Here is a 140,202-nt window from a genome sequence, read left to right as displayed (position 1 = left end):
TAGTCTGAGTAGTTTTTACAGAATTTACACCTCTTTTTGTTGTTTTGTTTTTGTTTTTTGTTTTTTTTTTAAAAAAAAAGAAAGACTTGATAATTGAGAAATGTCATTATTCTCTCCACCACACCTACATGAAAATATATCACTGCCTTGTAGAAGTAGTCCCCCCCCCATGGATATCCCTGTGCCAAACCACAATATTATCCCCATATCTGTCCCTTATCCAGTACCTGTCCCTTCTCCTTCTCCTTCTCTGTTTATCCAGTACCTGTCCCTTCTCCTTCTCTGTTTATCCAGTACCTGTCCCTCCTTCTCCTTCTCTGTTTATCCAGTACCTGTCCCTCCTTCTCCTTCTCTGTTTATCCAGTACCTGTCCCTCCTTCTCCTTCTCTGTTTATCCAGTACCTGTCCCTTTCCCTTCTCTGTTTATCCAGTACCTGTCCCTCCTTCTCCTTCTCTGTTTATCCAGTACCTGTCCCTTCTCCTTCTCTGTTTATCCAGTACCTGTCCCTTCTCCTTCTCTGTTTATCCAGTACCTGTCCCTTCTCCTTCTCTGTTTATCCAGTACCTGTCCCTCCTTCTCCTTCTCTGTTTATCCAGTACCTGTCCCTTCTCCTTCTCTGTTTATCCAGTACCTGTCCCTCTTCTTCTCCTTCTCTGTTTATCCAGTACCTGTCCCTCCTTCTCCTTCTCTGTTTATCCAGTACCTGTCCCTTCTTCTCCTTCTCTGTTTATCCAGTACCTGTCCCTTCTCCTTCTCTGTTTATCCAGTACCTGTCCCTTCTTCTCCTTCTCTGTTTATCCAGTACCTGTCCCTTCTCCTTCTCTGTTTATCCAGTACCTGTCCCTCTTCTTCTCCTTCTCTGTTTATCCAGTACCTGTCCCTCCTTCTCCTTCTCTGTTTATCCAGTACCTGTCCCTTCTCCTTCTCTGTTTATCCAGTACCTGTCCCTCTTCTTCTCCTTCTCTGTTTATCCAGTACCTGTCTCTCCTTCTCCTTCTCTGTTTATCCAGTACCTGTCTCTCCTTCTCCTTCTCTGTTTATCCAGTACCTGTCCCTTCTTCTTCTCCTCCTTCTCTGTTTATCCAGTACCTGTCCCTTCTCCTTCTCTGTTTATCCAGTACCTGTCCCTTTCCCCTTATCCTTCTCTGTTTATCCAGTACCTGTCCCTTCTACTTCTCCTCCTTCTCTGTTTATCCAGTACCTGTCCCTTCTCCTTCTCTGTTTATCCAGTACCTGTCCCTTCTCCTTCTCTGTTTATCCAGTACCTGTCCCTCTTCTTCTCCTTCTCTGTTTATCCAGTACCTGTCCCTCCTTCTCCTTCTCTGTTTATCCAGTACCTGTCCCTTCTCCTTCTCTGTTTATCCAGTACCTGTCCCTCTTCTTCTCCTTCTCTGTTTATCCAGTACCTGTCCCTCCTTCTCCTTCTCTGTTTATCCAGTACCTGTCCCTTCTTCTTCTCCTCCTTCTCTGTTTATCCAGTACCTGTCCCTTCTCCTTCTCTGTTTATCCAGTACCTGTCCCTTTCCACTTCTCCTTCTCTGTTTATCCAGTACCTGTCCCTTCTACTTCTCCTCCTTCTCTGTTTATCCAGTACCTGTCCCTTTCCCTTCTCTGTTTATCCAGTACCTGTCCCTCCTTCTCCTTCTCTGTTTATCCAGTACCTGTCCCTCCTTCTCCTTCTCTGTTTATCCAGTACCTGTCCCTCCTTCTCCTTCTCTGTTTATCCAGTACCTGTCCCTTCTCCTTCTCTGTTTATCCAGTACCTGTCCCTTCTCCTTCTCTGTTTATCCAGTACCTGTCCCTTTCCCCTTCTCCTTCTCTGTTTATCCAGTACCTGTCCCTCTTCTTCTCCTTCTCTGTTTATCCAGTACCTGTCTCTCCTTCTCCTTCTCTGTTTATCCAGTACCTGTCCCTTCTTCTTCTCCTCCTTCTCTGTTTATCCAGTACCTGTCCCTTCTCCTTCTCTGTTTATCCAGTACCTGTCCCTTTCCCCTTCTCCTTCTCTGTTTATCCAGTACCTGTCCCTTCTACTTCTCCTCCTTCTCTGTTTATCCAGTACCTGTCCCTTCTCCTTCTCTGTTTATCCAGTACCTGTCCCTTCTCCTTCTCTGTTTATCCAGTACCTGTCCCTCTTCTTCTCCTTCTCTGTTTATCCAGTACCTGTCCCTCCTTCTCCTTCTCTGTTTATCCAGTACCTGTCCCTTCTCCTTCTCTGTTTATCCAGTACCTGTCCCTCTTCTTCTCCTTCTCTGTTTATCCAGTACCTGTCCCTCCTTCTCCTTCTCTGTTTATCCAGTACCTGTCCCTCTTCTTCTCCTTCTCTGTTTATCCAGTACCTGTCCCTCCTTCTCCTTCTCTGTTTATCCAGTACCTGTCCCTTCTCCTTCTCTGTTTATCCAGTACCTGTCCCTCTTCTTCTCCTTCTCTGTTTATCCAGTACCTGTCCCTCCTTCTCCTTCTCTGTTTATCCAGTACCTGTCCCTTCTTCTTCTCCTCCTTCTCTGTTTATCCAGTACCTGTCCCTTCTCCTTCTCTGTTTATCCAGTACCTGTCCCTTTCCACTTCTCCTTCTCTGTTTATCCAGTACCTGTCCCTTCTACTTCTCCTCCTTCTCTGTTTATCCAGTACCTGTCCCTTTCTCCTTCTCTGTTTATCCAGTACCTGTCCCTTTCCCTTCTCTGTTTATCCAGTACCTGTCCCTCCTTCTCCTTCTCTGTTTATCCAGTACCTGTCCCTTCTCCTTCTCTGTTTATCCAGTACCTGTCCCTTCTCCTTCTCTGTTTATCCAGTACCTGTCCCTCTTCTTCTCCTTCTCTGTTTATCCAGTACCTGTCCCTTCTTCTCCTTCTCTGTTTATCCAGTACCTGTCCCTCTTCTTCTCCTTCTCTGTTTATCCAGTACCTGTCCCTTTCCCCTTCTCCTTCTCTGTTTATCCAGTACCTGTCCCTTCTTCTTCTCCTCCTTCTCTGTTTATCCAGTACCTGTCCCTTCTTTTTCTCCTCCTTCTCTGTTTATCCAGTACCTGTCCCTTCTTTTTCTCCTCCTTCTCTGTTGATCCAGTACCTGTATCTTCTCCTTCTCCTTCTCTGTGTAACCAATTCCTGTCCCTTTCTCCTTCTCAGATTTGACTCTGGAACCTGCATTGGCTTTGTTCTTCACCGTTTGCCTTCTTGTTTTTTTTCGCACTCCCTGCTAAAGTATGTAGACACCTGACCATCACACCCATATGTGGGTCTTCCCCAAACTGCTGCCACAAAGTTGGAAGCAAACAATTGTCTAGAATTGTCTTTCATCTCTAGAAGTTTTAACACAGTGATTGGTCAGCTGTCTGTATAGTGTACCTCTAGATCGGGATCGTATAATTATTACATGCATTGTTCAGAGACTGAATTATTTTTGCAGATATAAACACAGCAGATACACCTGTAGACGCAAGGCAGAAGCAGAAATGACTGAACAGGATTAAGAAAACTTTATTCACAACAGAAGTTTTAGTATAATGTGGTCATTATGGCTATGGATTAGAGTAGAAGGACTTTCTAAGGAGGAGAAGGTGAGTACCAGGATAGAAGTGAAAAACCATGCTCATCATAAGTTATGAGAATTAACAATCATTTACACTTATGTTACACGCCTTCACATTTCTCACTTTCTAACGGTACGTCGACTCCTGCTATGGATTATGATCATGATTCTTGTAAAATGTAAAATGTTCAGTGTACACAACTCGACTTTCAACTTCACACCATCTCCCTTTGATTTTGTGAAGCTGATAGCCGGCTTCCTGTAAAGGCACAAATTTTCTGAGTGTGTCATCTAAAAATGAACTTTCCAAAATGATTGAAGTAATGTGTGACAGTGGAGGCAATATGAATAACAACAAACACCATTCGGAGCCCACAGAACGTGAACGTCTCTGTACCGAAAACCTAAAGTTACAGCTCATGGGAGCTGTTACAAAGTGCTGACACTGGAGACTCCTTCCGTAAATGTAAATATACATCTCTGCACAAACGACAACTTCGCCACATCAATGATAATATTTTTTTGTTTGTTAAATAACAATTTTCGCATTTATTTAAAAAAAAAAAAAAATCGGTTTATTGTTAGGCTTAGATTATATGGGGTGTCTGAGTGTGTTCCTGTTGCATTTTGTATTGGTTGTGAAACATAAGATTTTCCCTGCAGTAATGGAAGAATAGGGTAATTGGTTGGGAATGTGCCCAGAGCTGGGGTAAAGGTGGTATTTAGTGGTCATATGATGAAAGTAAGTACAATGTTATATTTGTAGGAATTGTGCCGTTAGTGTGTCTATCATGTATAGCATAACAAAAAACATTGACATACATTGCCAATGTGATGACGAAATTATTGAAGTATTTCAAAGGAAACACCACTAAACAGAAAATCCACTTCTAATCAGGTTTTAAGGACCACAGAAACGGCAGAATTGCATTAAGACTGTATTAAAACATTAATTTTTTTTCCGGCAAGCTACAATATTGAGAATCATAAATAAAGATGAACTTTTAAATGTGCAGCAAGACGTACACTTGTGATTACCACGCTAAATGCACTAAATCCTTTAACTGGGGAACTTCAGAATTTCTCCTTCTTAGTTGCATCACTGTCTTCCGTCAGCATCTAAAAATAACTTTCTTTTTCCTGCACCGTCCGGGGCAGTGCCGGGGGATGGGACAGAAAAAAAAGGAAACACCACATGAGAAATTCCATTCATGTTGAAGAAGATAAACCACAATTACAAAAGTAGTTACACAAGCGTTGTGTTCATTTGCATGCAAACTCTATGAAGAAAATAAAAATAACAGGAGAAACAACGAGCTGGACAGTCCATTCACCACAGAATTTATTGACGTATTTCATGTCAAGAATAACAACCTCAAAAATTCCCTGAGAACCCAAATACCTTTATAGATTGCTGTTAAATGGTAGTGCGAGCATTATATTGGATATTCTCTTTACTCTCTCCCTCTCTCTCTCTCTCTCTCTTTCTCTCAAAAACAAATCTTTAAGGGATTGATCTGAAAACTAAGGATTTGTAGCATATAGTTGAGGCCTAACATTTACCTAGGCTAAAACTCCACACATTTCATGTTACCGTACATTTCCTATTTTAAGTCAATTAGGGAATCTACACTAGACGGCCATCACACCCATATATACGTGTTGAACATTCCTTTCCAGATTTAATCCCCATTTACTGTTAAAAGAACCTCCTTCTGGGAAGGCCTTCCACTAGGTTTTGGAGCGTGGCTGTGGGGATTTGTGCTCATTCAGCCACAAGAGCATTAGTGAGTTCAGGCACTGACGTCGGATGAGGAGGTCTGGAGTTCATTCCAAAGGTGTTCAGTGGAGTCGAGGTTAGGGCTCTGTGCAAGACACTCGAGTTCTTCCATTTCAACATTGGCAAGCCGTCAAGTCATCATGGAGCTCACATTGGGCACACGGGTATTGTCGTACTGGAGCATGTTTGGGCCTGTTAGTTCCAGTGAAAAGAAATCTTAATGCTACAACATGCAAAGACATTCTAGACAGTTGTGTGCTTCCAACTTTGTGGGTTGACAGACGTTCAGGCCATGGTCATGTAGGACTCTCTTAATGGTGGATTTGGTACCTGATATCCGGATGTACATATTTGATACCTGATTTGGTTCATTATTGAGTGATTTGGTTCATTTGGTTCTGATTTGGTTAATTATTCACTCAGTAATGGCTGAGATCCTAAGTAGCATTGTAAATGTTAAATGGTAACCCATGATGAACGAGGGTTCTTCAAAAGTTCTTCAGCAGGTTATTAGATAATTTAGGGTTGTTTGCTTCCTAAAAGTTTCTACTTGGTACCATGTCTCATAGGGAAACACTTTGTTGTAAGATTTGACCTTAAGGGTTCTGAAGTTTAACAGCATACTGGTTAAGGTTAAGGTCACATTAACTTTCAGTAATTTTCGTGAAACCTGAAGCTCATGAAGGTTTCCTATTACCATGAAACCAAACCGTAAAAATGGCCACAGCAGTGAATCAGCACTTCAGTTTTTGGCAGGATTTCTGGAATGCGCAAATACGGATAACCTTAAATGAATAATGCACCCTGTAGTGCTAACCCCATTCCTTCACGTTCCCATAATCTGAAATAATAATGCTCTGTTTCTGTGACATTTCATGAACACTAGGGTGAAGTGAAAAAGCCCTCCGTGTCATACACTTACTAGAGCTGAACATCACCGATTTATTAGGGACAATTCTGGAGGGCAGATGAACAAAATAGATTTTCACTGGAGGCTTTTGTCTTGAAAAATAGACCAATATTCTACTAGATACAGTTCAGCTGAAACAGACCCGCTGCTTATAAAGTGTAGAATATTTATGCATTTTAAAGCCTTTCCATTATTCTGTCTACTGTGCTCTCTCCCTTAAAGCAAAGTTTAAACAAATGACTGATGTCAGTGTGGAGATTTTTTACTTTTTTTTAGAGTGAGAGGAAGAAGTATTTGGTGTGGAGGAAAGTTTCAGTAGATGCAACAAGGGCAAAGATCCCCTACCTTCTAATTCATCACTTTCTCTGTTTCTCTGAAATGAAGACTGTATCAGCCTCTGCTTAGAAATCATGTTTCCCAAGAACTTCACAACTTAGACACACACACACACACACACACACACACACACACACTCATGCAGTGCAATGAAACACACACACTGAGAAACACACACAGCAGCTTCACTTTCACACCATCTCTAACAGTTAAACTGATCTTGACCTTGATGCTTTTGGTAAATTTGTCCTTCTACAATAACAGCGTTGGGTTTCATTATATGTGCCCTCAGACACACATATTGCTGTTGTTGCCCTCCAGAATTATTGGCACCTTTCATGAAAATGAGCACATGTTAATATGTAAAAAGCATAACACGTGCAATAAGAGATATTTTCTGCTACAAAATGCAGATACATTGTCTAGTTTCACCATTTCTCTGTTGATTTACATCTAGGTTTGGCTCAATGTTCTGTTGAATGCTTTGAACCTCATGGCAGAGGCAACCAAGTTTTGAGCTGGTACTTTATGATGTCATCAATCTCACTAGAGCACCTTGAATCAGTTGGCACAAAACATCAATGATGCACCTCCAGATGAGGATTTACAGTGGGTTTGGAGGCTTTTTCTTGTATGCTGTCCCCCATTTTTTTGACAAATCTGTTGGTGCTTGATGATGCTTGGTGAAGCTGCATTCAGTTTATGTTTGATGTTGAAGTTGCATTTTCTGAGATGCTCTCAGGAAATGCAGTTGTTATGAAAGTACCATTTAGCAGTTGAAATGGAAACTTAAAACAACTACAGTGTTACACTTTGGGCTAGGGCTGGGACGCTAGCGGAAAGTATGACTGGAAATTGTGATTGTATAAAGAAACATTGCAATATATGATCATTTACAGCATCTGTGGTATGTGGTATTATCAGATTATTATTATTATTATTATTATTACTATTATTACTATTATTATTATTATTATCAGTTAATTGTTTCTGGCTGGACAGGTCAAAATATTAAACGTTGATTACAAGTTATAGTCTGTGAGGTCACAGAGGAACTCAGGTTGGTACATGTCTTCCACTTGGAGTGATCTTTGTTAGTTGACCACTCCTGGGAAGGGTAATAATGGTCGTGAATTTCATACATCTGTTTGTGACTGTGATTTGGTAAAGTCCAAACTCTTTAGAGATGGTTTTGTAACCTTTTCCAGCCTGATGAACATCAACAACTCTTTTTCTGAGGTCCTCTGAAATCTCCTTTGTTCGTACCATGATACACTTCCACATACATGCGTTGTGAAGATCAGACTCTTATTCATCCCTGTTCTTTAAATGAAACAGGGTCCTCACTCATACCTGATCATCATCCCATTGATTGAAAACACCTAACTCTAATTTCACCTTCAAATTAAATCACTAATCCTAGAGGTTCACATACTTTTGCACTCACAAATATGTAAAATTGGATCATTTTCTTCAATAATAAAATGACCAAGTATGATATTTTTATCTCATTTGTTTAACTGGGTGACTTTGTCTACGTTTATGTCTCATGTGGAAATCTGATGATGTTTTAGGTCATATTTACTCAGAAATATAGAAAATTCTAAAGGGTTCACAAACTTTCAAGCAGCACTGTAAGCTTGATCCAGCAAATAAATGAAAAAGGGCTGGGCAGGCTAATCCCAGCTCTAGGCTCATACACCAAGAAATCCATTGTGAACACCCCTGTTATCATATTTGTACCATCTGCAGTAAAGTCACCACATTTCAATCACACCTTTACAGTCCATAAGTCTGCAAATCTGTTCAAACAGGTGTATAACAATCCACAATCCACACTGAAGGTTAGTTTGTAAGAAATATTTCCATTTCTGGCACAAACCTAGCATTTCACAGGGTTAGTCATTTTTGTATTGTTGTTGCATACATTAACGGGGCGGCTGTGGCTCAGGTGGTAGAGCGGGTTGTCCACTAATCGTAGGGTTGGAGGTTTGATTCCCGGCCCACATGACTCCACATACCGAAGTGTCCTTGGGCAAGACACTGAACCCCAAGTTGCTCCTGATGGCAAGTTAGTGCCTTGCATGGCAGCTCTGCTCCCGTGTGTGTGTGTGTGTGTGTGTGAATGGGTGAATGAGACTAGTATTGTACCTGCTGTGTTAAATGTGATAACCGAATATGTTGCTTTTTCCCTCTTTCTTACAAAATGGTTTGACGTCCTTTGTGTTCTGAGATCCTTTTCAGCTCACCATAGTTGTGAAGAGTGGTTATTTGAGTTACCGTATCAAATCAGCAGTTTCTGAAATACAAACCACTGGACTAACACCAACAACCACGTGACGTCCAAATTTACTTTAATTCTGATGTTTGATGTGAACATTAACTGAAGCTCTTGACCTGTATCTGCATGACTTTAAGCACCGTGCTTCAGTCACATGATTAGATAACTGCATAAATGAGTAGCTGTACAGGTGTTCCTAATAAAGCAGAATGGAAATGCATGTACAGCTGCACATATCTATTCAATTCAATTCAATTCCATTTTATTTGTATAGCGGTTTTTACATTGGACATTTTGTCTCAAAGCAGCTTTACAGAAACATATAAACACAGGATACAGATTTTAAGTGTGTGAATTTATGCCTATTGAGCGAGACGGTGGCGAGGGAAAAACTCCCTAAGATGATATGAGGAAGAAACCTTGAGAGGAACCAGACTCAGAAGGGAACCCGTCCTCATCTGGGTCACAACGGATAGTGTGAACGTAAAGTTCATTATAGTTTTTATATGAAGTCTGTTTGTTGAACTAGTCCACTGTTCACTAAAGGAGACCTGAGTGCAAAACTGCATGTGGTAATTGCAGTCCCAGGACTAACATAGCAACCGTAGTCCCAGCAACCACATATCTGCACTTTATGCTGTCTATTTTGTATATCTTTTATATTTTCATTTTTTTTTCCTTTTTGTATTTCTATGTACTGTAAGTACAGTCTGCTTTTACATAAATGCCACCAGACATTCACTGCACATTATACTATGTGTGTATGGTTGTGTGTGTGATTTGATTTGATTGGATTGGATTGGAAATAACTGAAAATCTCAAACCCACAAATCCACCCTATTACTATCTGTAATCATGTCCCTTTCTTCTTCATCTGGAATGAAATAATCTACATAGACATGTTGTAGCCATCAATCTTGAGTTGTGTTTCAGCCATGATGATGTTTTGGCACTCATTTGAGGGACTTATTTTACAAAATGGTGGGAAAGTCCCACTACCTAAACGCTGTGTGTGATATGCGCTTATGACATAATGAGACATGACAAGGTGGTTTGAAGGTGTGAAACGGAGTGAAACGTTTGAGGTAAACATGGCAGGAAAACATTGTAACTAGGTACTAGGTGGTGTTCAGGCCTCCAACTCAGGGATTCGGAAATATTGTTTCAGTTTCACTCACCACGGTTGTAAAGAGTGGTTATTTTAAAGCTTGTAGTTTGGTGTGTGGTTATTTTCGGCTCTACACACAGTTTCTGTCTGAATGTGTTTTTGGATTTAGAAGATACAGGAATATGGGGTTTACTCAAGATATTCCTAATATCCCATGATATAGATGTTAGCAGAACTTCCTCTTTGGTGGTTGATCTGGTGTTTTGTTTAGACTGTTTTTTTTTTTTTTTTTTTTTTTTTTTTTTTTACTGTTTTGAAGAAATCACACATTTAAATATCCATCCATCCATCTCCTATACCGCTTATCCTTCCTTCAGGGTCACGGGGTAACCTGGAGCCTATCCCAGGAAGCATGGAGCACAAGGCGGGGTACATCCTGGACAGGGTGCCAATCCATCGCAGGGCACAATCACATACACATTCACACACCCATTCATACACTAGGGACACTTTGGACATGCCAATCAGCTTACCATGCATGTCTTTGGACTGGGAAAAGCATGAGGAAACCCCCGCAGCACGGGGAGAACATGCAAACTCCGCGCACACACAGGGCCACGGTTCAAATCAAACCCCCGACCCTGGAGGTGTGAGGCGAACATGCTAACCACTAAACCACTGTGCACCCCACATTTAAATATCATGAAATGTATTTGAAATCTCTCATAGCATTAGGAGAGAATGGCTAATTTGCTAACATTACTACTGAAAACTGTAATAAGAGGGAATATCTGTATTCTGTTTGTACTGACAAGAGGAAAAACCCCTAATTAAAATTAATCAAGTCGTTTCTTCACCAAAGCAACATGCTTTCATCCATTTATTATCAGGCTTAGATTATGTGGAGCGTCCTGTATACAGGTTCCTCTGTAAGTTGTACTGTAAGTATAAAAATAACAACATGTTAGAACAAGTGCATTAATATAAAACTGTGATTTGCCTTGGAGCTGGTACTACTGCTAGAGCTGCTGTAGTTGAAAATTAATCGACGCCTTCTTGACCAATCAGAATCGAGAATTTAACAGTGCTGTGTTATATAACTAATTAAAGACTTTATTAATTAAACTTCGACTTGGGGGGCACATGGGCTTCGTGGTTGGCGGGTTGGAGATTCGAGTCCCATCTCTGCTCGGTGTGTGCGGAGTTTGCATGTTCTCCCCGGAGTTTCGGGGGTTTTCTCCGGGTACTCCGTTATCCTTCCCGAGTCCAAAAAGACGTGTTGTCGGCAGATTGGCATTTCCAAATTGTCCGTAGTGTGCGATTGTGCCCTGCGATGAGTTAGCATCCTGTCCAGGGTGTCCCCCACCTTGTGCCCTGAGTCCCCCTGTGTAGGATAAGCGGTACAGAAAATGGATGGATGGATGGATGGATTAAACTTAGACTTTACCTCAAATAATTAAATAGAACAAAGCCATAATGATCTAATGAATATAGTATTGATAATTAGAATATAAATATAGAAATACACTTTCTAGCAAATCTGATTAAAACATCATTAAAATCTCCATTTTGGAATACTATACACTGCACAGACTTCTTAGGAGACAGAAGACTATGACCCCAGTTTACAATACGTCCACATCTTTTAATCTTTTATAATCACTGTCCTGTTGTAGAATTTCTTTAGTTTCTTGACCGATCGTGTCACATTTGGTTCCAAAATTCGCTGATATTTACTAGAATCTGTTCTTCCATCTCCCTGTGCAATGTTTCTTGCATCCCTGTATGCCACACAATCTCAAAGCATAATACATCCATCCCTATAACAGCTGGTAAGGTGTTCTTTCCAGCAAATGCTGCTCCGTTTTTTAATCCACACATACCTTTGGTGATTGTGGCCAAAGATTTCTATTTTTCCTTCATCAGTCCACTGTATTTGTTTCCAAAATACCTCTGGCATATCTAGATATTGTTTTGCATACATCAGACATTCACTTTTGTGATGAGGTCAGAGGTAATGTTTCGCTCTGATGATTCTTCCATGCAGATCATGCTTGTCCGAGCAGCTTTGCAGTGTAGAACGATGCACCACCATGCCTGTGTCAGCTAAACCTTTCTGCAGGTCCGTGCTGTCACATGGAGGTTTTGCTTTGCCTTTCTGCTCAGCATCTGAGAGTTTTCTTGGCCTGCCAGATCTTGCCTTGACTTCCACAGTTCCCCTTATCTGTTTTTTCTTAATGACAGTGGAGTTTTTCCACAGTGGAAATTGTCGCTGGAAGTCATGTTCTTTTGTATCCTTTGCCTGCTTTGTAAGCATCAGTTAGCTTGATTTTCAGATCCTCAGTCAGCTGTTCAGAGCAGCTCATGGTTGTTGAGTGTTAGGATTGAAGAGTCAGAGAATTCATTATGACAGTTCTTGACCTAGCAAGTTCATTAAGTTCTGATACTGTACAAATGGAAGGGTGTCCAACTCTTCGCACATGCCATAATTGCAATTTGAATTCTTCTATTTTTTAAGTGAATCAAATATAAAGTAACTGCAGAGAAATGTTTTTTTGTTTTTTTTAATCGCTGAAGTGGAAGAAGTATAATGTACGTCAGCTGGTGATGCTCAGACTTTAGCGTACAGCTGTATTACTCTGCAGTATCCCTTGTACAGGAAGCAGTAAATCCGGCTCTAGTGACGGCGGTAATAAGCAGTACAGATGTGGGGGTATCAGAGGGGTTCTGGCCGGAAATAAGGCAATAAGTCTCCTAGCTAGACAGGATATACACTCACTACACATGCTTACGCATGCTTACACACACTTACACACACACACACACACACACACACACACACACACACGTACAAATACATACATTAGCCCACAAATATTACACTGAAATGACGTTATGCGTTGATTTCATTTCCTCTTTTCCACACATTCTATTCCCCATTCACCCTTCAGTAATTTCACATCACTGCTCACTGCTCTGCCACTGTTGCGCTTAGAGACGTTCTGTTGCAATCTGAAGGAGAAATACAGGGGAAAATTTAGGAATAATGTGAAGAAGTGGGGAAGTTGACATCATTTCTTTCTCTTTCACAACTTTCCTTCCTTCTTTCTTTCTTTCTCTTTCTTTCTTCCTCTTTCTTTCTCTCTCTTCCTTTCTTTCTTCCTCTCTCTCTTTCTTTCTCTCTCTCTCTTTCTTTCTTTCTTTCTCTCTCACTCTTTCTTTCTTTCTTTCTTTCTTTCTTTCTCACTCTTTCTTTCTCTTTCTCTCTATCACTCTTTCTTTCTTTCTATCTCTCTCTCACTTTCTTTCTTTCTCTCTCTCACTCTATTTCTTTCTTTCTTTCACAACTTTCTCTCTCTTTCTTTCTTAACGTTCTTTCTTTTTTTCTTTCTTTTTTTCTTTCTCTCTTTCTCTCTTTGTCTCTTTCTTTGTCTCTTTCTTTCTTTCTTTCTCTCTATCTATCTATCTATCTATCTATCTACCTTTCTTTCTTTCTTTCTTTCAATCTGTCTTTCTCTCTCTCTCTTTGTCTCTATCTATCTCTCTCTCTTTCTTTCTTTCTCTCTATCTTTCTCTCTCTCTTTCTTTCTTTCTTTCTATCTATCTATCTATCTTTCTTTCTTTCTTTCTTTCTTTCTTTCTTTCTTTCTCTATTCATGACACCATTAGAGATTCCTTGGGCTTTTGGAGGTTTACATGTTTAGTATGCATGAGTCCTGTGGCTTTCCCCTTGCTTACTTGCTACATGATAAGAGTCTGAAGGGTCTGTCCCTTGCTTTACATTCTCATTCACTATTGATAAAAATAACCTCAACACAACATTTGATGTATATTCGGATCTGTAACTCAAGCTATGTTTCTGTACTATCACATCCAGACGGGCTCTTCCTTCCAGACTGCCTGCTGGCACTTTCATTTCAGTTGTGTCTCTCACTTAGTAAGTACTGAGCTGTGTGTCTTTTGTGTATATGACCTGTTTTACATGGCCCTTGCCTGACATTGACTCTTTTTTTTCATTTTATTTATTTATTTATTTTTAACTCTGCTCTGCCCCTGTGTTTACTCTTAGGACTGTGACTCTCCCTGTGATATTTTGGTAAGTAAGTCCACTCACTGCATTGACTAATACACTGTTACCGAAGCCAGCATTCATCCTGCAGTGAGCCGAGAGCAAGTGACCCACAGGAAACTCTGAAATACTTCCAATCACTGATGATCAACTGGCCACAGGAGAGGACTGACAGTTTATTTGGTTATTTTATTTTATGTTATTTATTGAAACAAAAAAAGTTATCCAATACCAACTGGGCCTGTGTGAAAATGTATTTGCCCCCCGTAGTTACTAATTCCCCAAAACTACTGTGTGAAACTGCATTCATAATGAAGTTCAGCTGGACTAGACACAACCAGACCTGAGTACACCAAACCCTGTTCAATCAAATCAACACTTAAATAGAACTTTTTCAACAGCATGAAGTTGGTTAAAAGGTCTTACCCAGTAACACACTACGCCAAAGTTGAAAGAAATGAAAGAAATGATGAAGAAGAAGGTGATCCTGATCAGAGAGCAAAGTGTTTATAAGAAATATTAGATCCGATTTCACTCATAGATATATGTTTAAATTTCACGTATACCTAAGGTGTTTTATGTTATCTTGCGTGACACATATGAGAACTCTCACCTTTTTTAAAAACAAATGAAATAAATTATTCTATATACATTTGGTGGCTGTGATTTTTTTTTATTCAATTGATCAGACCTTCAGTTGATTCTTTTAATATTATGAGGGTCTATGGTTAATCACATCAGTTGTCTGATTCACAAGGTACCATTTTAGTACAAAAATAATTCCATCAGTGTTATTTAGCTAGTCGTTGGTTGCTTCTGCATGTGCTCTAAATGGCGGTGGTAATTTGGTACCAAAGTGGGTTTGAAAATCCCAGCATGCTGGCAGTTTATTTTTTTAAAATGAGTGATATCAGACTTGTTCTATTGAACTGATTCTCTTTACTGAATTGTTTGACCTGGTTCACAGGTCCGTCTGAATTGAATTAAGTTTGTGTGCCGTGTATGTCGACGATGTCTAGTTGTTTATATTTGTATATAAGAATACTAGTGTAATCCCAACAATCAGACAATTAATCCTCATGAAATTATAACACAACACACAACGTAGTCTAAAGAAGAGGAGGCTGGGTGATATGACAATATAATATCGATATCATGATAAATTGTCAATCTGCTTTCTGATGACCTTTTCTTAAACACATTTGAATACAAACTGACCCGAAGCAGCTGATTTGGTTTCAAATTTTGTAAATTTTTTGAAACGTGAACATTTACAGTGCGTGTCTTTAGACTGGTGGAGGAAAGCGGAGTACCCGAAGGAAACCCCCGAAACACGGGGAGAACATGCAAACTCTGTACACACAGGGCAGAGGAGGGACTCGAACCCTCAGCTCTTGAGGTGCACAGCAAACGTGCTAACCACTAAGCCACCGTGTCCCCTTTGTCTTATCAAAACATTTTTGTATAAATGTAATATAAAGTAAAATTTAGTAAAAAAAAAACAAAAAAACAACATACTGTATTTTTATGAGGGAATCATTTCGGAGCCGGAAGATTCGACTCTTATTGGTGAGCTGATTCACTGTATAGAGCCGCAATTGCCATCACTGACAGACCGTGTGAATGTGAAAGCAATTATCTACACTGGCACATACATTTATGTCTATTTTATTTTATTTTATTTTATTTTTTATGATTTTGATCGTTTAGAAAGCTTGAATAGTTTGTATCTGCTCAATTCTTCTTTATCAAAGTAATTTACAGTAGAGTTGCGCTTTATTTACTGCAAAGCTTCCGAATGCTCACTAGATGGCGCTAAAGCACTAAACTCTTCCTATGAGTAAATGAACCCAGTGAGAGCAGGTACAATGCACTGATAATGTGCAACGTTTTAAACTGTGTATTATCTGTTTTTTGTTGTTTTTTAACAACCTGTGTTGTATTACTTATATAGTTGGGTTGGTATATATGAAAAATTGCCGTATGTATCGTTCTTTCTGTAATAATGAGGTGAGAGCTGATTTAGAAATCATTCCCCTGTATTCACATCAAGCTTTCTGTTAATCTCCTGTAATCTCTGCTTCTCTGTACATCTCTCCCATCTTTTCTTCTCACCTCCTCACACCTCTCCACCTCCTCCTCCTCATCATCATATTACATCATATCTTCCACTCTCCTCTCCTCACATTTCTGCCTCCTATGTCATTAAAACGCATCACATCTCATTCTGTTACGCCTTGTCTCATTTAATCTCATCTCCTCACATCTCATCATGTCTCTCTGTGCCTCGTTTCATCTCATCTTACTTCTCCTCAGTTCATCTCATCTCATCTCACAGTTTCCTCGCTTCACAAACGTCTACTCTACATTCTTATAACAATTGTTTGTGTCTCATCTCATCACATCACATCTTCTGGTGTCTTATCTCATCTCATCTCATCTCTCACTTTCCTCTCCTCACATATGTCTTCTCTATCATTACAGCTCTTCTCATCAGATCCCGTCTCCTACTGTTTCATTACATGTCCGACTGTCTCATCACATCTCCTTCTGTTTCATCACATCTTCTACTGTCTCATCACGTCTCATCACATCTCCTTCTGTTTCATCGCATCTTCTACTGTCTCATCACGTCTCATCACATGTCCTTCTGTTTCATCACATCTTCTACTGTATCATCACATGTCCCGCTGTCTCATCAAATCTCATCACATCTCCTTGTGTCACATCTCATCTCATTTCAATCTCAATACTTCTCATTATATCTCCTTACCTCATCACACATTTTGTTCTCCTCTCTGTCTGTCCTATCATCTCATCTCATCTCATTCTCCCACCTCACATGTCTTCTCTATCTTCTCTATCAAATCACATCTCATCTCATTTCATCTCATCTTGTCACATTTCATCTCATGTCATCATATATCATTTAATCTGATCTCAATCCCAACTCAACTCATTGCTTCATATCTCATCTCAATTAATCTTATTTCTTATTGCCACATCACCTCTGGTTATCTCATCTCATCTCATCGTATCACGTCTCATCTCATCTCATCTCGTCTCATCTCATCGTATCACATCTCCCTCTCACTTGTTCTGTCTTTGTCTCTTTTCTCCTCACATCACATCTCAGTTTTATGTCTTCTCTCTGTTCTCTTCTCCTCTCCCCCTCTCTCTCACTCCTCCGATTCCCTCTGTATTGGCCACTGTTGCCCTGAAATTGTATTTACTGCTCTACTTGCCACTACTTTCTTCAATATTTAATCAAGATATAGTTTGAAGAGCTCTCTCTGTGAGTAAGTGAGTGTGTGCATGTGAAAATGGCAGTGTGTGTGTGTGTGTGTGTGTGTGTGTGTGTGTGCAGTAGCTAAAAGCTAAGGATGGGAGTTTTATCACCATGGTTTATAGAGATGAAAGACTTTCATCAGCAGAAGATGATGAAAGTTTTTTTTTTCCCTCTCAGTTCTAGATGTTTGCTCATTTTACGCTATAATTTTGTTCAGATTGGTTTTTAGTTAATTTCATTTGTAAAAACAAGACTAGTTAAGAATAGTTAACCAGACCTCAGCTTGGGTGCTCAAGCTGTCATTCAGATTACCATAGCAACGATGGAAAAATTATGAAACTTCATCTATTTTTCTTTTTTACTGTGACAAAGTTCTTTTGATGGATATTTGCCTCCACATTTCACAAAATAGAAACATATTTGCTTTAAGTACTACAGAGCATCTCATCCTCATGGACTGCACCAGATGTGTCAGTTCTTGCTGTGAGATGTTACTCCACTCTTCCACCAAGGCATTTGCAAGTTCTCTATGACGTCTGGGGGGGGGGGGACATGCTGACATGTAATTTTCACTGCAAGAACGATCAGCTGTCTTTCCTGTCTCCCTGTAGCAATCTTATCTGCAATGTAATCTTTTTACATTACAGACATTGCAGTTTATTGCTCTGAACACATCTGCAGTCCTCATGCCTCCCTGCAGCAGGTCTATGGCATGTTTACGCAGGTGAGCAGAAACCCTACACATCTTTCTTCTGGTGTTTTTCAGAGGCGGTAGAAAGGTCTCTTTAGTGTCCTCAGTTATTGTAACTGTGACCTTAATTACCTAGCGCCTGTAAACTCTTAGTCTTAAGGACTGTTCTACAGGTGCATGTGCAATAATTGTTTATGGTTCATTGAACAAGCATGAAAAACTTAGTTTAAACCCTTTCCAATAATATATAAATATAATATAATATATAATAATATATAATAAATATAAGGATCTTTAAAATGCTGTCACATTATTATATACACACATTATTGTTGTTTAGTAATAACATGGATGCTAAATTATTCACAATAATTTATAATTTTATATTAATAATTGATACAGAAATTAAATATGCAGTACTATGCAATAGGTACCCTATTCCTTTTAAAATAAATGTTATTTTAGTTTATTTTATATGTAAAAAAAATAATAATAATAAATTAAAAAAACATTAGACATTTACAGCCATTCATTTTCTGAAAAATGTCATGTTTTGAAGAGGATTTTTTTCTGTCATTAAAGAAAGGAACATTTCCTTTTGGAGATGATGCTTATAGCTTTATTTTCTTTAACTGTAAACGAGAGACCAGCGCAATATCTGATTTAAGCTATCATGTCAGGAAAAACAGTGCTTCCACAATGCTTCCATACTGACCTGCGTGTCCTAATGCAGAGGAAGCAAACAACTGTGCCTGTATAATGAAAAAGAGCTGTTAATGTCTGCTGGAGAAACATAGAGACATCTAGTGCTCTCAGGGGGCACTCGTACTCCTGCTGCTGTAAACCGATGGCTCCAGTTTCTGCACAGCATGGTGGTGAGTCCTCTACTCCGGGGCCAGCATCCATTACACACATTACTGAGGTTTAACAGTCATTTAGGGTCTGGCTTGTATGATTCCCATTATTGTGTAATGTACAGTATGGTAAATGCGCCGAGATATTAAAGTACAGCTCATTCTATTAACAACCCTTTGTGTGTATGTGTGTATGTGTGTGTGTGTGTGTGTGTGTGTGTGCGTAAGGGTATGCGTATTGCTGAGGGAAATGGGTTGATATGGAACACTGAGTACGATTAGGAGCGTTTTTCTTTCTTTAGCTTAAAGCGAAGTTCTTCTAAGAGACATCCTCATTCCTATGTTAGTATTTTAAACTGTTTGAAATTACAAAGGAACATTACAAAGGCACTAGAGAGAGATTAAAATATGGGTACAGTGTTTCCAGAGCGTCATTTAAAATGACTTAGAGAGAGCGAACGAGCAATATAAAGGGAGAGAAAGAGTAGCAGTGTGCTATATTAATGTAGTGTTAAATAAGTTGTTATTGGGTTTCCATGACAAGGCGATTGCAGCTCTAATATCATTAAACCATCATAGTCCACACAATGCCACTGTTGGGTCTTTCATGGTCCTCTTGTCACCTAACACCATTGTGTTGCACCTGAAAATAGACAAGACACTCCCAACCATCCTTTTTTTCCTTTCCCATCCCCCCCATACTAAACCTTCTTCTTCCCTTCACATCCCTACCATTGGATCCCTCGTGTTCACTGCAAACCCCTAGAGTATTATCTACAAAGCAGCTGTATGCATGGAGGCCATTTTTCACTTGAACAATGTACACAAATGTCACCTGGATGCCAGCCATTCTGCTGCCTAAGATCTGAAGATATCAGTTATTGCTGAGTTCATGCCATCGTGGAAGTGTGTATCTATGTGAATGAACAGCTTGTACTTTACCATATTATAAATGTTTGTTTTAATTCGCTATCCTCTACAGAGGAGAGTAGATCCTGTTTTAGAACATTACAGGTTTCGGGATTTAAATATGCTTGTAATGTAAAGGACTGCATGGATCCTGCAGGGAACTGTGTTTTAAGGCTTGGGGCTATAAAGCATTTGGTAGGACTACAAAGCATTTCCAACCAGTCATGCATATTTAAGCAGGGCTGTCTATCAGGCTGTGTCAGAAGGTAATGTATGTTGATGGAAAAGAGCCTCAGGGTTAAGTAAGCTCTCATACAAATGGGAAGGATACACCTCAACTCAGCTAACATGCTAACACTTAGCCAGATTCCTGAGACTCCAACCACCTCCACCACCAAATCCAAAGCAGATCCCAACCCAGCAAATCTATAAATCCAAGCCAAAATCCAAAACATCTATCAAATCAAATCTAAACCAGACCCCAAAACATCTACAATACTAAAGCTAAGCCAGACCCAAAAGCATCTCCCATACCAAATCTACAAATCCATGCCAGACCTGAAAGCATCTATCACACTAAATGTACAAACCTAAGATAGAATCCAATGCATCTATGTCACCAAACCCAAGACAGACCCCAATATCTACCATGCCAAATCTACAAATCCTAAACCAGACCCCAAAACATTTACCACACCAAACACATGACAACCCCCCCAAAAAGCTAACACACTAAATCTAAGCCAGACCCAAAGCAACTTCTGTGGTACAACTACAAATCCATGCCAGACCTGAAAGCATCCATCACACCAAATCTACAAATCTAAGCAAGACCCCAAAACATCTATCACACCAAATCTAAACCAGACCCCAAAACATCTACCATACTAAAGCTAAGCCAGACCCAAAAGCATCCATCACACCAAATCTAAATCAAACACCAAAACATTTATTCATCAAATCCAGTTTCTTTAGCCAGCCACTCACCCATAACTTCTGGATGTAATTGCAGTAATTAGTGTTAATAGCCAATTATAAATTATTTGTCATGTTTTGTGAAATAAAACAAAATCTTTTAAGCCAACCAGAAGCCAATAAAGTGGTGACATCCTATTTATTTATCAGCCTGAAGCTGGTCAGAGTCCACATGACACATTTTTCTCTCATTAGGTGAATATTTCTAGATTATTTTTAAATGATTTGTTATTGTAATTGTAGTATTCAGACCTAGCGATATTTGAGTTTGGAGTTAAGCTTTTGTTTAAACTTTCACTTAAATCTATAGTGGTGTGATGTGTAATGTAAGACACTCAGTAGGAGGTCAAATGTAAAGGTAAATGAAACACACACATTGATCTGAACAACAGGAGAACAATCATTCTACACTCTGATGTTGTCCTTACGCAACAGACTGATTACCAAAACCCAAAGAACCCAAAGGAAAAGTGGCTCTATATGGGTTGTCTAATGCAGAGATTCTCAGTTCAGTCCACAAGTTTTAGTTCATAGTTGGTCCTCATTTTATTTTAGGTCAGACCGGGAAGACTAGATGGAGAACATCTGATGAAAGCCAATCCCATTCTTGGAGATCAACCACCCTTACACATGCCACCCCTTTGTGTGCCCTTGCCCTCTCTTGAACACACCACTGTACTTACTGTGTAGCATTGGTGGTGGTATACTCTGAGAACATGTAGGACCCTTAAGGGTTTTTGATTATCCCTCTGGGGAAACCCTTAAAAGTTCTATGTAGAACCCTAACTAAGTGTTTCCCTATTTTTGGGAACTAGGAACCCTTAATTTTCCATTTAACCCACAAAGCACCCCCCCCCCCTACCCGCCTCCTAAATGTGTTCTGTATGATCTGTATCAGTTTTTGGTAGTTTGGGGATGGAACTAAAATGTTCCTATTGCAGCACTATTACAATGTATTCATAAATTAAATACTGATATGCTGTACTGTGATTAGGATCTCAACAAAATGGCAAAACACCCCCCTCACCCATAATTGATTGGTTATTACTATATTGGCTTTTGTCAGCAGCATGGTTAAGTTTTTCAGCCATGTCACCTCTCAACTCCTGGGTCCCTGGTCCAGTCCCGAGCCCAGGTTACTGTGTAGACCTTTGCATGTTCATGTGTCCATCTGAGTTTCCTCAGGGTTCTCCGATGTCCTTCACCTCGTGATAGCATGCCAGTAGATATATTGGCTCCACTAAATTGCTTCTAGGTGTGTAGGTGAGTACGCATCGTTACTTGAGATGGACCTGCATTCCATCCTGGGTGTATTCCCGCCTTTATTATACCCAGTATTCCAGGGATAGGCTCAAAATCCACCACGACCCTGGAGTGCTTACTGAAGATGAATGAATGAATGCTTTTTACGACTACATTCATCTTTCGTAACTGTTTATCCTGGACAATTATGATTTAGGCTACTAGGTCAGCAGTGGCAATAAACAGGAATAGGACTATATATTAAAAAAAAACAAAAAAACAAACAAACCCAGTGCCACCTACGTTGCCACACCCCTGAGTGACAGGTTCGATTTGAGTCCAGATGCAAAACATTAACCTGTATAATCAGTGCGTAAAACACTGATGTGAACCAATAAACTGCTGCAAGAGTTAGACACGCTGCCAGAAGTAAAATCCCCTGAGGCTTGAGGACATGGTGGAAGTGATGCATGGCCGCTTCCTGCTGCACCTGTAACACCACCACCAGCACCACCATCTCCTCCTCCTCCTCCTCCTCCACCCTCCATCCGCCTACCACTACACACACACACACACACACACACACACACACACACACACACACACACACACACACAAAAACAAACACACACACACACACTCTCTCTCTCTCTCTCTACATCGCGCTCCCGCACTGTCGCTCTGATCAGGGTGGAGCAGGCAGCCTCCTCCTCCTCCTCCGCCTCGGTGTCACCGTGCTGCGGGAAGTCGCTCGCTCGCGCGCTCGGGAATGGTGGTCGGCGGGTGAAGCTCCTCTCCAGTTGGGAGACATGGAGGACTCGGAGAGCGCCGCGGATGACGGACTGCTGGCCACCTGGCGATGGAGCCGTAACGCGCGGGAGCAGGTACAGCTGAAGCAGAAGATCAGAGACCTGCCCGGTTTACTGAAGCACGGCTTGCATTTGAGAAAGAAGAGCGTGAGTAGTGCATCTTAATGATTATTATTATTATTATTACTAGTATTGATTGATTGATTGATTTCATTTCCTGTCAAGCAAAACCACTGAGTGCGTTTTAAACCTGTTCTCCCTTTTGATGATCAGTCGCCCCCGCGTTTATTTAAAATGACACACTGGCACAATTGCATTATGAACCTCTTGTTTTTTTCTTTTTTTTTTCTTCTTCCCCTTCTTCTTTTTTACGCGCGCGCAGCTATGCGTCTTTTAATGAATTATTTAATGAATTTCTATTCGTGGTTGATTTTGTGGGAATGTGAGTATGTGAGAATGCGTAAAGGCACAATCCGCTGTTTTGCAACCGCCGTATCTAAGGCAACAAGAATCCTACACACACACACACACACACACACACACCTGACGGCTTTTAGCTGTCGTTTCTCCCTAACTTCCTCATCACGACTGGATGTAAATACCGACTCCATGTTTTTAATACCTGATTGAATCTATTTGGATGAAGAAGACATTTCTAGACACGGTGGTGTGTGTGTGTGTGTGTGTGTGTGTGTGTGTGTGTGAGAGAGAGAGTGTGTGAGAGTGTGAATGTGAGAGTGTGTGTGAGTGAATGCCTCCGGTAAACAGGCATTTCCCCACCTCGTTATTTTCCTTCATGTAAATGACTGAAACACTTAAACTTTAAAGGTTATGCTTGCAGTGACATTACGCAGGGACTTTACCTTCCCAATAATATTTGAGCTGAGGATTACAGGCAGGAAGCAGTGGATGCATGCTCAGGAAGCTATGGTTACGGAAAAACCGCATAGTACTACCTTACTACCATACTAAACAGTATGCATGCCACCAGTAGCCTGGTATTTATTTATACATAAACTACTAATGAGGAGGGCAGTGTGCTGTTTTGGGCACATCTTATGTTTAATGAGTGGTCATTAATGTTTATCTTACCTGTCATCATATTTATAATTTTTTTCATGATACATAATTATTTATTATTTTATATGATATGGAATGGATATCAGTTTTGGGGGAAGCGAGGGTGGTTTAGTGGGTAGCATGTTTGCCTCGCACCTCCATGGTTGGGGGCTTGAATCCTGCCTCCGCCCTACATTGGTGGAGTTTGCATGTTCTCCCCCTGCTTCGGGGGTTTCCTGGAGGTTGACTCCGGTTTCTTCCCCAGTCCAAAGACATGCGTTGTAGGCTGATCGTAATCTCTAAATTGTCTGCAGTGTGTGTGTGTGTGTGTGTGATTGTGCCCTGCGATGGGTTGGCCATTGTGCCATCCATGGTGTCCATTGCCTTGTGCCCTGAGTTCCCTGGGATAGACTCCAGACTCCCCGCGACCCTGTGTAGGACAAGCGGTACAGAAAATGGATGAATATCAATTTACAAAACATATACAAAATAAGAAAAAGTTACAATTCGGAGAAATAATTACCGATGATGATGGAGAATGTTGACCTTTTCCCTCACTTTGATTCAATTCATCGAATTATTTATTAATTTAATTTAATTTATTTAATATGTAACATAACCAGATTTTCAAAAAGATACAAAAGATTACAGAAAGTTACAAATAGCAGAAATGATTGTGGCCGGTGTTCACCTTTATCCATCCATCCATCCATCTTCTACCGCTTATCCTTCCTTCAGGGTCACAGGGGAACCTGGAGCCTATCCCAGGGAGCATCGGGCACGAGGCAGGGTACACCCTGGACAGGGTGCCAATCCATCGCAGGACACAATCACATACACATTCACACACCCATTCATACACTACGGACACTTTAGACACGCCAATCAGCCTACCATGCATGTCTTTGGACTGTGGGAGGAAACCGGAGTACCCGGAGGAAACCCCCACAGCACGGGGAGAACATGCAAACTCCGCACACACAGGGCCACAGTGGGAATCGAACCCCCGACCCCGGAGGTGTGAGGCCAACGTGCTATTTATTTATTTATTTATTTCATTATTTAACATGAAACAGATATACAGTAGGTTTGTCTGTATCACCAGTTACAAATAGCAGGTTAAAAGAAACAATGATGTTAGAAATATAATTTATAAAATGTTATTCTTCTAAAACATGCATAATTACATACTTTTCATACATTTTATAAATTTTTTTTAAAGTATGCAACATTCAAAATAACGTCATACATTTGAACAGTTTTTAGGCTCTTATTGGTCTATTAAGATCAAATTTGGTGATCATGAAAATTTTGCACTTAGAGACATGTAGAGACAAAGGGACAGTTAACAACAAGATGTTGTAGTGACTCACACTCCACTTGCCAAAAAGCTAAAATTGTTTTAAATGTGTACGAAAACATTCCTCTCGGGGGGTAGAATGTTTTCCTGAAGAAAACATGTTCCTTATTGATTTATTTACATTCCTGGATTTCCCACTGTGATCTAGGAACAGGTTAGATACAATCCTTTCCTCAAGACCTGCACCGTTTATCAGCTGTTAATCATTATTACAGTATTTGCAGTGTGAAACTCCGTGACCACAAACAGACACAAATGCACGCTCTCACAATCGAGAAATCGTAATCACTTTCTCAAACATGTCTGTTTTGTCTTTTGAATGGCTTTGTGCTTTAGAAGGCTGTGAGTGAGTCCATTTACTTTTATGTTTTAAACTGTGCTCTGAGCTTGCTTTGATGAGTTTCAGTGGGTGTTTGGATGAGTCACAGCCACAGCTCAATTTAAGTGGAGATGCAAATGAGTGCAAGTAGGAAAAATGACAAACATTATCCCCACTGTGAATCTGGCATTTTCTGGCTTTTCCATTCCCTTTGGATTTAGCTTGATGTATCATGTAAGATATCTATTATTGATATTTTTACATTTGATTTCATGTGTTTTACACGCCAGCCTGCTTTGGTTGTGGCAGAAGTTGTTATTTTCAAATCAGCAAGTTTCAACTGGTAAAATTAGGGGGTAGAATAAGGAGAATTGCATAGTTTTGATAACTTTTTTTTTGGGAGGAGTATGCTGTTGTGATGGCAGAACGAACAATACAAGATCTGTGGACTTTGTTAAAAAAAATCCAAACAGGCATCTCTAACTGGAAGTAACCCCTGAATGATGTCGAGTTACTGTAATAAAACTCAGATTGTGATGAATGAAACACACAAAATGAACGTAACTAAAATCGGATAAAAGTATGACATGTCGTTACAAATCACAAATTGTAATCACTGGCTAATTGTTGTGATATAAGAGGATTAAACCCATTTGGGACGTGAGGTTATTGGAAGATAAACAACTTTGTTGTGACGGGTCACATTACACAACCCCATCGCTGATTATTTTCCTATAATAGCGTGCTCCCGACAGCATGTTTTATTCCTTAATTGCACAACCTCGACTTTTCTAAGTAAAAAGTGCACGAAAGGTACAAAAATTCGGAAAGATCATATCCTGAAAGGATAAAATTCGGTATTTTACTTTGTAAGACTGTAAGGCACGTTTGTAGGGAATAAGGGATTTTCGTGCACCACGACAACTGTAAAAGGCGTCCTCATGAGGCAGCGAGACGTGCCCTTGTAGACAGGTGCACCGGGCCATGATGAAGAGCGAGTGGCTTTCAAACGTAAGCTGGACCGTTTCACTTGTCTCACACTCGAGTCTTTACGTCCAAATATCAGCTGCAGTTAGTGAGTGTATGCTGATTCAGTATCAGCTAGTGCTGCACATTTCCATGACCTGACATTTCTGCTTTTTCTGCTCGTTATCTGTAGCCGAACAGACTGTTCCCCCAAAGCGGTGTAACCTAGGAGCATCACAGCTTTTTCTTTCCTGTCCTCTCCTCTTCTCTCACATGGTGTCAGATCAATTGCTTGATGTGTTCTAGGTTAATTACATGTGAGAGTACATGCTATTATGTGGCTCAGGTGGTCGAGCAGGATGTCTACTAATCGTAGGTTTGGCGGTTCGATTCCCGGCCCACGTGACTCCACATGTCAAAGTGTCCTTGGGCAAGACACTGAACCCCAAGTTGCTCCTGATGGCAAGTTAGCACCTTGCATGGCAGCTCTGCTACCACTGGTGTGTGAGTGTGTGAATGAGACAGCGTAAAGTGCTTTGGATAAAAACACTAAGGATAAAAAAGTGCTATATAAGTGCAGACCATTTACCATTATTTGGTCTGGGGATAATAGTTTTACAGAGTGTTGAGGGTGTGGAGTTTTTGGAATCTGTTGGAACTTGTGCTGCCATTATATGGATCATTTCCAGTTTCTGTTTTCCACTTGACTGAGTGAGAAATGACAATATTGATTAGACTGAGTGAATGACTGAACATAACATAACATGGCCTGCACTCTGAGACCTCTGTTCACAGTACTGGTTATTTATTTTTTTCCTGCACGGTGACAGGTTAGAGGCAAAAGCAAATGTACTCTGATGGAACTTTATCTTTTACATGATTTGTTGATGAATAACGAGTTTTGGTTTCATGCTTTTCTTTTTAAATGGACGAGCCGTACCAAACACAGTCCTACATACCCTCGCCATTAATATTCCGAACCCCTCCTTGCATAATTGTAGTTTCCTCCATTAGTGGGTAGTTTTGAGGTTCCGTCTCATTTGACTTGATTTGAGGGCTCTGTGCAATTAGACATTAGAAATGACAATGATTTCATTTGATCCCATTAATCTGTTTTATCGAGACGGGAGAAGCAGATCGGTTTTGGGCTGTTAACGGCGGCGTAGACGTTTATTCGTAGCAGATTGGATGTTGCAGATTCTTCAGTGTCGATTTTATTTGCTTATGGGTTTTAAACTAGACATTTGATTCCTGTAAATGAAATAGGGAATGAAGTTTAAATAAAGCTACCTATAATTGAGATCTGATTATAGGTATTAAGAGGTTTATATTACCATACTGGCATTTGCAATCTGCTGTGCAACATGGAGCTCCTTCTGCTGAAATATCAGCGCTCGGTGAACAGGCTTTCATTCATTCGCTAGCATGAGGAATGTGTGTGAGGAAGATGAAGCTGAAAGCACGACATATTTGACACCAGAGGATGTAAGGGATTGAAGAGTATATATATATATATATATATATATATATATATATATATATATATAAAATGTATCTTTTTTAAATAGTGGAGCTGAACATTTTTAAAAATTTTTCAGTTTACGAAACCTCTCCTTGTATTTTTGGTATGGTGACATTGGTATCTTCTTGAATGTGTATTGAATGGTGTGTGTGTGTGTGTGTATGTGTATACTGGAGTGTTTGTTGCGTTCACAGCCAGGTGGACGTTGTTGATGCACCTCTCAAGCGGATTTCCTGTACTTGTTTGTTTCGTAGTGAAACGCAAACGAAGAGGCCGAGTTTGTTTGATTTTTCTCGATCTCATCTGACATAACAGATTTATTCCCAAGTCGTGTCACTGCAAGCAGAGTTTGTGTGTATGTGAGTGTGTGTGTGTGTGAGCATTCGGAGCTCCAGCGCTGAACCTCGCTGAGCACTCTAATCTGAGAGTAATCCATTTCTCACAGATAATGACCCACACACACTCTGCACTCTGCATGCTGCACACAGGAACACACTCCTCACAGAGGCTTTGATGTCTGCACGTAGATAACAGCACCAGGGTGCCCCTTTTCTTCATTTCTCTTCTCGCTCACCTTCCATTGTTTCCTGTCCTTTCTTGTATCTCTCCTACTCTTTCTGTTTTTTCTCTCAGTGTGAATCCGACACTCCTTAGCCCCGCCGAAGTGCACCGTACACTGCCTTTAGGTTTGTGTCAAAAAGGAAGCTGTTTCAAACCCCAGAGTCTTGTTTTTCTTTCACACTCCTTTCTCATATTTCTGATTCTTTCACACCTTTTGATTCTCACATACCCAGTTGCTTTTTACCAATCCTTCCTCTCAGCGAAACTTTCCTCTCTCTTTCCTAATCAGGCTACAGCTACGGCTAGGTATGGTCAACAGCTAAGGTGTCAGTCGTCTACACAAACAATAGCTTGGTCATTTTGTTCGTCTTGAGTGTCGGATGCGTATCATCCACATTACAAAGTAGGTGTAAGTGTACCTTGTATGATGCGTTTAAAGGTGTGGACAGCAATATGTAAATTCTGTCTATAACTGTAAAAATCATATCGTTTCAGATTTACCTTAGAGAAAAACAGTCATTCATTTGATTCGAATAGTTTCTGCATTTCAGGCATCTATTTACATTTTTACAGCCTGGAAATGAGCTCCGCCCCTTTCTGAACCCAACCTGCTCAAGTCCATTCTCTTTTCCTTAAAAGGCAATTTACGAAATGCACATAACCTGTGTTTATATGCAGCCTAATAATCTGTGAATAATCCGACTGAAATGTACACACCTTAATCGAAAGCGAATAAACCGACCCGTGACGTTTCTATCAGATAGAACGAGATGATTAATCCTTTTTATAATACGTGAGCATAATTAGAAGAATAATAGCCAAGCAAACTTTCCTGTCTGATTATTTTCACTTTCAGACGCTTTTTACGATGCACTCTTTGTGCAATAAATCGGGCAAGTAATAAAATATAGCTCATGTTACATGTTTAGTAGTGCGATTAAGCAGCTTGACTGGTTTCACGTGCTCCTTGTTGTTATGTTAACGTTGACACTAAACTTCGCTCCATGCATGTTCATGGATCTAGATCGGATTACATACCGTATAACGTACTGTACATATAGTATAAACTGAGACTGTCTACAGCTTAGGATGCACATAAGCAGTTCATTTGGAGTCTGCAGTCGGAATGAGGTTGATATGGATTGGCTAAAATCGTTGCATGTAAACATAGCCGTAGTTTCAGCAGAAGGAATGGTGTGAGAACGGTGAAGGGGAAAGCATTGTCATTGTTTTCACTGCAACTGCAGGTCACCTCACAGGTAACCAGGCAACTGCTTTACAACATGGGAAGCCATATCGTACATACTGTGCCTCTAGCTGAAATTTCCATTAGATTTACATCTACATTTAGAAGTTGCAGCATTTAGCAGACACCCTTATCCAGAGCGACTTAGAAGTGCTTTTTATTCTCCATGAAAAATATCTTTCTTGCCGTGCTCATGCTAGTACAACGTTTATGGTCTTAGAACATTATAAAGCAAAAACTCTGCTAGAGAGAAGTTAGTACAGCTACAAAACAGAGTGTAGATACAAAGGAGAGTCCTGATGCACAGCTTCCTCGTATCTTCAGGGCTGGTGGGTGAAATCAAGCCTTGCTAGAGGCTCAGTGGTGACATGGTGTAGAGCAGGGATTGATGAGTGCCTTCAGGTAGCGTCAGTCTATAAATGGCAGTGGAGGAAGCAAAGCAATGAGGTGATGTGGGAGTACTAATTGAAATCGAGGACATAATTAACTATGTTCCTTTCATGAAGGTCACATGGGAGCACAGATTCAAATTCATTGAAAAAAGTGTTGAAAACTGTAAAGCTGTAGCCTTATAAAGCTAACTTGAGATAGCTTTTAAAAACAACAACAACAAAACAACAACAAAAAAACCCCTGGTGTTATATTTAGAGACTCTCATTGGAGAATATTAGCTAAATATAAATAGCTAGCTAAATTGTAGCGCCTTAAAATAAATGATCAAATCTAGCTAGCTAATTTTATTTAGCTAACACTCCAGTGAAAGCTAATAGCAAGCTTGCATTACAGTGAGCAGCTGTCTTTGTAGTATGCAAGCTAAATATAAACAGCTAGCTAACTAATAGAGCCATAAAACAAGGTGTTACATATAGCTATCTGGTTGGTGTCAGACTTTTCTGGTTATACTGAAGGTTTAATACTGGAGTAGCTAAACATAAATAGCTAAATCACTCGCTAGCTTGGTTAGTGTTAAATAAAATAAGGTATTAGGCTTCATATGCTGCTGTTAATTATCCTAGCTGGCATTACAGTGAAAGGCTGTCTTTGGAGGTAGTAGCTAAATATAACTAGCTAGCTAAAAGAAGCATAAAATAAGGCATTCAATGTAGCTAGATGTTCAGAGTTAGATTTGACTGAAAGCTTAATATTGGAGTAGCTAAACATGAATAGCTAAATCGCTATCTAGCTTGGTTAGTGTTGAATAAGATAAGGTATTAGAAGTTGCTGTTGCAGTAACTCAAAACCATTAGGGGTTCTTTTGTACAAGTCATAGTCACCACACGGATTAACTGGACACATGTTTGCTGACCGGATTAAATACATGTAGTTGATATGTTTTCAGGATACAAACCATACATAAGATATACAAAATAACCAGGTGTAAGGTAACGCTAGTCATGATTCGCAGGCCTGGAGGAGAGAAAGAGAGAGGGAGGGTGATGGAAAGTAGAGGAGGATGAGTCCTTGAAGGAGAGGAAGCTGATTATGTGCTCCGTGTGTCTGCGCAGTCTGTCTCTTTGTTTTCCTGTAAGATCGATCTTTCGTGTGAAGACTCGATTTGCGATTGATGCTTTTTCTCTTCCGTATCTTTGTGCTTGAGTAGCCAGCCTGTGTGCTTCAGTTCTCTCTCAACCCAAACACTGTCTGCTGCTCTCGCTGCCAAGCTTTGTGCCCTCTGCCCACAGCAAATCAATAAAGAGCTGAGCCGACACACACACACACACACACACACACACACACACACCCCTTTTACACTGCAGCCAAAACAAAGCCCACACATGCTTTCGTGTCCTCAGAGATGACTCTAGTCCAGCTGAGATGTTGCTGTGTTGATATGATCTGTCTATTTCTCTTTCTGTCTCTTTCTTCTTCTGTGTTTATATTTCAGCAGCTTGTTTTTTTAGCACCTTATCTTAGAGGGACACCTGATTTGAGCCTTGATCCAAGGTAGTTTGATTTTAATCCCACTGTTCCCAATCAGATTCGGACCAATTCTTTAAATACATGAGAGAATCCTTCTTCCTCCATCAGCAGACAGTGTAGATGGTTTCCTCACACCTTATACATTAAGTAAGGAATAAAACACTTGGAGACGGGCTGTTTTTATAGGAAAACAATCAACAACAGGGTGGGATGAAGGGGAATTACTGTTACCACCCCAAAGTGAATTCTTTTCCCATAGCAGTACAACCAGAAGTGTTTTATTCCTCTTATTTGTCATTAAAAAAAGGTTTACTTTTTTATCAATTTATAATTACATTTAATGTTGTGGAAGATTTTCAAGAAGTTAGGTCCTGTTATTGTCACCATCCGTGGGTTGAGCCAGAAGCAGATGCAGATGCAGATAAAGACATTTATTTAAAGAAACGTACTAAGAAACAAATACACTATGACAACCTTGAAACACACTGTGGCAAGAAACAAACATCGAGACATGAACAACGGGAGTCTAAGACAACGAAAGACAATGAATCAGTGCAGACAATGGCTATATATACACACATGAGTGCTCATTAACCAAACCGTGAATCAGGTGCAGGTGGTCATGTGACATGTAGTGCAGTGGCTGATGGGAAGTGGAGTCCAGAGCTTCCTGATACGTGACAGAACCCTCCCCCAAGGGCGCTACTCCCGGAGCGCCCAAAATTATACGTCCTCCATCTGGTGGTCCTGGCCCCCTGGAGAAAATGTCCCCCGCAAAATCAGGAGGCCGGGCGGCTTCTACAATGGCACAGGGAGGCTGAGATATTTCCTCGGCAGAGCATGAAAGCGGCGCGATGTCCCCAGCTGAACTGGAAGGCCGAGAGAAGTCCCCCGTGCGGCCAGGGAGAGGAGCGTGGGTCTCCTCGAAGCAGAAGGGGGGAACGCTAGTTGCCATGGAGCAGGCGGGCTGAGCGACGTCCGCAGCTGAACGGGGAGGCTGAGCGACGTCCGCAGCTGAACGGGGAGGCTGAGCGACGTCCGCAGCTGAACGGGGAGGCTGAGCGACGTCCGCAGCTGAACGGGGAGGCTGAGCGACGTCCGCAGCTGAACGGGGCAGCGGGACAGCCTCCTTGGCTGTGCATGGCAGCGGGACAGCCTCCTCAGCCTGTCCCTCTGAGGTCGCCATGTTGACCTCAGGTAAGAGCTCCACAGCTGAGACCTCCCCGTAGGCCTCAGGCTGGAGCCCTGCTGTCCTCTTTGCCCCCCCAAAAAAATTTCTGGGCCAGCCTTCACCTCTGGACTGCGCAGCAAGGTGTGCCTCCCCTGCAGTGGAAAGCCCCAGATGCTCAGGTTACTCTGCTGGCTGTGTTGCAAGGCGGACTGTGGCGTGAGCGGAGCTTGGCGGTGCGTGTCGGCGGACTGTGGCGTGAGCGGAGCTTGGCTGGGTGTGAGCGGCATTTGGTCATTTGGGTCAGTAGGCCTGAACGTGAACTCAGGGACGCGAGACTTGATTTGGACCTCAGGGACGCGAGGCTTGGCTGGGACCTTAGGGACTTGAGACTTGACTGGGACTCGGACATCAAAGCCTGGTGCTAGTGCCTCCCCGCTGACCCTTTGCTGGAGCTCGGCAGGTGAGCCCACCTCGTGGGGCTCAGGTTCAAGCTCTGAGGTCACCCTGTCGGTCCCGGGCTGGGTCTCTGTACTGAACACAAACTCCCCTGTGTACCTGGACTCCTCCTCCTGTTGGCGTGGCATGGCGTAGTCCTGCATGAACATAGGCGGTAAGTTGAAGCCCAGGTAATTCCTGGCATCCTGCTGCTTTCGTAGCGCAGCTTGGTAATTGTCCGACTGTTGGCGCAACGTGGCAAAGTACTCCACTAACATTGGTGGCATCCTGACGCCCCAGTTATCCATCTTGGCGATCTGCTGCTTCTGATTGTTGGTCTTTCGTTCTGTCACCATCCGTGGGTTGAGCCAGAAGCAGATGCAGATGCAGATAAAGACATTTATTTAAAGAAACGTACTAAGAAACAAATACACTATGACAACCTTGAAACACACTGTGGCAAGCAACAAACATCAAGACATGAACAACGGGAGTCTAAGACAACAAAAGACAGTGAATCAGTGCAGACAATGGCTATATATACACGAGTGCTCATTAACCAAAACGTGAATCAGGTGCAGGTGGTCATGTGACATGTAGTGCAGTGCAGTGGCTGATGGGAAGTGGAGTCCAGAGCTTCCTGATACGTGACAGTTATCACTTCCATTCCCTGGTTATTCTCTCTCCAGCTTTTCTTTCTTTTTTTCCCCCTCCCTTGAAGTTAATAGGATTTGAAAAATGCTGATGAAAAACCGCAAAACTTAACGTCCTCCATCCTGAAGACTTTCCTGTGTCAGAAAACCTAAAGTTACAGTTTTATTCCTGACTGTTACAAAGTGCTGATACTGGAGACTCCTTCCAAAAACTTACAATAAATACAGTGCCCTACACTAATATTGGCACCCTTGGTAAATATGAGCAAAGAAGGCTGTGAAAAATTGTCTTTATTGTTTAACCTTTTGAGCTTTTTTTAAAATTTTTTTTAAAAAAATGTTAAAAAAACAAACATTTTTTTAACCAAAGGATTTGCCAACATTGCTTCCTTATTACTGCTAACTATCTTCTACTACACCAGAGTTTGGCTTGAGGGTGCTTACACAACTCGGTTTCACTCTCGATTAACACCCAGTAAATTTGGAACTGTATGCACGTGGCTGGAGGTGTAAAAGACTGAGGTGCACTTGCCTGGATGAGCATCTGGGACAGAGTCTGAGCTCTGCAGTAGTCTGTGGGATGTTTAGAGAAATTGGAACAAACTATTATTTTAGCTTTCATGAGGACACGAGCGAATGAAACGGATAAACAATGGATCATTAAAAAGATCTAGAAGAGTGATACTGATTTTAAAAGGCTGTGTGTTTCCTCCAGGCAGTTCAACAGTGAAAATGTTGGCCATGTAGAAACACTTCATGCTCTCTATGAGGGACCTAAAACATTTGTAAAAGCTGAACTCAGAAAATAGTAGGATTTTTTTGGTGGTTTTAAATATTTTTTAATGCATTTTTTATTTTATTTTATTTTTTCATTTTGAAAAAAATTATTCCACTTTGGAGTTTGCAAGCCTGAAAAAGGACGTTTTGTAGATTATAATTAAATTGTAGTTAGGGATATAATGACTATAAAGTCAATTTTTGGTGTGAACACACTGCGTTTAAATCTGCATCAGTACACTTGAGCAGTTTTATAAGGAAATTGGTTGGTAAGTTTTTCCAGGCATCGTGGAGAATCGCCCACAGTTCCATCCCTACACCACAATGTGACATGAAATTGCACCAAATGTTCATATGGTGAACTGTGGATGAAATCTCAATCATTTTAACATCATAGCATTTGTACATTGCTTGGTGCAGGTACAACATTCAGTGTTTATGCCTATTCATATTTGTATAACAACTGTCAATAGTGACCTTTATTTGCCCTCTGCAAATGAATGTGGATTCATCTTAATGCTCCATAAACACTCTCTGGCTCACTGTAAATGAGTATGCAGTCTTACCTGCCTCTTATTGGGCACTGTTGTGTGTTTCTCAGCTGTATGTAGCCTCTTATTGGGGGCTGTATGTATAGATGAGCAGGAGGTTGGTTTTAGAGCACTTGTTTGGTTTGTCCATTATCACATTATCAGTCTATAGAAACTGAACTGTACTATTTAAATAGCATCATGACTCTGTTTGTTTTTATTGATTGTGTCTTGGCAGCAGTCACCTGACACCGTCCCCGGACCCAGTACTGGCGTCCACACCAAATCCAAGGTAGGCTACAACTGTTATACTGCTTGTGTGTTTTGTTGTATTAAAGTTTTGCTTCGTTAAAAATGAAAGCGGTGAACCCTAAATAAAAATGAACAGTGGAGAATTTCTTTCCACCATGGTCATGATCTTGAAAACTCGGTGTACTCTACAACCTTATTTATCTAAATGTTCTCTGTGTGATTTTTCATTAGATTTAGATTTGAATTTGTATTATTATTAATATATAAAGATCAAAAGAAAAAAGACAGAAGACAAGTAGTACAAAAGTATTAATTAGAGTATTTATATGTGATTCTCAAATATAGTATTAAAGTACAATGATTGCACTGTGTACATGAGTTAAGGGTGTGTGTTTGTGTGTATACTCAATGCGCTGAAGTTTAGTAACAGACAGGATGAAATTCCTCTCTTGGTTTGACCTGGACATGAGACCTTGTGGGATGTTTGAAAAGTTTATCATCAAACATCTTGAAGGGTTTGTAAGGTAACTGTAAATCGGGGTTGATCAGAGAAAACAAGTATAGGAGGAGATTGTAGTATTTCCTCAACAATGTTGGACCAAAACCAGGATTTATTTATTGGGTGGAATTCCCCTTTAAGATAATTAATCATATTTATGAGCTTACACGGTATATATATTTCTGTGTACTGTGTGTTTAATTGTCAGCTTGCTTGACTTCTTACGGATACATTAGATCAGTGTTCGCATGGTGAGTAATCGCCAAAAAACCTTTAGGCAAGTAAAAGTACTGTTATGCAACAAAATTATGACGAGAAGTGAAACCGTTTTCTAAATAGATACGTGTATCTAAGAGTAGCTTTTCTGGTGAAAAGACAGCTGTAGTAGTGTGTTACCCATTACACAGGATCAGATGATCTTTTTAGAACTAACTGTGATTTTAATGATAATAATAAGATCAAAACCATTCAGTGCCAATAAAACAAAACTATGGATTAATACCCTAGCACACAATTCTGATTAGTCACAAGAATAATTTCTCAGTAACAAGGGAAGATAAAAAAAAAAGTAAAAATGTGGCCATGTGCATCATGGAAATGTGCGATATCAGCACATATCAATGCAGATGCGTTGTGTGAGAACCAGAGGTCCAAATCTGTGCATCCTATAGAGTTAAAATATATAGAGAGCATGCTGGTCACTTGAGGATGTTCTTTCATGGTGAGCCTGCGAGATTTCTTTAACAAGATGCAAATCATGTGCACTTGTGATGTGGCTGATAAGTCTGGATTGCAATAACCAACAAAGATTATACGTTATGTGGATACATAAGCATGTTATAAGCTTCTAAAAGAGCTCTTCAGTAGCTTTCAAATAACACCGTCTCTACACCACTGCAGTAGACAGTGCCCATGAAAGACACCACGGAAATCGGTCATTTTAGCCGACTTTGGAACTCTATTTCTGCTACTGAGCTCATTATGTTTCAGTCGATCTTTTTCCCTGGGTCAAACACTCTGCTTATTCAATCCAATTTTTTTGGGAGAATTTATAAATTTGTTTATTTTATTTTTAAGATATGGTGAACCTGTTGTATATTTTGTTTACAATATTAAACCAACTTTTGTAGCATTTTTTTTTTACTGTATTAATTTTTTCCAGACAAACAGCACATTGTTTTGCATTGTTTTATGATCCAGAAATAAAAAAAGGACTATTTTCAGTCATCATTTTTCTTCATTCAAATATTCTGAGAATCAAATCAAATTGTGAATAGAAATGTAAAGGTATGAAAATTTCATATCACGATTATCCTGACCAAAACTATCAACATTATTAGTATTATCACAGTATTGTTAAAATGTGCAGAAAATGTACACACACTCAAATCAGTGACTTTCGCAGCAACGTTCTTCTGGCAAGCTCTGCAGACAGGGTTTCCATCTTCTATTAAGTTTCCCTCAGCATTTTTATAGAATCCAAAATATGACCACACTTCGGATTTGGTCCTCTTGGTAGGTTGGAAAATCTCCCGAGCGCTGTCACTGCCTTCCGCCATGTTTTCACGCTCAGAAAAACAACATGCTGCGCCTGCATCAGACTCATGCTGGGTGTGTGTGGACAGCATTTACCGCGAGTTTTACAAATCATTGTTTTAATGATAGTTAAATGTGACACGGTAATACTGACCGTCTGGGAATTTTATCCTGGTTTATCACGAAACTGGTTACCAATTCATCCCTAATTGTGAATCGGAGGGTATTGTAGTAGAGTTTAACATTTAATGTAACTATAAATAGATAAAAAAAAAAGTATGACATGCCATTCTATAATTATTTAAAAATGTAAAAGTTGGCACGTTGTGTTCGTGTAAAAGGAACCTGCTGATATTTGAAAATATTAAACTTTGTGGTGGTAAATATAGAGGTGGTAAACCTCAAAATATTTTATTCCTTACTTCGATACCATTATATCTTCATTCAAACTCTATTTAAACTTGTTGTAAATTGAGGCAGAACCCTGAACCCTGTGATGCAGCTGATTATAACAAAAGTGTTCGAATACATGTAAGTAAACTTGATAAAACAAAAATTAACGTAATAAAGCAGTTACAAATGACAAAGAAAGTGATAAATAAAACAAGTCAAAACAATGTTAAATGTTATAAACATGACAGTCTGGAGGGGATGTACTTCTCCACGCCCCTGTCTCCACCATGAATTCATCCGTCTGAGCTGCTGTTGAACTTAATGTGACTGACAAAGTAAACTAATGAATCTCTAGTGAACAAAACAAGCAGAAAATCCATCAAATTAAATCTCCGAATCTCCCAGGAGCCGTCAGCGGGTCCTGACTTACATTCCTCACACTCGTAATGACACGCAATTCCCATTAGCTTCACTGAAGTTACTGAATAATTCATCGTACTTACTGAATAATAAGCTTTAAGATGAATTAAGTGACTAATAAGCTGAGAGTTTAAGGGGTTGAAGACATGGAATTTAAATCGTAATGCAGGTATTTTCAGTTTTTTTCAAACAGAATTTTTCTGTGAATAATTTATGAGCAGACCCTGAATTTATCCGCTGGGATATGATTGTGTGGTGGAAAATGACGATAGAAAGGTTAAACCTGTCAAAAATCAGAAGACGTTTAAAGGACATTCAAATGCCATTGCATTCTGATGGATTGTTATGGGGAAAAAAATAGGATTTTTTTTTTGTCTCTTAAGTGATTGGTACTGATGCATTGTGCACAATATGACCAGGAAGTGGAAAAAAAAGAGAGAGAATCGTAGAAGCATGAAGAAAAAGCATGGTTGAATGTGATAAAATTATGTAAAGGTTATATAAAAGCAAGAAGTAGTACTACCCCTAATAATACTGCTCTGCAAATGTTGTATGTAATGGAGTTATGGAGTGTGTTACTTCCCACCAAACCTGTTCCTGGAAATTTACTGTCCTGCAAAATTCCATTTCAGCCCTGATCCAATTACATAGACTGATTATCAACTGATTACTGGCTCTGTTAAAAACCTTTAAATTCATACCTCACTGGTGTCCCATAATCTCATTTCCCACCTTTATACTGCCCATTGCTGTCCTTCAATACTTTTCATCTCTGGAGAGATTTATTCCCATCGCTGTACTCCTCTGTAATCATGCAGAGACACAGAGACAGACACAGAGACAGAGACAGACACAGACACAGAGACAGACAAACATACAGAAACATACAGACACACAAAGAAACAGGCAGAAACACAGTGACAGGCAGAAACATACAGACAGACCGAGAAACAGGCAGAAACCCTAACCCTAGGCAGAAACAGAGACAGAGACAGACATACACAGAGAAACAGGTAGAGACCGAGAGACAGACAGATAAACAGGCAGAGACAGAGAGACAGACAGACAGAGACAGAGAAACAGGCAGAGAGACAGACAGATAAACAGGCAGAGACAGAGAGACAGACAGACAGACAGAGACACAGGCAGGGAGACAGACAGATAAACAGGCAGAGACAGACAGAGAAGCAGGCAGAGAGACAGAGATAAACAGGCAGAGACAGAGAGACAGACAGACAGACAGAGAAGCAGGGAGAGAGACAGACAGATAAACAGGCAGAGAGAGAGACAGAAAGATAAAAAGTCAGAGACAGAGAGACAGACAGACACACACAGACAGATAAACAGGCAGAGACAGACAGAGAAGCAGGCAGAGAGACACAGATAAACAGGCAGAGACAGAGAGACAGAAAGATAAAAAGTCAGAGACAGAGAGACAGACAGACAGACACAGACAGATAAACAGGCAGAGACAGACAGACACAGTCAGAGAGACAGGCAGAAATAGACTCGGAGAATCAGGAGGAAATGACTGACGTTTGAACAATTTGATTAACAGCATACATTTTTAGGGTTTTTTTCTGGGTTATGTGTATATGTGTGTAGTCATCGCTTCAACACACATCACATCACACATCACGTGGACACGTGGACACAGATGATGTAATACTCAGTGTGTGTAAATGCTGCAGCTGATATCACTGGGTCATGTGGATTACGGTTAGCATATGAAGCAAACGTCCTGGGAATCCTCCAATCTGTCATTTCTCTTTTCTTCTAAAAAAAATTAATTATGTAAATCAGAACACGAATAAATCTAATTCTTATTTTATTCAGAATATTACATTATACAATATTATATAAGTAATAGAGGAAAATGATTATATAAGGAGTTTTATTTATTGCACTTATTACCGCTTATAGCAATTAGCCAACAATTACAATTTTCTATTTAATAAAGAACGGCACATCATACTTTTTATCCATTGATTGTTATGTTTAATGTTGTGGAACATTTGTGAAACATGTTGATGTTATAGTTTACATATTATAGTCACTCCCTCACCAAACTCTCTCTTCTGAATTTCACAAGACAAAACAAATGCCGCTTGCTACTGAGAAAAAAAACGTCCGTGCTGAAGACTTTTCCAGAACGGTTTTAGCAGGTTTTAATCTGTGTATTATTAGGTTTATGTGGAGTGTCCGACGAGCACATCCCTGTGTTGTTGTTACTATAGAAACGATAACATATTAGAGCGTATTAATATAAACCTGTGATTTGGCTTGTAACTGGAACGACTGTCAGAGCTGCTGTTATAGAAAATGAATCACCCAGTTAATGACCAGTCAGATTTGAGGATTCGACTGCAATCAATAAATGGACAATTCTACACTGTAGATGTTTAACAAAACATAAAAGGTCAACATAAATGTTAAATCTCTGTGGCACTTTTTAAAAAACACATTTTGTGTTTTCTTTGCTGTTTCAAAAATTGACCTGAATTAATTTGATTTTAATTAATTTTGCTATTCTTATTGGCCAAAGATGAGATGTTTCTTTTTATTTCTTTGTGCATAAAAAGCCTTTGCATTTTATAGAAGATGATTCATATGTATGTAGGGCTGCAACTAACGATTATTTTCATAATCGATTAATTGGCCGATTATTTTTTTCCGATTAATCGGATGGTGGCGGGGCAAACGTTCAGTGCCTTTTTTTTTTTGTTTATTTAACATAAAATCCACAAACTGAGTGTTACAAATTTAAATTCAGACTAAAACTTTACACAACTGTTTGTCCAAAACAGAAAAGAACCCAACACACACACACACAAGAATATATTTTATTAATTTAAGACTGTAGTTTAATTCGGTGCTTTTTGTGAATCCATAAAAAAATAATGCATAAGTACTTATATAAACGAACTAAATAAGATAGATAGATAGATAGATAGATAGCATTATTTTTTATGGATGCACATAAAGCACTGAATTAAACTACAGTCCTAAATTAATAATAAAAACTCCCTTTCACTGCACCTTGTGGTTTCTGTTACTCGCTGTCTTTAGACATATTTTACTTTTGATCATAATGTTTTAATGAGACATTACAGATCTTACCCTACACTCTGTATCACCGCGTCTGAATCGCAGTCTTGTTACTAACACATCACTTCTGTTATAATAAACAACAGAAGTTACACTGCAAGCGCGCAAATACACCATATAATGACAATAAACTGGAATTAAATTAAACCTTTTAAGCAACTTGCGACCGCATCACTGTCATGCTTCCGTGCGCCACAAACTCCACTTTATAAAGTTTATAAATCGTCTCTGTGGTGTTTAATCCCTGCCTTAGAGGACTTAGAGGTCGCACACTTTCTTCCTGATGAGGACTGAGGTCGTGTTGGGAATAAAAGGTATCGCAGACAGAAACAGTAAACTGAAGAAAGTCAGTGTCGGTGACTCTGAGGCTAAAGCTAGCGGTGTCGCATTATGTGCGTATCATGTCAAGCGCCGTCGACTAGGAAGTGGCTTATACTTCCGGTTAGTAAAAACCCACTAGTGTTATATTTGAGATGATATTACCTTTCTAAATTCCACACACTAGACGGTAGAGTACATGATGCATAGTGTAAGTGTACACACTTCATTTGGGACACAACTTTTTCATAATGGATTATTATCGACTTTATCGATTAGTTGTTGCAGCTCTAGATGGATGTGATATCATGTGATAATTTTTTTACCTTTCTGTTGTGTTGTGAAGGTGTTTACAGGAAGAATTTTTATACGTTCTAACGGAAAAAGAAAGTTTATGAAACAACATTTTCACACAGAACAGCAGAGAGCATTACAAGGCAAACATTTTAAATGTTAAAAAAAAACTCAATAAAAGTTCAAGTTATTGTTATGTTTTAAAGAATATTATATTAATTCCGTTCTTTTGAAACCACTGTTTGTCCTTGACCTATTTATGAATGTGAATACATATGAATACATCACCCTCTCTCTCTTTTATACACACACACTTTACTAAATCTCTCTCTCTCTCTCTCTCTCTCTCTCTCTCTCTCTCTCTCTCTTTCTCTCTCTCTCTCTCTCTCGTTAGCCGTCATGCTCTCAGAGTTTTCCCTGCGCAGGCCGCGCACTTAGAAATGCATTTCTGTCCCACGGCCCGTATCCAGCCAAAGACAAGATCCACTTGGCACGGATCATCAGGTGAGCGGATGCGTGTCTCGACGTGTTCGTGTAGCTGTGTAGTGAAAGCAGATCACTCTGTACGCGTGACATTGGTGACTTTGACGTGTGTATCTGTAGCGACTCTGGCAGCTGAACATATAATCCTGTAGCACCAGTTGAACCATAAGTCGATTAAAACAAATGAGAAATTTGTCTATTAGAAAACAAATAAACAAAGCAGTCATGTACATCAGCACACGAATTAGCAATAAATTACTCAATATTTCAACACAGACACTCCGCAAGTTTATGTTTGCCATTCTGGTACAAATCTCTCATGTGGGCGGGGCTTAACAATGATTTACTCTCATTGGCTAGTGAGATTTGGATCAGCAGCTCCCTGACCTGGAAGTACAGACTTCAGGGTCATGCATTTTGTAGAGTGTTCTGGATGTGGTTCTCTGTATAGTTATAGTGTTTAGATATATATATAATATAGTGACATGGTGAACATGAAACATAGATGCGGATTCATAAGATAAATGGCATTTCCACAGATATTATTTTATTGGTTGACAATAGAACACACACACACACACACACACACACTGGTGTTGTTTTTCTTGATTTTCTTGAAGATTGTGTGTGTGGGTGTGTGTGTGTGTGTGTGTGTGTGTGTAAATAGGAGAAACGTGTTCAACTGTAGCACTGATTATTTGATGCAGTGGAAGATGGAGCAGTGTGTGTGAGACAGTGATGTGTATGTGTGTGTGTTTTCATGCGCAGGAGGAGTTATGTAGGTGTGGAGCTGGTGCAGTGGCTGCTGGAGCAGTGTGTGTTTGTCCAGTGCAGGATGATGGCTGCCCGGGTTTGGCAGGTGCTGCTGGAGCTTGGCATTCTGCACTCAGGTAACTCACCTTAATGCTGGCTAAACGCCAGACTGCTAGCCTTAACACTAGTCTGGCTTGTAGCCCTTTCCTGAAGTGAAACTGACGTCGTCAAGTGAACGATGCACAGCAACCGTTTACCTCAGCATGCTTGTTTCCTACACACTACATGCGTGACAGTGCAGTTCATTTTTACCAAGGTTATTATTTGTTGAGTAATATCAGCAGTGTTTAGCTAGTAATCCTAGTTTTAGCATGGGAATGGATGTGCAGGTTATTCAATAAGAAAAAAATTAATAATAGAAAATGTGTCAAAAATGACAGTTAAGCCCCACCCATACACACCAAGCTCCATCCCCAGAACCTACAGTAGTTCAACTAGAGTTAGCATTAGCAAGGACCATCATTACTTTACTTTCAAGCGCACTAGGTGTTATATCACTGTAAAGATGTGAAAGTATCTCATTCTGATTTATGAGGATGGTCAAGAGTGCCTTCGCTGTCCTGTTTTTTTTTTATTTATCTTGAAGTCTTATGAGCTTTAAATGCCAGTATTAGCATAGTTAGCATTGTTAGCAAAACTTGAAAGCCAAGTTTTAACCGTATAAACATGCAAAATTCGGCGCATATTGATTCCTGAATGTGGTCAAGAGTGCCTTCGGTGTCGCTGTAGTTAAAAAGAAATACTCGATTTGTTACGTAAAGCAGGCGATTCAAAATTCAATGCTTTTTTAAATGGCCACAGAGAGTCAGGACCTCGGTTTAACGTCCCACCTGAAAGACGGTGCTGTTTTTATCGTATAGAGTCCCTGTCACTATACTGGGGAATTAGGACCCATACAGACCACAGAGTGAGCGCCCCCTGCAGACCTCACTAATACCACTTCCAGCAGCAAACTTAGTGTTCCCCAGGAGGTCTCCCATCCAGGTACTGGTCAAGCTCAACGCTGCTTAGCTTCAGTGGGAAACCATGTGCGAGCTCCAGGGAGATATGGCATTAGCCCAACCAGCCATTACTGCTCCATAAAATCATGAAAAATCCAATTTTTTCCTTTTACTAACTTGAATTATAGAATTACTCCTCACCTGTTTCCTCTTCACCTTTCTGGCTTTTGCAGAGCACTCCACACCACTGGGCTTTTTTTCAGTGACCTGTTGATTCCAACTTCATCATTATACTGTGTTCAGAGCTAAATCAGCAGTCCCTGGGCTAGCTCATTATATACCATTATGTTCTTCTCTCAGGCAATTGACTCTGCTCATGGCGCCCAACCAGCCGTGAATTGTTAGCATCATCTGATTAAACATTACTTTAACAGTCCAAACAGATCCATGTGCTAAACCTCTGTAACGTTCTGTACTCTGCTTTCCTACTTCACATTGGTATTCCAGTAGGGAAAAAACAGGGCTGGTTTAAAATAGTAAAAAAACAAATAAAATAAAAATGGGAGAAGCAGCAATTTATTAGAGAATTAGAGAAGTGATTTCTTATTTAGCAATATTTTAGTTTATGTCGGTTTTAATGGTGATCATAACTTGTGTGCTACTTTTACTACAAGTATAGTTACTTGGCTCCGCCCCTAAGCCTTAAGCAATTCCAGATCTGCAGCATTTTGGTGCTGAAACCAGTTTTTTTCAGTTGAGCCTCAAGAACATTTCCAGATTGTCATTTAAAAATGGTTGCAGCTTCTCTCTTAAATCACACCAAGACGTCCTATAGTCGCCTAATATTTATTTTATTTATTTTTTTTTGCACAGTAGCAAGGTGAGAGGGATTATATATCTTAAGAGAGGGAATACAAACACAGAAAATCAGAGCTCTACGGCTGATTGGGATTCTGATTAACACTCCAAGATGGATTTTCCCCACTTAAATGCAGCATTCCTCAACTCCACTTCTCTACAGCACAAGACTGTACAGTTTCTACTGCTCTAACATTCTGTTTTCAGCCTGTCAAATGCATGATGGGATGAGTTTTGGGCTCGTCATCCTGACAGGTTACAGTTCCTCTTAGGAAAAATGCTTCTTCAAGGGTTCTTTAAGGGTTTATTAGATAATTAAGGGTCCTTGGCATCCTTTAACGCATTCTGCTTGGTACACTTTATTATACAAAGCACTCTGTGTGGTACTTCACTGCAAAAAGGACATCTTAGCAACTGATAATATCCTGAATATAGTCAAATGTATTTAATATTTCTTATTATAAGATTACAATGAACCAAATATAACATTACGAAACGGACGTCTAGACATTTTTACTAGTTCCGAGCTTGAATTTGTCTTGTTCTATTGGCAGACCATTGTTCTAACTTTATTTCTAGAACAAATCAAAACGATCTAAGACAGAATAAGAATGAAAGATTTCAAACAGGCAGAGCAATGTTTTATTTCTTGATATGTCTTATAAGAAGAATTATTTGGTTATATTCAAGATATTTTCACTTGCTAAGATATCATTTTAGCATATGGAAAAGCAAAGAGTGCGGTAAGTATTCAAATGTGTCACTTTTAGTGTACAGTATTTATTCTGGTGTCTCTGACTTCCCCTGTGCTGTATAGTGGACCAGCGAGTGGTGTTCGAAGACTCCAACACATACTACCAGTTCTCCTTCGAGGAGTGTGACACGCAGGGCTGTGAGTTTCGCTCGGAGGAGGAGTGGCAGAACGGAGTCAGACTGCTCATGCAGCTCGTCCCCTACGTCCAGTTCAGGGTGGTCAGTCCGTAAGTACACACACGCACATGCAAACACACACACACACACACATGGCTTACACTGGAAAATGCATCTTAGCAAGTGTAAATCTTGAATAAGGGCAAATTTATTTAATATTTGTTATTGAATTAAATATAATAACCTGTTTTTAGCCACTTTTACTCATTTCAAGCTTCATATTTTCTGATTCTATTGGCAGATCATTTTGTTCCTTTCTAGAATTAAATGCTTAAAGTGCACCTATTATGGTTTTTCAAATACTACCTTTCATGGAGCGTTATGGAGCTGTTTGTGATTGTAAAAAGTTTGCAAAGTTTCACAAATCAAAGCGCAGGACAATCTGAGTTATTGACTCCTAAATGAAGGAAACGATTCTGAACAGCTGAAACTAGTCGTTAGTGATTCCAGACTTTACTTCCTGTACTAACCTACATAGGTTTGTAACAAAAAGCCCCGTCTCTGGTCTTCATCAGCTGCTCGCTGACAACAGTAGACCAATCACGACAGACTGGGACATCTGACCAATCAGAGCAGAGTATGCTCTCTGAAAGGAGGAGTTTCGAATGAATCCTTTAGAACGGATCATTTAACGAGTCTTTTGTGACACTGGGGGAACAAGGTAATGCTGCAATTTAAATTATGAGCAAATTAAAGTGTTTTTTGACTTTGGATGCATGTAAATCTATTGTATGACACCTCTAAAACAAAATTAGGCACGTTTCCAAACCATAATAGGTGTGCTATAACAATCAGAAAAATGATCCACCAACATGCAGAACAAGACTATATTTATAAATTAGAAATTGAAATATGTCTAGAAATAGGGTTAATAATCATCTGTTGGGTTTGCTGTAATCTCTAATAAGAAATACTCTATAAATTTTTCAACTATATTCAAAATATTTTCTCACTTTTTGTAGTGTATTGCTCTGAATGTCTTTCTCACTGTACCTCGAACACATGACCTTGGATCTGCTAATGTCAGCCTTCTAGAAATATCCTCTAGAAATAAAAGTATTGACGCCTCCTTTTGTTACTGTGATTCAAATCTGTGACCCTCAATACCACTTTGCATTAAGCAGTCAAGCTTGGAACACTCTTTTAAAATCTTTTGCAAAGTACTTTCTATAGTTTGGTACGTGTATTTTTATCTTCAATATTTTCACGCTTGCCTCACACCTCCAGGGTCGGGGGTGCGAATCCCGCCTCGCCCTTGCGTGCACAGAGTTTGCTTGTTCTCCCCGTGCTTCGGGGGTTTCCTCCGGGTACTCTGTTTCCTCCCCAGTCCAAAGACATGCCTTATAGGCTGATTGGCATCTCTAAATTGTATGTAGTGTGTGAATGAGTGTGTGAGTATGTGTGAGATTGAGCCCTGCAATCCAGGGTGTCCACCGCCTTGTGCCCCATGGTCCCTGGGATCGGCTCCAGGCTCCCTGCGACCCTGTGTAGGATAAGCGGTACAGAAAATGGATGGATGGATTATGAGACCATGTTTACATTTCTTCATTTTGTGCATCTTGTATTTGGAGTGTGTCCTGATAAGATTTTAACACGGTGAAGTTACACTTGCAGGGAAACTGGATTTAAATCTAATTGCTGCACTGCATGTAATATGCAAATCAGCTCATACAATTGCATAATATAATCAATGTCCTGTGTTGATCCTTTTTTCCCCCACAGCTGTGGTATTAAAAAAGTTTTGCCGCATAGATAATTGTCGACTTTGGCCAGAGAAAACGCTGCTTAGACATAAATTTGCTAAATGTGTAACCAGACTCTCTGTATTAAACAGCACAACACCGAGTGAACAGGGAATACTGCATAGATCAGTTTAGGCACAGAAATAAAGCGAGCAGCAGGACAGATCGAGCTGGAATGTCTCGAATGTCAGAACTGGACCATGGATCAATGGAAGAATGTGGCCTGGTCTGGTGAATCGCGCTTTTATTTACATCATGTGGACGGCCGGGTGCGTGTGCGTCGCTTACCTGGGGACGAGATGGCACCAGGATGCACTATGGGAAGAAGGCAAACTGGTGGAGGCGGTGTGATGCTCTGCGCACTGTTCTGCTGGGAAACCTTGACACGTACTTTGACACGTACCACCTACCTAAACATTGTTGCAGACCAAGTACACCCCTTCAGGTTAAAGGTATTCCCTAATAGCAGTGGTCTCTTTCAGCAGGATAATGCGCCCTGACACACTGTAAAAACTGTTCAGGAACGGTTTGAGGAACATGACAAAGAGTATAAGGTGTTGACTTGGACTCCAAATTCCCCAGATCTCAATCTAATCGAGCATCTGTGGGATGTTCTGGACAAACAAGTCCGATCCATGGAGGCCCCACCTTGCAACTTACAGGACTTAAAAGATCTGCTGCTAACGTCTTGGTCCCAGATACCACAGCACACCTTCTTGTGGAGTCCATGCCTCGACAGGTCAGAGCTGTTTTGGTGGCACAAAAGGGGACCTACACAATATTAGTCAGGTGGTCTTAATGTTATGGCTGACCGGTGCACTGGAAGAATATTAAATAACCAAAACAAAAGTGTCTGAATACTTGTTTCCCTTTACTGCATTTAGTGATCTAAATACTGGCAAGAAGTGGCATTTATTCTTCACCCAGATAGAACATTAGAATATTAAGATCACGAGTGGCATCTGTATAAATCACTAATTAGCAATTTGAGCGATTTTTTTTTTAATGCATACATGTGTGTGTTCTATAATTAGTGTATGGTGGATTTGATTATGAGGTCATGATTGCTCTCTTTTCACTCATAACATCAAGCTAAATAAAGTGTATTTAAATCCACTTAAAACATCTGTTTTAGGAGCTTCTGCATGTGCGTTATTATGGTGATAATCCCTATCCAGATTTACTCCTCGTTCTGTGAGACTCAAAAATGCATGAAAGTGTAAACAGGGTCATAAGCAGAAATAATGACACTTGCGGTACATCCATGCAAAACGAAAATGAGAAACAGGTCACTCCTCATTTTCTTTAGCCTGTTAATGAACGTGTAAATGTTTCTGCGGATTTCAAAAGCCATCTGAGAAGAGAACACATCATACAGAAGAAAGACGGGAAAACCGGGAGAGAAAAGAAAAAAACACGCTCGTATACCTCTCTCATTCTTTGACAGGGTAAAGCAAAAAATCAGTCTGAATACTATATTGATCATATGTGAAAAAGACACAAACATGACATACAGTGCGGTGTGAACACAAACACTTGCGCATTATCGTGTTAGATTAAGGAGGCGCTTCCACAAGTCTGACCTTGTGCCGGACACCAGCTCATGCGCTGTGTTTGCAGTCGACTAATGATTCACCGCGGCTGGATGTGGGTCAGTGTGTGACGTCATCCCCAGACAGAGCTGTGTGTCCTTCACTGCTCTCAGATCAGCATGTTATTCACTCTGTTTTTGAAGCTAACTCGAACATATTTAGAACTTTATATAATGTAATAGAATATAATAATATCTTATTATTAGATTATCATAAAACATAAGCTGATTTAAACCTAGAGTATTTCTGGAGTATAAGAATACTAGTTTTACTAATTAGTTTCAAAGGTCTTAATGTATCAGCGGATTATTGTATTTATTTCAAGTGTTCATTTCGAGAAGGAAGCAAAATGATCAGTCAACAGTCATGTGATTTCCACCCCAACGCGCGTGCTCGCAAATACAGACACGTATTTCTGGATCTTTCTTGTGTATGACGTGGCTGTTTTATTTCCGACCTCAGCTTGTGAACCCTCAGTGATATTTACACCTTCCTGATCATGCTGATATAGGTGTGATAAGTGATTTCACCAGTTTTTTTCCCCCACTCATTTTCATTGTCACTTTCTTTATCTTCTTCTCACGTGATGACACGTGGGGTTTTACTGTGCATACTGGGTGAATTTGACTTTATTGTGCATGTGTATAAGATACATATTTTCAATATGCATTTTTAAAATGGTATTGTATGTATTGTGAATGTGTTTATATCTGTATATGCGTGTGTGTGCATGTGCACGCGTGTGTGTGTGTGTGTGTGTGTGTGTGTGTGTGCGTGTTTCATGAGAACTCCAGTCCTGTGGGTAGTGTTAGAACATGCCATGTTACTGGTAGCTGGACTGAAAATGTCACACCGCTTAGAGAGAGAGAGAGAGAGAGAGAGAGAGAGAGAGAGGGAGGGTGAGAAAGGGTGAGAAAGTATTTAAGGAGGAAGGGTGAGAGAGGTATGCAGGGAGAGTGGGCAGGTGAGGTGTGTGTATATATAGAGACTAGGGTGAGAGAAGTTGAGAGAGAGACTTGGGTGAGAGACGTAGAGAGAGGGAGCAAGAGAGGTGTATACACATTATAGACAGTGGGGGAGAGAGGTATCTGGAGAGAGAGAGATAGGGAGGTATATAGGCAGAGATGGGCAAGTGAGGTGTGTGTACATGTGCAGAGTGGGAAGAAGAAGAGAACAAGTAGAGAGAATGTGAAAGAGTTATATAGGAAGAGAGGTAGGGGTGAGAATTAGAGAGAGATGGTCGAGGGAGGTAAAGAAAGAGGGGGAGAGGTATATAGGCAGAGAGGTGTGAGTGAGGTATATAATGAGTCTGGAGAGAGAGACGTAGTGAGAGTGGGAGAGACAGAGTGAGAGGTATTGAGAGAGTGAGTAAAATAGAGGGTGAGAGGTATTGAGAGTGAGTGAGAGTAAAATAGAGGGTGAGAGGTATTGAGAGCGAGTGAGAGTAAAATAGAGGGTGAGAGGTAATGAGAGAGAGAGTGAGAGTAAAAGAGGGTGAGAGGTATTGAGAGATAGAGAGTGAGAGTAAAATAGAGGGTGAGAGGTTTTAAGATTTGGAGGTTGAGAGGTATTGAGAGAGAGAGTGAGAGTAAAATAGAGTGTGAGAGGTATTGAGAGAGAGAGAGAGAGTAAAATAGAGGGTAAGAGGTATTGAGAGAGAGAGTAAAATAGAAGGTGAGAGGTATTGATAGAGTTAGAGTGAGAGTAAAATAGAGGGTGAGAGGTATTGAGAGAGAGTGAGAGTAAAATAGAGTGTGAGAGGTATTGAGAGAGAGAGAGTGAGAGAGAGAGTAAAATAGAAGGTCAGAGGTATTGAGAGAGAGAGAGTGAGAGAGAGAGAGTAAAATAGAGGGTGAGAGGTATTGAGAAAGAGAGAGAGAGTGAGAGTAAAATAGAGGGTGAGAGGTATTGAGAGTGAGTGAGAGTAAAATAGAGGGTGAGAGGTATTGAGAGAGAGAGAGTGAGAGAGAGTAAAATAGAAGGTCAGAGGTATTGAGAGTGAGAGAGAGAGAGTAAAATAGAGGGTGAGAGGTATTGAGAGAGAGAGATGGTGGGAGTGGTAGAGACAGAGTGAAAGAGATGGTGAGAAAGGTAGAGAGAGAGAGGTATATACGGAGAGAGGGGCGAACGAAGTATATAATGATTATGGGGAGAGAGAGGTAGCGAGAGTGGAAGAGACAAAGAGAGAGAGAGAGAGAGAGAGAGAGAGAGGGAGGGAGAGTTAGAACTGTTGGTCTCTGCATCAGTTCAGGAGGTCACTTATCACAGACACACAGCATAAGGTTGCCACACTGTAAATATCTTTTGAAGTTTTATTGTCATCGGAAATCGCCATGGTGATTAGTGAAGGTGCTAACCCTGTTTGTAGTGCTGTAGTGAAAACTACAACGTCCATCCATCCATCCATCTTCTATACCGCTTATCCTTTTCAGGGTCACGGGGAACCTGGAGCCTATCCCAGGAAGCATTGGGCACAAGGCGGGGTACACCCTGGACAGGGTGCCAATCCATCGCAGGACACAATCACATACACACTCACACACCCATTCATACACTACGGACACTTTGGACACGCCAATCAGCCTACCATGCATGTCTTTGGACTGGGGGAGGAAACTGGAGTACCCGGAGGAAACCCCCGCAGCACGGGGAGAACATGCAAACTCCACACACACAGGGTCACGGTGGGAATCGAACCCCCGACCCTGGAGGTGTGAGGCGAACGTGCCAACCACTAAACCACCGTGCGGAAAACTACAACGTGACTGATGTATTTGTGGTGAATACACACCCTGTTGCGCTCATTTGGTTGTGTTGTGTGTTTCTCTGCCACTCTACGGGAATGTGTGTAAATGCAGACAAAAGAAATGATAAACTAAAGATTCTCTCTCACGTGGTTTCTCCAGCAGTATCTCATTGTCTTTCTGGTCTTTCTCTTCTCGTTCACTGTCTCTCTCATTGTCTTTCTCATCTTTTTCGCTGTCTCTCTCAACGTCTGTCTCGTCTTTCTCTTCTCTTTCATTGTCCCTTCCCCTGTCTCACTCTCATCTTTCTTGCTGTCTCTTTCATCCTCAGTCTCATTGTCTCTAATCTTTCTCTTCTCTTTCACTGTCTCTCACTGCCTCAAGTCTTTCTTGTCCATTTTGCTATCATCTTTTTGTCTCTTTTGCCTTTCTCACCGTCTCTCTCTCTGTCTGCCTTGTTGTCTCTTGTCTTTCTCTTCTATTTCACCGTCTCTCTCGCTGTCTAGCTTGGCTATTTTACCGTCTCTTTCACTGTCTCACTTGTTTTCTTTTTTGCTGTCTGTCTTGTGGTCCTCTTCACTGCCTTTCTCTCACTCTTACTCCTTCATCAGCCTTCTTCTCTGTCTCCCTCCATCTTTCTAACTCTGCTTTGTTTATATCCCTCTCACCCACACCTTTGTCCTTGTACTTCTTTCTTTCTGTATTTTTTTCTAGCAGGGAATGTTACCGTGACACGAGAGCCACATTATTTCTTTTCCAATTTGCGATTTTGAATTTTCGAGCACATTACTTGTGCCTTTTAAGTCACACCTGAGTCACGCTGCAGTGGAGTGCTCTGTATTTCTTTCGTTCTCCACCCCCGCATACTCGTTCTCTTTCCTTCTCCTTCATCTCCCACCTCTTGCGCTCTGATTCTTTGTCTTCTAGGGATGGGGCGGAGGGGTGGTGGTGCATGGGGGGGTGTCAGTGTGTGGGCGGGGCTGCAGGGACGAGTGGGTTGCAGGTTGAACATGTTAAAGGACAACTAAGAGAGAAGAGCTGAACCGGTTTCTTTTTTTTCTCTTATTATTGTTGATAATGCCAACTAAACAGTATTGTGTCTGTAAACACAGACATCACCTTCCGCAGAGTCAGAGACGGGATCATGGACGGGGACAATAGCACACAGCACTTCGGAGTTGGGGACAGGGACCATAGCACTACAGAGTCAGTCTCAGGGATGGGGACAAAGGCGCACATCATTACAGAGTTAGGGACAGGGACCATAGCACGCAGCACTACAGAGACAGTGATGGGGACAATGGCACACAGCACTACAGAGACAGCGATGGGGACAATGGCACACAACATTACAGAGACAGGGATAGGGACAATGGCACACAACATTACAGAGACAGGGATAGGGACAATGGCACACAACATTACAGAGACAGGGATAGGGACAATGGCACACAACATTACAGAGACAGGGATAGGGACAATGGCACACAGCACTACAGAGACAGGGATGGGGACAATGGCACACAACACTACAGGGACAGGGATGGGGACAATGGCACACAGCACTACAGGGACAGGGATGGGGACAATCTCACACCGCACTACAGGGACAGTCTCTGGGATGGAGACAATGGCAAACACCACTACAGAGACAGGGATGGGGACAATGGCACACAACACTACAGAGACAGGGATGGGGACAATGGCACACAACACTAAAGGGACAGGTATGGGGACAATGGCACACAGCACCACAGAGACAGGGATGGGGACAATGGCACACCGCACTACAGGGACAGTCTCTGGGATGGGGACAATGGCACACAGCACTACAGGGATGGGGACAATGGCACACCGCACTACAGGGACAGTCTCTGGGATGGAGACAATGGCAAACACCACTACAGAGACAGGGATGGGGACAATGGCACACAACACTACAGAGACAGGGATGGGGACAATGGCACACAACACTAAAGGGACAGGGATGGGGACAATGGCTCACAGCACTACAGAGACAGTCTCAGGGATTGGGACAATGGTACACAGCACTACAGAGACAGTCTTAGGGATGGGACAATGGCACACAGCACTACAGAGACAGTCTCAGGGATTGGGACAATGGTACACAGCACTACAGAGACCGTCTCAGGGATTGGGACAATGGTACACAGCACTACAGAGACCGTCTCAGGGATTGGGACAATGGTACACAGCACTACAGAGACCGTCTCAGGGATGGGGACAATGACGCACCCCACTACAGAGACAGGAATGGGGACAGTGGCACTCCGCACTACAGAGTCAGTCTCAGGAATGGGGACAATCTTTTTTTTTACACCCTGTAGGTGATTTTCAGTGTGTTAATGTGTAGACACTTGGTTGGTGAATGAGGAATGTCTTTGTCTCCTTAGATGCAAATTCTTAGACACAGCTGTTGGAATAAACATCTGTCGGTCAGAGATCAGATCTTTTTTTTTTTTTCAATCAACTACAAGAATGATGATGAAGTGAATATGCAGAGAGCCTCGTGATCGCTACGTTGTGTGTGTGATGAAGGGCAGAAAAGCTGGAAGTCATCCTGTTATCTTCTGTTTATTTAATAATATCACATTACTGGTAATATCTCCAGTTCAGGTGTCCTACCTGTGCTGCTGCAGTGTTTACTCTATTTTTAATTCTGCTCCGGAGATCTGGTATTGCCTGCAGTTCACATGAATTGCCTGGCATGTATTTTTATCTGAAATTATGGAAGGATAGCGACGCATGGCTTGGTTGATTTGATCCCCGTCATTGTGTCCTGACAGCACATCTGTGTCCGCGGGCTGCACGGCGAGCCAGGAATAGACACGTTGAATGTGAGCAGGGAATTTTGATGGGGTTGAGGGAAGACGGGATGCGCCAGCGCCTGTAATTTCACCCTGACAGAATTGAACGTGACACGCGGCGGACCGTGTGACACCAGCCGTCCAATCCGGGCCTCCTTCCCCGACCTCACGCTAAATGTCAATCAGGCTCGTAGGATTGGATTCAGTTCATTTCATCCGTATGTGCTGACAGAGTTAGAAAAAGTTCACACTGGAGAATTTAAATAAATCAGGGTCGGGTCAGTTGGAGGGATGGAGAGTTTTCTTTAGGTTTTTTTTTTGTGTGTGTCTTGTATGTAAATAGTTTCTCCAGTTTCCTGGAGCTGTGTGAACTTGTGCTTTCTTTAGAAAGGAGCTGGTTGGATATTCCAGTCACGTACACAACCTTCCAACTGCTTGACATCTTTTGCATACAATTTGAATATTACACGTCTTTATTATTACCAGTTTGGCCAGAACTGTCGAGAGAGAGAGAGAGAGAGAGAGAGAGCGAGACAGAGAGAGAGACAGAACAAGAGAGAGACAGAGACAGACAGACAGAGACAGAGCAAGAGAGAGACAGAGCAAGAGAGAGACAGACAGAGGCAGAGCAAGAGAGAGACAGAGCAAGAGAGAGACAGAGACAGAGAGATAGAGAGAGAGAGAGCGACAGAGAGAGAGAGCGAGACAGAGAGAGTGAGACAGAGAGAGCGCGAGAGAGAAAGTGAGAGAGACAGGGCAAGACAGAGACAGAGAGAGAGAGATGGAGAGACACAGAGCTAGAGAGAGAGACAGAGAGAGAGAGAGACATAGAGAGAGAGACAGAGCAGGAGACAGACAGAGACAGAGAGAGAGACAGACAGGGACAGGCAGAGACAGAGAGAAAAGAAAGAAAGCATTTGTGTGCACGCATAAGGCTTTTACCGTTTAAAACATTCAAATACATGAATAATCAACAATTTTATTGTATTGTTATTGTATTTAAGCATTCACATTTTACAGCTTTATTTCTGTTCAACAATTTCCTATACTGTTTCTTTTTTCCTAGTTCTTCTTGCTTTTCTCCTATTAGTCCATTGTAAAGCTTTGAGACATTTTTTTTGTTTTTTTTTGCGAAAGATACTGAACGGATAAAAGTGACTCCTGCTACCTCAGACAGAATTGGGTTTTCCATCCAGCTCTTTAATGCAAATTGTAAAAATATGAATAAAAAAATAAATCCTGTATGGAAATTTGAAAAAGTAATATTGGGCTGAGGTAGGAAACTTGGTCTCTCAGTAAAGACGCGGGTGATGAAAATGGGTTTTCAAATAAATGATATAGTGCATTGTAGACTTTTTCTCCCCGTAATCAGGTTTTTTTTTTACATCGTTTTTAAGATTTTTGCATGACCATAGTCAGATTTATGTGCATTTTTTCCATGGAATTCCTTTAAAATTGCCAAATGTATAAATGGAAACCCAGCTAGAGTGACCACACCATGAGTTTATACTGCATAAACAATGTACTTAAATGCCGTTTCATTAACCAAAGAAATTCGCAGTATCATCATTTATAAAAAAAAAAAAAAAAAAAACCTGTTTCAGAAATTTTGTTGAAATGTAGCTAGGTCATCGCTCCTCCCTATCACCGAGTCGTCGGACTTCTTTCATGTGTAAAGTATGACATAAATACGTTTGACGCATCCGAGTCCATGTTTGATCCAGATATTATGGTTATAGGATGAGTTTGATGGCGTGACAGAGAGAACCATTCTGTTGCCTCTGAAAAAGCAGCGAAGTCTCTCAGTAAGTCTGCTGTCTACTTTTTAAATTTGCCTTTTCCTTAAATGTGTTTTGTCCCCTTACAGTAGCTTGGCAATTTCTCCTTGTGTAGAGTATTCTCTGTGGGTCGTGCTCAGTTTGTTCTGGACGAGGACTGGTATTTTCACGGATGCTTGAGTCAAGCGCGTGTGTATGAGATGTCAAAATGGAGACAAATGACTAGTGGAGGTTTATCATACTGAGTGCGGAGTACAGGGTCTACTGCTCAGAAGGGGGCAGTACAGAGGCATTAAACCTGAGAGAGAGAGAGAGAGTGTGTGTGTGTGAGAATAACGCTTGTTTATTAGATGGCATCTTTGTTTGATTTGGATATCTGTGTTGTTTGGTTTTTTTCTTCCAGTCCCGAAGAGGATCCCGAAGGAAAACGGGATATCTGTGGCGAAATTCTGCAGATGAAAGCTTTGGAAAGGCTTACATCCACGGTGAGTGAGTGAATGTGTGTGTGCGTGTGTGTGTGTGTGTGTGTGTGTGTGTGTGAGAGAGAGAGAGAGAGAGAAGTGACCGATGCAGGAGATTGCTGCCTGTGTCCCGGTCCTTCTGTATCTGTGCTGTTCAGCTCATGGCTGCCATTTAAACCCAAAGGAGGGCCATCTGTCATGTTATCATGCCCTTGTGTCCCTGTGGCACAGAGATCAGTCGTACTTATCTCACACTCAGCAACTGTCATGTAGCAGAGCTCGGAATAACACTGCACTGACAACACACACACACACACACACACACACACACACACACACACACAGTGTAGAGGTAAAGGAGCTTTCAAGTGCAGAAATTACTGCCACTCCTTATGGCATAATAAGGAGCTTGCACAGCATTATTATTATTATTATTATTATTATTATTATTATTAAAGAATCACGTCCTACATTTTATCCATTTATAATGACATTAATGTTGTGAAACGTCCACAAAACAAGTGACCACCTACATTATAGCAGCTATAAACAGTCATTCCCTCACCCTTTTCTCTTCTCACCCTTGAAGGTAATAAGACAAAATATATATAAAATACAGCTTGTCAATCCCTCTGTTTTAAAGAGTTTCCCATGTCGGTAAAATTAAAGTTATAGCTTTAACTCTGACTGTTATAAGGTGCTGACACTGGAGACTCCTTACATAAGCACCTCCTCAAAGAAAACATCAGCATAACAACGATTACTCATAGTAGCGTTTTTTTTTTATCTGTTTATGTGGAGCATCTGCTCTACAAGTTCCTGTACAAGTAGTTACCATAGAAACAGGAACATATTCAAATACATGCATTAATATATAAACCTGTGATTTCCTTTGCGGTCAGTGTTAGTGTCAGAGCTGCTGTTATAGAAAATTAATCAACAACTTCTGAGCAATCAGAATTCAGCAGTGTTCTGTTGTGTGTGTGTGTGTGTGTGTGTATGTGTGTGTATATATATATATATATATATATATATATATATATATGTATATATATATGTATATATATGTACACATAAGTTTATATATGTTACATAATTGTTGTGACAGTGAAAAGTGAAATAGTTCAAATATTTTAACTTTATTTTTGGCCACAAGTGGTAATTCCTGATGGAAAAACTACAAAGTTTAAGTGTGTAAACAAACAGTGTTGATTAGAAAAATCTTAAAACAAAGATTAGATTAATTTCTCAATATTTAGCCTAACTGTGATGAGGCTTTGTGTCTTACACTGAAATATCTTTAATTTGACACGTCATAAATCTCCTTATCTTCATTTGATCTGTTCTATGTTGGATTTCTCACTCCTCCCGACCTGATTGGTGGTTGAGGTAAAAAAAAAAAGATTAAAAAAAAAAAAAGAAACAAAACCTAGTGCGAGAGCAGGCCTTTAATAGGCCTCATTTATCTTTTAGTAAAGTAGTGCGTGAATGTTATCATAGGACAGATCAAAATGAAAAAGTCTCGCCAGATTTAAAAAGTTTCTGTAACACCACTTGTCATCGTTTTCACATGTTGATAAATGCCTATCAGACATCATTTACAAAGCGCATTTTCATGAGCATTGCTGATTTACATTTAATGACACCCACCAAACTCCACAAAGGCAAAGCTCACAGAGAGCTGGAAATGACAGAATGTTGATCAAACCATTAAAGAGCACCTTCTAAGTGTGGCATGCACTAAATCTTATGGTAATGCAGTGGCTGAACTGCATTACAGCATGGCGGCTATGCTAGTTAGTTAGTTAGTCCACAAGGTGGAAATTTGTCTTTGGCTTCACCATACAGTATAAACAGGGGCATCAACACAACAGCCTGAAAACAATAAAGCAAAAGTATATTAATAGTATAATAATCTAAAACTCAAATATACTTCAAGATACACACACATATACATTCCCATATGTACATATATGTGTGTGTGTATATATATATATATATATATATATATATATATATATATATATATATATAGCAAAGTTGCTGTAGAGAAAAGTTGCCTTTGTTTTCAATGTTAAAAAAACCCCCATAAAGAGCAGTAAACAGAAGATAAAAATAGTAGTCTCTGAGACCTGTAAATTAACACCTAAATTTACACAGGGTTTTCAAGAGGTTTTGTAGCTAACTGGAGCTAACTGGATTTTCATGAAAGCCACATTTGTTGTGAAACTGCTCCTGCGCATGAATTACGAAGAACTTTCTTCGTATTCCCATTGAAAAATGAGACGCAGTGCTTTTCCTCGTGACGTACGCATACTATAGCAGCCACCTTTGTCATGATGTGATCGACTCAGCTATACAATATATCCAGCAGGCAACCAGTGAGATGAGACGTATGAGTTATCTAAGCATGAAAATGGTGCTTAGCGTGAATTTTCCATGACAAATGTCTGTATTGATTTCTGAACAGATTAATAACACGGGTAATTTCAGTAAATTACATGAGAAATTATGTTCAGATATGCCCTGATTTGTTTCGCTCCTGGGTGGTGACATGAACATCTGTAATTGATGGGATAGAACGGTGTGTATTCAGTGCTAGAGCACACACTGGTTGAAATTCTGTATAAATCTTCTTTTCGAGGAAGTAAGCTGAAGAATTATTCTGCTGAAGAGTTCAGAGGAGCTGTAAATGATTACACCCTTAACATCAGACATTACAGCCGTAATATTAGAAACTAATAACGCCGTACCTAAAAATAGTTACAAAACGTAATAATATAATAATAATAATAAAAAATGCCTAAAATGTACTGAATGAGTCTTGGTAACTGTTCCAGTATTGCACATTTTCTGGCATGAATTTCATTCCACAGAAACCCATAAGCCCTGTATGTATTAACACTGCAGTCTCTATGGTCTGTAAGGCTCAGATCGATGTCTTAGTTACACGTCCAGGGCCGAGGGAATGTAAAACTTGTGTATGGTGTGTGCAGGGCTGGCTTGCTGGTTATAAATGAGCTAGCAAGGGTAATCCCCTGTCCATCAAATATACAACTCTATATACGTTCTCATTTTTCTCAGCTAACAAAGAGGATTATTTTGCATTTTTGTGGACCTGAGCACAGCATCATTACGAATGGTGTAAGCGAGACTGGGGTTGACCACAAGTAGCTGTCACAGAGTGTTCGCGTGTAAATAAAAACAATAGAACTTGCATAGAATTAACATAACCAGCAAAACTGATTTCCATCACACCGGATCTCTGATTTCGTGGGGAAAGAAATGCAACTAGTGGCCACACAGCAAATTAAAATATAGGACCGAGGACCCTGGATGATATTAATATTCCCCATAATATTTGGACAGTATTTAATAGCACTTAAGTTTAAACTCTAGATTAAATCAGAGAATGCAATTAAAAATTTCTGATCATTAGCAGTTCATTACTGATATTGTTGTTTCTTTCTCTTGACAACTCTTATTCAATTCAATTCAATTCAATTCAATTCGTATAGCACTTTTAACAGTGGACATTTTTACACTTTTAACAGTGGACATTTTTACACTTCTAACAGTGGACATTTTTACACTTCTAACAGTGGACATTTTTACACTTTTAACAGTGGACATTTTTACACTTCTAACAGTGGACATTTTTACACTTCTAACAGTGGACATTTTTACACTTCTAACAGTGGACATTTTTACACTTTTAACAGTGGACAAGCAGCTTTACAGAAATCAGCATATCAAATTTACATTTCAGTTTAGCCCTTTATCACCTCATATGCACTCTGACAGACACCCCCCCCCCCACACACCATTTCAGAAATACCATACCACCACCCCTCTCTGCTTGTTATAGCCTCTCCCTGGCAGAAGGAGCACACTCCTCATTGTTCTTTAATTTGTTGTCTGGAAAAGCACACGCTGAGTAATATTAATGCTTGATATATGCTTAATGACTAAAAATAACTGGTTTTGTATGTTTGTTGCTGGTTGAATTTGATCTCAGCATTTGAATAGCAGATGTATTCCCTTACACTGGCCATTCCCTTACACTGGCCAAGATTGGGCTGCTTCTGTAGCGTTGAACCTTTTATCATTTGAAGAAATAAGTCAGCTGCAGTGTCCTGTGGTGAGACATATCCTCCACAGACTTGAGAGAAAAACTCTCAACAGCACTTCTGCATTAAGAAAGAACTGTGAAGTGTTCATCAGTCTGGGGCTTTTTCATTTTTCATCGTTTGTGTTTGTGTTCTAGCTCTGTCCTAAATACTGCAGCATGCACTTCCTCCTGCACTTTCTCCTCAGTGAACCTTCAGTTCAGTACCATGAGTGGAGCTGAAACATCTTTTCTGTTCCTCACAGGTACAAAACGAACTAGCTGCTGCCCTGGCAAGGAAAGCACGGAAATCAAGTAAGATTAATGAGCTTTCTGATGGGAAGCAAATAAATGAGTGTCTTCTTTATGGCTGTGTTTACTAAACACTGTCGGACTAATAGATTGCTTGCTGATTGATTGCAGTGTCTGAGGACGACAGTTCGGAAACTGGAGAAAGTTCCCCACAAGAACCACAGAAGCCAATTGAAGACAAAGCCAAGGTACAGTACACTGAGAAAATCAGATTTCTGTGGTTTTACCTCACGCTGTGTTGTTGATTACGTTTATTTTATATTCAGTCATGTGTATTTTAGTTGGAATTGTGTTTAGTTGAAACGCCATCAAGAATATCAAGATTTTCCTCAGATGTGATGGCAAAATATCAAAAATAGATTCCTTTAGACTAAAATTGCATTGTACGTAATATAACACTTAGCATGAACCACACACTTTCACAAGCTCCAATGATATGATATTATATAACAAAATTACATTCATATAGGCCCTGATTGGTGGTTAGGTGAACATCTGAACTGAAACGAATTACTGAAAAATGTTCAGGAGAATTCTAAAGCCAGTTATTGAATTAACATTAGCGCTACTTAACAATCAATGCACATTTTGTACAACGCTTTCACAATTTTTATAGGCAAAGATGTTCCGGGGTAGTGTTATTACTGATGTGTGTAGTGCAGCAGGTGGTAGGATTCGAAACGGTTAGAGCGTGCAGTAGTTATGGTGTGAAGCAAATTATGTGTAAACATCGCTACATACCAAATGAAAACTTTTGGTTTGCTAAAGTCAGAAAGGCAACTATGAATAAAAAAAAAAACAGTTAAAAAAACCAATAGTACATATCTAGACACAAAATCTCTTTGTTCTCAGTGCCCCAGGCTGCTGATTTGTCCGGCCTGTGTTTGTAAATTAAGCATCTAATATAATTATTGGACTCTACGGACTAAATCTGTATAATTATTCTTTTCAGAGAAGGTACTTTGTTGTTCGACATTACAGTTGTAGTTCTGATCATACGTGGATGCCACAAAAAGTTTGGGAAACTGCAAATAACAACAAAACTGAATTAGAAAGTCATAGAAAGTGACAGATTTGGTGGGATATTCTCTCATCTATTCATTACATCCGGAGACTTTTATTGTAAATATTGACTGGTGAAAGTTTACTAATCAGCCCCTCCCGGATTTCATGATTTTGATGATGGTCACAGAAATGAACGCAAAATCAAGCAAACTGCACAATATTCTGAAGCGCTTGCAATTTTTCAAAATTACCGCAGATTTTCCGCAGATTTGGACCAAGACGTGTCATGTGACATCATCGAAACGCTCATCCAGTCAAAGCCCTGTTTGATTCACGTGTGTTGAACATGAGTACAGCTAAAAGGTCTCGTTTACCAACAAACATCACGACGAAAGACTATATCGTGCAATTGCGATTTCGCCAATTCAAGTCGTTTTTAGCAAAAAAAAGCACAAGAAACTTGTGAGTAAGTGCATCGCACATTATGGGGGGGGTTAGCCGCAGCAAAATCAAGCATTTTTTTGGCCGCAACAATCACAGAAAACTCTGCGAAATAATGTACGAACTGACTAACAAAATTGTAGAACTGCCCTTCGAATTTCATTATAAATATTCTGTTCTAATATATTCTGTTTGTTTCTCAGTGCAGGGAAGTGTGTTAAAATTCTTGTTTCTGATACTTGCTTGTGTGTGTGTGTGTGTGTGTGTGTGTGTGTATGCACGTGTATGTGGAAGTACACTGTGCTAAGAACAGACTTCCATTAGCCAGCAGTAGAAAACTTTTTTCCTGCAACTCCTGTTTCCTGAACAAAGAGCATAATTTTTAAAAGCAATTTAGCCTTTAGAAAGAGTGACTCAGCAGCTTAGGAAAGAATAAAGAGCACAGGGGGTCATGTCTGAAGAGGAACATGCTGCTTTATTTCAGAAAGGTGTGTGTTTCCTGTGGATTTCTGGAATAATGTGAACTGTGTGTATGAGCTTGTGTTTTTGTGCCTGAGTGCATTTATGTGTCTGTAGTTGTGTGGGTGAGAGAGACAGAGAGAGAGAGAGAGAGAGCGAGAGAGAGAGAGATGGAAAGAACGGGAAACAGGATGGAACGGGTGGGCGAGTGAGCTTGGCAGGGCTTCAGACATGGGAAACCTCTTAGTCTGAGTCTCAATAATTCATCGGTTCACGGATCAGACAGAAAAATCTAACACAATAAAGCAACAGTGCAGCAACACAACATAAATCTGAGATCAGACATCCTCACTACATTCACACACTACATACATACTGCACATATGTGAGATCAGACAGAAGAGCAACACTGTACAGCAAAACGTCACAGATCTGAGATTAGACATCCTTACTAATTATGTGGTTATTAAGTACCACATTTCCCATGACGACATTAGAGCGACTCAACACAATAACATAAACATGAAAGACTATAATACCACGACCTGAGATTAGACAGACTTAATCTAATACTACATGCACTACACAGGTCTGAGATCAGACTCGGGCTACTTACTGCAAAAATCTAAGAGCAGAACAGTTTTTGGGAAAACTCTGCATATCTCTTCTTCATTCACATCCATGTATGGACAGTCCCAAAATAAATGTGCGCCAGCTTTACGTAACTGAGAGGACACGATTGGTGGCTGTAGTTAGCATCAGTTTGGGTTATTTGCATGGTTGTTGTGGTGGTTTGTTGTTGTAACAGGAAGTGCCTCAGGCAGAAGAGGGAGACAGGTCTTGTGTTATCAGATATGTTTATTTTTTTTTAGGAAAGTGCAGGAAATTGTTGATGAGGGAGTTTTCATGTGTGCTTATGTGTGGGTGAGAAAGGGACCGAATCAGAGGCATTTATTTATAGCTAACGATACAGATCCCAGGGGAAAAAAATACCATTTCTCCTTGGGGATGCTCAGTGCACAAAGAGAACTACATCATAAGACTACTTGGGTTGAAAAACTTTTTTTTTCATTCTGGAAACTACACTTAAACGAACTAAATTTTAGGAGAATAAACAATGTATCTACAGCTGTATGCCCGTTTATTCTGGAGCCTACTTGACGTAGAGGCAATAATTGTTTGTGAAAGCCAGGAATGGAAGCGAGTTTATGAAGCAGAATGTTGCCGAGTTGTTAAAATAAAAATCACATATTAAAAATTTAAATAAAAATTAGGACACCCTCACAGAGAATCAGTAAAGGTGAAAAGGAAAGAAAAAAACCCCTAAAAACGATTCTTTAGGAATATTCGTGGACATTCAGCAGAATAAGTACAAACATTGGACGAAATTAAACAGGTTAATAAACAAGTTGCAGTAAAATAAAACCATTAATCCTCTGTGCATTCGAATGAAGAACCATGTCTTATAGTGACAGTTATATCACAGGGCAAAAGAGGGGTTAAAACAGGGCTTTTATTTTGAAGAAGACACGATTAGATCACTGATTGTGTATGTTATTTGTTAAATGACTATGATTATTCGTTTTGGATCATATGGCACATCTGACACGTGCGAGTCCCTTCGAATGAGCTGTTACTATAGAAACGCTAACGTATTCGAATGAGCGCATTAATATAAACCTGTGATCTGCTTTGCAGCTGGAACTACGGCCATATCGGATTTGAGAATTCAGCAGTGCTGTGATATAATTAATATTTAATGATGATAACAGCTTATCCTCCTTCATTGGAAACAAATATACTGTATCAGAAATGTATATTTTTGCCTAGCTATTTCCACCGTCACAAAGTAATGATGGTGGTGTCTGTTGCGCTGTTGGCGTTTGTTATATGTGTAAGTGTATGTGAGGGAAAAAATAGTGTGTGTTTGTGTGTTTGCATTGTGCTGGTGTAAATAACTGCGTTGGAGGTTATTAGCTTGTGCAATTTTGGGACCCTGTGTCTTATTAGACTGAATGATGGCAAACAGAGTGTGTGTGTGTGTGTGTGTGTGTGTGTGTGTAGCCTGGCTGTGCTACATCTGATTAGAGCTCCTCTGTGGTTCCCTTCCACCCACAGCCTGGATGATTATTACCATGTAGGTAATTACAGCCTAGGTAATAGCATCTCTCTCTCTCTTTCTCTCTCTCTCTCTCTGTCTCTCTCTCTCAGTTTTACGCATATGTGGTCAGATACATTCGTAAATGTCCACCAGAAACCAGTTTTAAAGAAAGCTCCCTCTCTCTATCCCCATTCCTGTGTCCTCATATTAATATTCAGTATTTCAGTAGCACTAGGAGTCTTTGTCTAAGCCACTAGTCTTCCACTGCATTATCTTCCACTGAAAGATCCTATGCAGGGAACTTGGACAGGAGAACACGCACGGCAGCCATTTGTCTCTTCAGCCTGAACTGATGAACTTTTACACAGTTATTGTAGAAGGGACCAGTTGATTAATGGACACTTTGCCCTTGATGTGTTTGCTCTTGTAGGCCTATTGTTAATATTTTGATTGGAAAAATGGCTACAGGTAAATTGACCTATAAATTGAGAGTGAACGGTTGGTGCCGTGTTGCTTTCAGCTACTTGGGTAGCATTATTACTGCAGCAGGTATTGGGAATTGTGATAAGCCCTTAACTATATTGATACAGATATTTAATTGATAGATCAATGAATGAGTCTGACTAAAAGGACCAAAACAAGCAAAAGTAGGGCTTAGTTCTCCGATATAGCTTCCGTGTTTATATCACTTCCTTCCATTGCACTTATATTTGCTCGTGTGGGTAAGTTTTCCACTTCTGCTGTTCATTATGGACTTGTGAGACTTATTAACGTTTATATAAGTGTATATGCAGCGCGTTTCCCACCACTGTTTCGGTTTTGGTCACGCCCCCTTACATGACATTGGTTGTTTATCCTAATGTGTTCACCTCTTCTGTGTCTCACCATGATTCATTTGAATATTTTTATCTGCTGGTTTTGTTCTGTCCAAGCCTCCATCTTTTCTGTTTCTTCCCCTGGCCTGTTTTTCCTTTCTTTCTGATTTCTGATTGATGCATTTAACACAGTTAAGCCTGCCTGCCTGTGTTTTGACCAATGCTATTAACACTGAGTGCGATTTCTGGCTTGGTCAAAATGGTAAATGGTCTGCACTTATATAGCGCTTTTTAAACCTTAGCGGGTCTATAAAGTGCTTTACACCGTGTCTTATTCACCCATTCACCTATTCACACACACACACACACACACCACTGGTATCAGAGCTGCCATGCAAAGCGCTAGCTTGCCATCGGGAGCAACTTAAATAAACTAAAACATCTGTTCAGTTAACGCTATTACACATCACACCTCCCCACCACCATGCAAAGGTCGTACTCAATTCAGAATTTCTTGTTCGTTACCATTAAGTGTTAAACTCTTGCAGTATGCAGCTCACAGACCATCACATGTAATAAGAGGCATTTCCTTGCATTATTGAGGTGTTTTTTTAAAAAAAGTTTAATGACTTGTTTTTTTTTAAAATACATTTTCCCAGCGCCTCTATTGTTATTTTGCTGCTAGCCAGACTTTGTCCCCTTAGTTGTTTTACTGGCACCATGGGATAGTTACCTCACAGGAAGTGCTCTGCTCTGCACCAATCAAAACACAGTTCAGTGTCAGTAAACAAAATGAGGCGTCTGGCTCTGATGATAGTTCATCAGCCCCCTCCTCCTGTTTCTCAAACTCACTACTACTGTCCCATGGGTGTGTCTGGGTTTGTGTGTGTTATCTTTCTTGTGTTCCTCTGCTGTGGAAAAAGTTAAATAGATTACAATAAGTTTTCAGCCTAATCTTTATACAGTGTCTTGCATTAAGTATTTCCACCCAACCCCCTCCACCCCACCCCACCCCTCGCCCCCAGCAAACACATTTCCACATTTTTAGTGTTACAACCAGGAATCGAAATGGTCTTCAACCTCTTGAACTTGAACTTTTGCCTCTTTACTTGAACCGTACTTGTGATGTAAGACTATGAGCAGTTGATGAATCAGAATTTCTACTATTATAGAAGACATTCGCGTGATGCAGTACTACATGGGATTATGCAATGACCATGAAAAGATTGAAATCAAACTTATTTTCTGTTTTGAATTCTTAACAATGTTCCTAACGTGAAGTTACAGTTTTGGTCCATGGTGGTTTTAACTTTTAAAACACCAGAGTATTCCTTTGACATGGTTAGAAAGTTCAAACAGTTTTGTGTTTGGATCTTAGTTTTCTTTTTCACAGACAGTGCTTTACAACAATCCCCCCCTGCCCCTTTGAATTGGGGACATATGTGATTACACTGTTTGTTATTGATCTACACTAAATAGCCAAATATCTCAATGTAGTTTGCAATACAATGCAATAGTTGTGTACATAATTTTGTATATTGATCTCTCAGACCCCCCCCCCCCCCCTTCAAAATTATAGGCTATTTTGTGTAGATTTATGACATATATAATCCTAATTCGGTTCCCTGTTTCAAGGAGGATGAATACTTAAGCAAGCCACTGTAGGTAAATACACTGCTGGTAGCTTCCACTTTATTCTATTTTTTCCTCTCCTGCTATCTTTCTAACACACTAGTAACATAAACACACCTCAGATCAGATCTGTATCTGTGCGTATTATATAAAGCTTGTGGCTGATTAAACCGCTTCCTTTCAGGAAAGTAAATACTCCACGGTTTCTCTTTCCCACTGCAGTTTAGTTTCGTTGTTCTGTCGGCACTTTCCTGCTTCTGTTTTGGGCGGAGTTACGAACGCGCGCCTTTTCTCTTCGCCAAACACACACACACACACTTACTCACTGAAAGTAACACACACAAGTGCACTCAGTCATACTTCAGACTAACGCGGGCGGAGAAGTAGCAAGGGATGAAAGAGAGACGAGAGCAGCACATACACATACACACTACTGTTCAGACAGCACTGAGACTTCCAGCTTCTACAACACACACTCATCAGGAGTTTATTACAGATTGAGGCATTGGGTCTGCTCTTCTGTTTGAGAGTGTGTCCTGTGGATTATTTAGTTCTGTCTGCCAGTGTGTGTGGGAGAGATGGGCAGCATGACGTGGGACTGCGGGCTGAAGTATCTCTTTTCTCTGCCTCCGGCTCTGCATCAGGATGGTGTGTGTGCGCTGAGGTCCCCCGACGAGTTTTCACGCCTGGAGATGGTGCAGAGGCTGGCCAAGGATGGCTGCCGCTTCCTCCAGAACCAGAACTACAGACTACCTGAACGCTCCGCACAGGTCAGTCCATCTCTCTCTCTCTCTCTCTCTCTCTTTCTCTTTCTCTCTCTCACTCTACCTGCTTTACTTTCTCTCATGCTCTCTCGACCATGGTAGTTTCTGTGGTTGCTGCAAGAGTGTAGACATGTGTTGTGTTCATCCAGGCAGTTACTAATCAACTTAATCACTGCTCTGATGATCCAACTTCATCATCAATCTTCATTAACTACTAGAGATGCGATATGAAATTTGACGCTAATACCAAACTACATTGTGACATATGCTTTTTTAAAAAAAAAAAAATGCATTATGGGTATTCTCAGTACTTTTTCATGCATTCATTTACTTGGATTTTCACCCATTTGTAATTCCATTTGTCTGTCTGTATGATGGGGCAGACTGGCTTAGTGGTTAGCACGTTTGCCTCACACCTCTGGTATTGGGGGTTTGATTCCCACCTTCGTCCTCTCTTGCAGAGCTTGCATGTTCTCCCTGTGCTTTGGAGGTTTCCTCCGGGTATTCTGGTTTCCTCCCCTGTCCAAAGACATGCACTGTAGGCTGATTGGCATGTCCAAATTGTCTGGAGAGTGTGTGTTTATGTGTCCTTCGATGGGTTGGCACCCTGTCCAGGATGCCCCCCTGCCTTGTGCCCCAAGTCCCCTGGGGTAGGCTCCAGGCTCCACATGACCCTGTGTAGGATAAGCAGTACATCAAATGGATAGCTGTTTGTATGATTTGGTTTATCATATCATATTCTGTTAGTCATAAAATTTCAACCTAGTTAACTAGTTAACTAGTTATTCCTCTATGTTTTTTATTTTAGCCCAGTTCTAGTCATCTCAATTTTCCACCCACTAGTACTATATTTATTTATTCATTGATTGTTTCAGTGATTGATTGATTGATTGATTGTTTTAGAGGAGACAGAGAAAGGATCCAAAACAGTTACCAATATACAGGTGCCAACAGAACATCACATGCACCAGCTTACATGAAGGTAGAAACATTGCACATCATATCAGGATGAGGTATTAACAAAAAACAAACAAAAAAAATGTATTAAAAGTTAGACTAAAGAATGGTGAGATGTAGGAGAAAGGGTGAACAAAATTTCAATATTGTTTTTTAATTTTGTAATTATCAAAGTGTGATATGCCATTCTTTAAAAAATTAGAAATATATATATATATATATATATATATATATATATATATATATATATATATATATATATATATATATATATATATGGTAAATTGCCGTGGTATGAGAGAAATAACACGCTTCAGGATGTGTCGTTTTAGGAAACTATGGAGTGTTACCATCATTGTAAATTAGTTTCCCATAACAGCACATCCCCAATATTTTATTCCTTACATATAACACACCCTTATTAACTATATAATAGTAGTTGTTTGGTGTTATTGTTATGGTATGGTTTGTGTTGTAATGCTCAGGTCAGCAGTAAGTGCAGCTTTATTCAGGAACATGATTTCAGTGAAGCTGGCATAGTTTAGTCTATAGGGAGCAGTGGATTTGTGTTTGAACCTGTACTACAAGAGTGTGTGTGTGTGTGTGTGTGTGTGTTCTGCAGCCTGCAGCAAGGTGACACACAGCTGAGTGAGTGATTGAGGGAGTCAAAGACAGAGAATGCAAGCGTCTGTCTCTGTTGCCACTGTCAGAGAGGTTGAGGTCTTTAGAATTAAAAATCCATCTACGATCAGTGAATTTCAAGCTCGAGAATATTCAGTACTGATGATGAAGCAGTCCATTTGGTGTTACTTGTTCTTGTGGCTGAAAATTGGGCATCCTGTGTTGGCCGAATGCACTGATGATCTTTGTTCAGTTATGGAATTGTCCAAGCTCATTAGGTACTTCAGTAAGAAAAGTAAAGACTGGTCAGAATAGAAATGGCAGGTTGAGCTGCGCGAGAGAAGTACTTTACACGGTGTCATTATGGTGGAAGGGATTAACTACATTGCATCATGTAGAAAGTGCTGAATTACAGTATGGGAAATAACTTGGTGGAGGTTTTTGTGCTTTGGATGCAGATTTAAAGCTCTGAAGAAACCTCCACAGCTCACCGTTTTCAATATATAGCGTATATGTGCTCGAAATTTTATTCGGGTCCTATACGCAAATTAAAGTTTTCTGATTCGCTCCCCTGATGCGTTTTTTTGCCATGAATGTGACGCATGATGACATTTTTTTTTCTTCAAATAATAAGCACCAAATAGATTTAACACAGAAAAGTAAACGGTGTTAAAGGAAAAAATTTATTTTATCGTTCAGTTTTTTTATTTTCTTGCTGAGCAAAAGCTGTTTCTATTGGACGGACCCTTCTGTCGTTGCAGTAGAAATGTGTCTCTGTTTTCCTGTTTAGGCTTTGAAAAAGTAAGAAATGCAATACTGTTATGAGAGTCAAGTGTATCTATAGCTAGTCTAAACTACAACTCAGTCATCTGTCAGTTACTACAGTTGACTAACTTGTAACTGCGCTCAGTGCGGAGTTCATATTTGTCTGCATGGGAGCATCATCAGAAGACCATGCATGTGCACAGCTTAGATCATGATGTTATTTGCCACAATATTCACATCATATCATCATACTGCACCACAACTTGTCCTAATCCCTTTAAGTGTCAGATTATTATTCAGACATTCATCTTAAAACATATTATTCAGTACCCAGTGTGATATATTCAGTCATAGGAAAAAATATGTAGTGACGAGAGTGAGGAATGTAAGTGTGGATGAATTCTGGGCGTTTCAGAGGTTAAAGCATGTTAAAGCATCCTTATTTAATTGCTATTCCTTGTCATTGTGGACTGTAGCAATAATAGTGTTTAAAGTATAATAAAACATAAGAAGCTCCAGGTGGTTTATTGAACTTCACCTCAGTAGATGTCTGGTGTATCCAGTACTTTTATTTATTGTATTCAGTGCATTCTGTTCAGTGTGTTCAGTATTTAGTGTTCTCAGTATGCACTGTATTCAGTAGTCACTATTCAGTATTCTGTATTCAATGTATTTAGCATTCAGTGTATTAAGTTAATTCAGTAGTAAGTATACAGTGTATTCAGTATTGTGTAGTCAGTAGTATGTGTATACAGTGTATTCAGTAGTCAGTAGTCACAGTATTCAGTATTAAATATTCAGTATTCCGTATTCAGTATATTAGATATTCAGTAGTGCAAATTCAGTGTATTTAATCTTCCATATTCAATGCAGTCAGTGTTCTGTATTCAATGTATTGAGTATTCAGTATTTAGTATTAAGTAATCAGTGTATTCAGTATTCAATATATTCAGTATCCAGTGTATTCAGTATTCAGCATATTTTGTATTCAGTATTCAATGTATTCACGATCCACAGTATTTAGTATTCAGTAGTCAGTGTATTCAGCATATTCAGTATCCACTATTCAGTGTATTCAGTACTCAAACTCACGCATTCACAAAATAACAATTCTTTTTCTTTTTTCAGTGCAAAGTCCCAATATTGTTTGAATATGAAAAGTGAAAGTTCTCATTGGTTCCCAAACGTTGTTTCTTTTCCACCACATCAGCTTTGACTTCGTAAAAACAGCCTTTATTGTTATAATACATATGTGGTGGCCTGGAAAACACTTCACACGGGGACATTTTCTGCTACATTCAGTATTCAGTAAGCACACGTGACACATGGATGTTGTACCACGCAGAGACTGAGACTGAGCCACTGCTTTGGCTTCTTACAATAGCCATGGCTCGGTCTCTCCCTTCCTGCCATTGACTCCTGCCGTCATCAGCGGTGACAGAAGCGTCATTGACAGGGTGAGAGAGCAGACCTGATTACTGTTTGCCTCACGCACAAGCTTTTTCCCCTCCCACAGCTAAATGCTTGCTTCTGCGCTAATCTGCTGCTGTCACGTTGCCCATGCATCATATAGAGCTTTTTTCCCCTTTCTTAGGCTTTGGCCTTGAAGGCTGTATGAAAGAAGATAAAGTGACAAACGTCACACAGGCACCAGTCTCGTTCAGATCGCTGAGACAATTTCTGCTGCAGTCTGCCTGTTATTTCATGCCTCCTACCTTCTGCGTATAGGCGACATCATTAAGGCACAATGTCTAAAAAATATAAAGGTTAGATGTACTGTGGCACAGTGAATTCAGCTATAAGCAGCTTTAATTACGCAACAGGAATAGCTGTCAATTAAGGCATCTCGGATGGAACAGGGTGCTCGACTCGTTACTTCTAGAGACTTCCAACCGAATTTCATTAAAAAAAATATATTAGTGACTTTTAGCTGTGGAGATGGCTGTGGAGACCGGGAATAAATTTACCCTTAACACAATGGATTCATGGACATCAAGGTTACTAGGCAACAGTTCGATGGGAGGCTAAGCTGTCTCTAAAAATGTCAATTAAAATAGCAAGAGAAGAATCACATTATGATTTAGAAAATATGGTGATCTTGTAAAAGATTTTGTTTTTTTAAAAATGGAGAAATCAACCACAGAAATGTCTTTCAAGAATATGTGCTGAATTTATTATAAGGACAGCACCATTATCTCGTATAAATAATCATTATTTCAGCAGACAATAACAAATTTCACGATTGTGTCAGAAATAGTTTCTTTTTTGAAAAAAAAAAAAAATCTCACCTACCTCTCTCAGAGGAAAGCAGCGTCTGCCCTCTTCCACATACAGTACATGAGTTCACAGACACCCACGTTTAAGTAGTGTTGCTGAGATTGACAGGGAAGAAGGAGTATGTCATCCCTTCCTAATAGAAAGCACGGCCAATTTTGCTCTCTTGGCTCCTGGCTACGTATGGCTGCGATGTCATTGGGAGGCGAACTTGAGATCCCCTGACGACAGGGCAAGTTTCAGTTTTCAGTGTATTCAGTATTTAGTGCATTCAGTAGTCACTATATAGTATTCCATATTTAATGTATTCAGTATATTCAGTGAATTTAGTATTCACTGTATTCAGAAGTCAGTATTCACTGTATTCAGTATTAAGTATTCAGTATTTCATGTTGAATGTAGTAAATATTCAGTGTATTCAGTAGTGCATATTCGGTGTATTCAGTATTAAGTGTTTAGTATTCAATGTAGTCAGTAGTCTGTATTCAATGTATTGAGTATTCAGTATTTAGTATTACGTCGTCAGTGTATTCAGTATCCAGTGTATTCAGTATTTCCTAACTACTGAAAATAAATGCTTTTCTCTCGAGCCACTCAGGAATAAAAAGCTAATGGCGACAAGAAAACGAAAACATTACGATACAGTTTGGCCTGACATGCTTAATATTTGAATAGTTGGATTATACTCAAAATGAATGTCATCTGCAATCACGACAATATTTTTACAGTGAGTTTTCTGGCTGCAAATCTTTGCACACCCCCCAATCCAGATTCCCATCACAGTCGTTTAGTTTGTACAGGATTATCAGAGATTCTGGGATCTGAGCTTACCAAGCCATTAATACATGACTTACTTAGTGCAGCTTTAACCCAATTAGCTCACATAATTAATGAGATTTAGTCTTCGCTCCCTTCCTGGTCACGAAACCTCTGCGGCTCGTGTAATTTGATTACTTCCCTTTTTATGCGGAGGGGATTTCCTGTGTTCTGCACAATATGAAACACTGCACAGTCTATAGAAAAGGTATTATTTGACATGTAACAGCAGAACTGTTTTTGATGTGATGGTAATGTTTTCCTGACCAGGCCTTGTTTATTGTTTAGTTGAATTTTCCAGAGTTTCGGTTTGCAATGCGGCTTTTTGGGATGTATGGGGAGAGGGCTGCAGCTGCATACACACCCTGACATGAATACGGTTGCCCTCTAGCACTAACACACAGTTTCCCAGAGTTACTTGGTGTTCGGGAACACAGGAAAGGAAACACAAAGTGCTTCCTGCAGGCTTTCCATGAATCCCTCCTTTCCCTTCCTCTTTGGGCTATGTCTTACGTCAAGTTTATTACACTCACACACACACACACACACACACACACACACACACACACACACACGGCGTGGGGTCAACCTTCAAAGGCTTTAGTTTATTTGTGATAGATGTATATTCCTTTGATCGCATGTATTGCATATTAAAAATGAAACATTTTGTGGAAAACCCCATTTTTGGCTTCTTTTTGAAGCTGAGAGAGAGCCAGCGTAAAACTAAATGGAAGAGATATGAGTGTAGACTTCAGGATGTTGCTCTTGGGCTACAGATCCGTAGATGAAGAGGTCTGGACATCTGAAGAGCCGTTTTGGAAGAGAAATGGAAAGCAGGACTGAGGGGGATATGGAGTCAGAAAGCTCAGTGAAGTAATGTCCTGACGAGTGATGGATATCAGCAGTCAACGAGAACAGGAAAGTGGGGAAGGAAGGGGAGGTGAGAGAGAGGTTGGATGCCGTCTCTGCTCCGTCATTAGTTTCATTATAAGGTTTTCTCAGAGGACTAATAACACTGAGGTACAGCATGTGTTATCAGAGGAGGGGGCATGTCACGCCGTGGCCATATCGGCAACGCCTTGCCTTAGGCTGCTATATGCAGTTATACAAGACCAAACTGAGCCATTGTAGAAATGGAAATTTATGTTTCGTGTAACTTTTGTACACTTGGATGGTCAGTAGATTCAGGCAGCAATCTGATTGGCTCTCTGAATAGCCATAGACCAGTTTATGACAGGAAAACAATCTTTTGAATAGAATTTTTGGGAACAATAGACAGTACTTCATAGAATAATAATAATAATAATAATAATAAAAGGTTCCGAGATCATGAGTTTGAATGCCAGTGATGCCACTTGTGGCCAGCAAAACTGGGTGGAAGGGATGCCATATGCTCTGCCCCCTGTCAGTCACAGCAACACTAGCCAGTCACGGGCATCTGGGAGCTCATGTATGTGGAAGAGGGCAGATAGCACTTTCTTATAAATGTGCTATGCAGCCCTGTAACATAGCATGAGCAGCTGATCGAAAAAAATGGCTAATATGGCTTTCAGAGCCCAGAATATACACAGTATTTTACGTAAGGAATAAAACATGAATGAGTGTGCTGTTGTAGGAAAATAACCAATGACAAAGTGAATTATTTTGCTATAAAAAAAAAGTACCGAAATGTTATTACTTACAGCCATTTGCCAACAATTATATATATATATATATATATATATATATATATATATATATATATATATATATAGTAAAATTAAAGAATGACATACTTTTTATCCATTTATAATTAAATAAGTTAGTTGACGTTATCACTTCATAACAGTCATTACGTTTTTTTAAAAAATCATATCAGCCTCACTTTTTCATTATGTCATCACTTTTGTCATCATATCAGCCTTAATTTTGTCTCTCTCCTGAAGATAATAAGACAAAAAGTGCAGGTTGTCATGTTGCCGAGGAACCAGACAGCACTGACACTGCAGACTCCTTCCATATATGTTAAATGCCAGCACTTTTTTGTAAATAAATAAATAAATAAATCTGTTTATTATTAGGTTCAGATTATACGGAGCATCCATCATACACGTCCCCATGTATGTTGTTACTGTAGAATTATTAGAAGGAGTGCATTAATAATAAACCTGTTAAATCTGACCAATCAGATTCGAGAACTGAACAGCGCCGTGGTATAACATGAATTATTAACATTCCTTCTCCATTTCCTGAAATCCTCTTAGAATTCTAGTGCACGTCGTTTTGATCCTCACATAGTTACTGTAAGTCTTTGTCTTCTCTCCTGAGCTCTCTGACGCCAGAACTGCGCATTTCACCACATTAGTGATCTTTCTCTCATAATAAACGAGTGGTGTTTTTTGTGTTGCATGTCTGTACGTGGCCAGGTCTGCACTGGCGCTGGATTAGATCGAGCGGATTTGTTAAGTTGACGTATTATCATGGAAGTAGAGGTGTGCATGTGAGCCTGCATCTGTGTAAGCAGTACACTCGCTTCCTGGAGTAGTACGCTGTTGACTTTGGAGGCACACTAGAGAAATGTGCTCTCCGCAGATAAATGCTTTTGCTATCATGTGCATCGCTGGAAAAAAAATTTTCCCACCACATTCGGGAGCTTTGTTTGTTCATTTAAATGTTTTCCTTGAGTTACATAATTGCAGCCTGAACACACACACACACACACACACACACAGAAGACTACACACATGGTGTCGGATGGACTGAGATAGCGCCGTTTTGTAGGTATGCTGGGAAATGTGCCGTGTTTTGGAAAGTGATATGAGGAATAATGGACTACTGAACTCCAGTAACACGAGTCTTAAATGGATCACCAGCTGATGTCCTTTGAGCTTTGCTGAGGCTAGAGGTCATCTTGAGGCTGAGGGTGGACCGCTGTATGCTGTCTGAGTGAAAGAGTCCGGCTGTTCTAGAAGTTTCCATCCTGCAGGTGTTTAAGCTTCCTGTTGTGTCCTGGTCCGAGCTCCTGTTTGAACACACACTCCCACAAACCTGTGGTGCCTAGCAGCAAGGTCACACTGCAGAGAGAGGGACATGAATACAAACCAAGCATCTGTGTGTGTGTGTGTGTGTGTGTGTGTGTGTGTGTGTGTGTGTGTGTGAGCTGTTACTATCTGCTTGGACACATGATGCACATGAATTTAAGTGATTTTAAACATAACTATATAAACACAGCATGCCTTCTATGAAATGTCACAGGATTTATTTCCATAGCAAACATTTACCCAGGCATCAACACAGCCGTTGAGTTCTCAATTCTGATTGGTCAGAGGGTGTTGATTCGTTTTCAATAACCGCAGCTCTGACTATAGTGGCATTACAACCACATATAGTATTCTCTGAGTTCTGTGATTTTGAGAAGTGGCCAATATTACTCATGTTTTATGAGTATGAATAAAGCAAATAGTGAATTATGATACACACACACACACACATATGCACAGGGAGTCAGGTTGGCACTTTGGTGTCCGGAGAGCAGAGAGCAGATGGCAGCTGCAGCATCGTACAGAATGAGAGCAGGTTATTACCTGTCTGACTCCGCCCACTTCTTCTGATGACATCACCCACCTGCTCACCTGCCAGGTGCTCACAACTGAATGAATCATCAATGAGATGGCACACGTGGCTGGCCAGGTGTTCCATGGAACGAACACGCACACACACACACACACACACACACACACACGAGCATACAGGATGTATATTTTTCATGTCATGACTTGGCATTCTAAACTCCTCATTAATGATGTTCTACTCAAATAGACAGAAACATGTTCAGATCTAAACCTGGCAGTGTGTGTGTGTGTGTGTGTGTGTGTGTGCGCGCTTCTTTGTCTTTTATGTTAGCTCCTCAAGATGTTGTTTCAAGCCAGGTGTGTGTGTGTGTGTGTGTGTGTGGGTGGAGAGTGTCAGTAATCTCTTCTGCATCTTTCATCTTTGTGATCAAAAGCTGCTTTCTGAGACTGGTTGGAGAATCTCTCGTTCTCTCTCTCTCAGACACACACAGACTGAAACAAAAATGTTCCCCACTCCATACTCTCTGCATCACTCAAGTTCATCTACTGGTTTCAGTAAGTGTTATAAAACAGCAAAGCGTATTAGACATGGACCTAGCTTTAGACATATCTCAAGAACGTGCTTAAAAATCTAGAACCCTGAAGTGTTTTTCGGTCGTCCCACTGCAGAACCCTTAAAGGTTCCATATAGAACCCGACAACTACATGTTCTACATGAGAAAGGAAAAAACATTTATGGAAGCTAACAAACCTGAATTATGTAGTGAAACCTTAAAGAACCCTCAGAAAACCTCATGGTTAATGATTGGGTAATAGCAGAAATCTGTGTAGCTCTGTAATAACCAATCAGCTGCCAGCTCTGGTAGGAGAGAACTTACAGTGGCTAATGAAAATGTTTTTGAAGGCCCCACCTCATGTCTTGTTGGTCATGCCTACACTGATTGAGGGCCACACATGACACTTATCTTAGTGTAGTTCCATCTGTAGTTACTGTAATTACTATAGCTTTGCACTGAGCTTTATATACACATGTTAAATCTGAAGTGTCAGGGTGTGGACTCTAGTAAACTCTGTCTAGCCCTGTGTATTGGATTTGTACCAAAGATTCAGTACTGCTTTTAACATGTGTTCGTCGACTTCCCCTCACCACCGGGAAATCGTAACACCTACGTCATGCATCTGGCCAGGTGCCAAACAAGGAAAGGAGCAGATTTTAAAATAGCAGCACAGTTACCTTCGATAGTAAGCAAAAAAAAAAACTCCCTCTGTCTCTCTCACCCTGTCTCTCTGCCTTTCCCTTTTTTAAATTTAAATAAATTGGAGTCCTAATAAATGCAAAAAAAGGTGGATGGGATGGATGGATAGATAGATAGATAGATAGATGATAGTTGGATGGATAGCTAGATGGATGATAGATAGATAGATGGATGGGTAGATAGATAGATAGCTGGATGGATGGATGGATGGATAGATAGATGGATGGGTAGATAGATAGATGGATGGATAGATATATGGATGGATGGGTAGATAGATCGATAGATGGATGACGGATGGGTGGATGGGTAGATAGATGAATAGATAGATGGATGGATGGATGGGTAGATAGATGGATGGATGGAAGGATGGATGGATGGTAGATAGATAGATAGATAGATAGATGGATAGATAGATGGATGGATGGGTAGATAGATGGATGGAAGGATGGATGGATGGTAGATAGATAGATAGATAGATATAGATAGATGGATGGATGGATGGATGGATAGACAGATACTTAACAAAACTGAGCATACAGGCATAAAAGAAAACTCCAAACTGGTGACATCATTTAAACAATTATAATTATTTGAAAGTATTTAAATAATTGGCATGCACTTACCAACAGCATCTATTTTATTTATTTATTTATTTATGAGCTGACAGAGTCATGGAATGGTCCTCAAGACGATGCTATGGAAATAATGAAGGCAAGGTGGATGGATCCAGGTTACAAACCGTACTGACACAGGGAGTGGATGTGGTTGTGCATCATAATTCCTCTGGAGCATTGCGCCCCCGCAGGCCGCCATACCTCTCTGCAGATTATTGCTCTCTCTCTCTCTCTCTCTCTCACTCTCACTCACGCTCTCTCTCTAAAGCAGTTATATCTTTGCATGTGTGTATGTGTGTGTGTGTGTTGTGGGACATTTTGAGGCATGTACTGTCATGTACTTCCATGTACAGTCATTTCCCAGCTAGCAGTGTGTTTCCATGCAGAACATCTTCACCTGCCCCTGTTTTCGGTTATATTTTACAATGTGATGCTTCTTTATCGTCCACTGCAATATTTCACTGTAGTTACACAATGCTTCATATGTTAAACATCTGCACCATATATATTACGTATCGCCGAGGTTTTGCTGAAAAAGCGTCAAAAAGATATTTTTCTTCTTTCAATATTGCAGACAAAAAAACCCTAAAGTATTAAATTTTAACAAGGAAATGGAGGGAAAAGGAAAAGTACAAAAATTGTAGCAGTGATTTAAATTTGTCATTAGTTGTCACATTTAGACTGATCCAATTTCCATAAAATATGCATAGAGTAAGCTGTGGAGTTTGGGAAAACCAGTCGGATGTTGCTGTGGCTGAAAAACAAAACAAAAGATTACATACCCTGACACATCTACTTTAAGAAAACAGAAATATAGTTTACCAAAACAACATCCAACTACGTATACTAACCTTCTAAACGTGTCTAGACTCTCTCTGCAAAGATGACATTAGGTAAACAAAGAGCCATTGACAGAAACATGACCGCAAAAGCACATGTAGTCTGAATCTGAATAAAGGCATATTTTCATGGCTGTATTTATCGTTTTCGATCATATTTTATTCATTGCATGTTAAATGAACTGCAAAGTCAATCAAAAAAATAGTAGTTGCTTAAACTTTAAAATGCTAGAATGTGTACAAAAAGCTATGTGGAAGAGAGAGAGTGTCAGATCAGAGCAAACCACTGACTACATTTCCCATCCTGCACTGCAGCCTACAAACATGGCCGCCATGCACTGCAATTCCCAGAACACTCATATTCATTCTACGCACACCTGCATCCAATCGCACACACAATCACACCACGGTTTAAAAAGACTTTCGAGGCTTTCACTCTTTGCGAAGTATTGAGTGTTATCACCGTACCAGGCGTTTGTTCCCTGTTGCTCGTTTCGATTCCTGTTCATTGATCTTGCTCCTTGTTCCTCGTTCTCGATTCTTGCCGTGCCTCGTTCATGCGATTCGCCTGACCCATCGCCTGTTTCTTGACCACGCTATTGTTTCAGGATTTGGATTTGTCTGCCTGCCTCTCTTTATTAAAAGCTCTTCTCTGCAGTTGTATCCGTCCTAACCGTCATTACGAGGAAAACGTGACAGAGATATTTTAAACTATATATTTAGGAGTGGGCTATATGACAAAGAAGAAATCTAATTCCACAATTCTTGAAGGCATTTTTGACAATACGGGATATGTATGATGATATAAAGGTTTGCTCACGCACAGCCAAGAATATAGTAGTGTTATTATTATAAAAAAGTCGAAACATTTTAAGTAAAAGATTACACAAAATGTTAAGGCAATATCAAGGCGTACATGATATCTCAGTAACGTAGACTGATCACAGTATCGATATCACCATATCACCAAGCAAGTATCATCGTGTGAAGGGTTTTCCCCGGCTGACGTACATTTTAATGCACGATCGTCCTCCAAAACTTTATCTTAATATAAAATGTAGACAATATTGTCCACTCCTGTATCGAATAGGAAGAGTCAGTATTGGAGTGTTGGGGAGCACAGGATGTGTACTCTGGGATGTGTTTCCGCATGTATAAGCTTGTGTTTCGCTTCTGTGTGTCTCAGGCGCAGGGCGAGGCAGCGGTGCGGGTGTGTTTGAAAGAGAGGGGTCAGGATGTGCTGGTGCTCCAGAGAGTGGCGTCTGATCGAGCATCGCCTCAAACAGCGGGAGGAGTCAAAGAGGACGACGGCGATAGGAGGTGAGCGACCTGCTCGTCTCTCGCTGCTTCTGTCTGTCTCTCTCAGCATTTCGGCTTTCTCTCTCCTCCTCCTTCAATCACTATCGCTGAGCTACTCGCTTTTCTCCTTCCAATCATCAATCTCGCCCCTTCCTCCTCCTCCTCCTCCTCCTCTCTCTCTCTCACGCCCTCCCTTCATCTCTTCCTCCCTCTTCCATTTCCATAAACTCAGGCTGCAGAGCTTGCCAGTGCAGTGGCCTCTGATAGACTGAGAGTTTGTATGTGTATGTGTGTGAGTATGTGTGTATCCTCAGGATGAGTCAAATTGTGTGTCTGCAGATATAAGGTTCAGGTTTAGCATAGTTATTGTGTGTGAATGTGTGTTAGAGCTTTGCCTGGCGCAGGGTAGGGAGTGTCTGCTGTGTGTGTGTGTGTGTGTGTGTGTGTGTGTGTGTGTGTGTGAAAGTGTGAGAGAGTGTGTGTGCCTGGCGTTAAGCAAGACTGGGCCAGAGCTGCTGGAGCAGAGCAGTGTGTACCTGGAGCTCGGCTAACGCTCAGGGCGAGCCGCTCATCTTCCCTCTGGAGCATGACGGCGTGACCCAGAGCTTCACAGAGATGCAAAACCTCAAGCCGGTGACACTTGTGCAACAAGAAGAGGACGACGATGATGATGACGATGACGATGATGAAGAATCAGAGTGTAGCAGCTCTGGCGCTGGTTTTAAAGCTTTTGATATTCCTCGTTTCCGTTATATTGATGACGAGGATGACGGGGTAGACGACGGCGATGACGATGATGTGTTTAGCAACAGAGACGGGAGCAGCAGCTTGTGCTCAGGCTGCTCCACTGAGGATGACTACCCGTCTGATTCTTCATGCTTTGCTGTGTCCGACAGGTACGTGGTTGTGTCTGGGACACCCCATAAGATCCTGGAGCACCTGCTGAGTGACCTGAGGCTTGACGAACACCAGGGGGCGATGGAGGGCAAAGAAGCCGGTGAGTGGGCCGCACTTTGTTCAAGTAGAAAGTTCTGGACCAATCACGGTATTTGAATGTACTTTCTAGTTTTGCTAACATGCTACGCTTTTTCAAAGATGCGCACAAGTACTCAAAGCTTAGCAACAAATTCCTTAAACTGAAAAATGGAGTTTCAGAGATGACCGACATTAAAATGAAGGAGGTTTAGATAAAATCTCTTTAGAGATTTGAAAGCTTCACCATTCTGATTAGATGTTTTTCTTTGTTAAATAAATAATATAATTATGAAAAAACCTGTGATTTGCTTTGTAGCTGGAACTATTGTCAGGGCTGCTGTTATAGGAAATGAATCAACACCTTCTGACCAGTCAGAATCAAGCAGTCAGCAGTGCTGTGGTATATGAGATAATTCACAAAGAATTGTTGTCCCATGCCATGCCTATATAAGAAAACAACAATGGTGATAAAGATATCGCTTCAATATCATGTTTACTTAGACTCTTCGAGATAAGGTTTTACTAAGCAAAGTGGCAAAACGTCACAGACTGGAGGCATATTTACAAAAAATAAATGAGCATTTAACAAGAAAAATGGAGGACAGGTTCAAACCGCCATTTATAAATCCAGTCAGTAGCTTTTTATGATAAAAAAAAGTTGTTTTTAAAAAAAAATAAAACCACTGACACCTCATGATACCTGTAATACCTTAATATATCAAATATTGATGTATTATTACATCACACAGCCCTACCAACCACCAAGACCACGCCCACTCACCAGTTATTTTAAAATTATTTTTAAAGTGTACTTGCTGTGATCGATGCAACTCTTATTCCCTTATCCAAAAAGGCAAAATGTTCAGGTCTATGTTTCCCAAAAGCATCGTAGCACAAAATCCTTGTTAAATAGAGCGAGCTTTAAATTGAGCACTCTCTCTCTATCAGTTATGATGACTGTGAGAGTGTAGAGTGTATGATACAACAGATCTGTACAGATTGGAATTTATTTTTGTTTTACATCATGCAAAGTTCGCCGTGGTTATTTGCATGTACATTTTTTAGTAGTTCACCATTTTAAGTTGGCCACGCCCACCAGCACTCCCAGTGCACTAACTGTCCAGATAGCAGCTAACTGACAGGAACAGTCTGCTGTAAATAAACAGGAACGAAGCTCTCCATCCACTCTTACCCTGACAGCAAGGCCACTAAGGAGTCCAGAACCATGTTCAAGTAGTGGGAGAAGGGGGAAAAGGGGGAGAGAAAGAACAAGGAAGGAGAGAAGAAGTGATGGGGCTAAAGTCAGACAGTTAGGTGGAGGTTGCACAATTATATAGGAATGTTACTGCAAGTCTGAACTAAACGGTTCAAAAGTGTAGCTGTCAGCCTGGAATGCTTTGTTGTTTAAATCCCCTGGATAAAAAACAAAGCAAGACAAGATTGCTAAAAGAGACAGTATTAATTAACAGATATTAATTAATCTAGTTCAAAATTTTGGAAATTTGGGATGGCAATCAACTGGGAAAATATTTTGTTTGTCTCCATTTTTTTTATTTTTTTAGGGGGACGGCTTTCCCCTTTCCATTGAGCCCTGGTTTAGGATGAGTGTGAGTGAGGAGTTCTGTCTATGATCCAATCTCTCTGTATATTAGTCTCTCCAGAAACTCTACAACTGTGTGTGGGCTAATCCTGTTAACTCGGTGTATTCCAGGCTTTGTTCACACAGCAGAGGGAATCTGATTTACAACCCCAATTCCAAAAAAGTTGGGACGCTGTGTAAAATGTCAATAAAAACAGAATGCAATGATTGGCAAATCTCATAAAACCCATATGTTATTCACAGTAGAAAATAGAAAACATATCTAATGAGTAAATGTACTATTTTAAGAAAAAACATTGGGACGGGGGCAACAAAAGACTGGAAAAGTAAGTGTTACTAAAAAGAAACAGCTGGAGGTTATGTAACAGGTCAGTAACATGATTGGGTATAAAAAGAGTATCTTAGAGAGGCATAATCTCTCAGAAGTAAAGATGGGCAGAGGTTCACCAATCTGCGAAAAATCTGCGTCTATAATTTGTGGAACAATTTCAGAATAATGTTCCTCAACGTAAAATTGTGAAAACTGTGAATATCTCATCATCTACAGTACGTAATATCATCAAAAGATTCAGAGAATCTGGAGAAATCTCTGTGTGCAAAGGACAAGGGCGAAAATCAATATTGTATGCCACTGATTAGTTGCATCAAGTGTGCTTGAGACAACACCTGTTTTGCATATTTGTGCTGCTGTGAGGGATTTTATTCAGGGGGTTGAATAATTTTGAGAGTGGAGAAATCATTATAAGTTGCATTTTCAGTTGAATTTGGGGAAAACACTTGAAGCATTCTTTGTGTTGAACTATTTCAATTACTTTTGTTTGATTTGTTCATTGCAAACAGCTGAAAGTCTGTAAATGTTGACAATAAACCTGATTTGCCATGGGTGTTGAATCATTTTGATTGCACCTGTATGCTTCCATCCATATTCCATCCCATCTTTACTTCTGAGAGACTCTGCCTCTTTAAGTTACTCTTTTTTTATACCCGATCATTACCCGTTACTGATCTGTTGCCAAATAACCTAATTAGTTGCAAAATGTTCCTCCAGCTGTTTCTTTTTAGTAACACTTACTTTTCCAGCCTTTTGTTTCCCCGTCCCAACTTTTTTGAGACATGTTACGGCCATCAAATTCAAAATGACCTTATTTTCTCCTTAAAATACCACATTTCCTCAATTTAAACATTTGATATGTTTTCTATGTTCTATTGTGAATAACATATGGGTTTATGAGATTTTCAGATCATTGCATTCTGTTTTTTATTTACATTTTACACTGCGTCCCAACCTTTTGGGAATCGGGGTTGTATTTTTAAAATCTGATTTAGACTGAATGTCTGCAATGCAAATTGTAAATGACCAAATCGGATTTGTTTGTTTGGACAGCAGTCACGTTGACTCGTGCAGTAATGACTCAGAGCTAGTTAATCAGCGACTAACATGGAGAAAAAACACGGCTAGATTGTAAAGCAAACAAACAATAAAAAGATTAGCTCTCTTTTTACTTCATACTGGTTTTCCTCCATGTTGTTGTCCTTATTGTAAAAAAACAAAACAACAACAACACTCACACACACATTAAATTGGTTTTGATAGGTCAAATTGAATTACACCCATTTAAGCAATTTAGGCCAATTTGAAAAGTCATATTCAAATTCAGACACTGAAAATCTTTATGATATACAAAAAAACAAAAACAAACACAACACAAAACCACATCTGCTGTATGTTGATCCCCTTAGCATAATGTAAATGAGCCCTTTGGGAAAAGCTTGAAAAGGAACCAGGTGTGCTACAGATTATAAAACTGGTGTGGTTTAATAATGTAAGAAAATGAAAGCAGTAAAACAATGCGTTGGAAAAAATAACGAACCAAAACGATTGAAAGTTCTACAGAAGAGGCTACAGAGGCTTACAGAGGAAAGTCGATTATGTTGGGGTGTGTTTGTGTGATAAGTGTGTCGAGCAGTGTTGTGTTTGACACACCCATGCACACACAGACCTCTGGTGCAGAGCATTCTGGGTAATTAGCGGTGTTCTTCAGCATTGTTATCGTGGCACATGCTAATAACTAGAGTTTAGTGTTCTCCTTTAACATGAATTACCTGGCAACTAATCACACACATGCTCACACAGGCACACACTCGCTGGCACCCACACACTCTCGTCTGAATAAGTACAGTGGGTGGGGTGCTTTGGTTTTGTAACCGGATCTGTGTGGAGACAGGAGCAGAGACTGGGATTGGGGGGGGGGGGGGGGTTATTCAGCAGCCTCGAAAGCAACACTATTCTCTTTAATATGTCAATGTGGAAGCTGCTATTGTTTTGTGAAATGTCAGTGTTATCTGTAATCGCACACAGACACACGGAGTGCAGTGTGAAATGTCACGTCACCATATGGGCTGATAATTTTTTTAAATACATAGGAACAGTTTTCTACACTGATCCTGGTCCTTAAGTTCTGTGTGGGCAGAGATGTAGTGTTTATATGTGTAGCACCTTTCACCTTAGCACCTTTAAGCACACTAGTAAATCCACCAAGGAATGGCTCAAGAAGAAGAAGTGGAGGGTTATGGAATGGCCTAGTCAAAGCCCGGATTTGAATCCCATTGAAATGTTGTGGGGGATTTGAAAAGGGCAGCACATGCAAAAAAAAAAAAAAAACCCCAAAAAGCCCAAACATCTTGCAGCTGAAAGAATATTGCATGGAAGAGTGGTCAAAAATTCCAGCAAGCCTGGTGGACAATTATGCAAAACACCTACAAGAAGTTATTTCTGCTAAAGGTGGCAATACTAGCTTCTGAGGCCGAGGGTGCATTTACTTTTACCACAGAGGAATATCACATCTATTGAAATTTCTGTTGAATAAATGCTTGAAAAAGCTTATTTTCTTTGTGGTTTTGTTCAAGTAAATCAACTTTATTAATAGGCACCATTTCAAAGATGATTAAATGTTTTGCCAAATGTCAAAAAAGCCAACAATTTCCAATTGGGTGTACTTATTTTTTCACATGACTGTATCTAGGGGCAATCTAGAGTAACCAAACAGATTACCAGATAGGTGGAAACTGGAGAACCCGAAGAAAACCCATGTAAACATGGGCAGACCATGGAAACCCCCTCCCCCATATCTCTCTCTCTCTCTCTCTCTCTCTCTCTCTCTCTCTCTCTCTAGGTCAGTGCTGAGACAGGTCTCAGCTGGCTGTCTCACAAGGCCGTGCTTTGTCAGCACAGGGAAGATATATGATAAAGATAAAAATGGAAGTTCATCACTAGGGAATGGAGGAGGCGTGTGTTAATGGCGGTGTGTATGAGAGAGAGAAAAAGAGAGAGATCAATCTTTCATCACTTCTGCTGTTTTGTTAATGCTATGAACAAAAGAAAAATAGTACTATTTGGATAAAAAAGTGCCTTATCGTCATATTTCTAAATCCCACTAGATTATATCAACTGGACGGTGGTCAGTATTTCTGGAAAAAAAAAAAAAACAACGAGTTGTTTTTCTTATTAAAGAATGGAAAAAACAAGAATATATGAATATTTTATGAATAGAATAAGATGTAGTAAAATATAGTGAAATGAGGGAGAAGAAACAGGAACGTTTACATTTTTATTTTATTTATTATTTATAATAAGTCATTATTTTACAGATATGGAAATAAATATAATCCATAATTGTTATTTCATATTAATTGGCATAATATGTACATGATGCTGTATGGTGAGTGCATATATTTAAATCTAGAGACCTAAGTTCAGTAAATTATAAACATTAACGTAATTGAATTTAATTTGTGCTGATTTATGGATTTGTGGGTTTACATTTTAAATAGATACCAATTAAAACAAGTGTTCACTTGTTTTAAAATCGTCTGTTACATTATTACTGATGGTTTACGATGAATAGGTGATTGGATGGATGGATGGATGGAAGATTAGATGATTGGGTGTTTACATGGATGGATGGATGGATGGATGATTGGGTTTTTACATGGATGGATGGATGGATGGATGGAAGATTAGATGATTGATTGATTACATGGATGGATGGATGGATGGATGGATGATTAGATGATTAGATTATTGGATGGGATGTGTAGATGGATGGATGAATGATTAGGGGATTGGATACATAATTGGATGGATGGATGGAAGATTAGATGATTGGGTGTTTACATGGATGGATGGATGGATGGATGGATGGATGGATGGAAGATTAGATGATTGGGTGATTACATGTATGGATGATTGGGTGTTTACATGGATGGATGGAAGATTAGATGATTGGGTGATTACATGGATGGGTGGATGGATGGATGGATGGATGGATGATTAGATTATTGGATGGGATGTGTGGATGGATGGATGAATGATTAGGGGATTGGATACATGATTGGATGGATGGATGGATGGATGGATTATTAGATGATTAGATTATTGGATGGGATGGGTGGATGGATGGATGAATGATTAGGTGATTGGATACATGATTGGATGGATGGATGGATGGATGGATGGACATATGATTTGATGTAGATGCATAATTAGATGCATGATTTGATACATTCATTATTGGATGGATTAGTGATGGTTGGTTAAAAATAAAAGTATGGTTGGACAGATAAAAGGATGGCTGAATGAAAGATGGATGGATGGATGGATGGTTAGAGTATTGAATGGACAGACAATTGGATAGCTGGATGGATTGATGGATGGATGGATAGATGGATGGATGGATGGACAGGTAGCAACTTTATTAGCCTTGAGGGAAATTGCAGTGTTATCGTAGCAAAAACACAACAGGGTGCAGAATGCAATTTTTTGTTGCAATTTTGCATATTTAATGTAAAGTCAAAATAAATAAACAAATGACAAAAGTAACATATAAAAATTCAGCTTTCTTTTGTTATGTGTACGGATGTGCACAGTACAAACTGGGTGTGTGCTGTAATGTCTGACTGAATCACGACCTGATAAAGTGATCAGATGGCCATGTGTGCAGTCATTAGAACAGAGGTTCAGCTCAATAATGACAGATAAACGAGCAGAACGAAGCCTGTTTGCTCTCAAGGCATGAGAAAGATTAGAGCGAACATGTTTATGGTTTGTTCCTCCCCTCAGGCTCACGCACACCAGTAAACGCATCGAAGCCGAGTTAGTGCCGACATGCAGATTTTCAGATTAATCGAGCCTGTAAGCTCTTCAGTTCAGCGTGTCGTGCTGTCCTGGGAGTTACAGGGGTGTATTTGTCATTATGGGTATTGTGCTAGTGGCCTGAAGAATCTCTGTCTGGCTAATGAGCACAGCACTGTTTTTAGATGCATATCATGATATGTTTTCATTTGTATTTACCTTTTTGTAAGCAGGTGACTGACAGTCTCGTTGTTGGTTTTAGAAATGATAAATCTCAGCTGTATGACTGTACAGTGTGTTTCACCTTGTTGTGTTACAGAGATGCTGCTGGATGACTTTTTGCTCACCTATCTCGTGTTCATGTCCACCAACGATCTCTGCCAGGCGCTGCTCGGCCAATATCCTTCCTTACTGTAAAATAAATGTCCTCTTGTGCTGTGCAGATGAAGAGAGAATATTTATTATTTTAAAAATATATATATATTATAGATGTTTATATTCAGATTGGCTGATAAATCAGGCCTGGTAAACATCGGCATCTTATTTTCCACACCGCTGCTGGTTTTGGCCCTTAACACGTGCTCACTTACTGCACTAAGCGCTGCCGGGGTAAGGAGGAAGGAAAGGAGGCCCTCTACAGGAAGAGGAAGGTCCTGCACCTCGTCTCACAGTGGAGCTCTCTGTATAAAGACTTCCTGCGGGAGGAAGAGCACGTCAAACTGTTCATGAAGGTAATTCCTATCCTTCAGATGATGTTTCATGTAAAGAATTAGCATATACAATTAACAGGGACAGATGCTTAACTGCTAAGACTCGTCCTGGGTTTAGATTAAAAAATATTTTTTATAAGTTCTTAATATCAAAAGTGTCCTTAAGCATTTCTAGTCCTCCATCTTAGACCTTAAAACAGATACATTTCCATTTGAAGTAATGTTTAATATTAAGCACGTGCACTAGAGATGGCACCGAGCTAATACCTAGGATCAGTATGGGGACGATACCAGAACAAAATGGTGGATCGGATATCAGAATGAATTTGATCTGATCCTGCACCATGTGAAAAAGATCGCTGGGCACAATCGCACGCTACAGACAATTTGGAAATTCCAATCAGTCTACAACGCATGTCTTTGGACTTGGGGAGGAAACCGGAGTACCCGCAGGAAGCATGGGAAGAACATGCAAGCTCCGCCCACACAGAGCAGATGCAGGATTCGAACCTCCGCAAATGTGCCAACCACTAAGCCACCGCTCCCCCTATAAACAAACATATAAAATGAACCGTTTCTTTTGCGAAAGTCAATAGAAGCTAGAGTTGTCTTTTTCCGCTTATTGAACGAGTGACAAAGAGTCTGGATATGTAATCTGTGTAATTGTGCCAGGTTGCCTGGGTTAGAGCTTTGTCCAGTCCTGCTACATAATAAAATGTTTTGTACTGGGTGAACGTTTGATCATTCGGTTCTTGTCATTACTCTAACACCAATATCACACCTGTCATTCCTGAAAAAGCCCCTGTCACACTCCTCTACTTCTCTTCCTCCACCCTCCGCCTCTCCGTTCACCTCCGCCTCAACTATGTGTTGTATCACGACACTTTCACAAGATTACTTTCGCACTTCGGGGAATGCCTCCGCCACATGCTGGGACTTGATGCTTTTAATCGTTTTCCTCCCGCTTTCCCTCCAGATGCCTCTTGTTTTCCTCCCTATCATCTCCCACTCCTCGCTCATGTTCCAACACGCATCCCGCCAGAGGATACAACCAAACACGGCCATTAGGAGACTATTTAGCGTGTCGTACAGGGCGAAAGACATTAGATCTGTGTAAGACGGGAAGGGGACGAGTCGGCGTTGATGATAAGAGCGGCGGGTGATTAGAACCGGTCCGGCTCACTGCATAGATGAGAGAAGGGGGGGGGGGGGGGGGAGATGTGCGGGAGCAGATGGATCAGTGGTATTTTTACTGTGATGAGCTGAGATCTACATCAATCACTCAACACTGGTTCTCATTCTAGTGTGAAACAGAGGTGGGGTTCTCGTTTGCCGGAGCTAATTATTTTTTTTTAGTGCCTTCGATTCTCTGTGCGTGCTTTCACTCGTGCTCTTTGTCTGATATACACGTCTCATACTCCTGCCTTTTCCGCCCACTTGTTCCCATGGCAACCGTGGGCCGTCGCTATGGCGGGCTGTCCTCCAGTCGCTCGTGTAGGTTTGTGGAGGTCACTCAACTGAGTGTAGAGTCTCTGCATACGAACTGTCAAGAGTGCACACTTGGGAAGAGATGTGAGACATGGAGGCGTGGTGTGAGACATGTGTGAGTTCAGATTTCTACTTTATGGGTCAGTAGCAGACAGACTCAGGATTAAACCAGGAACTCTGGTGCTGTGAGGCAGCAATGCTACCCACTGCACTTCCATGTAGTTCAGTCTCCTTCTGAATTAGGAATTCCTTCATCGCTAACAAAGACGGCAGACTAAAACTGACCTATACACCAAGTGGCAACTCAAGCAATGCACCAGGTAGCAGGACAGACCTGACATTGTAATGCTACAGCATACAGAGACATCCTAGACAATTCTGTGCTTCTTGCTTTGTGGCAAAAGTTTGAGGAAGAACCACATATGGTTGTGATGGTCCATAAATATGTAGTGTAAGTCTATAATGCTCTACTGGGTTGATTTTCACCGGAAAACATAAAAGTCATAACCATTCCATTTAAACTGAGATAAACTAAACTTGCAGATCTGTCCTCTACCATTTTGTGTGATTTGTACTTTAATTGTACAATGTGTGCTTCGTTTATCTACTTATAGTTTCTCCTCCAAACACATTATGGAGAAAACAAGCACGAGTGTCGATTTTTACGTCCCCCAGCAGATATGTAAAATCGTTCAGATCCAAAACTGTTCTCAGATCGGTGTAAAAGATTTTTCACCTCACCCACGTCTGAATCCTCTCTACAGACGCTGTACCGCTATGTCCTGGAGGACGTCTATGAGTTCCCCACCCTCGAGAAGGACCTGAAGGAGTTCCAGAAACTTCTACGCCGCAGACAGTGAGTCCAACCCCAAACTATGCAACACGGAGTCTGTATTACAGCCTCATATACATTTTATACATTTATAGTTAGACTTAATGTTGTGGAATGTCTGCGAAACAAGTTCGTTTCATTGTAGCAGGTATAAACAATCGTTCTCTCGCCAGCCGTTCTTATTGTCTCTCTTTCCAGTGTCAGAAAGCTAAAAGTTACAGCCTTACCGCTAACAGTGCTGACACTGGAGACTCCTTCCAAAAGTGTTAAACAAATCTCTCTTAAACGTCTCTTTGGAAACTTCACAGTATCAATGTTTATTTATTTTCCCCCTTTGTTAAACAACGACATGTAATATAAAACATAAAATGTTAAAGGGCCACTAAAGCCAACAGATACCTGTTTAGTGTTTTTTAATTTAATTTAATTTAATACGAAGAAATAACTTTTTTTAATACTTCTGTATTTGTGTTGTTTCTTGTTGCTAGGTAAATCTGTAACGTTTCGTAATCTGTAAAGGACGGGATATCAGACGCAGCGTCTGTCTTTTTATTATTTTATTTTTTTATAAAGACAAAACACGATTGGATAAATGGTAGGAAATTAAGCTGTTTATTTGATGCTGGAACACAAAGACTGGTTTCTGTTCATCCAGTCAGAGACGGAGTCTGTTATTAGTTCTCTAAACACAAAGTCAGTGTTGTTGTCAAGCGCAAAGCAGATGGTGTGTTACACTGACAGTGTAATGATGTAGTACAGCGACGGCCTTCGGCACAGACACTAAAGCTGTGTTAAGCGAGTCCAGAAAGCAACCGGGGGAAGAGTCATTTATCTCTTTCACTTCCTGAGCTTGGGTTGTTTATACAGGGCTCGGAGACGGAGATAGACAGAGATGTCTGATGGAATTGAAAGACTTATGGATTCAGAGCGATCCTCCTCATTGCCGTGTTCAGGGTGGTGTCTCTTTGCTGCAGTGCGATGACTCAGTGTTTCACACCACCAGCTGTGAAAAGCTCAGTCTATCTCTGACAGCCGTGTCGGAAGTGTGTGTGTGTGTGTGTGTGTGTGTGTGTGTGTGTGTGTGTGAGTGTGTGTGGTTACTATTCTCTTTCATGTCTCTCCCTAATCACCCTTTCCTCTCTCCCTGTTTCCTCATAGCACTGTGGATGATTATTCACCTCACCAAAAGGTAAGAAGCGGGAAAATCCCGAACGAACACGAAAGCATCTTATTATACCGTCTAAACCTGAGCAGTAGATGTGTTCTGTGATGTTCTTTATGCTGTGATGCTGTTAAAGTGGATAAAGTGAAATGATAGCATTGTTCAGGAGCCAAGACAAGAGAATATATTATATTTTACCTGTATGAACAAAGGTTGCCCAGGGATTCTCTGGATAGTTACGGATTACTCGCTACCTAAAATGATTCCGCTTTTAACCATATATAATGTAAGGATTTACATAGAACCTTTCAAGGTGTATTCCCAAAAGAACAATCTAATAAAGCTTTTGTCACGATCTCGCCGCAGATGGCGCTGCTGCGTCGACGGGCACGGGCGGCGGCAGAGAGCGCACGTGCACGAGATTGAACTGTTTCCTATGGACACGAAGACACGACTGCTTGGCATCCTTAGACATATTCACCTAAACATTCATTCAGTTAATCAGTTAATACTGTGCGAAGTACAAAGCAACACGAGGGCTTTAAATACCAAACATAATCAAGCTAGAACATAGACAGCTGGGATCAATAACGACACACCCCCGAACATCAACCAATGCTTAAACAGGAAGAGAACAAAAACCAAAACGAAGGCACGTGTCCATAGGAAACAGTTCAATCTCGTGCACGCACGCTCTCTGCCGCCACAGCGCCATCTGCCGGCGAGATCGTAACAGCTTTAAGGGTTCTAGATTCCCCCCATTTTAAAACAGAGGATTGTGTTCATTAAATCCTGTATTAAGTACTCTCTTTAGCAACAACAAAAAAAGTTTCCTTGTATTGTTAAGGGTTCTTAGCTTCCTAAAAAGGTTCTAGTCTGGAACTATTTCTGATAGGGGAAACACCTTGTTATAGGGTTCTACACTGAACCTTTTGTGAGTTTCTATTAAAACCATTTACGGTTCTAGATTGAACCTTTTTAGATTATATTAAGTAAACCATGTATTCAGTACTTTATTAGTAAAAAAGGTTCTTTGTATAGTTCTTAGAGGGTTCTCAGAGTCCTATGTATAAAGGTTCTTGTCTGGAACCATATCTTATAAGGGAAACTCTATAGGGTTATAGGGTTCTCCATAGAACATTTGATATGTTTCCCCATAAACACAATCCAGAAAAAAAAAGATGATCATGATTGCAGATTCAATATTTAACCTTTTTTGGATAATGTTGATTAAATCTTGTATTCAGTAGACTCTAAGAAAGTAAAAACCTTCTTTGTATAGTTAAGGGTTTTTAGAGTCCTCTAAAGATTATAGTATGGAACCATTTCCAATTGGGGATTCTACATAGAACCTTGAGTTTCCCCATATGCACAATCCAAACCAACGAACAAACAAACAAACAAACAAACACACAAGTAAACATTAAGGGTCCTATATTTAAGCTTTTTGGATTGTATTCATTAAAATTCTGTATTCAGTTCTTCAAAAGGTTCTTTGTATAGTTTAACTTGATATAAAGGTACTGGTTTGGAAACCTTTCTGATAAGGAAAGGCTTTTACATAGACAACCAAAAAACCCTTAAGGGTTTAATTATTATAATGATCGTCTATTATAGATATCATGACAAATTTTATGTTTAATTGCTGTTTGAAATTTTTGTATTATTCTATCTTTAGTCGTCTACCACAACGCGCTCAAAATGCTTCTTAAACTTTGTGATTGAAATGACCTTTGGTTAAATATTGCTTGATCTATAAATATAGCTCTGAATAAATGTCCTTCATGACACACTTTTTGTCTTTAAAAAAAAAAAAAATGATGCATCACTTTTTCTAAATAAAGGAAAAAAGAACCAGCCTTACACTGCTAGCTAGTTCATTTCCAGAACTCACGTATCGGAGTCACGCTTTGTCTGTGGCTATATGTCAAATGGCATTTATTAGGGATACAGTGCACACTGTACGGTGTTAGTGTCATTATGTTATACCTCTAATCCAAAACATTTAAATTATGAATCACAATGGTACGTAATGATGAAAACATTTTTCACAGTTATCCATAGCACAAACATATAGTGTAGCAAACTATTAACATTCAATTAAAGGAACATTATTATTATTATTATTATTATTATTATTATTATTATTATTATTATTATTTAAATGAAATCCTACAGCCATATCATATACATTTCCCTATTTGATTCCTTTTCATCTCCCAGAGACTGAAACATGGGCAGTTTGTGTTTCTGGTTTTCCTTTAGTCGTCACATGGACATGTTTTTCACTGTGCTGCTCTGTTCTCCGTGCCCTTGTAGAACAAAGCTCTTTTCCAGCAGTTGAGTCTGCGGGAGAATGGCGTCCAGCTCCGTGGAGCACACAGTGAGCAGCGAGAAGGTGAGCCATTTATTCAAAATAGAAGCCACGTGGAAGGCCATGTGGAATGCAAAAAAAAAAAAAAAAACAATCTTAGGCAGAACATTAAACATGTCGAAATTGTTAACAGTATATCCATATTTTTTGTGTGTTTTCACCTCAGCAAGTAGATTTTAGTTAGACATGCACTCAGTAAGTGGCACTCAGAGTGTGATTTACTACAGTGTGAAAGAAGAAGACACATTGTGTATATATCATTACAACCAAAGAGCATTTATTAAATTTGCAGAAGCCTCACTAGTTTGTCTTTCTGCCAGTTGAAAACAAAATTAGGAGTTAAAATGATGTCTCAGTATCTCAAAATAATCCAATTTATTTTTTAATATGATGACTTGTTACAATAGGAATAGTGAGTTTAAACTTGAGATTTGCAGCACATGAAAACCTACGGTGTAGAGCTGAGAGACTGTAAGAAAGCATTAAACATAATGCACAATTATATATATATATATATATATATATATATATATATATATATATATATATATATATGTTGCAAGATTTATTTTCAGCTTGACTCTTCTGGGAGAGAAATAATGATTTTTTATTTTTTATTTTTTTTACAATCACGTTTGACTTTTAGTTGCTTAACATAAGTCTATGAAAACATGTTGCCTAAACGTTTTGACTTCTTCTTTGATGTACAATAGCAGTGCTTAATAAACAGGAGTAGTTAAGTCATTTAATAAGGAATGTGGACAGGATTCTCCCCGTGGTCACATGACACTATCGGATTTGAATTTTGAACGTGATTTGAGGACGCATTTTTGCATTCACACAGCTCTAGAAATTTGAAATCTGTGTCACGTTTAGGTAGAAATTAGATATTGGACACTTGTGCTGTGAACGTAGTCTGTGTTTTGCTTGCTTCATTTCCCTGTTATATAGTTATACGCTATCTTTTTCTCACTTGGGGGATATTTATGTATTTAAAGAGTACTGAATGAAATAATTATTCATAAATGCTGGAGGCGATGTTGGATGTTTTATGTATGAGCAGCTAATTAAGGTATGAGGTAGAATCTTGTGTGTGTGTGTGTGTGTGTGTATGTGTGTGTGTGTGTGTGTGGTTAAGGACGTACAGTGCTACAGTATTCTAATTACTCCTTTAACTTTGTTTTGTGCTGCTGCTGATGCAACTAGGACTATTATCTGTAACACCAAATCTCTCTCTCTCTCTCTCTCTCTCTCTCTCTCTCTCTCTCTACCTCTCTCTCTATCTCTATCTCTATCATCTCAGTAATGTGTCATGTGTACGTGAGCTCAGACTCGTATCTGAGCATGAGAGTGAGGACAACAGTAGTGGCTCAGGAGCTCCTGCATACCGTGGCTCAGAGGATGGAGAAACCTGTAGAGGACATGGTGCTGGTGGCCCAGACCTACACCGGAGGTTTGCAGTCCTATACATACAGCCCCCCTCCCCTGCCCTCCCCCTCACTCCCCACATACACACACACCCACACACACCAAGTATGACTCCTAAAAGTGATTATAAAATCCATAGTTTTGTTTGAAAATCTGATTGGCTGAGCTGCAGTTGAGGCTGTAGTAAAACGCCTCAATATTCACACACACACACACCACACCCTAATCTTTGTCTTTTATGTCGCTTATTGTTAACAGACTACATTAGATGCAGCAGAAATGTTTACAGCAAACACTGCAATAAAATTTTTATTGAACCCTGGATTTTATTGTGCCTAAGAATGGCCTTTCCTGTGATAAAATCACTGTGACACATTTCCTCTCGTGGCTTATCGTATTATATTATTATTACTGTACATGTTTTATTTTCAGCATGCATTCATAGTCTCTGTGGCCGATTCTCAAATGGCATTTTACTGGGCACATAGTGCACTACTGGGCTTCTACAATGCCATTGTGTAGCAAGCGTATCGCACCCAGAAAAGAACAGGAAGTCATTTGAGATTTAGATTGTATGTGTTGTCAGGCATGTAGTTTATTTGGGTGAATGCAAAAAAAGAGTCCAAGACTGTAGCGCGAGTCAAGATGCAGGTGGACACTTGCAACAAAACATACTCATAAACCAAAGCGAAGAAAGGAAATAACATGACATGCAACACGCCGCGGGAAAAAACATGGGAACCAGGAAAATAGTAAACAACCAAAGAGTTTGAACTGAACAAAGAAAAGCAATACACAATACACAAATAAACACAAATTAATCAAAGGAGAAACTAGGATCAGGTGAACACCATCAGGGAAATGATTCTTGACAGATGAACATCAACAAATGTATAAGAAAGAAAACTGAAACATGTTCAATTATGAAAATTTTATAATTTTTACCTCATCTTTTTTTTTTTTTTTTTTTTAAAAAAAAGGAGGATGAAGGAGGCAATGCAAATTTTGATTTCAATGCTACTGCTAATACGCACTTTGTTTATTAAATTACAGGCCAGTTAATATTTCAAGTCATTCAAATACCAAATATTTTCATTTGGAATTGAAATTTGACAACCCAGATACTGTACACATACTCTCGTGTTTATTGAACGTTATGACTTTCGTGACATTTCCCTTCACTGTGTTTATTTAGAGAAACGTGTCCTTCAGCCTCACGACTGCATTTTCTCCGAGTCCCTGGCTCTTCCTGGGAGACTGATGGCCTGCTGGAGAGACCTGAATGAGATTCTGGTAAGTTTAGTACGTTTAGAGACACAGTAGCGGATGTCCATGTCCAGGTTAAATCTTAATAAATCTTTTGCCTAATAAATGTCAGTGAATTACTGTTTATAAGCGTGTAACTGAATGTTTAGGATACTGATCTGTGTCTCTACGTGTACAAGTATTTGGCCGCTGAAATATGTCTCACAGATATTATTAGAAAAATGTCTCATTGCTCTGTGCGCCTGCAGCCTCCCCTAACAGACTGCGTGGAATTGGCACAGCGGCCGTCGCGTCTCCTCGGCATCAACACGTGGGACGTCTCTGTGGCTCTCACCAACCTCGACTGGAGCCTGTTCAACTCTGTACACGAGGTGAGGCTTTCCAGAGGTGACGGATGAGCTGGTAACAGCGTTCTGACATTGTCACGTCTCAAGCAGAATATACAGACGGGTGACAAATTAAAGGAAAAACCAGTGTTTTTAATTTTTTTTTTAATTATTATTGTGTAGGGGGGCATTTATTTATTTTTACTATCATGATGGTTGTCCACGTGTCCCATTAGAGTGAAGCGTCAATACAAACCAGTACTGCTCTTCTTCTGACTAATCACCTTCATCCTACGATGAAGCATTTCTATCCTGATGGGTGTGGTCTCTTCCGGGACGACTCCTCCCACAACCACAAGGCACAATATTTTAATGAGGTTGAAAATGATGTAAATCATATGCTATGGCCTTCCCCCTCAGCAGATCTCATCTTAATTGAACACCTATGATAGATTTTGGACGTGTAGAAGTTTCTCCTTGAATTTTGTTACCCATCTGTAACTGTGATACCCGCATGAAAGGACGTCCACAGGTCGTAGAGGATGTCTAATTCTGATTGTATAGCTGTCAAATTTTGATTTAAAACCCGAATTTCTCGTCTCGTCCTCCGCAGCAAGAGCTGGTGTACTACACGTTCAGTCGACAGGCGAGCAGTGGCCACACGGTGGCGCTGGAGCAGCTCCTGCAGCGCTGTAACGAGGTTCAGCAGTGGGTCATGTCCGAGGTCCTGCTGTGTCCTTCGCTCGGAAAACGAGTCCAGCTGCTCAAGAAGTTTATTAAGATCGCTGCGCAGTAAGAGCCTCGTCTTCTTCGCTTAATAATAACATAGCCACGTCTGATGACCCCCTTATCACAGACTTTAACATCTAGGTTTAGAAATATTAATTTAAATGTATATACAATTTGTGTGTTTCCCTTCCACAGCTGTAAAGCACAGAGGAATCTGAACTCCTCCTTTGCCATCATTATGGGCCTAAACACAGCAGCAGTGAGTCGACTCAATCAGACCTGGGAGGTAAAACAATACACACACACACACACACACACACAAAACCCTTAACTAACTCACTAACACAGGGCTATGAACGTTTTACATGCTGTTACATTTAAACACGGCACAGTCACGCTACAGTCTATATTACAGCTCGTTTCATTTCACATTCCTGCAGAAAGTTCCTGGAAAATTCAAGAAGCTTTTCTCCGAACTCGAGTTATTAACTGTAAGTCAAACACGCCATACCGGCAATATTAACATGCTGTTACATGAACATGTCGACGTGGGCAGATGGTCTTGACTCTGTGTGCTCTGCTACAGGACCCGTCTCTAAACCACAAGGCCTACAGAGACGCCTTCAGGAAGATGAAGCCGCCCAAAATCCCCTTCATGCCTCTGCTGCTTAAAGGTAAGCTCTCTGTCCGCTGTTCTCACGTTTCTACAAATCATTCTTAGTGTGAAAACGTGACCATATCGAATGCTTCATATGTTGGCATATAATACTTTTTAATAGCTAAGCTTTCCAAAGAAAAATGTTTATGAATTACTCCCTTTTTCTCTCTCTCTCTCTCTCTCTCCAGATATCACTTTTATTCACGAGGGAAACAAAACATTTCATGATAATCTCGTCAACTTCGAGAAGCTGGTGAGTGATTCTAAAAAAAAAAAAAAAAACACCAACAACAACAGTCCAGTTTTATAGCCATGCTAAAAACCATTTTCATATTTTTCACACACACACAAAAAAAACAAGCTTTTAATAAAGCAGTAAAGAGACAGCTTTATTTTTATACAGACATAAATGTCAGTGGAATAACATCGGTGTGCCAGTTATTCCCCTCTTCCTGTTGTTATTTATTTTTATGGCTAGAATAAAGGCGCAGGAGTGGGCGGAGCAGCACATTAGGGGTGACACTTAAGTTCTTGGATTTTAAAATCTCAGTTTGGTTCAAAAAAATCATGTTATCGCATCTCAACTTCTCCTTTTAGCACAGGTCGCCGTTCAAAGCTGTATTTTCCTGCAGCCTTAAAGCCCAGCTTTGTGGAATTGCACTATTAACATCACCTAACATAAATATCAATGCGTATTAAAATACTAAATACATCGAACTAAAACATTTTTTTTCCTCGACACTAACATTTGAAATTGTATTACAGTTGTTATTTATTACAATTTGTACATTTTATTACATTTTCCCCAGAAAGAAAGGCGTTCTAATGCTCCATCAAATCCTTAAAGTCCCCATGACGTCAAAATAGAAGTTTTGTTGCTTTTATTATGAATACGTTCTTTCATACTTAAGGTTATCTATAAGCTAGAGTGCTCCGAAACAATGAGAAAATTTGCATTTAGAAGATGAATTTAAAATGTACAGTCTCTCTCTACCACCGATACGGATGAACAGTTTTGATGACATCATTCTGCACTTCAGCTTCTCATCAGATTTTCTCTCCAACCAAATGCTCTCTAGAATCTGAAGTGTCCCGCACCCAACATTATACAAATCCATGGTACAAACTGTCAAGTATGGCTTAGCCCAGACCGTGGGGTAAACTAAATGCTATTGGCTATTTAAAAAGGTGGATGAGAAATCGATAAGCCCCGCCCTGACTTCCTGTTTCAGTGTAAATTAAGACAAGACATCAAAAATTTGCTGTGTGTTTCAGAGCACTTCATGGGGACTTTAAATGTTTGTATTTAAGGAATTGTTTAGCTTGTACTGGGACTCTAAATGAGTGCAGACGTCTCATCTGTTCAGTCTCTGGGTCCAGCAGAAACAAATCACATGACCTCACATGAAACTCATTTATAGTCTCATATGAGTCTCATTTATAGCCATAAACTAATCCATCCATCCATCTTCTATACCGCTTAATCCTTTTCAGGGTCACGGGGAATCCTGGAGCCTATCCCAGGGAGCATCGGGCACAAGGGGGGGTACACCCTGGACAGGGTGCCAATCCACCCATAAACTAATCACTAATATATTTAAGCATTAAACCAGTGACCATTGTCGTCATTCAGTGATGTTCGTTGCTTATACAAACTTTTTGTAAGCAAGGCATTTTATGTAATTGGACTGTCACAAATCTTCGTCGTATACCCTAGTCTAGTCTAATGATGATGAAAATAGGGCTCTAAGATCCTTTTTTAGCAAGCACACTCTTTATGGAACGACAGCGCTTGACTGATAGCTTGCTATAATTGGAGCAAATGGAACACAATTTGTTGTTGTTGTGTGTGTGTGTGTGTGTGTGTATGTGTCTCATTTTCTTTTTCTCTCCTGCAGCACATGATTGCAGACACCGTCCGTCACATACGCCACTGTCAGACCGAACAAACCGGTGAGTCTCCTACTTTTGGGCAAAATAGCTTCGATCAACTGTAAACAGCATTCTTTGCTCCTTTACTATTTTGAAACTACTGAGGGAATGTTATTAGCCTTTTAGCTGCAGTCGGGGACAACAGTGGACAAGTCTACTGTATTAAAGGAAAACTCAGTGTTTATTCAACCTAACCTCTATCTACTGTATCTATAGTGTACTGACAGCTCCAGTATTGTTGGCACCCTTGGTAAAGATGGGTAGAGCAAAAGCTTAGGAAAAATGTCTTCTCTGGAAAAAAAAAACTAGAAAAACCTAACCTTTAATTGATGCTTAATTGATGCGTTTTTTTTTTTTTTTTACAACCTATTTTGAACATTTTTACCAAGGGTGCCAATAATTCTGGAGTTGACAGTACACTATGGATACAGTAGATAGAGGTCCGGTTGAAAAACACTGAGTTTTCCTTTAATACGGTTCCCTGTATTGAAGAAAATCTTTTTACTCCAAAAAGTATAAGGCCAGTTGTTGGGGCACTGAATGTCTAAAGAATTTGTAGCTACTTGTTGGTTGCAGCTACAGACTGATTTGTACTAACAGCTCAAAGTAAATACACAGTATATTTGATAATCAGGGTCAACACTAACGGTGTCCGTTTCTGGCTGTTCCCAGGAAGTGAAGTTGCCCCGAGCGACAGCGTGGACATGAGATCCAGCGTGCACTACCTTCACATTATTGACAATCAGCAGACTCTGTTCGAGCTCTCGCACAGACTGGAGCCCAGAGCGTAACACCTCCACCTGCTGGATGCTCACTAGAAACGCAACAGCATCTTCCTACTCCTGCTCACCGTGACACGTGTGCTGTGTCTTTCTTTCGTCTTTGTAAGCAGGTTCTCACAGAGGGATCACTCAGATTCCTTAGCACTGACTGAACAAACCGTCTCGTTTTTGGTGGCATGCACTCGTTTGACCACTAGATGGAGAGGTTGAGCCCCTTCATGAATAAATACCAGTATGATCCTGTGGTGTTTATAATGCTTTTATTGTCTCTGCTGAGTCAATATTCACTAGTCGATGTGTGGACGAGCCAGATGACATGACGTCAGACGTATGAAGATTTTTGAAGTTGCTACTTTTTTTCAATGTTCTATAGCACGTCTTTTTTCCTAGAGCTCCACGCTGGAGCATACTGTGCTGTTATTTTATGTATGTTTCAACTATATTACAGTCGAGAAGTAATATCGGGACACGACCCAGGTGTCACGCCAGTTTTCAGGGACTGATGCCTGAGATCCAGGCCACGTGTGACAAAAGCAGGACAGAGACGGGAATGTGCTACATCTGGACCCAGAGATGTCAAAACCATGGTTAATACAGACTTTGTAATTATAAATATCGTCAGTCGTTGTGATATATTTGTTTGAATCTTTCCAGTGGAAGTGGTTTTAGCCCAGCTTCCGTAACACAGTATTATTATCGGATACATGGTTCTTTTTCTTCTGTGCAATGCTTCAGACTCCTGAGTGCAGTGTTCGTTTCTCGCTTCACATGAGCCATCAGGTTTACTTTCTCTGATGCCACATTCGACCGAATCGATTTAAGCAGGAGGCTATTTACATTTCATTTATTATTATTATTTGTATTATTTTTTTTATTTTTTTTGCATGCGTGCACAAAATGTAATTGCACTTATTATATCTTTGTTTATGCAGTAATGTGTAATATTGTATATAAGTTTATAAATGTACAAGTTTATCGTGAGGCATCTGCTTACATATTCGATTTGTGTGCCAAATATTATATTGGGAGAGTGATTTAATATTTAATATTAAAACTTGTGAAACTTTAGCCTTATGTGCAGCTATTAGATTTTGCAAAAAACAAACAAACAAAAAAAAAATTAAAAATGCCCAGACGTTCATTTATTTTTGGGTTATACAAATATGAAATACCTTTTTGCTCTATGGGGAGTCCATTTGTCTCATTTTTAGCGCCCTCTGCTGGCTGGACTCTGATAATATTTAAATTCAACACTGACACTCTTTTGAAAGGAGTATGATTAAAAAAAAAAAAATAAATAAATAAATAAATAAAAAGAAAGAAAGCCATGAATCTTTTTGCAGTATTTTTGGCTCGAATAAACACTGCACATTTCTTACTGACATTTTTATGCCATTAGAGGACTGAGGCATTCATAATTATTTATTATTTCATTTTGTTATTTATGTTTCACGAAGGATGATAACAGTGCAGAATATCATTTCTATAAATCTCCTGATATATATAAATATAAAAATAAAACTATACTGTAATATTTTAATATGGTAAACTGTATGTTTGGGTTTTTGTTTGTTTTTTTGTTTTTTTCAGTAACCTTAAAAGATTAAAAGGTTAAAAGAGTTGACTTGACTCAAGTGTTAGGGGGAAAAACCTGTTTTAGAGGCTTATTGTATTTTGTTGCTGTTGAAATTTTTTCACACCATGTCAGCTGGTTTGCATGTGGTAACCACACCAAAACACACGAAGATGAAAACCGCAATCATAAATATAAATAGATATGCTCTGTATTATTTATGTATCAAAAATGCAAAGCAATATGGTTACCTTTTGTGTGTTTTCCCTCCGTTGCTATAGAAACCACAAACACCTTTTCTATAATATGCATTTTTACAGCAAATGAGTGAATAAAACATTTATGTAATATTACTCCGTGTGTTTTTCCGATTTATGATGTGTATATTCAGTAACATTTTTGGTTTGTAAGAATTATTGGCACCCTTCATCAAAATTATTGGCACCCTTCATCAAAATAAGGCAATAAAGTGACGGATCGAATGTTTGAAAATAATTTTTCAAACACAAACCATTTCCAGAAACATCCAGAAAGACCAAAGTCTTAACTCTAGCTCCTAGTTCCTTAAATTTCCAGTTGTGTTTCCAGTCAAGTTAAATTGAGCCTTTCCTAGTCTTGCAAGCTAATCTAAAACATGAGTAGTGTGGTAAGGAAAGGTACAAACAGTAACCCTCTCCCCGCAACTTTATCTTAATCTTCATAATTTTCTATACAACTACACTACACTGTGATGTTTTTCTCAGAATCTGCTCAGAAAGAGCTTGTTGATGAGCAGAAGTTTTATCTAGTAAAATAGTAGACTGCAGGGCGTCCCAAAAAGTCTTCAATAATAAGGGAAATTAACACTTTCCAGCAAAAATTTTCATACTTATATATATATTATTATTATTTATTTATTTTTTTTTTCAGATAGCATTTAAGAACGCCTTTGACAAAAGAAGAACGTATAGAAATCATTCTCATGGTTGGATCGGCAAGCTGTTGCAAGGTCACGATGGGCTTTAACCAAAAACATGGCAAGCACACAAGAGTAACAAGACAGAAATAATAAAAACCAGATAGTTAGCATTAGTTTCATTTCTGTTTTTTTTTTTCTTTAAAAACCCCTCTAATTTATATGTCCTATTCTCCTTACTCTCTTTAGTTTCTGTTCACTACCATTTGATTTTTATCTTTAAACACATAAAAAGCCAACTGTTTTTCCAAAATAATTGCGATGACAGAAGTTATTATAAAGTCTTACCTTTTGTCTTTCACTTGCTTTTGGGTTTTTTTTTTTCTAGCTAAAGATAAATATGATGTGATTTGTGTTCTTGCTTGTCATGAACAGCACCAGTGTTAAAAATGAAGAAAGAAAAAAAACCAACCTCCTTTAGTCTTTCACCCACTCTAATAATATTTGTAGCTGAGGTCGTTAATTCATTATTCTGCTAACAAGGTTCGAATCAATTAGACAAAGGTTAATTAATTCCCAGTTTCTCTGTTAATGCATGCTCAGCTCTTGGTTTAAAAAAAATGATGATGTCTAGTGGAATCTCACCTCATTTCTATCATACAGAGCAAGAATGACTACTCTGTTTATTTTATAGTCAGCAGGATGACATTGCCAGAGCTAATCCAATGTATATGTAATATTAGTGCATGTGATATATGTTGTACACATCCATGAGAGACACAATAGAGAAATTCAGTGATTTTAGAAATTTATGTAATCACTCACTGCAAACAATCGAAGCTGATTTGATCAACAAATTCAAACAAATTTGAATGAAATATGGTGGTTGGATTTTATTCTTCTTTTATGAATGTTACAAGGGACGGGTACCAACACTAGCCCTTTTTGCCGTTAACTTTTTGTAATTCGTTTGTATTGCTTTGAATTTGTAAACGTGAAACCACAAAATGATCACTATTCAGGAGATTACTTCTCACAGTGCACCTGAGCCAAATCTAAATAAGCTTAGGAATACTTACTTTATTGGCAGAAAGCTATTACATCTTTATAACATAATCAAGCAAACAATACAAGCAAGGTTTATTCCGGTGGTGACATAAAAACTACTGAAATCCTCAAGCATCAAGTGGCTGTCAGAAAATAAACACCCTTGTTTTTTTTTTTCACCCTCACGTATAAGCAACAGAGCGTGTTGATTAATTAGTTTGTTAACAAGCTGTGGTTCAATTAGCCAAAGTTAATTAATCCCCTGCTCCCCAGAAAGATGCATGATCAGCTACTGGGACAAAAGGTGCCACTATTTTTGGTGAGAACTCTTTCATAGGCAGTATCTTAACTGAACTACCCTGGGGGAGCTGATTCTGAAATTGATGAGTATAGTACCCTCAGATAAAGTCATATCTTTACTTGGGATTGGACTTATTGGACCAATCCCATTGGCAAGAGGTGGGCTCAAATGTACGCCATGAGAAACAAGAGGCACCAGAGATGAGGAATATTTGATAGAGTATCAAATGCAAGGACACTGGTAGTACTACAGAGAGGACTAGCTTTAGGATTAGAGGCATGTAACAGGTCATCGGACAGATTCATTATTCATTATAAGATTTATCCATGATGATAGCCAATAAAACTGTCACATTGATTAAAAAGGCACCAACAGGTCAGCTGACAGGTGTCCCGATGGCTTTATACCTAATCCTGGTGCTGCTTGGCATTCTGGGAAATGCCATGGTGATCTTGGTGGTAGGGAACAGTATTATTTGGGAGCCTGGAGGGGGACGCAACTCCGACATGATCCTGGTCAACATGGCCTTATCTAACCTGCTGGTATCGGTGATGAGGAACACCCTGCTGGTCACCTCAGACTTTGGACTTGAGGTACAAAGGGATGTTGGAGGTGTTGGGGAGTTAACTGCTTATTAGTGATAACAGTGTTTGAATGCTTTGGGCACTACTAGTTGTTTAAAAGATATAATAGTAAGGAAACTATCAGAAACTATTGCCTTTGTAAGGAAAGAATTTTATGTTACTGGATCTATGATTTTTTACTAAAATATGGAGTGCATGAAATGTAAAATAAGAACGAGTAAAGAGAAATTGTCTTAAGACACGGAAAGATCTTCCTTTGTCCCACGCAAACTGTGTAGCAACAGATCCCATTGTGGGATGATCATTCTGTGTGGAACCAGAGACGTTTTGTATCCTTAAGAAATGTTTTGACTAGTTTATGGACAAAAGCCTCAACCAGAGCCAGCGCACAGATAATGTTGCCACCTACACAGTTAGAAAACTAGTAGGGTAGAGAGATGCTTACAACTAGCTCTGCATATTATTCATGGTGCACGTTAATCTAGTGTTTTCAACATATTGAGAAAACCTTTTCACTTCCTTGCATACAACCAGTGCTTAGATGGAGCATTTATACTCATAAGTGTTTGACCAGATTCCATGCTAGGGTTGCTCATAAGGTCCAGACCTGATGGGTACTTATGTTAACAAGATCAAAAACATGGTCTATTCTTCCAGAAGACTGTAGGAAAGTTCTACTTTTTGAATTAAATTAATGAAAACAATGAACTTTTTTTATTCCACGATATTCGAATATTTTTTAGATACACCTGTACTATATACCACATACTATGTATACTTTCACCACATTCAAATACATTAACTCCCACATACAAACACAATTGTAGGATCAAATTAAAGTTAAGGTTGAAAGTTGCTGATAAGTTTCAGGCATGATCTCGGTATATCAATTCTGAAGTTCTCTAGTTTGTGTCACGATGTCCCGGAACCAAATCGTTTTGTGTTCGTGGACTGTGTTGTTTGTAGCATTCCTAATCACCCCGCCTTTCATCTTCACTCTCTCTCTCTCTCTCTCTCTCTCTCTCTCTCAGTTCTTCTTCTTCTTTTATTATCTGGTAGACTAGACGTCTTGTAGTTCTTATGTCACTCGAACATGTGTAATAGATGTTTTGATTATCTGTGACTTGTTCCAATAGACATTTATCATTCTTTATCAAAATTATCATTAAACTAAGAAGCTTTCTCTGAACGATGGTGTCAGTGTGACTTCTTCCAGAGCTCAGTCAGTGCAGGGTCCAAATTCTGGTTCTGTGACTGGTATCGGACAAAGTACTTAACAGTTGCACTCTTGACAAAACTTGGCTTTATTTCTACAGCCCCTGCACAAGTGAGCAATTAATTTATATTAAATTACAAGTTACAATTACAACTTAATCACTGGTGCTAACTGTGGGCTAGCTAGGATCAATGAAAAATGCTTGCTTGGTACAAATAAATTCACGCTTTCAGTCAACAAAAAACTTCTGAAGGAGAACATTATTGACAGTATTGCAGCACATCTACGTGCCTCAATCTCTTGCCAGTGACATATTAATAATGTTTCTGTTTCATCTCTTGCTGAAGGTGTTACCCGGTAAGGACTGGTGTCAGTTCCTGATGGGCGTGTGGGTCTGGCTGCGTTCAGCGAATGTTTGGTCGACGTTTTTTCTGAGTGCTTTCCACTTTTACACTCTGAAAAGGATAGGCCCTCCTACCTCTAGTCTAAACCCATCACGTGGTCCTCCCAAAGCCCTACTAATGTGCTTCGGTCTCATCTGGACCCTCAATCTCCTCTACTCGGTCCCTGCTTTTGTGTACTCTACAAATGGAAGCAAGAACGCCAGTGAGGTGAGGGAAGGAAAGAAACAGCATACAGTATATCTATGTTCCACAATGTCTACATTTACATTCACTTTATCAAATGTGGGCTGTCACTGTCCACATGACATAAAAAAAAATACTACTCACTTTCATAGTTTCAATGTGTGACTAATCAATAAGAAGATAAATCCATTCAGTTATTCAGCTTGATAAAAGGCTTGATAAAAGGATGTGGGAAAATCACAGATCACTCACTAGTCCATTGTCTTTGTTCCTCTACAGACATTGATGTTAGTGACCAGTACAACCCGTCCATTACTGGGCTGCTTGTGGGATTTTCCCTCCATTTACAGTGGTCTTGTATTTGCCACCACGTCCATGGTGATCCATGAGGTCATCCCCATCGTCCTCATGAGCGCCACCAACCTGGGCTCGCTCCTCATACTGTACGCACACGGAAATGCACACAAGACCACCAGTAAGGTTCAGGATGCTCCGGTTCTACGCAGAGTGCCGGCGGAGAGACGTGCAGCTAAGGTCACACATTTATTTTTAATGTAACTGTCCATTAACAGACATTATGTGTGCAAGGCATGAACCACAAAAGCACACATGCTATCATATGAAAATAGTCAATGACCAGGTGGTGTGATGCATTGGAGTTACTGTTACCATCTTTAAGGTGACCATTTTCCTATTATAACATGGCCAAAATTATTTATTTCCTCTTATTACAGCAATTTCTATTAATTTCTATTAATTATCCATTTATAGTTGCATTTAATGCTGTGAAATGTCCATGAAACAAGTTAGTCCTTATTATGAGTCATTTCTTATATCACTTATATACACCAATCAGCCATAACATTAAAACCACTAACAGGTGAAGTGAATAACATTGATTATATAATTACAATGGCACCTACCAAGGGCTGGAATATATTAGGCAGCAAGTGAACAGTCAATTCTTGTAGTTGATGTGTTGGAAGCAGTAAAAATGAGAACGTGTAAGGATCTGAGCGTCTTTGACAAAAGCTGAATTGTGATGGCCAGACTACTGGGTCAGTGCATTTCAAAAATGGCAGGTCTTGTGGGGATGTTCTTGATATACAGTGGTTAGAACCTACCAAAAGTGGTCCAAGGAAGGATAACCGGTGAACCGGAGACAGGGTCATGGGTGCCCAAGGGTCACTGATTCGCGATCAAGTGTCTGTGGGATGTGCTCTGCTTGTATTTCCTAATTTGTAAGTCGCTTTGGATAAAAGAGTCTGCTAAATGAATAAATGTAAATGTAAATGTAATGCTATACAAAGAAGCACAATCCATGGAGGACCCACCTCGCAATTTACAGTACTTAAGGGATCTGCTGCTAATGTCTTGGTACCAAATACCACGGCACACCTTCAGATGTCTTTTGAAGTCCATGCTTTGAGGGGGTCAGAGCTGTTTTGGCAGCAAAACAGGGACCTACACAATATTAGGCGGGTAGTTTAATGTTAAGGTTGATCAGTGTCAACAGTTGTTCCCTAACAAGCCTCTTTTTTCCCCCTCCTTTGAAGTTAAGAATACAAAAGTCATGTTACCATAAAACAGCAAACTCCTGTCTTGATGACCTTCATGTGTTTGAAAACTTTAAAGTCACAACTGTTACAACCTCTAACTGTTAGAAAGTGCTGGCACTGGAGACTCCTTCCATAAGAGCTAAATAAATGTCTCCTCGAGTTTGCATGTTTTCCCCATGCTTCAGAGGTTTCTTCCGGGTACTCCATTTTCCAAGTTGACCATAGTGTGTGAATGTGGAACCTCCAGATGAAAGATGGAAGCTCCTCATTAAGATATTGCCTTAATGAGGATACAATTGATTTATAATCAGCCTTCACCTGTGAAATATTAAAACAGCTCCCATTTTCTGGGAAAAAAACCCCCCACCTCGGTTGAACTGTCACTGAAAACATTCTGAAGGTAAGACATGAAATGAAGAGTAAAGAGCATTCTAAGGAAGTCAAAGATAACATAATACAATGGTAAAACATAGGAATAGGGTGTAAAATTATATCTAAGAGGTCGGACATCCCAGTACTGTTGGATGAATAGAGAGGATGTGTAAGCTGCATCGCACCTCCAAGCACTACCTAGACAAGGCCCTCCCGCAAAACCCAACTCAAAAACGAGACCGAGACTAGCGAGCCACAGTGAGGCCAACAGTTACTCTGAAGGACTTATAGAGTACAGTAGCAAAATTGTCAAAATTGAATGGGGAATGGATGGAGCAAAATACTGTTGGATATTACAAGAAAACCTGTTCAGTCTACTAAAAAAAAAAAAACTAAAGCTTGGGCAAAACTTTCAGCAGGACAGTAGTCCCAAACACAAGGCCAAACACAGGAGTTGTTAAAAACAAAAAAGTGAATGTACTATGGTGGCCAAGTGAAAGTCCAGATCTGAGTTCCTACTGCAAATCTGTGGTACTGTTTAAAAATTACAGTCAACAAACAATTAACCAAGCTGAAGAACCTGGGACAAATCTGTCAGGAAGAATGGACAAAAATCACTACCAAATAATGTATAAAGCTGAAATGTACCCCAACAGAATTAAAGCTGTTATTTCAGCAAAAGCTGGTTCTGCCATGCCTTAGTCTGAAGGGATTGAATACTTCTGCAAGCAGAATTTTTCAGTTTTTAATTTTTTAGACATCTGCCGACAAATAATGATTTTGTAATCCAGATTTATTTGTATTGCTTTGAAGGAGACTGAATATAAATATAAATGTATTTAATTATGTAATATTCTCCTCCTTTCTAGGTCATTCTAGCCTTGATCATTTTGTTCATCATTTCCTGGGGTGCCAGTGTCATCTCAGTGAACTACTTTAACTACAACCGTGGTGCCTCATCTGCATACCTGCTGGTTCTCGCACGTTTCTCCAACAGTGGTTTTATTGCTTTGTCCCCCATCATACTGGCTGTGGGACACCGCAAACTCCGAGAGGTCATAAAGTCTATTATCAAGTAAAGACAGTAAGCTTATTATGCATTATGTCTAAAACATGGCTGTACATTAGTTTATTATAATAAATAATAAACATATAAAAATTCACATGCCTAGTTTGTATGGAAACTTCTATATACACACAGTGAGGGGAAATAAGTTGTCACATCGGCCCAGGACATTTTGCCACCACACCACCAGAAGGCACCCTCTCCTTTAGTTTACAACTCTTCCTCTATGGTCATACTCATTTCCTGTCAGTCAGCACATAAAGCACATAAGCTCTCACATGCACTGCAGAGCCTTGCCATTTGTTCCCAATCATGTATATTCTCCAGGCATTAGTGTGACTAACCCTGTGACCTTCATGAACCCAGAAGTTAGCCAGACAAATATAATGGTTCTGTCTTCACTATTGTTTGATGGTGATCCCTATACTTTTACTCTTTTGAATTAAAAAATTCAAACTGCCTTTTTGTTAAACATGATGGTCATGATCTAATTTCTTTGCAGCACATATTGACTCTGGAATGGCAGGCAATTGCCTGGACAAAAAAATAGCACAAATATTAGAAATTCCTCTTGTCTCAGGTTTGTCACTGGGCCCAAGAAAATTTACCCATAGCAACTTCCCCTTCCTGATGCAAATCAGCTTTCTCAACATCAACACCAACAGTGGTCCTTGGCCCACACCTCACAGCCCATTAATCTGTTGGAAACACTGTAAACTAACAACAAAAGGCCCACACTATTTTAATACTGTCTCTTCCCTTTCACACAACCCAGCCCTATGGAGGAATACGTCAAGGAAGCTCTGGACCAGGGGTACATCCATCCTTGGACTTCCCAAACAGCTGCTGGATTATTTTTGGTGGAAAAGATGGGTTACTGTCTGGTGAACTCTATCACAGTCAAGTTCCTCTGGTCTCAGCAGGCCTGGATCAGGTAGAAGGACCAACAATATTCACCAAACTGTACTAAAGAAGTGCTTACAATCTGGTCTGCAGTGGAGAAGGCTTTATCAGCCTAAATATTACAAATATTTGGTCATGCCATTTGGGCTTATGCATGCTCCATTGCTCTTCCAATCATTCGTAAATTAAGTCCCAAGGTAATTCCGAAACCAGTTCCTAATAGTGTACATTGATAATGTTCTTGTCCTCAGAAAAGGAACATATCAATTATGTTCATCATGTGATTAAGAAATTGATGGAGAATCAGTTCTTAAAACTGGAGAAGTGTGAATTTCACTGTCCCTCAGGAAAGTTCCTTGGCTATATCCTTGACAGGAATGGTGCGGAGATGGACAGATCAGAGGTTGATGCTGTCACACCAGTGGGCTCATCACAGCATCCCCCAAAGGAACTTCAATGGTTCTTTGGGTTCATCAACTTTTACCGGTGATTCTGTTGCTGGCCCTTTGACTTTACTCCTAAGAGCTAGGCCTAGAACTCTGAGATAGACTGAAGGGGCTACTCAAGCCTTCAAGAAACAAGGAATGATTCACCAGTGCCCCAATTCTCCTTCACCCAGATCCTTCACTCTCATTTATCATTAAGTTACATGCCTCCGAAAGGGGAATCGGAGCTGTCCTCTTACATGACAATTTACATAGCTGATGCACTTTCCCTCCTATACAAGAACCAACAAACTGGAACAACTGGAAAATCCTCCAGCATCTATAGTTCCAGTCTCCTGCATAGTCACACCATTACATTGAAGACATCCAGCACACACAGCAAGAGGACCCAGTTGCCCCAGACTGGCTTCAACACAAAACCTGAAACTCAGACTTCATTTGAAAGTCACAGTTTCATTGGTTCATTTAATATATTAAGACAAGTTAATAAAATATAAAAAGTTAGTTGAATATGAACCAGAATTACCACCCAGATTGCACCCACCATTCATATCTCCAAGCTAAAACTACTCTTTCAAAACCAAGTCAACTGAACTGAGCCACCACCACTGCAGGAGATCAAGAGAGCACCACTCTACAGTGTCTGAATACTTCTCGACTCCAGGCAATGGGGCAATCAAAAGTTCTAATTGATTAGGAAGGCCACCACTCAGAAAAAATGCCCTGGGTCTCCGCGAGACACATTCTGTATTAGAACCATTGCAGAGGTGGTTCAGATTTGGAGTCCATCCAGCTCTCAGGGGGTCCAAACCACCACAAAAAAATGAGTCATTGAATTCTGCCTTGTCCTTGTGGGTATGACTTCATTCTGTTCTTTTGCTTACTTTTTTGGATTACCAAAAAGGATTACCCTTTTGAATTTGGCCATATCTCTGTATTGATCACATTTTGAACTGTGCCTAGACTCCTGCATATGGATCCAACAGTGTCCCTAAGTCATTTTATTTATTTATTTTTGTTATTTAATATACTTCCAGTGCATATTTCCACTTCAAATGTACATACGTTATGTCTTTTGACTTAATTTGTACTTAATAAATATGAGCAAACTATGTATTCATAAGCATGTTATGTACAGTATCTCACAAAAGTGAGTACACCCCTCACATTTTTGTAAATATTTGATTATACCTTTTCATGTGACAACACTGAAGAAATGACACTTTGCTACAATGTAAAGTAGTGAGTGTACAGCTTGTGTAACAGTGTAAATTTGCTGTCCCCTCAAAATAACTGTTACGATTCCTTGGCGGAGACAAGCGCGGACGAACAGTCCAGAGTGCGTGGGGCAGACAAAAGACGGAGTACGGCAGGAAATCAAGGTCAGATGATCAGGCAAACAGGTAATACTGGGATTAGGCAGAATTGTAGTCAACAAACAATGCTAATATCTAAACCAGGTTAGCGGATACGAACTACGGCTTGGTACACGACAGAGGCGAGGCTGCTGAGCATTTACTTCGCGAGACGTTGAAGTTAACAAGGCCTTTTATAAATTTTGGTGCAGCACAGGTGTTCGTACTCAATACTCTGGCGAACTCGAGCGTGGGCATGGCTGGGAAGTGAGGTCCTCGTCCGCCATGTTTGTGGGCGGTACTGTATGCTGAGAACTGCAGCCGTGCGTTCACCGTGGCGTAACAGAGCCCCCCCCCCAAAGGTCTCACTCTGGGAGCCGAATCCCTCCGAGGCCTCCCCCTCCTCCGGGGTCCCGGTTTTGCTGGATGAGCCGCATGGAAGTCTCTGCGCAGATTTGTGTCCAGAATGTCCTGGGATGGGATCCAGCACTGTTCCTCTGGGCCATACCCCTCCCAGTCCACCAGATATTCGAGCCTTCCTCTCCTACGTCTGGAGTTCAGGATGTCGCAAACGCGGTAGGCTGGGAGGCCTTCAATCTCTAGCGGTTCCGGTGGGGACTCTTCCGGCACCGCCATGGCCAACGGGCCCGGTATCACTGGTTTGAGGAGAGAGACATGGAAAGACTGTGCTTTGGTAGGTCCAGGCTGTAAGTGACTTCGTTAAATTGTTTCAAGACTCGGAAGGGGCCGATATACTTAGGTTGGAGCTTTTTGCCCGGGAGGGGTGACTTTAGATCTCTTGTGGAGAGCCACACCCTATCTCCGGGTTGATACTTGGGGTGATCCCTCTGGCGCCGGTCTGCCTTTCGTTTTGCGGTGCGGGAGACCTGTACTAGTTGTTGGTGGGCACCTTCCCAGACCTGTTCACTCCGGCGGAACCACTCATATACCGCTGGTGAGTCAGTGGGGGAGGTGTTCTAGGGGAATAATGGTGGTTGGTAGCCCATGACACACTAAAATGGGGTGAGCTGGGTGGCGGAATGCCATAGCGAATTCTGTGCATATTCCGCCCATGGTAGGAAGTGGCTCCAGTCCCCTGGATTGGTGGAGCAGAAGGTTCGGAGGAACCGTATGACCTCTTGGTTGACCCATTCTCCCTGTCCGTTGGCCTGGGGATGGTACCCGGACGTGAGGTTAATGGTGACCCCCATCTTCTCCATGAAACTGGCCTAGACGTGAGACGTGAACTGTGGACCCCATCACTCACAATCTCCTCTGGGATGCCGAAGTATCGGAACACATGTTGGAAGAGGAGTTCGGCCATGATAAAGGCAGATGGGATGACCGGTAGTGGAATTAGGCGCAGAGATTTTGAAAAACGATCAACGATCACCAGTATCACGGTATTACCCTGCGACTCCAGCAAGTCCGTTATGAAATGTAGGGCCAGGTGGGACCACGGGTGGTCAGGTGTGGGTAGCGGTACCAACCTCCCGGCAGGTAGAGCGAGCGGCACCTTGGACTGAGCACACGTAGAGCATGTAAGCATATGCTTACCTCCCTAAGCATATGGGGCCACCAACGATACAGGAAGGGGGCAAGATATACCCTTCCTGGTCCACCCGACCTTCCGGGGAGTGGATGCGAGACAGTGCATCGGCCTTTGTGTTCTTTGATACGGGCCTATAAGACAGAGTAAACTGGAACCTGGAAAAGAACAGGGACCAGCGAGCCCGGCGGGGTGTGAGACGTTTGGAGGTTCTCAGATACTCTAAATTTTTGTGGTCCGTGTAGATAATAAATGGGTGTGCGGCTCCCTCTAGCCAGTGTCTCCACTCCTCTCGGGCCAGCTTAACAGCCAGGAGTTCTCGGTTCCCCACATCATAGTTGCGTTCAGCTGGTGACAGCTACCGAGAAAAGAGTGCCACGGGATGTAACTTGGGTTTGTCTCCGAATCTTTGAGACAGAATGGCCCCCACTCCCACCTCAGACTCATCAACCTCCACTACGAAAGGTCTGGAGGAATCTGGGTGTTTGAGGATGAGGCTGTGGTAAAGGCCCGCTTAAGCTTCTCCAGAGCCTCCTGGGCAATTGGGGTCCAAAGGAGTCGCCAGGGTTTACCTCTCAGGAGGGATGTCCGGGGTTGCGCCACCTTACTAAAGTCCCAAATGAATCGCCGATAAAAGTTTGCGAAGCCAAGGAAACGCTGCAACTCCCTGACGGTTTGGGGAGTGGGCCATTCCACGACCATTTGAGTTTTGCACTGGTCCATGGTGACTCCCCTCGGGCTAATGACATACCCTAGGAATGAGATCGTGTGTTGGTGGAACTCACACTTCTTGGCCTTTACGTAAAGCTGGTATTGCAACAGGCGACGCAATACTTGCCAGACATGCTTGATGTGCTCCTCTAGGGATGTCGAATATACCAAAATATCATCAATGTAGGCGATGACATACCTCCCCAGCATGTCCCTCAGGACATCGTTAATTAGATTCTGGAATACTGAGGGGGCATTAGCGAGCCCATACGGCATGACCAAGTACTCATAGTGTCCGGAGGTGGTACTAAAGGCTGTTTTCCACTCGTCCCCCTCCCTAATGCGGATCAGGTTGTACGCGCTACGTAGTTCCAGCTTCGTAAAAATGGTCGGGGACCATAGCTGTTCTAGGGCTGAAGGAACAAGAGGCAGGGGATACCGGTACTTTACTGTCACTTGGTTGAGGCCCCGATAATCAATACATGGACGAAGGCCCCCTCCTTTCTTCTCTACAAAGAAGAAGCCAGCCGATGCGGGGGACATGGAGGGTCGAATGTACCCCTGCTGGAGAACCTCCTGAATGTATTCCTCCATGGCCCGCTGTTCAGCTTGGGAGAGTGAGTACACACGGCCCCAAGGTGGACTGGCCCCGGGTAGGAGGTCGATGGCACAGTCGTAGGGTCTGTGAGGTGGTAAGCTACTTGCTCTCTCCTTACTGAACACCTCATGGAGGTCACGATATTCTGGAGGGACCTTGACCGGGAAATGGTACAGGGGACTCTCCACAGTTGTGGTGGCCACACGGACCGTGGGACCCCTCAGACAATTGTGCAAACAATACGGGGACCATTGGGTAAGTTGTTCGTCTGTCCAAGAGATTTGGGGGTTGTGCAGTGCTAGCCAGGGTAGGCCGAGAATGACGGGATGTCTGGTAGATACTGTGAGGTATAGGACATTGGTTTCATGGTGGAGGGTGCTAACTTTGATGTTGATTGGCAGTGTGCTGTGGGATATTACTCCTCCACCTATGGGGGACCCATCTATGGAGTGAAGTTCGCGAGGTCGGAGCAGGGGACCTATGGGGAGGCCGAGATTCTGCGCAGTCCTCTCATCTATGAAGTTCTCGGCCACTCCGGAGTCAACGAGCGCTGAACGAACAAAAGACTGGCGTGAATGCTCTAGCACAATAGGTAAAGCAAATACATGAGAAGCATGTGATTGGCTCGGACTCACCCGATAGCGACGAGGTTGGCTGTCCGTGCTCCTCTCAGTCGCTTGAGGCCTCCTGTGGGGGCACTGACGAATGACATGAGTGCCCTCGCCGCAATAAAAGCACCGTGACTCACGGCGTCTTCTCTCCCTCTCCTCTTCGAGGGGCCGAGCACGCCCGAGCTGCATGGGTTCGGCTGGCGGGACCGGCTCTGGTGGCAATGGACTACACAGCGCGGGGCGGTTAGGCGTAGACAGTCCAGCCGTATTGCTAGGTCAACAAGGTCATTGAAGGTTAGCTGTTCGCCCCGACAGGCTAACTCTTGCAATAACTCAGGATTTAGCCCCTGGCGGAACGCGGTCTTGAGTGCCGGCTCATTCCATCCACTCCGGGCAGCGATGGTGCGGAATTCCAGGGTGTATTCCCTCGTGGTACGTGAGCCTTGTCTGATATGCATGAGTTTGTGGCCAGTTTCCCAGCCATCGGGGGAATGGTCAAAGGCGCACTGGAAACGGGCGAGGAGGTCCGTTAGCGAGGGTCTGACACCGACTCCTCGCTCCCACTCTTCTGTAGCCCATGCCAGTGCTTGCCCGGAGAGTAATTTCATGAAGGGGGTCAGCTTACAGACCTCCGGCATGTCTGGGTGGCTCTCAAAAAACAGCATGCACTGTAGCAGGAAGCCCTTGCATCCTTCCGGCTCCCCAGCGTATCTCTCCGGTATAGGCAGAGGCGGATTGTGCGCAGCCAGCAGTGGCTGAACATACGTTGAGGCGGCCGGCGGTGGATGCATCGTTAGAGCAGAGGGCGTCGCGGTCGGAGACGCAGAAGCGCTCAAACGTGAAACCTCTGCGCGTAACTGTGATATCTGATCCGGATACTCCGCTAACGTGTGGTTTTGGTCCAGGATGTAGTGTTGCCACTCTGGGGTGTCTGCTGCCTCCATAGTGGGCGAAGTAACGATTACGTCTGTTACGATTCCTTGGCGGAGACAAGCACGGACGAACAGTCCAGAGTGCGTGGGGCAGACGAAACACGGAGTACGGCAGGAAATCAAGGTCAGATGATCGGGCAAACAGGTAATACTGGGATTAGGCAGAATCGTAGTCAACAAACAATGCTAATATCTAAACCAGGTTAGCGGATACGAACTACGGCTTGGTACACGACAGAGACGAGGCTGCTGAGCATTTACTTCGTGAGATGCTGAAGTTAACAAGACCTTTTATAACTTTTGGTGCAGCACAGGTGTTCATACTCAATACTCCAGCGAACTCGAGCGCGGGCATGGCTGGGAAGTGTAGTCCTCGTCCGCAGTGTTTGTGGGCAGCATTGTGTGCTGAGAACTGCAGCCGTGCGTTCGCCATGGCGTAACAATAACTCAACACACAGCCATTAATGTCTAAACTGCTGGCAACAAAAGTGAGTACACCCCTAAGTGAAAATGTCCAAATTTCCTGGTTTTACTACCTAATCTTCATAAAGAAAATCATACAATGCCAAACATGGGCAATGTGATAAGAAAAGGTACAAATGTTAACCCTGACCCTGCCAACTGATCTTAGCCTACATCATTTTCTATATGACTTGAAAAATTATTTTGCAAACTCTGTTAGTAGCATAGACAGATTCGGTATTGCTTATACAAGTCCAGCAGTCTGGAATTTGGTTATTTTATTTTCATCTCTCAGTACTAATGTCCCAAAATAATTTTGTGCAATAGAAGTATAAACCAGACATCTATATTACTGTGCCTATTATGTACATTAAAAGACTCCACTAAAATAAACAGTGAATGTTGAATAAATGGCGGTATAAAAGTATAAGAACTAATCTATTATAAGTTAATAGTTGACACAAGAAATGAAACCAAAATAATAAATCCAACTGTTTAGTGTTTTTGTTTCCTTTTACTGATGTGCATGTCCTATTCTTATTATTCTCCTTAGTCTTTGATCAGTACATATTGATTTAACTTTAAACCCATAAACAATTCCTTTTGCGACATATAGCAAGAAATGGCAGTGACAGAAGTGATTATAAAGTCTTACCTTCTGTCTTTCACCTGTTTTTTACTTCAATTAAAGTTAAAGGATACGATCTGGGTTCTTGCTTGTCTTTAACATCCCAGTATAAAAGCACCTTCAGTCTTTTCACCCACTTTAATAATATTTGTAGCCGAGGAGGTTAATTAGTCTGCTAACAAGGTTTGAATCAATTAGGCAAAGGTCAATTAATTCCCAGTTTCTCTATTAATGCATGCTCAGCACATTGTTAAAAAAAGGATGACGTCTACTGGAAATCCCAACATATCCACATCACCCTCATTCACAGCAAGAATGGCGTTCCTGTTTATTTCATAGGCAGCAAGATAAGCTAATTAGATGTATATGTAATGTAAGTGTATATGGTGGAACCGGACTGACGCACACGTCCAAGGGAACATGCATGAACAGAGACAAATCAGTCATCCAGTGCATCACAAAAATGGAATAAAGTTGGTTGGACGTTCGATATTCGCGGATATGCGGAAATTAAGGGACCGTCTCTAAATTTACATACGACATTGTTAAACACGTTTCTACCTTCAATACCATTTGAAGGGAATGATGTACAGCTACAAAACCAACTGGAAAGTGTTCATCTAGGTGTCAGGTATGTGAAACACCTTTTATATTTTTGATATTTAATAAAATAAACTATTAAATCATATATAAATTAGACATGAATTTCACTGCAGAATGGGCCCATACACAAAATATACCATTATTTAAAGCTCAGTAACATTTGAAGGGAATGACTTAGTCACAAAACCAACTGGAAAGTGTTCATCCAGGTGTCAGGTATGAGAAACACCTTTTAGATTTTTGATATTTAACCCTACAATGCATGAACAAAAAAAACCTTTGCCATTGTCAGTCGCAGATGTTCCATGCGCTCCTTGGATGAGTTTATAGTCAAATGGCAAGGGATATTTGGAAACGCACCAACAACGTCTTTTGCCATCTACATAAGACAAGATAAGGTAATGTTTTTTTGTTGTCCATGGGAGATTGTTTCACCACAGCAGCCATACATACAAACAAACAAAACACATACATCTAAATCCATTAATCATATTCAATACACTATTTGCATAATCTACATTGAACAAACATTGAAGAGCCTGAGCCTCCACATAAAGTAAAGTTTGCTCTGACACTTCCTATGTGTAGCCTCAATTTACCCGCTCCATTCTGGTTTGTTGTCTAGGTACGCCCCAGGGTTCTTACAAGACTGAAGTAAATCAACATTCTGCTCCACAAACTCATAAGAACTATGTCAGAGTTTATTATAAGATAAACTCTTTGTTTTTCTTTATGTCATACAATTTAATGAGGATTAACGAGGATTAATGAGGATTTAATGAGGATTTAATGCTCCACAAATTCATAAGAACTGTGTCAAAGTTTATTATAAGATAAACTCTTTGTTTTTCTTTATGTTGTACAATTTAATGAGGTGTGCATCATTGCTGACACCTAGGTGAACACTTTCCAGTTGGTTTTGTGACTGTAAGTCATTCCCTTCAAATGCTATTGAAGTTAGCATCGTGTATAACAATTGGATGTTACAATGTTTTGTAAAACAAAGTTTTGTTACAATGTATGTAACTTTAGAGGCGGTCCCTTAATTTCCGAATATCTGCGAATATCGAACGTCCAACCAACTTTATTCCAGTTCCATCCACCTGGCCCTTCTCTAAAAACCTGCCTCTGTCAGTCTGGAGGAAGCTAAAGAAAAAACTGAAATAAAATAAAACACAAAACAAAGTGAGCAGTCATGCTAAGTGTGAGGGTTATGTTGTTATTTTGTCTCGCTTTGCTCTGTGTTTCTCGAGCTGCTCCGGAGGACGTGTACATCAAGGTGGTTCGCCTGCTGTCTCCGGGTTTTATATAAATAAATAAATAAATAAATAAATAAATATATAACATTTCTTCATTTCTATAACATAGAACTATAACATTTCTATAACATTTCTTCATCTGATGTTCATTATTTAGAAACAAAAGAAAGATCAGGATTGGCAGAGAGGATTATGAAATCATTCATTGTTCTTTTCTAAACCTCAGATTGTATTTTATATATATATATATATATATATATATATATATATATATATATATATATATATATATATATAAGAGAGAGAAAGAGAGAGAGTTTTATATATATATATATATATATAGAGAGAGAGAGAGAGAGAGAGAGAGAGAGAGAGAGAGAGAGAGAGAGAGAGTTATAGCTTTTGATTTTGTCCGCTTGGATTGCTCAAGACCTGCTTGTCTTTTTTTCACTTTTAACGCTTTCAGAGGTCTTACATTGTGTTTTAAACATGTGTAAACCTTTTGTAGAACTTTCATTTGGGAAAGTAAATATAGACTACCTTAAATGTACATTTAATATAAAAACTAATATAATGTACAAAGTTATACCTTATGGACTAGTTATGGACTAGTGTTCTATGTTAAAAGACTTCCCTGGATACTCAGTTACCAGTTTAAATATTTTGACACAAAAAAAAGTAGGTTTGTCTTAATGCTTTTCTTGCTGAATACATAATTCCATATTTGCTATAACATTGTGTTAATGTTTTCACTAGTAGTATATAATAGTGGATAAACGTGTGTTTTTTTAAGTACAGGTGTGTCCAAATTATTAATTATTTTTATTTATTTATATATATATATATATATATATATATATATATATATATATATATATATATGTATATTTGTTTGTTTGTTTTTTCTTTTGTTTTTTTGTTCGTTGTTTGTTCGTTTGTTTTAAAGGTCCACAAGTACTTTTTTAAGAGTATATTATTATGATGGTTATTAACTTATAATTATAAAACAGTTTCTCTATACTGACACATTGTACACTTAGACAAATCACTAATAAAATCCTCCCCACTCTATGATTCTCACAGTCCAGTCTCGTTCATTCCGATTGAATCCTTTGTTTATATTTGACCACTGAGAATGCTTTAGTACAGATCATCATCTGTTCAGATCATTGCTCAGTCACCAGGCCTTTAGAAAAGCCACACAGTATTACAATACAGATTGTCAGTGAACTCATGGGTAATTTAGGTCGTCATTCTGTGTGTGTGTGTGTGTGTGTGTGTGTGTGTGTGTGTGTAGTGCTTGTTGGAGGAGAGTGTAGGGCAGCTGGTGAGCAACTACTCCAGCTCCAGTGGTGTGCAGGTGGAGGGTTTCTTCAGGTTGGCTGCTGGATTCTCTCTGCTGCTCAGCTCCCCCTCGAACACCTGCACGGCCATCACAGAGGGACGCTGGGAACAGGAGACGAGACGCTTTATCCACATGCTGTTGGACCACAGTGAGCACAGCCTGGATGAGCTCTTACATGATATCGAAGAGCATTATATACCTGAACATCACAATGGGGTAAATATAAGGGGTAAAGTAACAAATCTAAATACTGTTATTATTACCTCGATTGAAATTATGAGCCATAATACAGATGAAATTAACCCAAAACTGAAAGTTTTTTTTTCCCCCTTAAAATTTATCCCACTAAGGGCGATTTCAGACCTGTAGATCTGTGCTTTATTCTGAAACGGGGATTGAAATTGTTACAGTGTTGTATTTTCTCCTTGGCTTGGTTCGTTTTCACAAGTGTACCACAATGTTTTATGCAAGTCACATGTAAGTAAACTGTCCTCTCATTGGTCAGAGTGCACCTGTTTATGTTCTGCGGTTCTGTCCATAGCGGTCTAATTTATATGTTCCACAGAGGAATTAAAGCCCATCTCATTCACATGCTTGCTAAACACTTTGTAAACCCTGGTGTGTTACTACGTTTTTTGAAAGTTGTTCAGAAATATGTTCGTCAGACCAAATTTCAATGAGGCATTTTATCTTGTCTTTGGTCCAAGTTAAACCGTGTTTCATGTTGCAAGCCATTAGCAAAACAAACATGTTTTTTTTTTTTTTTTTTTCACGTAATACAATTCCAATTAAGCATTGCTGTACAAGTTGGTTAGTTGGTCCGTCATCCCACGATTGCCGTTTTCATATAGGTCTAAACCGAACCCAGGGAGAAAATGCACCAGGTTCCGAAACAAGCGCTCCAGATGAGACATGCGTGAAAACGCCTTAAGAACGTCTCATTAGTTGTAATTTAAGCATAAGAGACAGAGTTGTTGAAGCTAATTTCAGGGTCAGAAAAATGTAAGCAGACTGAAACCATTACTTTGGGTACCTAACCCAAATCCAGAGCTATCCGTTCACTGTTCGAGTTCCTGATTATATACCAGTACACATCAAGTAAGAGGAACTTCCTGGGGCAGTGAGGTCATTTCCTGCACAGTGTTAGTGGTTCATTCTAGTACTAACAGCTGTAAATGTTAGCACATTTACAATTATTAAATAGAGGAACTTCAAGGTCTAGTTTACACTTTTTTTTTCACTCTGCATTTGACATTGGTAAAGCACTAAAATATGTTAGCTGGAAGAGGACAAGTATGTTCAATAACCAGAAAAAGAAAATAAACCCAACTTTCGCAAAACAAAAGGTTTCATTTGGTATGTAGCTAGGCTTAAACATAACGTGCAACAAGGTAATGTCTTGCACCTCAATGCTGGAGCTATAGCACACGCTTCTGAATCTCACCACCTGCTGCACTACACACATCAGCCACGGTCGGTGTGATCTGACTGACTGAAGATCTGTAGCGTAAACAAATGACAGGCAATCTTGTCAGAACCAGGAACATACAGATATGTGGAAAGACTAACAAAACTATGCAAGGTAAAGTCCAGTGCTATAATTGACAGTCACACGCATGGTTAAATATATCCAGGAAATAAAGATGCTAGCCAGACTCAGATAACGCCAAATACATCAGACTTAGTACAGCAGTGGCACGTAATAAATGTGATTTGTCCACCACTGATGTATAAATGATGTATGTATGGCCCAAAGCATGTTCTGAAAAATGATTGGCCCCCAATGCTGTTGGTAATGTTTGTCACTTCTGCAGCACTGCCTCACTCTGACTGACATCCTGAAAGAGAGCGAAGTGACTCTGCCTGACGGAGACCACCATCACGCTGACCCTCACGCTGACCTCCATACTGTGTTCGGTGTTCTACTCTACCACGTCTTACTGGGAGACTGCATCACCTCTCACAGCCTTCCTGCAGAGGACTTCTTCCTGGATTACATATTCAACCACTTTGGCCCAGATCACATCACTGTTCAAGGTATGACCACTTCATGTTAAATAAGAGCAAAGCAACCTGTTACTATCATGAACGACGACTATGCATAAACAATTATGTGGTCTGCACATATACGCACCGGGATTTGAGAGGTAATGTTGTAATGAAAAAGCCTTTGGGTGATTTGAAAACTTTCCAGCAGCCAATTTAACAAAATCAAATCATTTTAGCCCCCAAAAATGAACATTTCACTGAAATTTCAGTGCATCCCTAATTGTAATGTACACTGTGTAACAAGCTCATGCTTTTGTTTAACAATATTTCTATACAGACCTCGACAGGTTGATGGGAGCTCTGAACCTGGGACAGAATAATGCTAATGACCATGAGCATGACCACAGCCACAGGGCCCATAATGAAGACATGAGACTCGTCCAACATGATGAAGAGGGCCTCAGGCAGAGTCGCGATGAGCCTCGGGCCTCCAACAACAGCTGGGACATGGTAATTACTGAGCCACTGGAGTAATTACGTCCAGGGTCGTTCAGCCCCATCGCCGTCGCCTCTTAGTCTTGGCACGTCAGCGTCGGTCATTACACGGCCAGCTGAAACCCTGGCAAAACGTGCCACGCTGATCAAGCTGCTTTGATTTGGCTGATCCAAATCCTAAACGTAGCTATTATAAGCGCAGACGTCCAGCTGCGTACAGATCAAGTGTAAGTGGGCAATGATAAAGTGCTTCCAGAGCGTGTGCCATTGGCTCTGTGTGGTCACATGGGAAATTTATGTACATGACAGAAATATAAATGAAGTGCGTTTTGTCGAGGGCAAAGGAAACGTAATTTAGTGGTGATGAGCATGATATTATGCTCCGGGTTCTGACATGGCTTCCGGTTCATCCATTTTGTACTAATGTTTTTCTCATTTACTTTAATATCAGATTTATATGCTTATTTACTTTTTAATATTTAATCCTGAATATTTATAATCATGTATAAAGTCTTGTTTATTGCACTTTTTTTTTTTTCTTATGCCACTTCTAAACACGTGTTACAGTGTAACTGAGATCATTAGCTCTTTGGGTGTTTTTTTTTTTTTTTTTGTAATATATGGGTCTTTCATTTTATTGTGTTTAATAAAAATTTTCATTTTCATAGATTTGTAGTTTCATGAATGTGTTTTCATTATTACTTTGTTTAATCTTTCAGTGTAGCACTATAAAGTTACTTATGAAGTACAAAATAAGTAATGATAATGGATATTATTATTATCATTACTATATTATTTATTTACTTTATTTAGAACATATGTGCTTCTGGGGAATACAAAAAAATTGACTTTTTAAAAAAAAAAATGTTTTTTGACTTTCATCTATGTGTATTATTATTATTATTATTATTATTATTATTATTATTATTATTATTTCATTGCGTACAGTTCTGTTTCCGTGCCGAGGAGTTGTTGAAGATCTACCAGATGAACAGCTCAGGACTGGACAGAGATCAGTTCACTCGGCTGAGCCCAGCTCTGACCCAGCAGCTCCTTAGTAAAGCCTGTACTGAGACCAAACCCCCGACAGTGGTGTCCGACTCCCTCAGCACCACAGAGCGTAAGTCTCTACTAATGTCATGCCTTCACAGTAAATTCTGGTTAAACGCAAAACAAGGGAGGCATATCCGAATAATATCCGAATCATATCAATAATCAGGAGATAATTGTTTTAAAAAATATCAGGCTTACCTATGATTTGGACCGATAATCAGTCCCTCCAGGATTTTTACGATAGCAGAATTGACCGCAAAATCAAGAAAACTCCCTGATATTCGGAGAAGCTTGAAATTTTTCAAAATTACCGCAGATTTGGGCCAAGACGCGTGATGTGACATCATCACAACTGGCATTCAGCCAAAGCCCTTTTTGATTCATGTGCGTTGAACATGGTACAGCTAAAAGGTCTCGTTTACCAACAAACATCACTGTGAAAGACGATCGCGATTTCACCAATTCAAGTAGTTTTCCACAAATAAAATAACAAAAAACTAAAAAAAAAAGCCGCAGCAAAATCCTGTACGGATTTGATCATCCAAACTGATATTTCATAATGCATTTCTTGTATTCCAATGGAGCAGAAACTTTAGGAAACTGTGCTTTAACTGGTGTTACTGTTACCACCCAAACTGTTGCTTATTTTCCTATAACATCCTGTCCTGAAGTGTTTTATTCCTCTTATACCACAGCAATTTCCCAACGATACGTTTTAAAAACATTTTTATAAACGAATGTCACGTCATACTTTCAGTCCATACGTAGTTCCACTCAGTGTTGTGCAGTGTCCTTACTGTGGCATCTGTAGTCTTGCATGATGTCTTCTTTTGTCTTGTGGATTTTTGTGAATAATATACTTGTTTTTTTTCCCCTGTTATATTGGACTTACTAATGTTTAATTAAAAATGATTTTTATAGTTTCAAAATGTCTTTAGGCTTTCCTCAAGTTTTGTGTCCAAGAGGCTGCAGTGCCAAAAAAGTTTTCTCAGCGGAGTATGACGTTAGCAGCTTTTTCACAAGCAAATACCAAATCCTGAATGGAAGAACATCTTGAGAGCTGCGTATAATTTGAGCTAAATAAACTAGAACCAAACTGACAGTTAGCATAACTTTAGCTAACTAGCTAGCATTAAGAATCAGAACCTAAGTTTATTCAACTCCTTCTAGTTCGAAATGTAGCTACTTTTTTTTTCTTCTCTTTTCAGCATGCATGACATCATTTGAGTTATACTGGGTGGGGGGGGGGGGGGCACTTCCCCAGGTAATGTGCACTAATTTTGATGACCAAACTTAGACGTACTGGAAAGATTCTTGAATTTCACTTTTGAAAATCTGTATGGTTTGAAATGGAATTAAGATAAGCAGAAATCATTTCATACATGGTTTAGAGTATTTCATCCCACTAGTAAAGAGGATACATTGATTGTCTCGATTATAATTTCAAGCATCTACTGCATTTCTATCTACAGTTTCATCCAGGATTAAAAGATGAAATGCTTCCTCTCTGCAGGATACGTGTACGCCACCCTGGCCAATGCGGTGATCTGTCTGACGGCCATGTTCGGGATCGTGTAGTTCCTGCAGCAGCCTGGTCCAACTGTTTATTCAGTTCTGCATTAGCCTCTCCGTGGGCTCGCCTACGGGTGACGCTCTGTTCCACCTCCTTCCCATGGTGAGAGAGCCAGAGGAAATGATCGGTTTGTACAGTTTTATGGCGTGTGACATTTATTTGACATTCAGAAACTGTACAATATGTTGAACGTATCGTAGAAGCGAGAAAGTAGATGCATTTCGTTACATTTGTGGATTAGCATTTACAACACTGAGTCATTTTAATGATCCTGTTTATGTACAACTTGCCCTTTTCTTTTTAGTGTATTCCACCCTGAATCTCCTGAATATTTTCTGGTTCAAAACTGCTGTTACATACCTGATAAAGTTAATCAAGTATGGTGTTAAATATAGCTAGCTGGCTAGTATTACCCTTCAGGTTGTAATTTAAATCGTTCAACATGAAACAAATAAATGAGACTCAAGTCAGGCAGTCCGTCTGTGCACATTATCACGATAAACAAAGTCACAATGATATTTAGAGTGGCTGAATACATGTTAAAATCTATTTAGTACTTTTTTATTCATTTATTGTTTTCCCTCGTTCCCTTGTAAAATTTCATTTGAATCATAATTTTATATACATTTTTTAATGTTTGAATGAGCTGCTGTTGTTACGTAACAGGACTTGGAGACAGAAAGTAAGCACAGGAGAGCAGTCTTTATTGTGCCACTTAAATAAACACACGAGGAGGCAGGAAACCAGATCTAAACATAAAACTCTAACTCAAGCAAGAGCGTGAAACTTAACTCAAACAGTTCTCCTTTAACTATAAACACCCCAGTGGGACGGCCACCCCCAGTGGGACTGAAGCTCGGGGCGACGTTCTCAGCGGGACTGGAACGCTGGGCGACGTCCCCAGCGGGACCGGAAGGCTGGTCAACGTCCTTAGCGGGACCGGGAGGCTGGGCAATGGAATGCCGTACTCAGCGGAGCAGTCAAACAGAGCGGCGTACTCAGCGGTGCAGGAAAGCAGAGAGACGTCCTCTGCGGGGCTGGAACTCGGAGGGACGTCCTCTGCGGGACAGAACAATGGGACAGCTTCCTTGGCAGGGCAGGACAGCAGGACAGCTTCCTCGGCAGAACAGGACAGTGGGACAGCTACCTCGGCAGGGCAGGACAGCGGGACAGCTTCCTCGGCAGGACAGGGCAGCGGGACAGCTTCCTCGGCAGGACAGGGCAGCGGGACATCTTCCTCGGCAGGACAGGGCAGCGGGACAGCTTCCTCAGCGGCAGAGACCTCCCTGCGGTTCTCTGGCTGGAGCTCTGAGGTCGCCAAGTTGCCCTCGGGCTGGAGCTCCAGAGCTGAGACCTCCCCGTAGGTCTCGGGATGCAGCTCTGAGGCCGCGAAGTTGACCTCAGATGGGGGCCCAGAGGTTGCCAGGATCTTACGCTATTCAAATGAGCAAAATAACACATCAATTACGCATACGTGTCATCGTGACTGTCATTTATATGCATATATGCATATATATATATATATATATATATGTGTGTGTGTGTGTGTGTGTGTGTGTGTGTGTGTATACAGTATCTCACAAAAGTGAGTACAGGTACAGGAGTATTTTCGTAAATATTATATTTGATTATATCTTTTCATGTGACAACACTGAAGAAATGACACTTTGCTACAATGTAAAGTAGTGAGTGTACAGTTTGTGTAACAGTGTAATTTGCCGTCCCCTCAAAATAACTGAACACACAGCCATTAATGTCTAAAGTGCTGGCAACAAAAGTGAGTACACCCCTAAGTGAAATTGTCCAAATTGGGCCCAATTATGCATTTTCCATCCCCAGTGTCATGTGACTTGTTAGTGGTACAAGGTCTCAGTTGTGAATGGGGAGCAGGTGTGTTAAATTTGGTGTCATCACTCTCACACTCCCTCATACTGGTCACTGGAAGTTCAACATGGCACCTCATGGCAAAGAACTCTCTGAGCATCTGAAAAAAAAGAATTGTTGCTCTACATAAAGATGGCCTAGGCTATAAGAAGATTGCCAAGACCCTGACACTGAGCTGCAGCACGGTGGCCAAGACCATACAGCAGTTTAACAGGACAGGTTCCACTCAGAACAGGCCTTGCCATGGTCGACCAAAGAAGTTGAGTGCACGTGCTCAGCATCATATCCAGAGGTTGTCTTTGGGAAATAGATGTATTAGTGCTGCCAGCATTGCTGCAGAGGTTGAAGGGGTGGGGGGTCAGCCTGTCAGTGTTCAGACCATACGCCGCACACTGCATCAGATTGGTCTGCATGGCTGTCGTCCCAGAAGAAAGCCTCTTCTAAAGATGATGCACAATAAAGCCCGCAAACAGTTTGCTGAAGACAAGCAGACTAAGGACATGGATTACTGGAACCATGTCCTGTGGTCTGATGAGACCAAGATAAACTTATTTGGTTCAGATGGTGTCAAGCGTGTGTGGCGGCAACCAGGTGAGGAATACAAAGACAAGTGTGTCTTGCCTACAGTCAAGCATGGTGGTGGGAGTGTTGTGGTCTGGGGCTGCATGAGTGCTGCTGGCACTGGGGAGCTACAGTTCACTGAGGGAACCATGAATGCCAACGTGTACTGTGACATACTGAAGCAGAGCATGATGCCCTCCCTTCAGAGACTGGGCCGCAGGGCAGTATTCCAGCATGATAACGACCCCAAACACACCTCCAAGACGACCACTGCCTTGCTAAAGAAGCTTTCTGCAACTACCGGACAAAAATAATTTATTATGTAATGAAAGTTTCTCAGAATGATGTCTCAAAGTAATGACAAGGTATATTATAGTTATGATGCAGAAAGGTTATTAATACGCGTAATTATGAATATGTGTGACAGTTTGAGTTTACTCACCATCGCTGTTAAGAACAATGCTGTAAGTGCATGCAGAAATCTCATTTACACAATTATTCTTTGTAAGTATCCCACAACACTCTTAACTAAGTGCATGCAGCAATGATGAGACTGGACACAGATTTAAGATAATATTAAATCAGTGGAGACATAATGAGTGAAAGACATGTTGGATGTGTGTGGTTTAAATCTGTGACCAATTAAATAAGACTGCAGTGAACACTTGATTCGAGCTCAAGCTCTAAACACCAGCTCGCTCCGTCCCACTCAAATGCCTGATTCTTCTTAATGTTAATGCTTTTTTCCTGTAGGTGAGACAAAAAAGCATCGCAGCTCCACACGACTGCTGCCGAACTGTTTCCCACCTCAGAGCCCAGCCTGATCACTCTCGTCCATTTCACTGCGGGAGAATCGTTCACGGGGCCCGTATGAGATTTCCTACCTCTTATTTCCCCGGGGCCGCCTCTCCCGGCAATAACGCCTCCGCAACTTCTTCCGTCCTGATGCTTGTCATAAGAACATAACAGGCAACCTGTCACGCAGTGTCAACAGCATGAGTGAGAAATAACAGGATTACGGCAGGAAAAAGGAGCAGCGTCTAATTGAACGGAAGGCTGAAATTGCTTTTCAGGGCTTTTGGGGGAAACAGGGGAAAATACAGAGTTTTGGTTAGAGGTAATTGCATCGTCAGGGTTATAATTTGATAGCCATGTCATGTTTTTTGTCTGTGTGTGTGTGTGTGTGTGTGTGTGTGTGTGTGTGTGTAGTTCTTGGGGATACATGTGCACAGCAACGGAGCGAGTGAACATGCACATACGCACATCTTTAAACTACTGGTGCTTTTGGGAGGGATCTATTACTTCTACCTGATGGAGACCATCTTCTCAATCATCACTCACAAAAACAAACACTCTCATCACCATGAAGTAAGTTGCTAATTGTGAGGTTTATTAAATGCATAGCCTACAGTTGCAATCAAAATGATTCAACCCCCATTGCAAGTCAGGTTTATAATCAAAATGTAAAGACTTTTTAAAGCAAAAGCTGTTTGCGATGAACAAATAAAACAAAAGTAATTGAAATAGTTCAACACAAGGAATGCTTCAAGTGGTTTCCCCAAATTCAACAAAAAATGTAACTTATAATGATTTCTCCAGTTTAAAAATTACTCAACCCCCTGAATAGAATCCCTCACAACAACACAAATATACAAAACAGGTGTTGTATCAAGCACACCTGCTGCAACTAATCAAGGGCTTGTTTTGCACCTGTTTTGCATATTTGTGCTGTTGTGAGTGCTGGAACACATGAAATACACTACCTGGACAGGGCAGAAAAAGGAAGCGATCAATGTCTGCAAGCAGATTTCTGAGAAGGCAGGTTGTGAAAAACCCTCAAGTGACTGCAAAAGACCTGCAGCAAGACTTGGAGGCAACAGGCACTGAGGTTTCTATGAGCACAGTAAGGCGTCTACTAAACGCAGAAGGTTTCCATGCCAGAACTCCAAGACGTACACCACTACTGATCCAAAAGCACAAAAAGTCTCTCAAAATCATATAAATAAGCCACAGAAGTTTTGGGATTCTGTTATGTGGAGCGATGAAACAAAACTGGAACTTTTCACCACGATCGATTAACGTAATGTCTGGAGAAAGAAGAATGAAGAAAGAACACTGTCCACAGCATGGTGGAGGCTCGGTGATGCTCTGGGGCTGCTTTGCATCCTCTGGCACTGCAAACCTTCAGCAGGTGGAAGGCAAGATTGATTAATTGAAGTATCAGGAAATCCTAGGAGAAAACATCATGCCGTCTGTGAGGAAGCTGAAGCTTGGGAATCATTGGACCTTCCAGCAGGACAATGATCCCAAGCATACCTCAAATTCCACCAAGGCTTGATTGCAGAAGTCCAGGAAGATTCTACAGGGCCATCACAGTCACCTGACTTGAACCCCAGAGAAAGTCTCTGGTGAGATTTGAAGAAGGCGGGTGCAGCACGCAAACCCAAGAATATTACTGAACTGGACTCCATTGCTCATGAGGAACGGGATAAGATTCCTCAGGAACGCTGCCAGAAGCTATGCATCTCATTTGCAGCAGGTCATAACAGCAAAAGGGTGCTCTACTAAGTACTAAAGTTAAAAAAAAATTTTGATTGCAAGTGTATATTACACAAAAAATGGCTAAAAAGCATTATTTAGATTTAGAACAGAGGCAACACTAGCAACTGTTGACGGTGATGTGTAATTGAGGCTGGCTGAATGAATCATACAAGAGTGAGGAGGTCAAATTGCCATGCTGTCTATTGCTATAAGACGTTCAGTATATGTGGCATGAAATTATAATGAACGAGTAGCTGATCTGACTGTACAGAATGAGGTCACGTTATTCATAGTATACATAGTATTCCATATGTAGTCGTTTACATATGACTACGTATGGAAGTCACCCAAATTGGAATTGAAATCGATTCAGCATGTTCACACTATCACATAAATCAGATTTAGGCCACTTTTGCAACGTGTGAATATTGCTTCTGTAAAGCCTTCCTTTCAGGAAGTTTATTAAGGGGCAATTCATCCATGTAGTTAAATCGTAAGCCGTGGAGCTTGACCTGATGTCCTGGTTGAGACAGAACCGTCTGACTGCCTGCCACTATCACTATCATCATAAACTCACAACCCTTTCTCCAATCTTGCTGTGTTTCCGCTTCAGGAGGACGACGAGCCACACCACTGTGACCATGACAAAGTCCTGCAGATGTACCAGAGAGAGAAAAAGAGCAATCTCTCCACATCACAAGCAGACCTGGTAAGACATTTACTCGACACGGCTTCATTAAGAGGAAATACGAGACAGGGAAAGTTTGGGCCAGAGCGAGAGGAAACGAGAGAAGGGGGACAAACTGGAATCCATGGAATCCCAAAGTGTCACAACTCAGTCAGATCAGAACTCAATTTTCCAAGATGCAACACTCACTTCTCATGCACGCATGAGCTCACAATCCCCGGAGTTCTGATCAGACACACCTGGCACCAATCACACACACACACACTCTCACCGCTAGTACTTAGGGATGTCATTCACCTCGAGTCAATGCGAAGTATACGTTCAGTCAACTCGTTTCTCTGCGTTACCAAGCCGATCTAGTTAGTTAGTCTTCTCGTTATCCTCGACCCTTGTTTCCGATTTCGACTACGCTCTCTGCCTGACCCCGTTTGTGTTGTTCGTCTGAACGCTTGACCATTGCCTGTCTTACGACTACGTTTCTTGAACTTCCCGATACCACGCTCTACACCTGCCGCCCGCTTCTGCTTCCGTGCCGATTCGAGGTTCGTGACAGAATACTTCGCCATCTACTGGGCTGGCATGCTCATGTGAGTGTTTTGGTGTGGGCAGAGATATTTGTGAAAATGCTGTTCACGTGGACAGGAATGTTGGAGGGGTACAACCCACATTTTGAAAAATATCTGTAAACAGGGCAGTCAAAATACCTGTAAACAGGGCAGTCAAAATACCTGTAAACAGTCTTCAAAATACCTCTCTCTCTCACACACACAATGACCATTGAATGATTAATTCCAATATTGACAAGCGCGATAAAAGGATTTATTTAACCCACAACTCACAGTTCAGTCTCCATTTGCATTCAGTTAGGAGAAGTGGAGCAAAGCCCCTAATCCTACATTCACAGCTCACTGATGGGTTTATCCAAGGTTTAGCTCAGAAAAGACCACTCGAGGTGTGTGATTGGTGCCAGGTGTGTCTGATCAGAACTCCGGGGATGGTGAGCGCATGCGTGCATGAGAAGTGAGTGTTGCATCTTGGGAAATTCAGTTCTGATCTGACTGAGCTGTGACACAAAGGAGCGGGAAAGCAAGCGGGAGTGCTGAACATGTTCACTAATCAGAAGTATAAAATAAAATCTAAACGTATAATTAAAGCACTCCCATTGAAAGTAGGATAATAATATAGTAATAACTTGCTCTGAAATAAAAGTAATTTAACATTTTATTAGCTGACAGCATGGCTGTTATTTTTAATGACTTACTGACAGATCTGTCTCCAGATATAGAAACTATAAAATAGATGGACCTAGTTTCGTGGAATAGCACATGGGCTGCCGCCTGTAGCTTTAGAAACAGGCTTGTATAGTGAACGTGGAATGGGTGTGTGTGTGTGTGTGTGTGTGTGAGAGAGAGAAAGAGAGAGAGAGAGAGAGAGAGAGAGAGAGAGAGAGAGAGAGAGAGAGAGAGAAAGTTGGGGGGGGGCATTTTGGGGAAACCCTTAGGATGTTGCTGTGGCTGAATTCTGGCAAACAGCCAAAAACACAGACGAGCTATACAGATATTTCTGTACTTCTATACTGTTATTCACTACATTTTAAGTGCATTTTCAAATTAAATGATTAATGCAAATGTAAAGCTATGCCAATTAAATCTGAATATGCTAAATAACTACTTAGTAGTTTGTAAATATAATTTTCTCTCTTTTCTCTGTTGGAAGTAAGTGCTAAGTGCTTACCCCTACAAAGTGCTGTCACTGGAGAGTCCTTCCATAAAAGTTACACGAATATAACTGTGTTACAGAAAGCTTCACCATATAAATGATGATCTTTTTTTCTTTCTTATTATTAGCCTTAGATTATGTGGAGCGTCTGCCATACTAGTCCATATTATGAGTTGTTATTATAGAAATGTTAACGTATTAGAACAAGCACATTCATTAATATAAACCCGTGATTGATGTTACAGCTGGAACTACTGTACGAGCTGTTAGAGGAAAAGAACGTTCTGATTCGAGCAACACTGTGGTAGACAAAAAACAACCCATTGTTGTACCAGAGATGTTGTCAGTAAGACCGAATGTTTTAGCTCATTGTGCTGTGACTCACTCACAGAGCGTCCTTTTTCTTCAAGAATTACACTCCTTGGGTTCAAGACCTTTTCCTCTGGCAGTGATCCTGCTGAGTGAATAGCAGTCTTGTCTCAGTAAGACATGTGGCTTTTTCTTTGCTTGCAGGTAGATGGGGAAAAAAAGTCCTTCCCAGATTCAGAAGCAGCCCCTCGCACAAGAGGTAACGATCCACTACTGCGTCACTCTGAGTCATGCTGAGTCAAGCAGGCAGATGATCACACAGATAATTACATGTGGATAGTTATACCGTAGAAATGGGTAGGGCTGCATAGATCATAGCATGCTCCTCATTTTTTCCTCTCTCCTCCCATCCAGAGCAGCGCCTCCTTCTGTATATAATTACAATAGCCGACAGCATTCATAACGTTGCAGATGGCCTGGCCATCGGCGCCGCCTTTTCACTCTCCTGGCGCTCAGGATTAGCTACATCTCTGGCTGTGCTGTGCCATGAACTGCCACATGAGCTGGGTTAGATGAGCCTTTCTAGTTCTGTTGTACATTCACCCACCAAAACACAAACTAATTATAGCCAGGGGTTAAAGCAGCGAGTCTCGTATTCGGCTTACATTGAACAGAAAGTAGAACTGAGCTTCAGCACTGTAGTTGGATGGAAATATAAATCATAGCATGGTGTAATGATGATGATGATGATGCAATATAGCGTCACACTGCTTTATAGAGAAACCATTTCCTTTATTTGTTGTAAAAGTATATTCCTTCAGTCTGCTGTGTAAATATGTTTGATCATAAAATGTGTTTGCTGGTTTAGACACTTTCCTGTATCCTGGACTTAAAAATGTTATTTAAATGTTATTGTGAGATGTTTATTAATATGCGTGAAAGGAGTCTCCAGTGTCACTGCTACTTGGTAACAGTCAGAGGTACAGCTGTAACTTTTAGCTTTCAGGACGGAGAACTGTTCGTTTTCCAGTTTCTCTGTAACATGGCGTTTAAAATAGAACACAATATAAAAATTGGCACCCATGAAAGAAGTAGCGCTCCTCCATCTCCTAAATCCCAGTGCTTTCTTATAGCATCATATTAATGTCATCAGTGCAAATACAGTAAAGTAACATGCGCTCGATAAACAAACGGTATTGACCGCGTAACGTGCACTGCGGGTGACCACTACGCGGTATGACCGAGAGTTTAATTAGACGGTCAGTTACTCTTTTCCACACAAATCTAAATATATCAAGCTGTGCCTGATACACAGTGATTCAATCTATTCCTCATTTCTTTCATTTCAAATCACTTTTCGAATGCAGAGCACACTGCATATCGCAGGACATCTCTCGTTTAAAACGACGCCAGTGCGCATCCTGCTGCTTTTCATATTCAGCCGAACCCTAGAAGATGAGTCGTGGCGAGGAATAAACAGGTATTGAAAAAGTACAGAACGTTATGATTTAAGTGAACACATGCATGTCATATCTCAGCCCAGCCATGACTCGTTTCCCGAGAAGCAACACCCATGTCTAACTTGGCCGCTGAGGACTACACCTCCCACACACGCATGCGCTCACCTTCCCCAGAGTTCTGATTACACACACCTGCAGCCAATCACTTCGCCCTCTCACCATAGCTTAAAAGAGACTTTGGATGCATACAAACCTTGCAAAGTAAACGTTCAGCTGACTAGTTTCTCTGACGTTATCCAAGCCTTTATCGTGTTTATTGCTCCTGATTGACTCAGGAGCGGCGGGGAATTTCATTGACCAGACCACCATACAGCAGCACAACATCTCCATTTGTCCACTAATCACACCACACCGGATTCAAGCCATTGATGATGCCCCCATTTGGGGGGGTTCATCACGCATTGTACTGAAACACTCAACCTCCGGACCAGCACACTCCATCAGGAGAGCATGGTTTTCTATGTCACAGTGTCCGCCAGACATCCAGTGGACCTAGGCCTCCCCTGGTTAGAACACCACAACTTGGGTATTTCCTGGACTTACAAGGAGATCACACACTGGTCCCCTCATCGCATCAAAAATTGTCTTCAGACACCCGTGATCATCCTAGCGACCACCTCCATCGAGAGCCCAACCAATATTGCCACAGTCCACATTCCCACTGAATACCAGGACCTCAGCGAGGCGTTTAGTAAAGCAAAGGCCAGTGGATTACCACCTCATCAGCCCTACGACTGTGCCATCAATCTGCTTCCAGGCACTACGCCACCCCAAGGAAGGGTTTACCCACTATCACAGACTGAACAGAGAGCTATGGAGGAATACATCCAAGAAGCACTACAACAGGGCTACATAAGACACTCTACGTCCCCAGCTTCTGCAGGTTTCTTCTTTGTGGAGAAAAAGGGAGGAGGGTTATGACCATGCATAGACTACAGGAGTCTAAACCAATGCTGTATCAAGTATCGCTACCCTCTTCCGTTAGTACCAGTCGCTCTAGAACAACTTCGCACTGCTACCATCTTCACAAAGCTGGACCTCCGCAGTGCATACGACCTGGTCCGGATCAGAGAGGGAGACGAGTGGAAGACAGGGTTTAGCACCACATCCGGGCATTACGAATACCTGGTAATGCCGTATGGGCTTTCTAGCGCTCCCTCTGTCTTCCAGTGTCTAATATACGACGTCTTAAGGGACATGCTGGGACGTAACATAATCACGTACATTGACGATATATTGATCTATTCCAGCACCAGCTGTACGTCAAAGCCGAAAAGTGCGAGTTCCATAAAGACACCATTTCTGGGGTACATCATCAGTCCTGAGGGGGTTACCATGGACCAAGTAAAAGTAAAAATTCGTAGTAGACTGGCCCCAGCCTGCAACCGTAAAGGAGTTACAGAGATTCCTGGGATTCGCCAATTTCTACAGAAGGTTCATCCGAAATTTTAGCTCCATAGAAAACCCACTGACGTCCTTGTTAAAAGGAAAGACCAAACGCCTGCCATGGAACCCAAGCAGCACTAGATCAGCTCAAGAAGGCCTTCACAACCGCTCCCATTATCAAGCACCCAGACCCATCCAAACCATTCGTGGTGGAGGTTGACGCATCAGAGACAGGTGTAGGAGCTGTTCTCTCACAGGGTTTCGGAGAGAGGCCCAAACTCCATCCTGTGGCATTCTTCTCACGAAAACTATCACCTACCGAAAGAAACTACGATGTGGGCAGTAGAGAACTCTTGGCCGTTAAGCTAGCCCTGGAAAAATGGCGACACTGGCTGGAGGGAGCTACACACCCTTTCGTCATATTCACTGTTAACAAAAACTTAGAATATCTACGTACTGCAAAGATGTTGTCACCCCGTCAAGCCCGATGGCCACTGTTTTTCACCAGGTTTCAGTTCACCCTGTCATACCGACCCGGAACCAAGAATACTAAGGCTGACGCCCTGTCTCGT

General features: G+C 40.6%; 2 protein-coding genes and 1 pseudogene across 2 annotated transcripts; all 3 read left to right on the top strand.

Moving 5' to 3' along the window:
• The first annotated feature begins 22,583 nt into the window (after positions 1–22,583).
• rapgef5a (Rap guanine nucleotide exchange factor (GEF) 5a) lies at positions 22,584–105,236 on the top strand. Its single transcript, XM_053612502.1, has 28 exons — positions 22,584–22,926; positions 35,537–35,590; positions 42,513–42,622; positions 43,370–43,491; positions 46,031–46,193; positions 57,231–57,312; positions 61,663–61,711; positions 61,820–61,901; positions 62,237–62,252; positions 67,215–67,232; positions 68,713–68,931; positions 81,805–81,938; positions 82,814–82,914; positions 89,943–90,021; positions 90,210–90,354; positions 92,586–92,677; positions 93,812–93,842; positions 96,135–96,213; positions 97,493–97,642; positions 98,813–98,910; positions 99,132–99,254; positions 99,823–100,001; positions 100,134–100,224; positions 100,379–100,429; positions 100,525–100,612; positions 100,785–100,849; positions 102,495–102,549; positions 103,201–105,236. The coding sequence occupies exons 1-28, from the start codon at positions 22,780–22,782 to the stop codon at positions 103,317–103,319; spliced, it is 2,742 nt and encodes a 913-aa protein (XP_053468477.1). The 5' UTR covers positions 22,584–22,779; the 3' UTR covers positions 103,320–105,236.
• A 1,954-nt stretch (positions 105,237–107,190) lies between these two features.
• On the top strand, positions 107,191–112,623 carry LOC128600475 (olfactory receptor class A-like protein 4). The gene is made up of 4 exons (XM_053613002.1): positions 107,191–107,719; positions 109,274–109,537; positions 109,793–110,047; positions 112,314–112,623. The coding sequence occupies exons 1-4, from the start codon at positions 107,453–107,455 to the stop codon at positions 112,521–112,523; spliced, it is 996 nt and encodes a 331-aa protein (XP_053468977.1). The 5' UTR covers positions 107,191–107,452; the 3' UTR covers positions 112,524–112,623.
• An 8,990-nt stretch (positions 112,624–121,613) lies between these two features.
• LOC128600805 (zinc transporter ZIP4-like) lies at positions 121,614–137,296 on the top strand (annotated as a pseudogene).
• The last annotated feature ends 2,906 nt before the right edge of the window (positions 137,297–140,202 follow it).

The sequence above is a fragment of the Ictalurus furcatus genome, chromosome 24, assembly GCF_023375685.1.
Source record: "Ictalurus furcatus strain D&B chromosome 24, Billie_1.0, whole genome shotgun sequence".
Taxonomy (NCBI): Eukaryota; Metazoa; Chordata; class Actinopteri; order Siluriformes; family Ictaluridae; genus Ictalurus; species Ictalurus furcatus.
This window is presented reverse-complemented; position numbering and strand designations above follow the sequence as displayed.

What these genes read in the sequence shown, in the direction of transcription:
- rapgef5a (XM_053612502.1), top strand. Translation starts at nt 22,780, where the DNA reads ATGGAGGACTCGGAGAGCGCCGCGGATGACGGACTGCTGGCCACCTGG. An exon ending in GCTTGGCATTCTGCACTCAG is followed by an intron (nt 43,492 to 46,030) that starts GTAACTCACCTT and finishes TGTGCTGTATAG; the next exon opens with TGGACCAGCGAGTGGTGTTC. An exon ending in CTGTCAGACCGAACAAACCG is followed by an intron (nt 102,550 to 103,200) that starts GTGAGTCTCCTA and finishes GGCTGTTCCCAG; the next exon opens with GAAGTGAAGTTGCCCCGAGC.
- LOC128600475 (XM_053613002.1), top strand. Translation starts at nt 107,453, where the DNA reads ATGATGATAGCCAATAAAACTGTCACATTGATTAAAAAGGCACCAACA. An exon ending in CCTCAGACTTTGGACTTGAG is followed by an intron (nt 107,720 to 109,273) that starts GTACAAAGGGAT and finishes CTCTTGCTGAAG; the next exon opens with GTGTTACCCGGTAAGGACTG. An exon ending in CGGAGAGACGTGCAGCTAAG is followed by an intron (nt 110,048 to 112,313) that starts GTCACACATTTA and finishes CCTCCTTTCTAG; the next exon opens with GTCATTCTAGCCTTGATCAT.